This window comes from Tachysurus fulvidraco, chromosome 7 (assembly GCF_022655615.1).
Source record: "Tachysurus fulvidraco isolate hzauxx_2018 chromosome 7, HZAU_PFXX_2.0, whole genome shotgun sequence".
Classification (NCBI taxonomy): domain Eukaryota; kingdom Metazoa; phylum Chordata; class Actinopteri; order Siluriformes; family Bagridae; genus Tachysurus; species Tachysurus fulvidraco.
This window is the reverse complement of record NC_062524.1, coordinates 13,883,475-14,003,474: the sequence shown is the minus strand read 5'-3', so window position 1 is coordinate 14,003,474 and position 120,000 is coordinate 13,883,475. Positions and strand designations below refer to the sequence as shown.

At 39.8% G+C, this 120,000-nt stretch overlaps 4 protein-coding genes and 1 long non-coding RNA gene across 10 annotated transcripts in view; 4 read left to right on the top strand and 1 right to left on the bottom strand.

Moving 5' to 3' along the window:
* The window catches only part of erf (Ets2 repressor factor), a 35,703-nt gene extending 34,833 nt beyond the window's left edge, over positions 1 to 870 (bottom strand). For both annotated transcript variants that reach the window (XM_027163650.2, XM_027163646.2), the window contains exon 1: positions 1 to 870. This exon is cut by the window's left edge and continues 89 nt beyond it. The gene's annotated coding sequence lies outside the window, so the exon portion shown is untranslated.
* Positions 871 to 32,401: 31,531 nt separating this feature from the next.
* Positions 32,402 to 35,953, top strand: LOC125145166. Its single transcript, XR_007143498.1, has 3 exons — positions 32,402 to 32,637; positions 33,629 to 33,759; positions 33,945 to 35,953. It is a non-coding gene; the product is annotated as an uncharacterized LOC125145166 (long non-coding RNA).
* A 15,687-nt stretch (positions 35,954 to 51,640) lies between these two features.
* LOC113653841 lies at positions 51,641 to 59,218 on the top strand. Its single transcript, XM_027163677.2, has 4 exons — positions 51,641 to 52,721; positions 56,110 to 57,072; positions 57,274 to 57,432; positions 58,221 to 59,218. Exons 2-4 carry the CDS (start codon positions 56,113 to 56,115, stop codon positions 58,284 to 58,286), a joined length of 1,185 nt encoding a protein of 394 aa, XP_027019478.2. The 5' UTR covers positions 51,641 to 52,721; positions 56,110 to 56,112; the 3' UTR covers positions 58,287 to 59,218.
* Positions 59,219 to 63,046: 3,828 nt separating this feature from the next.
* On the top strand, positions 63,047 to 99,285 carry cica (capicua transcriptional repressor a). 3 transcript variants are annotated; one of them, XM_027163632.2, is made up of 21 exons: positions 63,047 to 63,178; positions 64,983 to 68,674; positions 70,807 to 70,926; positions 75,813 to 75,957; positions 76,141 to 76,240; positions 76,795 to 76,977; positions 77,056 to 77,188; positions 77,447 to 77,622; positions 77,709 to 77,832; positions 80,017 to 80,114; positions 80,335 to 81,220; positions 81,569 to 81,702; positions 81,779 to 81,939; positions 82,284 to 82,468; positions 82,810 to 83,205; positions 84,238 to 84,485; positions 84,727 to 84,851; positions 85,717 to 85,865; positions 94,137 to 94,268; positions 94,885 to 95,007; positions 95,616 to 99,285. In XM_027163632.2, the coding sequence occupies exons 2-21, from the start codon at positions 65,125 to 65,127 to the stop codon at positions 95,900 to 95,902; spliced, it is 7,455 nt and encodes a 2,484-aa protein (XP_027019433.1). In that variant the 5' UTR covers positions 63,047 to 63,178; positions 64,983 to 65,124; the 3' UTR covers positions 95,903 to 99,285. The 3 variants fall into 3 exon arrangements, with proteins under 3 accessions (XP_027019433.1, XP_027019434.1, XP_027019432.1); XM_027163633.2 differs by having other exon boundaries at positions 63,055 to 63,245; positions 77,754 to 77,832; XM_027163631.2 differs by having other exon boundaries at positions 63,055 to 63,245.
* A 3,702-nt stretch (positions 99,286 to 102,987) lies between these two features.
* On the top strand, positions 102,988 to 118,340 carry si:ch211-264f5.6 (carcinoembryonic antigen-related cell adhesion molecule 1). Of its 3 annotated transcripts, none has more exons than XM_027163675.2 (9): positions 102,988 to 103,320; positions 103,553 to 103,888; positions 104,573 to 104,851; positions 107,010 to 107,276; positions 112,807 to 113,085; positions 113,774 to 114,031; positions 114,182 to 114,305; positions 115,597 to 115,622; positions 117,034 to 118,340. In XM_027163675.2, exons 1-8 carry the CDS (start codon positions 103,272 to 103,274, stop codon positions 115,613 to 115,615), a joined length of 1,611 nt encoding a protein of 536 aa, XP_027019476.2. In that variant the 5' UTR covers positions 102,988 to 103,271; the 3' UTR covers positions 115,616 to 115,622; positions 117,034 to 118,340. The 3 variants fall into 3 exon arrangements, with proteins under 3 accessions (XP_027019476.2, XP_027019474.2, XP_027019475.2); XM_027163673.2 differs by having other exon boundaries at positions 117,031 to 118,340; XM_027163674.2 differs by having other exon boundaries at positions 116,979 to 118,340.
* The last annotated feature ends 1,660 nt before the right edge of the window (positions 118,341 to 120,000 follow it).

Below are 120,000 nucleotides of genomic sequence, written 5' to 3'. Positions count from 1 at the left end.
CCGTTCGGTCCACCTCCTCTGCTCTACTCCACTTCTGCTCTACTCCACTTCTGCTCTACTCCACTTCTGCTCTACTCCACTTCTGCTCTACTCCACTTCTGCTCTACTCCACTTCTGCTCTACTCCACTTCTGCTCTACTCCACTTCTGCTCTACTCCACTTCTGCTCTACTCCACTTCTGCTCTACTCCACTTCTGCTCTACTCCACTTCTGCTCTACTCCACTTCTGCTCTACTCCACTTCTGCTCTACTCCACTTCTGCTCGCTTCCTCATGGGTTTCAACTGGAAGCCGCTCTTATGGTCCACCAGCCGAGGAGTAAGAGAAGTTTATCGGTGTGTCTCCCCGGACTCTGTCCGTGTGTCTCTCCGGGCTCCAGCTGCTTGTCTCTCCGCACTCTGCCTGTGTGTCCCTTTGTACTCTGTCCTCGTGTCTCTCCGGGCCCCAGCCGCGTGTCTCTCCGGGCCCCAGCCGTGTGTTTCTCTGACCGTGTCTCTCCGGGCCCCAGCCGTGTGTCTCTCTGTCCGCGTGTCTCTCAGGGCCCCAGCCGTGTGTCTCTCCGGGCCCCAGCCGTGTGTCTCTCTGGCTGTGTCTCTCCCCGGGCCCCAACTGTGTGTATCTCAGGGCTCCAGCCCCTGAACACTACTTGTTAAATTACTAATTAATTTGGTGGCGTTACGGAGCTGCACCACGTCATTTTGACGGTCAAAACATACCATATCCGGTTAGAAAAAGTCTATATCTATAGTGTCTGGGTGCTTTTCTGTAAATGCAGTGTTTCTTTTTTTTAACACCCCCTCTTATTTTTCCACTCACTCTCTGTGCACGCTTTCCTCTCTCTCTCTCTCTCTCTCTCTCTCTCTCTCTCTCTCTCTCTCTCTGTGTTCGTCTCTCTCTCTCTCTCTCTCTCTCTCTCTCTCTCTCTATGTGTGTGTGTGTCTCTCTCTCTCTCTTTCTCTCTCTCCTCTGAGTGTCGTGTTTCGTTCTCCCGACCACACGGTGCCGCCCACGTGTATTGGGGAGAGAGAGACCACGCCCACTCGTCGTGCTCTCTGCCCGCGTCACTCGCGCTTTTACTCAATAACCTTCCCACGTCCCGGTGCGTAGTGGCGTCACGACGTTGTCCTACGCACGCTGCCCCTGTTCCAAGCTGTTCCTTGTGTGTGTTGTATACTGTACTAGTGTGTGTGTGTGTGTGTGTGTGTACTCACTGACTTCAATTTGACATACACAGTAGCCCATAATGTAACTGTGCCACCATTTTGATTCCCTAATGCATGTCATAGAGCCAAAAGTATGTGCACCCCTGTCCAATCCGACACAATCACATGTAGTTGAACAACCCACAGGTTAATTCCCTATAATAATCACCATGACTGAGGGGATGTATGTGCCCATTCAGACAGAAAAGGTTGGGTGACATTCTGCACCTCAGAGTCTCATTATATATTCTGTTTAATGCTCTTTAAATGTCAGGTAAAGCTCAGCTCAGTCGGCTGCAGGGTGCAGAGAATATGTCTTAATGAACCTTAAGATGAATGAGGTCATGTAATCCAGGATTGGTCCAGAAATGTGGCAAGTAAATCTGTCCTGATGACGTTTTCTCCTGTCATGAGAGTCAAAAACCAATATTGAAATACCAAAATATTTTGAATAGACTATTATTCATCCAATCTTTGATTTATGGTTAATGAAAGCATTCTATAACCTATACCTTGGCCTCTGATTTACATATATTTGCATATTTCCTATTTAAAACAGTACATAGTGTGGCATTCATTGAACAGACAGGCGAGTTGTAAAGTTCACATTTTTATGACATCAAGTAAACACAAACCTTACTATAAACTGTTTCTGTTAGTATAATTCAAACATTTACTAGCATTGATGTAACCACCTTTAAGTTAAACTCAGTTTTAGACACAGTATTAGAATTGTGATGAAAGATGGAGGCAGAGACCAGGAAGGAATGAAGGAAGGCATTCCACAATTTTCCTAGTTTGTAAAAATATTTCAGAATTTTGATTTGTCCACTCACCTGGAGAGCTTGTCTCCCATATCTTTGGCATTCATGACCAGTGGTTTTTAAGTTGTTGATTATTTAAAATGCTGCTTATCGTCACAGACATCGAAGTCTCATAAAATGCTTGTCCTTATCCTGCTGGATAGCACAAAACCTCCAGAGCACATTTCTTTCTCACAGTAAGAAAGGTCAATTACAGAAATTTGCTCAAATTATTTGTGTATTAATGGCTGATGCATTAACTGAGAGCTTTATTTGCTGTTATTATTTGAAATGCTATTACTTACACTTCTGTCTTAATAAAGGGGAAAAAACATCAGTTGATATCATTTTGTGTCATTTGGCAAAGGCTAGATCAGTGAGAATAGAGATCTGTTTTATTTTGTTGTTAACAAATGTTGTGCTCAAAAAAATGGCATGTAGTACAGAAAACCTCCTGGGGTTTTCCAGGCAAGCAACAGTAGTTATTATTTAGTTTAGATCAATGCTGAGTAACAATTACATCTTCTTATATTTCTAGATATCTTTTCATATCTGTTGTGTGTCTTTCTGAGCTATATGTCATTACTGCTTTTAGGTGTATTTACTATGAGCAGAATGCATAGTAGTTTAATCAGTGTATATAATAGCATGGCTGTGATATACTGATGTAAAAAATCATATGCCAACATAACCATAAGTGGCATATTCTTTTGCCTGATCTTTAATGCACATGTGATTGGAAGGTTGTAAGTTTGAATCTTAGGTCCACTAAGCTGCTGCTGCTGCTGGGCCCTTGAGTATGATAAAACTAAACATAGTGCAGAAAAATATAAGTAAAATATAAAACTAAATATAGTGCAGAATCAGACTCAGACAGTGTCACTTACATACACATGACAACTGAGGGAAAATATCAGTGGAACAAGAACAGACTGAGGGAGGTTGAACGGAATTAAAAAGAAGATTGGGTGGAGGAAGGTAGCTTATGCTGTCTTTCCATTTCCACCGTTCCCCTCCTACCTTTTCTCTCTCTGCTGTTAAACACTCATCATAATGTGAAGTTCTTAGTCATTTGGTCTGATTGTGAAAGCCATGAGTAAGTGAAAAATGCTACATTTGTTTCATCCTTGATTGTCAATGTTTTCCTTCTTCTCCTTTGTTGAAGAACCTTGCCGTTCCTAATCAGAATGACACACAGATGGGCAGCAGAGTAAAAGATGAAAAAAGAACAAGATATTTAAAAAGGAGACACAATCTTCCATTGCCTACAATTCTATGGTATAAAACATACAACATCACATTTTCCATAGTGTATATGAACAGTAATAACAGAAGGAGACTTCTCCATGTCAGCCTTTGCTTTTATGCTGAAACAAATAGTTTTTTTTGGACAGAGAATGAGATCTTTCACTTTGTTAACTGATACCCAGATGACCTCCCTTAAGAGTCCTCTATTATCAGCTATGTTCCTCCACTAATTCTAACTATCTTAGTTCTGTTTAAGTCTCTTTATTAAAGTTAACCGTAAAAAACAGCCATTCAATATTTCCTTTAAATAATTTCACTACATTCTGTTTGTAAGTGAAACTCAGTTTCTGGTGTTCTTTGAAGAATAACAGAAAGCTATCATCAAGGTGTTTTTATAAACTATTCTCATATGCCTTTACATCTGAATATAGGTTCATCATCTGCTCAGAAATTGTGGAAAAATTATTAAATATTTTCCTAGGCAAATGAGTGTCTAAAATATTTACTGCCTAAAAATCCTTAGTTTTTTGCTAAGTTAAATATCCAGGACAGGAAATTATATTCAAAGACGTATATGAGACAGAATAAATCCGAAGATAAACTATGCAGTTGTAGGATTTCACATTTTAGACACAGTAAATTTCATTTGAGTATGTTTTTATTAGATCTTTTTTAATAAATTAATTGCAGTTTTTGTAAAAATGGACACACAATTGATAGATGGAATTTGTTTGGATCTCCAAAGATGACTAACTTGGAGACAGATAAACTGAGAGAAACTGAGCAAAACAATTCAGCTGCTACATGGACTTTCAGTGATCAGAAACAACTAGTCTAGATATGCTCCAATTGTAACTGTTGAATGAGCTATTTAGAAATTGTGACCTATTGATTAGTGAGAAGGGTCTAATGCTGATTGGACAAGATTACCTCCCAGTGGCCAATGTTAATAGTTAATAATTAAGCTGACAAAGTTGATCAAAGTGGTGTCTTACTTTTGTCAGTGTTGCTCCCAATCTAATAGACAGCCTTCACAATGAGCAGCAAGAAAGGATACAGCTTACATTTAATAATGTAAAATAGTGAGAATCTGATCAAAGGGTTTAAATATTAACATGGTTGGGGTGCAAGAGTGCCTTGCCAGCCATCATGGCTACAACTCTTGTAAATGGTTCTTATTGACCCTGGAAAAGGGGCCCACACACACACACACACACACACACACACACACACACACACACACACACACACACACACACACACACACACACACACACATACACACACAAAGGGAGCTTTGTGCCCCAACATGCCAGGTTTTCTTTTGTGTGCCTGAATGTAATATGAAGAGTTACGAAGACATGTTAAGGTGTGAAGGTCAGCATTTCCAATACTGCTTTCCAACTGTGTGTTTTTGGTTTTTATTAAGAAGCAGATAAACTGTGGCAATAGATGTTGTGTCATCCAGTCTAACAAAATGAGGGAAAGAGAAAATGTATGTGTGTTGGACAAGAGAATGGAAGTAAAAATGGAGAGGTTGTAAAAGGGATAATGTAGAAAGCCCAACATGGAAAAGAAACAGGGGAAAAAAACATGAGCATGCCAGAGTGATCATGTGATATAACAATTTGACCCCATTCACACCTGTACTTAGTACTCTCCGTTTGTGCTCTGATGATTTCAGATGGTTATGTACCAAGTCTGAATGGGGCCAGAGAGGAGGGAGCTTCTGTGTAAGTAGGTGGATGAGAGGGAGAGACTGGGGGTGGGGTGGGGTGTTTGGGATATATGCAGGTTACATGTGTGAATGCACTCTTTGTGATCAAAAGACATATTTATTTTCTTAGTGCTTAAACTATTCAGAAACACTGGGTTTCTCTCTGCTATCTGCCATACTCATTTATAAGACCTTATCTATGCCTTTGTACACACAGTGTTTTTGTTATAAACTATGATTGTGCCCTTTAAACATGCTGATCACGTGTAACATAAAAACACACAGCTATATCCTGTCCTCTTTTCTCCTCCTTCATCTTATCCCAGTCCAAGCTGCTTTTCACAGATTTGTAATTATATTAACACACGGAACAGAGAAGAGACTGATGAGAAGGAAGAAATCAAAAGAATGAAAAAGATGGAGAAGGATTTAGGAGGACAAAATGAAGGCGAGAGAATAAAAACACTATTTGTATTCAATAAAACAACTGCTTAAACATTATGCAGCTGTACATTTCTAACCAGATGCAAACAAAGAATGAAGTTGAACAAGTATAAAATGTTTTCTAGATTGATTATATGGTGATAAAGTAACACAAAGCAAACCAGAATAACATAATTGTTGATCTCAATGCATGTCACATGTCCATGTTGTGCAAATTTTTAATTTTCTACTGTTAGCGCATTTGATAATATACCTTAAGTATACTATTGTTTAATACACTTTTACTTTACCGTGTGATATGATACATTATCAGCACACATGATAGTAGGTAGCGACATGCTAAGGCTAAATTTTTTTCTGTGTTAATGATAAAATAACGTTATGTACTTTATCGATTACAATCTCCGTTTATACAGATTACATGAAGCTGCACGTACACGTTTTATTCCCCGCGTTTGGATGCCAATGTAGGTTCGCAAAGCCATGAGCATTAACAGTAAGGCAACATTGTTGTTTGTGGTTGCCGCTGCTGCACTAACGTTGCTGGGACACGTGACACGTATACAGTGACGTCACACTCGGCGCTGTGATTGCTCTCTAGCCGGTGGAAAGGCAAACCGGTTCTTAGAAGGTTCGCCAGTGGAACCAACTTTGAACCAGCACTAGCGCTAGCTCTGAACCAGCACCCGGTTCTTTCCGGTGGAAAAGAGGCAATAGAGGACTTTTCGGAATTCCCCATTCAAGTCTATGGGATGTTCGATCGTCGACTACGGGAAAACCGAAAATTCCGTCGGAACTCCGGAAAAAAAAACTCCGTCCGGAGTGAGGTCCTAAAGAACCTGTCCGAGTTCGGTGTAAATCGCTCGAAAACTTGCCGAGTTATAAACCTCAAAAGTTTATAATGGAAGTCTATGGGAATAAAGGCCACTTTGAGCTTCCGTACCGGGAATGCCAGAATTCCGATCGCTTAGAAAAATAGAAGCAACAAACTTCAGACCAGGGTCTACGACATATCCAAATTTGGTGCATGTGGCTCGAACGCCCTGGGCCACATTTTTTAAAATAAATTGTTGTCTAAGAATAATAATAATAATAACTAGATTTGTAAAGTTCGTCGCAACAAACTTTGATGTTGGCTTTGACGGTGCAAGTATTCTCAAAGACCGAGGCGAGTGGACAGAAAGATTGTGAAAGCTACTGGACCGCTAGGGTGCCAATACTTTTGGAAATGAGTGGACATGAGCATGTGACGTGAACATAATACCCATGGGGCAGTTCCCCTCATTGTGCTGAGTGTTTTGATATGTCACATGTCCATGTTGTGCAAATTTTTAATTTTCACGTGACATCACGTGACGTGACCAGAATACCACGTGACCGTGGGGCAGTACCCCTCATTGTGCTGAGTGTTTTGATATGTCACATGTCCATGTTGTGCAAATTTTTGATTTCGCATGATTTGGGGGCGGGGCTACACGTGACGTCACCTGACGTGACCAGAATACCCGTAGGGCAGTTCCCCTCATTGTGCTGAGTGTTTTGATATGTCACATGTCTTTGTTGTGCAAATTTTTGATTTCGCTTGTTTTGGGGGCGGGGCTACATGTGACATCACGTGACGTGACGAGAAGACCCGTGGGGCAGTTCCCCTCATTGTGCTGAGTGTTTTGATATGTCACATGGGCCACTGCATATTTTTGCAATGCAAATTTTGCACAATGCATATTTTATCAATGCAAATTTTTAATTTTGCTTGTTTTGGGGGCGGGGCTACATGTGACATCACGTGACGTCACGTGACGTGACCATAATACCCGTGGGGCAGTTCCCCTCATTGTGCTGAGTGTTTTGATATGTCACATGTCAATCTTGTGCAAATTTTTAATTTTGCTTGTTTTTGGGGCGGGGCGACATATGACATCACGTGACGTCACGTGACGTGACCAAAATACCCGTGGGGCAGTTCCCCTCATTGTGCTGAGTGTTTTGATATGTCACATGTCCATAATGTGCAAATTTTTGATTTCGCTTGTTTTGGGGGCGGGGCTACACATGACGTCACGTGACATGACCAAAATGCCCGTGGGGCAGTTCCCCTCATTGTGCTGAGTGTTTTGATATGTCACATGTCCATGTTGTGCAAATTTTTGATTTCGCTTGTTTTGGGGGCGGGGCTACACGTGACGTCACGTGACGTGAACAGAATACCCCTGGGGCAGTTCCCCTCAATGTGCTGAGTGTTTTGATATGTCACATGTCCATGTTGTGCAAGTTTTTGATTTTGCTTGTTTTGGGGGCGGGGCTACACGTGACCTCACGTGACGTCACGTGATGTGACCAGAAAAGCAGTGGGGCAGTTCCCCTCAATGTGCTGAGTGTTTTGATATGTCACATGTGCATGTTGTGCAAATGTTTGATTTCGCTTTTTTGGGGGGCGGGGCTACACGTGACGTCACGTGACGTGGCCAGAATACCCGTGGGGCAGTTCCCCTCATTGTGCTGAGTGTTTTGATACGTCACATGTCCATGTTGTGCAAATTTTTGATTTCGCTTGTTTTGGGGGCGGGGCTACACGTGACGTCACGTGACGTGACCAGAATACCCCTGGGGCAGTTCCCCTCAATGTGCTGAGTGCTTTGATATGTCACACGTCTATTTCGTGCAAATTTTTTATTTTGCTTGTTTTGGGGGCGGGGCTACACGTGACGTCACGTGCCGTTACCAGAATACCCATGGGGCAGTTCCCCTCATTGTGCTGAGTGTTTTGATATGTCACATGTCCATGTTGTGCAAATTTTTGATTTCGCTTGTTTTGGGGGCGGGGCTACACATGACGTCACGTGACATGACCAGAATACTCGTGGAGCAGTTCCCCTCATTGTGCTGAGTGTTTTGATATGTCACATGTCCATGTTGTGCATATTTTTAATTTTCACGTGTCGTCACGTGTCGTCACGTCACGTCACGTGGCCAGAATGCCCGTGGGGCAGTTCCCCTCATTGTGCTGAGTGTTTTGATATGTCACATGTCCATGTTGTGCAAATTTTTGATTTTGCTTGTTTTGGGGGCAGGACTACACGTGACCTCACGTGACGTCACGTGACGTGATCAGAATAGCCGTGGGGCAGTTCCCCTCAATGTGCTGAGTGTTTTGATATGTCACATGTCCATGTTGTGCATATTTTTAATTTTCACGTGTCGTCACGTGTCGTCACGTCACGTCACGTCACGTCACGTGGCCAGAATGCCCGTGGGGCAGTTCCCCTCATTGTGCTGAGTGTTTTGATATGTCACATGTCCATGTTGTGCAAATTTTTGATTTTGCTTGTTTTGGGGGCGGGACTACACGTGACCTCACGTGACGTCACGTGACGTGATCAGAATAGCCGTGGGGCAGTTCCCCTCAATGTGCTGAGTGTTTTGATATGTCACATGTCCATGTTGTGCAAATGTTTGATTTCGCTTTTTGGGGGGGCAGGGCTACACGTGACGTCACGTGACGTGACCAGAATACCCCTGGGGCAGTTCCCCTCATTGTGCTGAGTGCTTTGATATGTCATACGTCCATGTTGTGCAAATTTTTGATTTTGCTTGTTTTGGGGGCCGGGCTACACGTGATGTCACGTGGTGTCGAGTGACGTCACCAGAAAACCCGGTGGGGTGCCAATACTTTTGGCAAAAAGTGGCTACTGAGGGTTTGGACATTTCATGTCACTACTGCAGTCATTATGGGATTTTACTTATTATACTGCATAGAACAGTACATGTAATTCTTAATGTTGGATGTATTGTGTGTGACATCTTAGAGGACTTTTCGGAATTCCCTTTTCAAATCTATGGGATGTTCGATCGTCGACTACGGGAAAACCGAAAATTCCGTCGGAACTCCGGAATAAAAACTTCGTCCGGAGTAAGGTCCTAAAGAACCAGTCTGAGTACGATGTAAATCGCTCGAAAACTTGCCGAGTTACAAAGCTCAAAAGTTTATAATAGAAGTCTAAGGGAAAAAAGGCCACTTTGAGCTTCCGTACCGGGAATGCCGGAATTCCGATCGCTTAGAAAAATAGAAGCAACAAACTTCAGACCAGGGTCTACGACATATCTGAATTTGGTGCATGTGGCTCGAACGCCCTGGGCCGCATTTTTTTAAATAAATTTTTGTCTAAGAAGAATAATAATAACTAGATTTGTAAAGTTCGTCTCGACAAACTTTGATGTTGGCTTTGACGGTGCAAGTATTCGCAAAGGCCGGTGCAGTTTGGAGGCGAGTGGACAGAAAGATTGTGAAAGCTACTGGACCGCTAGAGTGCCAATACTATTGGAGGTGAGCAGATATGAGCATGTGACGTGACCAGAATAGTCGTTGGGCAGTTCCCCTCAATGTGCTGAGTGTTTTGATATGTCACATGTCCATGTTGTGCAAATTTTTGATTTCGCTTGTTTTGGGGGCGGGGCTACATGTGAAGTCACGTGACGTCACGTGACGTGACCAGAATACCCGTTGGGCAGTTCCCCCTATTTCGCTGAGTGTTTTGATATGTCACATGTCCATGTTGTGCAAATTTTTGATTTTGCTTGTTTTGGGGGCGGGGCTACACGTGACGTCACGTGACATGACTATAATACCCGTGGGGCAGTTCCCCTTAGTGTGCTGAGTGTTTTGATATGTCACATGTCCATGTTGTGCAAATTTTTAATTTTGCTTGTTTTTGGGGCAGGGCTACATTTGACATCACGTGACGTCACGTGACGTGACCAGAATACCTGTGGGGTAGTTCCCCTCATTGTGCTGAGTGTTTTGATATGTCACATGTCCATGTTGTGCAAATTTTTGCTTTCAATTGTTTTGGGGAAAGCTACTGGACCTTTAGTGTGCCAATTCTTTTGGAGGTGAGTGGACATGAGCATGTGACATGATCCGAATACCCGTTAAGCAGTTCCCTTCATTGTGCTGAGTGTTTTGATATGTCACATGGCCATATTGTGCAAAATTTTGATTTTGCTTGTTTTGGGGGCGGGGCTACACGTGACCTCATGTGACATCACATGACATGACCAGAATACCCGTGGGGCAGTTCCCCTCATTGTGATGAGTGTTTTGATATGTCACATGTCCATGTTGTGCAAATGTTTAATTTTCACATGACCTCATGTGACATCACGTGACGTCACGTGACCAAAAAACCGGTGGGGCAGTTCGCCTCATTGTGCTGAGTGTTTTGATATGTCACATGTCCATGTTGTGCAGATTTTTGATTTTGGTTGTTTTGGGGGCGGGGCTACACGTGACGTCACATGACGTGACCAGAATACCCGTGGGGCAGTTCCCCTCATTGTGCTGAGTGTTTTGATATGTCACATGTCCATGTTGAGCAAATTTTTGATTTCGCTTGTTTTGGGGGCGGGGCTACACGTGACCTCATGTGACATCACATGACATGAACAGAATACCCGTGGGGCAGTTCCCCTCATTGTGCTGAGTGTTTTGATATGTCACATGTCCATGTTGTGCAAATTTTTAATTTAGCTTGTTTTGGGGGCGGGGCGACGCGTGACGTCACGTGACGTCACGTGACGTCACGTGACGTGACTAGAATACCCGTGGGGCAGTTCCCCCACATTGTGCTGAGTGTTTTGATATGTCACATGTCCATGTTGTCCAAATTTTTGATTTCGCTTGTTTTATGGGGGGGCTACACGTGACGTCACGTGACGTGACCAGAATACACGTGGGGCAGTTCCCCTCATTGTGCTGAGTGTTTTGATATTTCACATGTCCATGATGTGCAAATTGTTGTTTTCGCTTGTTTTGGGTGCGGGGCTACACGTGACGTCACGTGACGTGACCAGAATACCCCTGGGGCAGTTCCCCTCAATGTGTTGAGTGTTTTGATATGTCACATGTTCATTTTGTGCAAATTTTTGATTTCGCTTGTTTTGGGGGCGGGGCTACACGTGACGTCACGTGACATCACATGACATGACCAGAATACCCGTGGGGTAGTTCCCCTCATTGTGCTGAGTGTTTTGAAATGTCACATGTCCATGTTGTGCAAATTTTGAATTTCGCTTGTTTTGGGGTTGGGGCTCCACGTGACGTCATGTGACGTGACCAGAATACCTGTGGGGCAGTTCCCCTCATTGTGCTGAGTGTTTTGATATGTCACATGTCCGTGTTGTGCAAATTTTTGATGTACCTTGTTTTGATGGCGGGGCGACGCGTGACGTCACGTGACGTCACGTGACGTGACCAGAAAACAAGTGGGGCAGTTCCCCTCATAGTGCTGAGTGTTTTGATATGTCACATGTCCATGTTGTGCAAATTTTTGATGTTGCTTGTTTTGGGGGCGGGGCTACACGTGACCTCACGTGACGTCACGTGACGTGACCAGAATACCCGTGGGGCAGTTCACCTCATTGTGCTGAGTGTTTTGATATGTCACATGTCCATGTTGTGCAAATCTTTGATTTCGCTTGTTTTGGGGGCGGGGCTACATGTGAAGTCACGTGACGTCACGTGACGTGACCAGAATACCCGTTGGGCAGTTCCCCCCATTTTGCTGAGTGTTTTGATATGTCACATGTCCATGTTGTGCAAATTTTTGATTTTTCTTGTTTTGGGAGCGGGGCTACACGTGACGTTACGTGACATGACCAGAATACCCGTGGGGCAGTTCCCCTTAGTGTGCTGAGTGTTTTGATATGTCACATGTCCATGTTGTGCAAATTTTTAATTTTGCTTGTTTTTGGGGCAGGGCTACACGTGACGTCACATGACGTGACCAGAATACCTATGGGGTAGTTCCCCTCATTGTGCTGAGTGTTTTGATATGTCACATGTCCATGTTGTGCAAATTTTTGCTTTCAATTGTTTTGGGGAAAGCTACTGGACCGTTAGGGTGCCAATTCTTTTGGAGGTGAGTGGACATGAGCATGTGACATGATCTGAATACCCGTTAAGCAGTTCCCTTCATTGTGCTGAGTGTTTTGATATGTCACATGGTCATATTGTGCAAAAGTTTGATTTCGCTTGTTTTGGGGGCGGGGCTACACGTGACCTCATGTGACATTACATGACATGACCAGAGAACCCGTGGGGCAGTTCCCCTCATTGTGATGAGTGTTTTGATATGTCACATGTTCATGTTGTGCAAATGTTTAATTTTCACGTGACCTCATGTGACATCACGTGACGTCACGTGACATCACGTGACCAAAAAACCGGTGGGGCAGTTCGCCTCATTGTGCTGAGTGTTTTGATATGTCACATGTCCATGTTGTGCAGATTTTTGATTTTGGTTGTTTTGGGGGTGGGGCTACACGTGACGTCACATGACGTGACCAGAATACCCGTGGGGCAGTTCCACTCATTGTGCTGAGTGTTTTGATATGTCACATGTCCATGTTGTGCAAATTTTTAATTTAGCTTGTTTTGGGGGCGGGGCGACACGTGACGTCACGTGACGTCACGTGACGTGACTAGAATACCCGTGGGGAAGTTCCCCCACATTGTGCTGAGTGTTTTGATATGTCACATGTCCATGTTGTCCAAATTTTTGATTTCGCTTGTTTTGGGGGGGGGGCTACACGTAACGTCACGTGACGTGACCAGAATACACGTGGGGCAGTTCCCCTCATTGTGCTGAGTGTTTTGATATGTCACATGTCCATGATGTGCAAATTGTTGTTTTCTCTTGTTTTGGGTGCGGGGCTACACGTGACGTCACGTGACGTGACCAGAATACCCGTGGGGCAAGTCCCCTCAATGTGTTGAGTGTTTTGATATGTCACATGTTCATTTTGTGCAAATTTTTGATTTCGCTTGTTTTGGGGGCGGGGCTACACGTGACCTCACGTGACATCACATGACATGACCAGAATACCCGTGGGGCAGTTCCCCTCATTGTGCTGAGTGTTTTGATATGTCACATGTCCATGTTGTGCAAATTTTTAATTTCGCTTGTTTTGGGGTTGGGGCTCCACGTGACGTCACGTGACGTGACCAGAATACCTGTGGGGCAGTTCCCCTCATTGTGCTGAGTGTTTTGATATGTCACATATCCGTGTTGTGCAAATTTTTGATTTACCTTGTTTTGGGGGCGGGGCAACGCGTGACGTAACGTGACGTCACGTGACGTGACCAGAATACCCGTGGGGCAGTTCCCCCACATTGTGCTGAGTGTTTTGATATGTCACATGTCCATGTTGTCCAAATTTTTGATTTCGCTTGTTTTGGGGGGGGCTACACGTGATGTCACGTGACATCACATGACGTGACCAGAATACCCGTGGGGCAGTTCCCCTCAATGTGTTGAGTGTTTTGATATGTCACATGTTCATTTTGTGCAAATTTTTGATTTCGCTTGTTTTGGGGGCGGGGCTACACGTGACCTCACGTGACATCACATGACATGACCAGAATACCCGTGGGGCAGTTCCCCTCATTGTGCTGAGTGTTTTGATATGTCACATGTCCATGTTGTGCAAATTTTTAATTTTGCTTGTTTTGGGGGCGGGGCGACACGTGACGTCACGTGACGTGACCAGAATACCCGTGGGGCAGTTTCCCTCAATGTGTTGAGTGTTTTCATATGTCACATGTTCAGTTTGTGCAAATTTTTGATTTCGCTTGTTTTGGGGGCGGGGCTATACGTGACCTCACGTGACATCACATGACATGACCAGAATACCCGTGGGGCAGTTCCCCTCATTGTGCTGAGTGTTTTGATATGTCATATGTCCATGTTGTGCAAATTTTTAATTTTGCTTGTTTTGGGGGCGGGGCGACACGTGACATCACATGACGTGACCATAATACCCGTGGGGCAGTTCCCCTCATTGTGCTGAGTGTTTTGATATGTCACATGTCCATGTTGTGCAAATTTTTAATTTTGCTTGTTTTTGGGGCGGGCTACATGTGACATCACGTGACGTCACGTGACGTGACCATAATGCCCGTGGGGCAGTTCCCCTCATTGTGCTGAGTGTTTTGATATGTCACATGTCCATGTTGTGCAAATTTTTTATTTCGCTTGTTTTGGGGGCGGGGCTACACGTCACTTCACGTGACGTGACCAGAATACACGTGGGGCAGTTCCCCTCATTGTGCTGAGTGTTTTGATATGTCACATGTCCATGATGTGCAAATTTTTGATTTCGCTTGTTTTGGGGGCGGGGCTACACGTGACGTCACGTGACGTGACCAGAATACCCCTGGGGCAGTTCCCCTCAATGTGTTGAGTGTTTTGATATGTCACATGTTCATTTTGTGCAAAATTTTGATTTCGCTTGTTTTGGGGGCGGGGCTTTACGTGACCTCACGTGACATCACATGACGTGACCATAATACCCGTGGGGCAGTTCCCCTCATTGTGCTGAGTGTTTTGACATGTCACATGTCCATGTTGTGCAAATTTTTGATTTCGCTTGTTTTGGGGGCGGGGCTACACGTGACCTCACGTGACATCACATGACATGACCAGAATACCCGTGGGGCAGTTCCCCTCATTGTGCTGAGTGTTTTGATATGTCACATGTCCATGTTGTGCAAATTTTTAATTTTACTTGTTTTGGGGGCGGAGCTACACGTGACGTCACGTGACGTGACCAGAATACCCGTGGGGCAGTTCCCCTCAATGTGCTCAGTGTTTTGATATGTCACATGTCCATGTTGTGCAAATTTTTGATTTTGCTTGTTTTGGGGGCGGGGCTACATGTGACCTCACGTGACGTCAAGTGACGTGACCAGAATACCCGTGGGGCAGTTCCCCTCATTGTGCTGAGTGTTTTGATATGTCACATGTCCATGTTGTGCAAATTTTTAATTTTGCTTGTTTTTTGGGCGGGGCTACATGTGACATCTCGTGACGTCAAGTGACGTGACCAGAATACCCGTGGGGCAGTTCCCCTCAATGTGCTGAGTGTTTTGATATGTCAAATGTCCATTTTGTGCAAATTTTTGATTTTGCTTGTTTTGGGGGTGGGGCTACCCGTGACGTCACGTGTCAAGTGATGTCACCAGAATATTCGGTGGAGTGCCAATTCTTTTGGCAAAAAGTGGCTCCTGAGGGTTTGGACTTTTCATGTCAATACTGCACTCCACTCCACTACTGGACCGCTAGAGTGCCAATACTATTGGAGGTGAGTGGATATGAGCATGTGACGTGATCTCAATACCCGTGGGGCAGTTCCCCCACATTGTGCTGAGTGTTTTGATATGTCAAATGTCCATGTTGTCCAAATTTTTGATTTCGCTTGTTTTGGGGGGGGGCTACACGTGACATCACGTGACGTGACCAGAATATTCGTGGGGCAGTTCCCCTCATTGTGCTGAGTGTTTTGATATGTTACATGTCCATGTTGTGCAAATTTTTAATTTTACTTGTTTTGGGGGCGGGGCGACACGTGACGTCACGTGACGTGACCAGAATACCCGTGGGGAAGTTCCCCTCATTGTGCTGAGTGTTTTGATATGTCACATGTCCATGTTGTGCAAATTTAATTTCGCTTGATTTGGGTTCGGAGCTACACGTGACGTCACGTGACGTGACCAGAATACCCGTGGGGCAGTTCCCCCACATTGTGCTGAGTGTTTTGATATGTCACATGTCTATGTTGTCCAAATTTTTGATTTCGCTTGTTTTGGGGGGGGGCTACACGTGACTTCACGTGACGTGACCAGAATACACGTGGGGCAGTTCCCCTCATTGTGCTGAGTGTTTTGATATGTCACATGTCCATGATGTGCAAATTTTTGATTTCGCTTGTTTTGGGGGCGGGGCTACACGTGACGTCACGTGACGTGACCAGAATACCCCTGGGGCAGTTCCCCTCAATGTGTTGAGTGTTTTGATATGTCACATGTTCATTTTGTGCAAATTTTTGATTTCGCTTGTTTTGGGGGCGGGGCTTTACGTGACCTCACGTGACATCACATGACGTGACCATAATACCCGTGGGGCAGTTCCCCTCATTGTGCTGAGTGTTTTGATATGTCACATGTCCATGTTGTGCAAATTTTTAATTTTGCTTGTTTTTGGGGCGGGCTACATGTGACATCACGTGACGTCACGTGACGTGACCATAATGCCCGTGGGGCAGTTCCCCTCATTGTGCTGAGTGTTTTGATATGTCACATGTCCATGTTGTGCAAATTTTTTATTTCGCTTGTTTTGGGGGCGGGGCTACACGTGATGTCACGTGCCGTTGCCAGAATACCCAAGGGGCAGTTCCCCACATTGTGCTGAGTGTTTTGATATGTCACATGTCTATGTTGTCCAAATTTTTGATTTCGCTTGTTTTGGGGGGGGGCTACACGTCACTTCACGTGACGTGACCAGAATACACGTGGGGCAGTTCCCCTCATTGTGCTGAGTGTTTTGATATGTCACATGTCCATGATGTGCAAATTTTTGATTTCGCTTGTTTTGGGGGCGGGGCTACACGTGACGTCACGTGACGTGACCAGAATACCCCTGGGGCAGTTCCCCTCAATGTGTTGAGTGTTTTGATATTTCACATGTTCATTTTGTGCAAATTTTTGATTTCGCTTGTTTTGGGGGCGGGGCTTTACGTGACCTCACGTGACATCACATGACGTGACCATAATACCCGTGGGGCAGTTCCCCTCATTGTGCTGAGTGTTTTGATATGTCACATGTCCATGTTGTGCAAATTTTTAATTTTACTTGTTTTGGGGGCGGGGCGACACGTAACGTCACGTGACGTGACCAGAATACCCGTGGGGAAGTTCCCCTCATTGTGCTGAGTGTTTTGATATGTCACATGTCCATGTTGTGCAAATTTAATTTCGCTTGATTTGGGTTCGGAGCTACACGTGACGTCACGTGACGTGACCAGAATACCCGTGGGGCAGTTCCCCTCAATGTGCTCAGTGTTTTGTTATGTCACATGTCCATGTTGTGCAAATTTTTAATTTTGCTTGTTTTTTGGGCGGGGCTACATGTGACATCTCGTGACGTCAAGTGACGTGACCAGAATACCCGTGGGGCAGTTCCCCTCAATGTGCTGAGTGTTTTGATATGTCAAATGTCCATTTTGTGCAAATTTTTGATTTCGCTTGTTTTGGGGGTGGGGCTACCCGTGACGTCACGTTGTGTCAAGTGATGTCACCAGAATATTCGGTGGAGTGCCAATTCTTTTGGCAAAAAGTGGCTCCTGAGGGTTTGGACTTTTCATGTCAATACTGCACTCCACTCCACTACTGGACCGCTAGAGTGCCAATACTATTGGAGGTGAGTGGATATGAGCATGTGACGTGATCTGAATACCCGTGAGGTAGTTCCTCTCATAGTGCTGAGTGTTTTGATATGTCACATGTCCATGTTGTGCAAATTTTTGATTTCGCTTGTTTTGGGGGCGGGGCTACATGTGACATCACGTGACGTCACTTGACGTGGCCAAAATACCCGTGGGGCAGTTCCCCTCATTGTGCTGAGTGTTTTGATATGTCACACGTCCATTTTGTGCAAATTTTTTATTTCGCTTGTTTTGGGGGCGGGGCTACACGTGACGTCACGTGCCGTTGCCAGAATACCCAAGGGGCAGTTCCCCTCATTGTGCTGAGTGTTTTGATATGTCACATGTCCATGTTGTGCAAATTTTTTATTTCGCTTCTTTTGGGGGCGGGGCTACACGTGACCTCACGTGACGTCACGTGACGTGACCAGAATAGCCGTGGGGCAGTTCCCCTCATTGTGCTGAGTGTTTTGATATGTCACATGTCCATGTTGTGCAAATTTATAATTTTGCTTGTTTTTGGGCGGGGCTACATGTGACATCACATGACGTGACCATAATACCCGTGGGGCAGTTCCCCTCATTGTGCTGAGTGTTTTGATATGTCACATGTCCATGTTGTGCAAATTTTTAATTTTGCTTGTTTTTGGGGCGGGCTACATGTGACATCACGTGACGTCACGTAACGTGACCATAATGCCCGTGGGGCAGTTCCCCTCATTGTGCTGAGTGTTTTGATATGTCACATGTCCATGTTGTGCAAATTTTTTATTTCGCTTGTTTTGGGGGCGGGGCTACACGTGACATCACATGACGTGACCAGAATACCCGTGGGGCAGTTCCCCTCATTGTGCTAAATGTTTTGATATGTCACATGTCCATGTTGTGCAAATTTTTAATTTTGCTTGTTTTTGGGGCGGGCTACATGTGACATCACGTGACGTCACGTGACGTGACCATAATACCCGTGGGGCAGTTCCCGTCATTGTGCTGAGTGTTTTGATATGTCACATGTCCATGTTGTGCAAATTTTTGATTTCGCTTGTTTTGGGGGCGGGGCTACACGTGACGTCACGTGACGTGACCAGAATACCCGTGGGGCAGTTCCCCTCAATGTGCTGAGTGTTTTGATATGTCACATGTCCATGTTGTGTAAATTTTTAATTTTGCTTGTTTTTGGGGTGTGGCTACATGTGACATCACGTGACGTCACGTGATGTGACCAGAATACCCGTGGGGCAGTTCCCCTCAATGTGCTGAGTGTTTTGATATGTCTTATGTCCATGTTGTGCAAATTTTTGATTTCGCTTGTTTTGGGGGCGGGGCTACACGTGACGTCACGTGGTGTAGAGTGACGTCACCAGAATATCCGGTGGGGTGCCAATACTTTTGGCAAAAAGTGGCTACTGAGGGTTTGGACATTTCATGTCAATACTGCAGTCATTAATGGATTCTACTAATTATTATACTGCGTGGATCACAGAAAGAGAAGCCGTGCCTGAGCTCTGCGCACGCTGTGTGTGTGAGAGCTTATAGGAATTTTCGGAATTCCCCATTCAAGTCTATGGGATGTTCGATCGTCGACTACTGGAAAACCCAAAATTCCGTCGGAAGTCCGAAATAAAAACTTTGTCCGGAGTAAGGTCCTAAAGAACCTGTCCGAGTTCGGTGTAAATCGCTCGAAAACTTGCCGAGTTATAAACCTCAAAAGTTTATAATGGAAGTCTATGGGGAAAAAGGCTACTTTGAGCTTCTGTACCGGGAATGCCGGAATTCCGATCTCTTAGAAAAATCGAAGCAACAAACTACAGACCAAGGTCTACAACATATCCGAATTTGGTGCATGTGGCTCGAACGCCCTAGGCCGCATTTTTTTAAATAAATTTTTGTCTAAGAATAATAATAATAACTAGATTTGTAAAGTTCGTCGTGACAAACTTTGATGTTGGCTTTGACGGTGCAAGTATTCACAAAGGCCGGTGCATTTTGGAGGCGAGTGGACAGAAAGATTGTGAAAGCTACTGGACCGCTAGGGTGCCAATACTTTTATAGGTGAGCGGACATGAGCATGTGACGTGATCCGAATACCTGTGAGGTATTTCCCCTCATTGTGCTGAGTGTTTTGATATGTCACATGTCCATGTTGTGCAAATTTTTTATTTCGCTTGTTTTGTCGGCGGGGCTACACGTGAAATCACTGGACGTGACCAAAATACCCGTGGGGCAGTTCCCCTCATTGTGCTGAGTGTTTTGATATGTCACATGTCCATGTTGTGCAAATTTTTGATTTCGCTTGTTTTGGGGGCGGGGCTACACGTGACGTCACGTGACGTGACCAAAATACCCGGGGCGCAGTTCCCCTCAATGTGCTGAGTGTTTTGATATGTCACATGTCCATGTTGTGCAAATTTTTGATTTCGCTTGTTTTGGGTCGGGGCTACACGTGACCTCACTTGACGTCAAGTGACGTGACCAGAATACACGTGGGGCAGATCCCCTCATTGTGCTGAGTGTTTTGATATGTCACATGTCCATGTTGTGCAATTTTTTAATTTTGCTTGTTTTTGGGGTGGGGCTACATGTGACATCACGTGACGTGACCAGAATACCCGTGGGGCAGTTCCCCTCATTGTGCTGAGTGTTTTGATATGTCACATGTCCATGTTGTGCAAATTTTTGATTTCGCTTGTTTTGGGGGCGGGGCTACACGTGACCTCACGCTACATCACGTGACATGACCAGAATACCCGTGGGGTAGGTTCCCTTATTGTGCTGAGTGTTTTGATATGTCACATGTCCATGTTGTGCAAATTTTTGATTTTGCTTGTTTTTGGGGTGTGGCTACATGTGACATCACGTGACGTCACGTGACGTTACCAGAATACCCGTGGGGCAGTTCCCCTCAATGTGCTGAGTGTTTTGATATGTCACATGTCCATGTTGTGCAATTTTTTAATTTAGCTAGTTTTGGGGGCGGGGCGACACGTGACATCACGTGACGTGACCAGAATACCCGTGGGGTAGTTCCCCTCATTGTGCTGAGTGTTTTGATATGTCACATGTCCATGTTGTTCAAATTTTTGATTTCGCTTGTTTTGGGGGCGGGGCTACACGTGACATTCAAGTCTATGGGATGTTCGATCGTCGACTACCGGAAAACCAAAAATTCCGTCGGAAGTCTGAAATAAAAACTTTGTCCGGAGTAAGGTCCTAAAGAACCTGTCCGAGTTCGGTGTAAATCGCTCGAAAACTTGCAGACTTATAAACCTTAAAAGTTTATAATTGAAGTCTATGGGAAAAAAGGCCACTTTGAGCTTCCGTACCGGGAATGCCGGAATTCCGATCTCTTAGAAAAATAGAAGCAGCAAACTTCAGACCAGAGTCTACAACATATCCGAATTTGGTGCATGTGGCTCGAACGCCCTGGGCCGCATTTTTAAAAAAAAAAAATTGTCTAATACTAATAATAATAATAATAATAATAATAATAATAATAATAATAATAATAATAATAATAAGCTTATAACGGAAATCAGAATGTTGGCTTCTACAAAGCCAACATAATAATAATAATAATAATAATAATAATAATAATAATAATAATAATAATAATAATAATAATAATAATAATAATAAGCTTTTAACGGAAATCAGAATGTTGGCTTCTACAAAGCCAACATAATAATACAATGCCAAAGAGAAAGAGAGATTAAAAATCTCTCTCTTGATTTCTCTACTTTCTCTCACTTTTGATCTTTAATCCATCTTTAAAGGAAGACCCCCAAAAACAGCAAAATGATAAATAAATAAAAAGAAACCACAACCACACATTGCTCTGCAGTTTGAGTTGGATAGAAAATAGTCAAAATGAATGGCAATGGTTTCATATTAAAGAAAAGTTTAGCTTTATTTGTAATGTGGAGGACAGAAGGAGAGAATCATAGTAATGGATCAAAAGGGCCAAACCAGGCTATATGTGTTAAATTAATGAGCAGCACTGTGCGTTTGGAAAGAATGAGCTTCAGTCTGGGTCCATGGACCACGTGGCAGCAGTCTCCTGCTGTCTTCATATATACAGTTAATGGAAAATGTGTGTTTGTGTAACATCATGTGGGTTAACTGTGATTTCATGAGAATGACATTAAGCGCAGAGAGTGTACACCCTGTGTCTATATTTGTATATGTTTGTGAATTAATGTTAAAAATATTATATTAAACTGTGAGATGATGATTCAGCTAGCCTGTCATGTATGTCTTGATGTATGTGTGTGTGTGTGTGTGTGTGTGTATGTGTGTGCCAGGAGGACTGTGGCAAGCAGCCGGTCTGCCAACGCTTCAACCTCAGCCATGTGTGACATCTGTTGCCACGGTCACCACTCACAGTCTATACAAAGCTCAAAACCTAGCAGTTAATAATAGCTACATTAACAGTAATAATAATCACAGCACATTCTAAGATCTGCACCATAATTTGGCCTACGCCTCCCAAAAAAATGATCAAAAAGTTGAAATAATTGTGGAACACTATAGAGTTGTATCTGCCTCCAATCACCGATGCTTTCAAAAGTTTCATAAATCATTATATAGCAATGCAGAAATTTTTTTCAAGATTTTTCCCTGGCTGAGGTAGATCACTTAAAATGCATATATTGTATACCTTTAAAAAGCTTTGACAAGCCCATGTCTTTATGTATTTTTAAAATCATCTATTATTTTGGAATAAAGGCAGTATTACGCTAACTGCTCTTATTGGCAAAAGCAATGAGAATATCCATATATCCACCTTATGCAATGATATATATATATATATATATATATATATATATATATATATATATATATATATATATATATATATATATCATTTTTGATCCGCATGAAAGCAAAATACACACAATGGCTGTGTTTAACCATTCTATCGCCCTCAGGAGGAGCTCAGTATTATTGCAAGAGCAACAATTTATGCCACACATTTTAGGCATTTCAAGTTATTTCATGGAATAGACTTTACTTTATTTACTACTAAAGCTCATGCTCTCCTAAAAACAAAAAAGAAAACAATAATAGCTTCTCAGATCTATTAATAACAACTTAATAAGATCTACAGGGTCAGGAAGATTGTAAAGGATCTCAGGCATCCCAACAATGGACTCTTTTCTCTGTTGCGTTCAGGGAACCGCCTCCGCTCTTTGAAAGCAAACACAGAGAGAATGAGGAAAAGCTTCTTCCCGCAGGCCATTCGGAGTCTAAGCCAGGAAACACCCAGGATCTAGTACTAATCCTCTCTCCATCTTCACTGTTTTTCTGCACACCTTTTTTGCACTGAAACTTTAACTCTGGACTGACATTTTAACACTGGACTTGCACAGCATAGTGCCACTTTATACACCATACTGCACATAGACACTTTAAAGACAATCTTTAAAAATCATATGCATTTATGTATATGTATATATATGTATATATTTTTTTACTTATATTTTCATATTTTATATATATATATTTTATATAGTTTATACTTTTTTATTTATCTACCTCCTTTTGCTTATATCTTTTATCCCAAATTGCATTCTTTATATTTGAATACCGGACAGATGCAAAAAGCATTTCACTGCATGTCTGTACTGTGTGTGTGTGTGTGTGTGTGTGTGTGTGTGTGTGTGTGTGTGTGTGTGTGTGTGTGTGTGTGTGTGTGTGTGTGTGTGTGTGTGTGTGCGCGCGTGCGTGTGTGTGTGTGTGTGTATATGTCTGTGTGTGTGTGTGTGTGTGTGTGTGTGTGTGTGTGTGTGTGTGTGTGTGTGTGTGACAAATAAAATTTGATTTGATTTGATTTTTCTGAGTAACATAGCAGCATGGCTGACAACATGAAGGAGCGGATTCATAAAAGAATTAACATCAGTTATATGAATCTGAATAAGAAAAATATTCATTTGTGTACTCGCACAAACAAGAAATTTGAATTGCTAAGTGAAATATTCAGGACATACATAAACATGACAGCAAGAATAATAAGATGTAATAAGATTAAAAAACCTACTGTATATGAAACAGAATAAATCTTTTTTTTTTTTTTTGCCCAGCCACCACCACCACCAAAACCACCCACCACCACCACTTCGGAGGACAACTTTATTTTTATTCATATGAAGGTTTAACAAACACACACACACATTTTTTTTTCTTTAGAAAACAAAAGTGAAACACAGCTCCAAGTATCATATAATAAGATGAGAAATTAAAAGGGATTTCCGGGGACACACCACACCAGCTAGGTACACACCAGCTAGGTACACATATACAGATAGACAGACAGACAGACAGGCAGACATAGACAGACATAAACAGACATAGATAGACAGACAAAGACAGACAGACAGATAGAGACAGACAAACAAAGAGACAGAATAAATCTTAAGAAAAACTATGGGGTTGTAGGATTTAACATTTTAGACACAGCAAATTTAAATTTTGGAAAGACAAAGTGAATGATGACTTCATTTGGTCAAGGATATAATAACCAGCAATACACTATAATATCCAGAGAGGAATTAGACAAAACCACAAGGACTTAAGCAAACTAAAAATCCTTGTCACAAGTTACAAAGTCACATTGTTTTCTACCTTTTTTAAATTGATATACGATTTAAATTATAGGACACATTTTGCCAGAGAGTTTACATTATTGAATATATCAACGTTTCCATACAAACAGAACATTACACACAAAAGTGATTTTAGGCGTCTGCAAATTTGCAGAATCTTTGTTTATTTCTGAAGCTTACTGCTAAAAGCAACTGGATTCATTATCATTATGAATGAATGATTTTACAGCCAAACTTTCAACTGCAGGGCATGGACCAGCTCTCTATCAGTCTTAGTTATGGCTGGCACAGTCCACACTGCCTTTCCAATCACAAGCACTAGGGTAGGTGATGACGATTCCACCTGTGGCCGCTAGAGTGTAGTATTGTTTAGCATTACTTTTTCCCATTACTTTTCCACCCTTTGTGTGTGTGTGTGTTTTTTTTTCTTGCACGTTCTAAAAAATACTGATTCCAACAGTATTCATATTTAGACTGATCAGGTTTGATTAAAACAATTGTGCTGTCATCGTTAAAAAAATACAATGATTATATACACATTTAGATATTGTAGGTGTCCACATAATTGTTTAGTAGCCTGCATAGTCAACTCATTACAATGAACTCTTCAAAGTGCCCTGTCCTACCTGATGTACATTTTAGTGACATGCTTTAGTGACACATACTCCTATGTAATTAGCTGACTTTTATAAGTCATCCAACCATGATCAGACAACCTTTTGATTATTGGCTTACACAAAATAGAGCTATGGGCATAGTTGAGGACTGTCTTAATCAACAGAACATGACAACCCTTCACTTGAGGTGTCTGCTATGTGTATTGGACATTGTCCTTACCAGAAATTGTCATAAGAGTATGGCACTATTCAAATAATCAGCAGCTGATTATTTGAATAGTGCCATACTCAAATAATCAGCAGCTGATATAAAAGAGAGGTCGAATGATTATTGCTGTGAGCGCATACAAATAAGTACAGCCCCAAGTGGTCAATAGAAACAAGACATTGTTCACATCCTTGCTTAATTAGATCATTTTTTAGAGTAGAAATCACAGACACCAGATCCTGATTCCAACCAGGATGAATGGAATTTGTGGTAACTTGTAAGGGTGGTGAGAATGTGGGATACTACAGTTTTGATCAAATAAGCTCTGGCCCTAAAACTTTGTTTAGATGGATGATTCAATTCAATTCAAATTTATTTGTATTGCGCTTTTAACAATTGACGTTGTCTTAAAGCAGCTTTACAGAACATAAACATAAAACAAAATGTTAAAATAAAGAATAATGTAAAGATTAATAGAACACAAAAATTCAAGATTAATATTAGATATATTTAAATGTGTTTGTATTTATCCCAAATGAGCAAGTCTGAGGTGACTGTGGTGACTGTGGGGAGGAAAACCTCCCTTAGATGGTAAAGGAAGAAACCTTGAGAGGAACCAGACTCAAAGGGGAACCTCATCCTCATATTGGCGACACTGGAGGGTGTGATTATAAATAAACAGTCTGACAATTGTGTATTGATGAGGACATTGTTGTCCTCAAAGACCACATGGAGTTCACATCTCTTTTTAGTATGTCATAAATGCTTCATGAAGCAGAGTCTATCTGCATCTGGAACATCTCTAGATGTCTTGGGATCCTCACATGGTTGGCCTCTTCTTAGTGGAGATCCAAAAACTTCTTGACACGGAAGACAATCGGAGCTGGTACACTTCCGGGATGCCTCAGGTTGGGAAGAAAGAGAGAAGCAGTGGAGCGGAATTAGCATAATTCTGAACAATTCCGAAGTATTAACCCTCCTTTTTCAAGTCAAGAGTCAAGTTTTTAACCTTTTGGCAACGTGCAGGTGAGTTCGGTCATTGATTTGGCTAACTTTTGTTGACAGTTCTTTAATACTCACATTTATATTAGATATGTAAGCTGTTTTGGTCGTGACAACCATTTATATAAATATGTCTGCAATGCTTTCACTGTGCATGATTTACTGGTTTAACTTATGCACAAATTTTTTATATGATATATTGATTATATCAATAATAAATAATATACAGTGTGAAGTCTTTGCTGTTATTTTGCGCCTTTTTTCCCCTGATGAACGCAAAAATGTGGGGAACACTCTGTAACTGGAAAAAAGCATTACACTACTGTATCTGTCCTACTAAGTACATGTGTGTGACTGTGTCATAGTGAGGCAAAGACGAGTGAGGATCCAATTGCAGTTAAACATAATAAACAAAACAAGACACAGGAACACAGATGGGTAGGCAAGACTAGGCAGAACACCGGGCTGACAGGAAACAGAGACGCATACAATGACTCGCGACAGGGAAGTGAACAAACAGTGTATATATATAGACAGGAACCAATCACAAAGCAGAGACAATGAGAGACTAAGACAACACACCTGAGGGAAAGATTGAGTACAATTAGTGTCCATGGTAACAAACAAGTGGGTGGAGCAAACAATCAACAGCAGGGCAAGACAGCAGACAGACTCATTACAGACTGTTTATGTGTTATAATAATGAAATAACACATAATTGACTATGTTTATGTAAGTTTTTTCTTTTGTACGTTTTTTCTTGTCCTTAGACTTACTTTGTTCATTTGTCGTGTTGGGGGCATTCATCTTTTATTCTATCTAGCTAGGGTGCCAACCTAAACAAACAAAAAGAGCCCAATTTGTCTGAAAAGTATCCTGTTGCTTGATATTTGCAGACATGACTAAGACTGGTAAACCAGATGCTTATTGGCATGACATCATGTGCAAGTATGCCCAAGGGAAGTACCACTTCACAACAGGCAAGAAGCCAGGGGTGAAGAAGTGGAAGCATGTGTTGCATTATATCAGTAACTGTCCATTACACAACAAGACAACAAGTCACAACATCTTTGGGAAAAGTATAATTTACAAATGCGATTACCACAAGGTAGGTAATGATAAACATGATTATTTTACCTGTGCTGGTGGCCATTGGCATTATGAATATTATTATATTTCTTCCAATATTTTAAACTTTGTATCAAAATAAACATTACATATATTATCAATTGAAAATAAATTGTTTTGCTTGAAAATTCACTGCAATCCATGGAAAACATTAACAATTTTTTCCATTCAGCAGAGCAGACCGGGAGTCAGCCAAATCAAACAGCCCCTTAAACCAGCACATCAGCTCTCCCAGCATCTCATACCCGCACAACAGCTCGCCCAGCATCTCATACCAGCACAACAGCTCGCCCAGCATCTCATACCAGCACAACAGCTCGGTCAGCCCCTCATACCAGCACAACAGCTCGCCCAGCATCAGCCCCTCATACCAGCACATCAGCTCTCCCAGCATCTCATACCCGCACAACAGCTCGCCCAGCATCTCATACCAGCACAACAGCTCGCCCAGCATCTCATACCAGCACAACAGCTCGGTCAGCCCCTCATACCAGCACAACAGCTCGCCCAGCATCAGCCCCTCATACCAGCACAACAGCTTGCCCAGCATCTCAAACCAGCAGAACAGCTCAGCCAGCATCTCAAACCAACACTCAGGCAAGTGCACATATTACAGTCAGTTGTGCTTTGTGCAGCAAAAGTATTGAGGCGGAGCATTTCTCTGGCCATCTCTTAGACTACCATACCGAAGAGAGTTGTGACCAGTGTGACATAAAAGTCAGGGGTGCAGTTGGAATGATTCAACACATTGAAAATGACCACCTTTTCACCACTGTTGCAGAACAAGGCAGGGCAACTGTGGTGCCACCTACAGCTTCACACTTAGAGTCATTTGAAAATCATCCTGTAGCTGCTCAAGAACATACATCGGTTGCTGCCGGCATTCAAATGTCCAGTTTCACCCAAGAGCAAAAAGAAACTTTACAAAGTGCTCCCCACATATCATCCACAACAGACATCAACTTGAAGCCTCCAGAAGTGAATTGGGTGAGTTTTCTCCCCAAGCAATTCTGTAGAGTTATTAAACCAGCAGATCAGAAGCACAGTGTTTTTATGACAGCACAGGATAGCTAAAGCATCAATTTTCACAGAATTGGTTTTTATCTACCAAGATCTTGCAAGCCTACAACTTCACCTCCTGATCCAGGTAGCTATTTCAGACAGCAAATATTTCTGTGGGCACCAATGCGGATGTGGGGCATCCCTCTAAAATGTAATGAGTGCAATATGAAAATGCACCATTCTGAAATTTACACAAAAGTGAGGGAAGTCATTGATATTGACTCCAGGTATTATCTCATTGGAGCAGACTACCCTCGCTGTAATAAGTGTAGGATTCCCATTTGCCCTTGGAGTATGCTTAAACAACTAATTCCCAAACTTCCCAAAGAAACAAATTCCCGGCTGTCCTCACCACTCAGCTTGCCCTTGATGGGAAGTGTGTGACTTTGTTGAAGTCAAGGTCTGCCGGAAGCAGCTCAAGTTACTTGCAGCAGTACCTACAAGAAATTCACAGTGAGGAGTGGGCAAGGTGAACTGTAGAATACCTGTCAGACTGTGAACTTTACAAAAAGTGATGTGCCCTTATCCAGTCTGAAGCAGTTTATCAGCGGCCACAACCTTTTACTCCCCTACCCCTGGCACAGTGGTTTGAAACCGGTCATGTGAATGAGATCCTTGGTCATCTGGATGAGCTGAACGGTCATGACCTTTACATATGATAGAATCCTGAAGCTTGATTCAACAAAGAAGGTAAATACCAGAGATGGGGGACTCGAGTCATATGACTTGACTCGAGTCAGACTTAAGTCGCAAATTTGAGACTTGAGACTTAATTGACAAATATTAAAAAAAGACTCGACTTGACTTTGACTTAACATTCATGACTTGAGACTTGACTCGCACTTGAGTTTAATGACTTGAAATAACTTTTTTTTTTTAAAAATAAATCTGTTTTTAAATGCACGCAAGAGCGTAATCTAACCACGAGATGCAGCAGGCAAGCAGAGGGAGAACTAATAAACCTTAACAGTCGTGATGGAAACATGGAAGGCATGACACCAAAAATAATTACGTTCGGGTACCGGGATTTTGTGCAAGATGAGAAGAGAAGAACAGCAGTATTCAAGGCCTGCAAGACGAAGATATCCGATACAACCAGCACCACGTCGAATTTCATACGACACTACAAATCCCACAAAAAACTGTAAGAAACAAAGTTTGTCCCATTGTTTTCAGCTAACGTCTTTGCCATATTAGAAGTTGATAAAAATAATAATAATCCAAGGCACTTAAATGTTATTGAGAAAAAAAGTATGGTAGGTAAGGCTTCCGGTAGGTATGATAAACCAGTAGAAATGTGTCAACCAGCAGACATTTTGGACTATCTATATTACACGCCCACTCTGCCTCACTTTTGACATTGCATCTTTTACGTCAATCTATATTCTGAATTGGATCTCTTACAAAAGAATCTGATCTCTAATACTTTTCCGATCTCTAACTTTTTGAAAAAATACTGGTGGGGAAAGAGTTAATAGCATTACACTTTAATGTCTTTAAAGTAAGCACACTCAGCCTGCCCCCTTTCAAACATGTCACAGGCTACACTAAACAAACATGTTACATTCTCTACAGCAAGCCAACTGATTCACCTTGTATACCAGTTAAATGAACACAATGTGTTAATTCAAATTACAGCTTTTAATGTAATGATAAACTATGTAATGAATAAATTAAATATGCCTAAGTCATGTTTGTTACTCTTCCTTCTGTTTAGATATGAATGATACCTCCACACCATTTGACCCAGATCACCGTCCAATTTCCCAATTCATTGAATCAAGGATACCACAGGATATTACAGCAGCAACCATCCCCAGCAGAGAGCCATTACAAACTCAATACTGTCAGACCTAATTATAAACTGCAACATGCCTTTATCCATCAGTGAGCATGAAAGTTTTCTTCACTTTTTATTAGTAATGGACAACAAATACTCCCCTGTTAGTCGAAGAACTATTACTAGAGCTAGATGATCTAGTGGAAGAAAGAGAGTGAAAATGATCTCGCAAAGGCAGATAATGTATCAGTGACAGCAGATATATGGTCAGATCGTAGGATGAAAGGCTTCAACAACACAACACACTGGCTCAGTACAGAAGATAACAGTCTGCAGTTAAAATCACAGTTGCTTGTATGTAACCTCTTCAAAGGTTCTCATACTGGAGAGAGGATTTGTGAAGAATTTCAGCAAATATGTGAAGAGTACCAGATCAGGAGAAAGGTTGAACACATAATCTGTGATAACGCTTCAAACTTGTAAAAGGCATTCAGCACGTGTTTCCCAGCACAGGGAGATATAGAAGACGACCTTGAAGATTCTGACATTTGGAATGACCTCACAGTTGAAGACCAAGAGATGGTTGAAAAATCTTTTAGCACCAAATCCCAGACACGGCTCCAGTATTTTGCACACACTCTTCAGTTGGTCATAGGAGATGGCCTTAAAGAGACAAAATTAATCAATGCATCCCTTGCCAAAACCTCCAGGATGAGTTCCTTACTCCACACAAGTACCTCTTTCAAGGATAACTTTGAGAAGAAGTTTGGACATCATGGAATCCCTGCCTCTGTTGTCACATGCTGGAATTCCACACTGAGGCAGCTGAAAGCAGTGCTCAGCTGTGAACACCTAAGACTATGTATATTTCTTGAAAATGAAGGACACAAAGAGACAATATTCACAGCTAGAGAGTGGAATCAGATGCAGGAACTTGTACAAGTTCTTCAACCCTTTGCAGAAGCCACAGATCTTACACAAGGTGAAAAACATGTGACCATAAGTGCTGTGGTTCCCTGTGTCCTTTCTCTTAATCACCACCTGGAAAATCAAAAGGAGAGTGTGTGCTACTAGGGCAGTTTGATCTGTAGCCTCCAAACATCTCTCAAAAGAAGATTCAGAGGGATGTTTGTTCATGTGAAGCTGGCAGATGGAGAGAGTGATGGGCCATTATTGCCATTCTCTGACCCTCTATACCTAAAATCTGCTCTGCTGGATCCTGGATAATTTAAGTGCTTTGCCTCAATGTGGATAAACCATGACCCTGAAAATACCAAGGAGGTTGTGTTTGTCATGATTAAAGGTATGTTATACAATTTTACATCAACTTGTCAGAACTAGACTGTAAAATAAAAAAAATAGAATATTGTATATTTTAATTACTGTACATAGGTGCTTATTTTAAATTAGTCATAACCTGTTGGCACTATTTGTTCTCAGTACTCAACACATGTACATTTTGTGATTCATATTCTTGCTTTTGCTTATTCAGACTTGATCATCAAGGAAGCATGCATAGCTACTACAGTCTCTTCCCACAGCCATGAACAGGAGGATCCAATAACAGTGCCAAACATCAGACTGGACTGTTCACAGCTAACCGCAAACAGCACTATTTGGACATTTGTAATGGACAAGACTCCCTGCAGTTTTGGGCTGTGAACAGGCACACCCTCCCCTCTTTGTTCAAGGTAGCCGTAAGAGTTATGGCCATCCCTGCATCAAGTGCACCTGTTAAACATGTATTCAGCCATGGTGGGGTGATAAAGTGACCACATCTCTCACAATTGAGTGGCAAAGTTCTATCAAATTAAATTTTTAGCAAGTGCAATGTAGTGTAAATGGTTGGTCACTGTTTATGTGGAAATGTCAGATTTTTTGCAACAGCACTTATAATTGGTCTTCAGTGTTAGGCTTTGAGTGAAAAGCGTATGGATTGTTTATGGGGATGCACATACAGTATATATATATATATAAACATAAACCTAAATATAAAAATCAAAGATCTCAGAGTTGCAAACACAGCCATATTCTTGTCTCGCATGCACACACACGCACACACACACACACATTTCACTTCTATAGTTGTAACGTGTCTGTCTGTGTTTTCCCCTTGTTTCGGTCTGCCGGTTCTCCCTGATGTTAATTGTTTGCTCCGCCCACTCATTGCTCACCATGGACACTAATTACATTCCATCTCTTCCCCAGGTGTCATGTCTTTGTCTCTGATTGTCTCTGCTTTGTGATTGGCTCCTGTCTACTACATTTACTCTGTCTGTTCACTTCCCTGGTGTTGGTTGTTGTTGGTGTTTGGTTCATGTTGTTCTCTGTTCCTGTTCAGTGTCCTGAACTGTTTTGCCTGCCTATCTGTTTGTTTCTTGTTTTTGTCCAGTAAAGTTCTATCTGCAATTGGATCCTCTCTTGCCTTTCGTTTCACCGTGTCACATCGTGACAATAGTATTCTTTTTTCCCACTACGGAAGTGAATGGGGCTCATGAAGGGTTTGGTTACAAACATTCCCTAAAATATCTACGTGTGTGTTCATCAAAACAAAGAAATTTATACAGGTTTGTAACATCGTGAGGGTGAGAAAATTGAAAGAATTTTCATTTTTAGGTGAGCTATCCCTTTAAATTGAATGTGTGTGCGTGTGCATGCAACAAGAATATGGCTGTGCTTGCAACTCAGGTTTTTATTTTTATATTTAGGTTCTTTATATATGTGCATCCCCATAAACGATCCATATTAATAAATCACACTCACTCCAATCATCTCTCTCTCTCTCTCTCTCTCTCTCTCTCTCTCTCTCTCTCTCTCTCTCTCTCTCCAATAGTTAATTCACTTCAAGGTTTGTGTGATTCAATAATTTAAGTTTTTTGATTGACGTGATGATTGTTGTTATTCTGTTGTTAAAAAGGAAGGATCTAATTTAAGGATGTGTTCATGTCCCATTAAAATGCCTGTTCAAAAAATGCCATTTGGTTGCATAGAAACCATTGTACTTTTTTCATATATACTTTTCCATGGTCTTCTGCCATGTTTGAGGCATATTGAAACTTTTCATGCTTTTATGTTGCCTTACTTCAGTTACATTTACATCTTAGGCTTTGTAGTTTTGATTTTTATTCATTTTTAGATTTTTATTGTATTTATAACTCACCTGTATGTGGCCACCTTTTAAAAATAAATGGATATAATATTTTTTTTTTGTTGCAAATAAAACTATCATAGTCCATAAATACTGTAGATTTAACTTTGTTTAATATATACATTTAGTTAAATCATCAAACATCTGTATGACTCACCAGTGACTTGCTTGACTCAAGCTACGACTTGACTTGAATTGCTTGACATAAAGCAGTGACTTGACTTGACTCTCAAAAATTGACTTGGACCTGCTTGAGACTTGAAGGTAAAGACTTGAGACTTACTTGTGAGTTGCACATGTGTGACTTACTCCCACCTCTGGGAAATACACATACACAAACACACAGATACATATACATACATACATACATATATACCTGATGTTTGTTTGTGTTATTTGTGGTCATATAGATTGCAGAAAACGTGCTGGTGGCATTGCGACACAACTACATGGATGACCAATACTGGAAACAAGTTTGGCCAAGTCTTGAATTTTGTCCTGACCACTGGTGAGGGAGCTGGCCTAGATGAACTGTGTCAAGGTATAGTCAAGTGCTACATGGATGCTGGGGAGCCAGAGCCAGAAGTGATTTATGTTGTTATTGTTTAGTTATGTTTATGTTATGTTATTGTTGCAATGAAACAGGTGTGAGACAATCTTTTTGAAAATTGTGATAAATTAATTGCTTAGTTTCATAAATTCACTCATTGTTTCTCATTGGTACAGGCATAACCCCAGTTCTCATCTGGTTTCGACCATGGAAATTCAAAGTAAGACTTGATATTTTTCACTTCATGAGGCGTTTCACTTTAGGTCTTTAGACAAGGATGACATCCATCAGCTTAAAGAGGCAAAGAAGGCAGAGCTTTTAAAAATATGTGGGTGCCATATTCCATCTGAAGCCCAAATTCTGTCAAGCATCACCTCCAGTGAGCTGGCCAAAAACTGCAATAGGAGGACCCGTGGGGATCCCCGGGGGGGGGGGATGCCTGGCAGGAGGTCGATAGCACAGTTATAAGGTCTATGAGGTGGCAGGGAAGTGGCATGAGCTCTACTGAACACTTGGCCCAGATCATGGTATTCAGCAGGTACCAGAGAGAGGTTGATGGTCCTCCTTGACTAATGATGGGCAGGGTGTCAAGGTGGTCAGGCAGTGAGCCTGGCAGTAGATCCCCCAACTAAGGACCCGGACGCTGGTCCAATCCAGATTCTGCAGCCAAGGCAATCCAAACATGACGGGGGCATGGGGTGAGGGAATAACAAGGAAGGAGATCCACTCTGTGTGTTCATTGGCTATGGACACCAGCAGGGGCTTGGTATGGTAGCGAGATCGATGGAGGATATGGCCATCCAGGGCCTGTACCTGGAGACTGGTGGGTAGCAGTTCAGTCTCAGTCTCCAGTTGATGCACAAACTCCTCATCGAGGAACTCCACGTCAGCTCCAGAGTCAACGAAAACTGCTAGATCGTGTTCTTGGCTCTTGATCTGAAATCGTGCTTTTAGAATTGGCTTGGGGGAGGCTAAGCACCAGAGGCTCGCTGCAGGCTCCTCCTTCAACGGGGAGCCCTGTCTTTTTTTGGACACATGAAGGCAAAATGTCCTGCCTTACCACAATAAAGACAGAGGCCTGGCGCCGCTCCTTCTCTGCTGAGGATAGGAGATGCCATCCTATCTCCATGGGCTGGGGAGGTGGCGGCGAGTATAATTTGCTAGGATCAGCATGGGGCTTGACATACGGGTCTCTGGGAGGCAAGTATGATCTGCCAGGTTCTGAATGAGACTTGGCATACGAGGTTCTGGGAGGCCAGGAACGGGTTGGGTGTCCCTCCTCTCTTTGTTCCTGGATTCAGCGATCGATCCTGGTTGCCAGACAAACCAGGTTGTCAAGCTCGTCTGGAAGTTCTAGGGCCACAAGTTCATCCTTCACCTGGGGGGCTAGGCCGTGGTAGAACGCATCGTAGAGGGCCCTGGGGTTCAAACAAAGCACAGATGAATGACTGACGTTCCCACTCTGCAGTAGCCCAGATCTTGGCCTTACCAGATAGCAGAGATAACGTATGCTACCTCAGACCAATCCGAAGGGAAGGAGCAGGGTTGGAGCTCGAAGATCACCGAGCACTGCATCAGAAATGCACAGCAATGCCCTGCCTCTCCAGAGAAATGCTCAGGGTGGGGCAGATGTGGTTCTCGAATGGGGTTTTGGTTATGCTCAACCATGGCTAGGGGGGCTGGGCAGGTGGCATCGGAAATGGCGAGGAGGCCTGTGCCGTGGTGAGCATGCTCATGCGTCGAATGAGTTCATTTGTGGATTAGGCTATCTCCTTGAGTTGGCGCACGTGCGCAGCGGAGGATTTGGACAGGGAGTTGAGCTGTGACTGCAACTCCTGAGATCCTGCTTGGGTTCATTGTTGGTCAGATGATACTATCAGATGATACTAAAAGCAAACAGAGGGAGGTGCTATGGAGGAGAACCCAAGCACAGGCCAATGTACAAAATAAAAGATCTTAAATGAGTAAATATATACAGTATATATAGAGGACATAACAGGGCAAAGTCTAGACTGAAACCTCATACAGAAAACTGTAGCAGAGAAGACAAAACGTTGACAGGTGTTGGTCTTAAGTAATCCAGACCGGCAAGTAAGTAATCCAGACCGGCAAAATCCACTAGGACATAAACAGCAGCAAGGCAACAGCCAATACTCAGACTGGAAGACAGAAGGAATGACTCACAGACCGCAACGTAGTGACGAGAGATCATCTGGCGACAATCCAGCATGAACGGCACGCTTAAATTGCGCTGCCGAGTATTTTTTTTTATTTTTATTTATTTATTTATTTATAATTAATTTTTACATTTTATTTAAGTATAACAAAAATACAAGTTTACAGAACAAATTGGCATACAATTTACATTCAAAAACATCACTTTGAAATGGGCTAAAGTTTATACAAAAAAAATAAACAAACAATAAATAAAGAAAAAAATGTTTTTCCCATATTAATATACAGATTACGACAGGGGATGAAAAAAATGCTATAATAAACTATATTTATCAAATAAATCTAACAGGATGCCAGCTTTTTTATTTTTTGTTTTCGATAAAGTTTTTAAACATTGTCTCAAATAATTCTTAAATACTATAAACCTAGGGGGTGATTTAAAGAATCTACATTTATGAATAAAGCTCTTCGCTAACAAAAGTAAAACATTAATCAACAAACCTTTTTTGCCATCTTCTTCATAGTTTCCATATTTAATATCTATAAAGGACCGGTTCAATTTAACCACATTTCTTTCTTTTAACCATAATTGCATTTTGTCCCAGAAGACACTAGAATATTTACAAGCAAATAAATATGCTTTGTATCATCTGGAGATGAGTTACAAAATTTACATAATGTCATATCAAAATTAAATCTAACCCTTAGAAACTCCCCAGATGGGTAAATATCATATAAAATTTTAAAGTGAGTTTCTTTAATTTTGGGTTGAACTGGAAATTTCAAGTATGAGGTTCTAATATGCTTAAGCATTTTTTGTCAAAGAAAATGTCCAACTTATTTCTTAAAGACCTTTAGGGAAACATAACATTATTTAAGATTTGCCTAATATAAACATTTGTACATTCCTTACTTTTAAATCTTACAGGCACTATACTTAGGGCAAACTAAATTTAAAAGTTAGTTTGCCCTAAGTATAGTGCCTGTAAGATTGGTGTAAATTGACTATATAATAAATAACCTTTCATAATAGTTTTAATTCCAGATGGGATGGCAGAGATTACTGTGAAAAACTGTTTTGGATGGCATGCAAAACCATGTTTAAAAGTAAAATATTGTAATCCAACACCTCTCCAGCATCATTAAAGAGATCCTTTAAAGACCAAATATTTCTACAAAACCAATCCTCATAAAACAATGATTTATTTCTGTGTAGAATATATTTATTATTCCATATCGACGAATTGTGTGGTGTAAAGTTATGAGTGTGTGCTAATTTCCAATATCGTAAAACTTGTTGATGAAAAGTAGACAATTTCAGCGGAAGTTTAGAGATTTCGAAATCACACTTAAGTAAAAATTCAATTCCACCCAATTTCTTAAATAATGATGCTGGAATTTTAAACCAAAAACTCTCTGAATTGTATACAAAAGCTTGCAACCATTTTATCTTGAGCATGCCATTCATCTGTTCAAAATCAATTATGTTTAAACCATAAAGCCTAAAAAAGGCTAAAGCAATTGTTCGATAGGTAACCCTTGACAGGAACTCAGCTTTAGACAACAATACTCTACCAAAAATAGAGAGGTCTCTTTGTAACCAATTGTTTAGAATGTTTTTGGCCTTTTTTAATTTTTCTGAAAAATTTCTTTCCATGCATTCCTCCGAATTTCTGGTAATTATAATACCTAAATACTTAGTGGAATTTTTAACAGGAATATTAAAGATATAAGTGTGATCACAATTATGAATGGGCATAAGCTCACATTTGGACATATTTAAATGGAGTCCTGATGCTTTAGAAAAAAATCAACTGGAGAAATAGAGAGGGAAATTTGATTTGCATCTTGTAAAAAAAAGTGGTATCGTCTGCTAACTGACTAATACCAATAGTCATATTAAATACCTTCAATTTGTTCACACTTGAATCATGAATAATTAAACGAGCCAACAGATCTGTTGCAATAATAAACAAAAGAGGGGAAAGGGGACACCCTTGTCTTACCCCACGGCCAATCATAAACCTTTTAGATGTACCAAACAGAAGGCAATCTCGTATCTGTAAACTGTTGTGGCCGTAGATTTTGGGATCCAAACTTCACAAAAAACATAATTACGTTCAATAGTTTTAAATTACGCACAACTAAATTAAAATTTACACACAATGCTTTGAATTACGTACGATTATTATTGACAGTGTTTTTATTCCATATTACTTATTAATCTAGGGTCAGAAATTTCTGTTTTGTCAATTATCAATAACAATATAGCATTTTTGGCTTGCCTTCTTTTTTCAAGTCTGTAAAAATATGTAGTACTCTTCTCTCCCTCTTCAATCTATCTAGCTCTTGACCTAATATACGCTCCTTCTGCATTTCTAATATATATATTGTCCAATTTTGTTTGTAATATTAAAATATTATTTCTTTCCTCTTCAGATAAAACCTCTTTACTGCAATGTTTATTTATTTGTTGAATAAGAGTATAGTCATCTTGCCTTTTATCCTTTGCCAACATTTTACTATAATTAATGGAAAGTTCTCTAATTTTAAATTTAAGATATTCCCATCTATTTACATGAGAGGAAAGTGTTGTATCATTTGTAATTTTCTGAATTAACTCTTTTATCTTATTACAAAAATCTTCATTAAACAGTAAATCCGCATTAAATTTCCAATAATCTTTATTCCTTGAAATTTTCAATATTGGTTTAAATGAGATATCAATACTACAATGGTCTGTAAGCGGAGCGGCCGAAATGGAACATTCCTTCACATAAGTGATCAATTGATTTGACACAAGCCAAAAGTCGATTCTAGATTTACTTGAAGAACTGGAGTTCATCCATGTATATTATTTGCGAGAAGGTTTCAAATATCTCCATACATCTAACAGACCTAATTTTGCACATAACTGAGAAATCAATGCATTAGGTTGTTGAGAAGTATATTTGGTATTTGGATGGGTATCGATCAATAACCTCATCTGGTGCAATATTAAAATCTCCACCCAAAATAATATTATCAGTTGGATATAAAGTTCTTAACTCTACAATAATATCTAAAAGCTCAGAGAACAAGCGCTGATTAAGTGTCATACTGTTATACCCATATATATTAATTAATATATAAAAGATCTTTTCAATATTTAACACGAGCGCCACCCAATGCCCAATCAAATCAACACGAGTTGTAATTATTTTTCCAGGAGATTTGTTAAACAAAATCGCTACTCCGCCTGAACGGGTCGTTCCATGACTAAATACAATTTTTTTTCTCCCCATTGATTACCCCAAAATATAACATCATTCAAACTGGAATGTGTCTCTTGAAGAAAGATAAACTGCGAGCCCCGATTTTTACAGAATAGGAACATAGCTTTTCTTTTAACTAAAATTTGTAATCCCCTGACATTAAGTGAAATAATCGAAAAAGGTATTTTAACAGAAAACATACAAGATCAACATAAAAAACTACAAGCTAAATAAAAAACAAAAACACAAATTGGAAAATAAACAAGTAATTACAAGTTTTCTTGTTTGGATGTTTCTAGAAGCACTAACACATACCTCACTGCCCGGTCTCTCTCAAATGTAACATCTCATGACAGATACACTCGAGTGATAATACAACGAGAAATCGACTAGGTAACACTAATTAACACTAATTTGTCTCCCTTCGATATAACCATGTGCACCTCTGAAGAAAGCTTTTTTCCCTTCTTTCCGAGCTTTTTCTATTTGTGACCACAGCGCAGCCCGAGCATTTCGGTCCTCCTTTGTCAGGTCTTCCACAAATCTTACTCCTCGATCTTTGCACCCTGAAGAGTTCTTTGTCGCTTTACAGATCTGCTCTCTATATTTCCCCATTGTGAAATGTACAATTGTTTGTCTCTGTTTTCCATGTTCTTTTTTCCCAACGCGATGCACAGAGTCGATGACATCCTCCAACTTGTGAACCAGATGTGGAGCTATCTCACCGATGAGCCCGCACACTTCTCTACGGGGATCTTCGTCAGATTTCTCCTGTAGGCCATTGATACGGAGATTCCATCTTCTCTTCTAACGCTCCAATTCCACCATTCTGTTCCTCAATTCGGTTGCAGTTTTATTCAGTGTCACGATTTCTTTGTTTATTTCTGCATTTTCTCTTTTACAGTCTTTTATCTCCGCTGCATTAAACTCAACTGCCTTCGAAATTTCTGCTATCATTACACTATTTTTCTGCATCTGATCCATTAAAACTTCCATCTTACGGTCTTGAGTGTCAAAACGTGCCGTGAGAGCATTGATGGCTTGTAACAAGACCACATTGGAGATCTCTTCCTCGTCAGATTTCAACTTCTTCATCTCGTTACCTTTTGTCGGAGTGATATGAGAACAAACACGCCGTTTCTCAGATTTCTCGTTGCCTTTTTCCATGTTGGGTGAAGTGGACTCCGCATTTAAACTGATCATATCTCCCGCCGGTGGAATAAGAATTTTTGGCGGTTTCACATTCTGTCGTGACTTCTGCATTATAAAATTAAGATGCTGTCTTCATAAGCTTTACATAAAGAAAAATGAGGGCCTGTACTAGAGCAATAACAGCAGTCAAAACAAAATTCGGAGATTGCACGAGCCGTGTCGAGGTAAAACGTAAGCCTAGCCCGCCATTCGCCCGGAAGTCAGCGCTGCCGAGTATAAAAGTCATGCGAATCAGGAATGACGTCACAAGTGTGCGCCGCGAATAAGAGCTTCGGAGGAGTACGCTGACACTTTGAGGTATTTTCATCCCTCTCGCATGCGCGTTTAATGAAAATACCGTATTGAACTCAAGCAAAGCGAACACGCACAATAAAAAGACACAAATACAAACTTTGATATGAAGAGCCGCATGAAACCGGCAAAGAGCCGCATGCGGCTCGGGAGCCACGGGTTGGCCACCCCTGTTGTAGACAACCACCTCGACGATAGTGGTGAACAGGGTGAAAAGATAACGTTATACACCCGTGGCCATATTTGCAAGAAATGTTTCTGTACATTGGAATGAAAGATTCTTCCTACCGGATGAAGTGACTCTTATGCTTACCGAAAATCACTGAAATTTTACTTTTTACTTTTACTTCAAATGCTTAATTCAAAAATCAGAAAATTACTTTTAATACTTAAGTACAATATGTATCAGATACTTTAAGACTTTTACTTGAGCAATATTATAAAAGGTAACTTTCACTTCTACCAAAGTCTTTTTCTAGTACGATACTTGTACTTTTACTCAAGTATTGCTGTCTAGTACTTTACACAACAACTTACTGACAGTGACACTGAGTATATTTACTCTGGTGATCATTGATCATTTGTAAATTGTGAAATGTGAACAATAATTTATCACAGATCATTAACCGAAATTACTTTTGTTATTTATGATTTTTTTTTTGGTTTGTTTGTTTCTAATTTTCAGGATAGTCGTTGTGATTCAAGGGGTGTTCCTGGATGGTCTGCACGCTTGGTTTCAAATCCCATCCTCGTCGCTAACCTCTTCTTTGCTTGCATGCTCAATGCATTCTGCCTGGTCAGTGCTAGAATGTGGTGTGAAAATGTTGGCTTTACAACGGGTGTGGCTGCCGTGCGTTTGAGATATGAATCTTAGGAAAAAAGAGTTTAAGGACCCGAAAAAACACACATGCTTTCATTAGCATGTGTTCCATTGCCGAAATAGCTCAGTTGGGAGCCCGTTAGACTGAAGATCTAAAGATCATGAATTTCGGCAAATGTTTTGTTTGGACACGGGCTGCTTAAGTTCACATCCTGCCATGCGTTCGAGATATGAATATCAGGATAAAGAGTTACCGGACCTCAAGAGACTCACACGCTTACACTAGCATGTGTCCCAAGAAATACATGAGCTCCACCAACAAAACGCAATGGAGCACCAATAAACTTTGCTAGGCATTGTGGAGTTTTGGCAACACAAAGGCTTTACAAAGGTTGTGGCTGCTATGCCTTGGAGATATGAATCTTAGGGAAACGAGTAAAAGGACTCCAAACAAATCACACGCTTACATTAGCATGTGTTCCATTGCTGAAATAGCTCAGTTGGGAGAGTGTTAGACTAAAGATCCCGGGTTTCGGCAAATGGTTTGTTTGAACACGGGCTGCATAAATTTACATGCTGCCATGCCTTCAAGATATGAATCTTAGCCAGAAGTAAGCTTTCTGATTAGTAACTCTGGATGGTCTTCCTATTACATCCTGTGCAGCAGTAAAATACCTTGATGTGATTATTGATACCGGTCTCTCATTTGAAGCTCAAATAAATAATATCACAAGGGTAGCCTTCTTTCATCTCAAATATATTGCTGAGATAAGGAATATGATGTCATTGAACACTTGATGCAGAAACGTTCATGCATTTGTTACTTCTAGGTTGGATTATTGTAATGCTTTACAGTCTGGATGTTCCAGTAGAAGCATAAACAAGCTCCAGTTAGTCCAGAACACAGCGTCTAGAGTCCTAATTAGAACCAAAAGATATGAACATATCACCCCTATTTTATCCTCATTGCATTGGCTCCCAGTCAAGTTTCTCATTGATTATAAAATTGTATTACTAAACTATGAAGTGCTTAATGGTCATGCACCAAAGTACCTGAGAGATCTTTTGTTTTTATATGATCCGTCATGCCTACTTCGATCAAAAGGTGCAGGCTATTTGGTAGTATCTCAAGTCCAATAGGCTACAGCAGGTGGCAGAGCTTTTTCTTGCTGAGCCCCATGGTTATGGAACAGACTTCCAATTAGTGTTCGGGACTCAGATACAGTCACCTAAAAACGCATTTGTTTAGTCTAGCTTATTTTAAATAGCTTTTCTTATCTAAAGGAGCCGATCTGGAGGGTTCATGGAATAAGGTGTTTGATGAACTGGGATGTCTGGATGCTGTCGGCTTACCACCCTCGCAAGTCACTCAGGTTTGCAGACTGAGGAGTGGTGGGATGCTTTACATGTAAGCCCTTATGTAACCTTCTCAAATCAAAATCAAATCAAATTTTATTTGTCACATACACATACATACAGAATACGACATGCAGTGAAATGCTTTTTGCATCTGTCTGGTATTAAAACATAAGGAAGGCAATTAGGGATAAAAAGTATAAGCAAAAGGAGGTAGATAAATAAAGTATAAACTATATAAAAAAAAACTATATAAAATATAAAAATAAAGTAATACCTCGAGATACAAGTTTAATTCATTCCGTGACCTTGCTCGTATCTCAAATTGCTCGTATCTCAAAGCAATTTTCCCCATTTAAATTAATTGAAATGCCATTAATCCGTTCCAGCTCGCAGAATTCCACTCCAGTTGTTTTGTTTGTGTTTTGAATATGAAAAATGTACAGTACCTGTATTTATAAATGACAAATATTTTATAAAAACATACAGTATTAAAAGGAAATGTTAAAAAAATAAACTGGTTTTACTTTACGGAAGATGCGCATGGAGGTTGTGGGAGGAGTAAATAGGCGGAGGAGTTAGGAGGAATTACACTTTCACTTTCGTTCACTTACTCTCTACTGTACACTCTTAATGCTACTTTACACTTAAATGGAACTTAAATAAACTTCACTAAAATTAACGAACTTAACTGAAATTCTCTTTACTGAACTTAATTGCTGCAATTTCTGTTTTCTTTCCATTAATTTTGCTTAATTTTCTTCATCGCTTTTCTCTTCACTTGTTTTTGCCTTTTTTGTCACTCTTTCCTCACTAAAATCTGCCGGTCGTTTTAATAAAAACCTGTCCAGTCGGCATATCAGATGCGGTGTAGTCGCACAAGTAAAAAAATTTTTACCGCTTCCAGTGCTCAAAACGGATCCGAATATTACGGATCCGCAGATGGTCGTCACCTCACACAGCACCTTTGCGACTCTCCATAGGAAACTTCCAGTTTTTCGGCCATCGTTTGTCGTGTGCAGTGGAAAGGCGGCTTTAACCGAGTGAGACGCGGGAAGCTGAGGTGGGAGAAACAGAGCACACGTGGTTGTTGGGGATCTTTGTTTCGCGGGCAGTGGCTCGGATGCTTGTATGTCAAAAATTTGCTCGTATCTCAAGGCAAAAATTTGGTCGAATCACAGCTCTTATCTCGAAAAATTCGTATGTCAGAGCACTCGTATCTCGAGGTATCACTGTATAGTGAAAAATAATGTATATACATATACATAAATATTCAGAAATGCATATGGTTTTAATTATTGTCCTTAAAGTGTCCATGTGCAGTACGGTGTGTATAAAGTGTATAAGGTGGTACTGTGCAGTGCAAGTAAAGAGTTAAAGTGACAGTCCAGAGTTAAAGTGTCATAGTGCAAAAGAAGAATTGCCTGCGGGAAGAAGCTTCTCTTCATTCTCTATGTGTTTGCTTTCAAGGAGCGGAAGTGTTTCCCAGAACGCAACAAAGAAAAGAGTCGATTGTTGGGATGGCTGGGATCCTTTACCATCTTCCTGTCCCTGGTCTGGCACTGGGTGCAGTAGATGTCCTGCAGGTTAGGGAGCTCAGTGTGGATGGCATGTTCAGCTGACCACACTACCCTCTGGAGGGCTCGCCTGTCCTGCATGGTGCTGTTCCCTAACCAAGAAGTGATGCTACCCATCAGAACGCTCTCAATGGTGCAGGTGTAGAAAGTCTTTTGCACCTGAGAGGGTAGTTTGAAGTGCCTTAAGCGTCTCAGATGGTACAACCACTTCCAGTTCCGGTGAGAGTTTGCTGTGCGCTGCTTCTCGCTGGAACATCTTTATGTATGTAATATTGTGTCGTCTCTTCCTACTTGTCTACTAAACTTGGAATTGAAACTGGATTATACATACCCAAGGAAACTTTTGTACAATTCTGGACGTTTCTGAGAACGCGTCTCTGTTCATCAAATGCTACGCTACTGCTCTCTACAAAGCTACGCTACGAACCTCTCTACAAAGTTGATGGGTGAGTCTCCACTCATTCGTTATCTTTTGTGGACAGTACAGTTTAGTGATTGATTACCTCCACCACTCAAACGCCGTGCTAATCATATAAACAGCAGCGATGTGGATGTAGCATTTTTGTTCTCGTGTCGTCCTCACTCAGTGACGCTTCCCTGTTTCCATGATTTGACTGTGGTTCAATAATGTGGTCAAACGTGCAACCTCCTACTCCCCATCCCAAAAAAATAAAAAATTGGCTGATGAGTGTCAGGGGAGACGCGCTTGATTCCTGCGCAGTTCCATAGAGACAGCGGTGCGGACTGATATGTTTTGTGTGATGCGGCTTGTTAAATATATGATAAATAGTCAAAATGTTTTTCTGCTTGAGAAATACAATGTGTGGTGGGAGAGCGTGACAAAAGACCGAAATGCGTGACTGTCACTCTCAATGCGTGACACTTGACAGCCCTGCGTCCACGTTATGTTCATCGTTTGTGTCGTCATTGCTCAGCTACTGCTATTCCATTGTTCTGTTCAACCTGATTCCATTCCATTCAACCTGATGTTCGCTACTCTATGCTACTGGCCACACACCGCAGAAGGGATTATGATGCATTAATTGCCATCTCATGCAGTTCTCCTCTTACGACCAAAGGTATACAAAATTGCAGCCAGCATTCTACATTGGCTCTGTTTAACTGTCGGTCTTTAACAGACAAAGCAACTATACTCTCCACGTTAACTGAGAAAAACCTAGATGGTTTACTATTAACTGAAACATGGCAACTCCCAAATGAAACAGCATTAATGTTAAACCTGTCGAATTTCATGATACTATTACTTTTGAATATGTGGTTCTCAAATTTTGTGGCTCAAATACACTGATTGTGATTCTTCTGTACAGTTCGCCAAAGCCATTTGCCAACTTCTTCAGTGAATTAAATGAACTACTAACACTTGATTGTGCTATGTCCCGCTCTGTTTTACTGCTTGGTGATTTCAATATACATGTTTATATTGATTGTGCAGAATCACGCAAACTTTTGTCGGTACTCCAGTGTTTTAACTGTGAACAACATGTAGTTTAACACTCACTTAAATGGTCATTCGCTTGATTTTGTATGCACTACTGGTCTACTTAATGTTTCTGTGATTGTCTCTCAAATAGGACTGTCTGACCATTAATTTATTGAAGTAAATTGGGATTTGCCTCCTTCTTATTTGAAACAAAAATCCACAATTACAGTACATACCGAAACCTAACCTCTGTGAATCCATTACTGTTTGCTACCATCTTACAGGATAACTTGTCTGTTATTGCTGAGGATACTAGCCCTATGGATATTCTAGCTAAATATAACATGTCGGCTACAAGAGCTTTAGATATGCTTGCCCTTATTAAAACAAGACAAGTACCTTCTTTGCATACATCTCCCTGGTATACGCCTGCCCTTCATATTATGAAGGCTACTGGTCGACGCCTTGAGCGTCTTTATAAGAAAACTGGTTTAGGGACTTCCGGTGGCACGGGCTGCAAGATGGCTGCACAACACTAGGCTCCCGAATATTAATCTCTTATTTCTGGATATTCATTTCATACAGAGGGAATATTGTCTCTTTTTGACAACTGGTCAATTCTAATACAAAATTTATTTCTCCCCAAAAGTCTGCTACAAGCAGCAAATGCCTCAAAAAACTTGACGATGTTGCCTCAATTGTTAGTCACGCAATCGAAGCACAACAGGAGGCTATGCAAGAAATGGTTTCTTGTATGTTGACAGAGGCGATAACGACGGCTCTTAATCAAATTTCAATGACTACATTAAAGAAAACAGCGCTGTTCTTCGTAAAATGAAACTGACTGAAAATGACTGAGTAAAAGTATGGTGTCGATTACAACGAAAGTGGACAACCTTCAAGGCGATTTTACACAAATCAAAAAATGATACAGACTTATGCTTGACTCAGTTAGAGCAGGTTTAACGAAAATGCAAGGACTTCGAAGATTGGTCACATCGCAATAACGTTTGTCTGGTTAATCTACCAACAGGTATGGAAGGTGACGATCCCATCGGTTTTCTACAGAAAATGCTACCAAATGGCGCGCTCATGCCAGATTGAGATCGACAGAGCCCATCGCATTTATTCGAATTCCAACTCATCTAGACCACGATCGATGATATTTCGGCTTCTTCGCTATCCTGACAGGCAAGCCATCCTTCAAGGAGCACGTAAAGCAAAACCCACTTTGCCCGGAGGAGCGCGTTTGGAGTTCTACGCGACTACAGCCATGAGACGGCACAAAAAAGGAAGGCGTTTTCAACCGTAAGATCCAAGCTTCACCAGAAAGGCCCTGAAATTTTCCTTATCTACCCAGCATTGCTGAAAGTCACTTTCAAGGGTCAGAAAAACTCGTTTAAATCTCACTTTTGACCACAGATTTGTTCAATACAAGAACTAGAAACCCTTTCAACGTTTGCTCACGGTTCAGCCCATCATAGTGAATTGGTAACATTCCTATTTTTATATGGTATTTTATTCTATTTTTTATTTCTTCTACATCATGTGCAGACAGTTAGATATTGCTTTACAGAGAGTTTTTAGTTGAGTATTGTAAGCTCACTAACCTTGAAAAGTTGGGCCTCAGTGCATAATTTAATTCCGGTTGCCATAAAGAGTCCAGTTATGGAAATCAAATGTTAGATGATTATTCCGAGTTCTATAAAAAATCATCCTATAATTCTACATTTCTCTGTTTGTTTAAATCATAGAGGTTAATAAGGTAAATAGTGTTGTAAGACATTGCCTCATGATCATCACAGATGGTTATTAAAAGGGTTATAAGGGAGAGGGAGGGGGCGTTTAGGCTGATAAAGCACCCAGGACCGATACTGGTTTTGTTACTACATATGGTTGTGAAAATCTTGATTATATGTTCAACAATCTGTTTTTTATTTTATGAGTTATTCTGTGTGAATCCCGATGGAGGACTTCCTATCTGAACTGAGACCAGAACTGACTGAGTTTATTAGATCGAATCAAAATTCAGTCTTCAATAATGATATGCTATGGGCATCTATCAAAGGCTTTTTAAGGAACAAAGTCATTTCCTTTTAAATATTTTGAACAAATTTCAGTATTAGAAAAAAAATGTGGGGACATAGAAAAGGAATTAGGATATAACTTTTCCAGTATTAAAATACATGAGTTAAATGTTGAAAGGGCTGCACTCAACGATTTGCTTCGAAGAAGAGCAGAATATTTGATGCATACTGTATTACAAAACAGAAATACTATATATACGGAAGCAGACCAAGCCAACTCCTTGCACTTGAAAAAAATGAACAACGTTTTAATATACGGGCGATTAAAAATGTAAAAAATGTTCTCAATTCACATCCCAAATATATTAACAAAATATTCACATCATTCTTTGAAAAATTATATACTGCAGAAACATAACCCAGTACTGGCCAGTTAAAGAGATTTTTCGACCAATTGAATTTAAATAAACTTTCAAAAGTGGAACTGGACAACCTTGACTCTGATATAACTTTAGAAGAACTACATAATGCAATAATTTGTTCAAGTAAAGGAAAGTCTCCCGGAATTGATGGCCTTCCGACAGAGTTATGTCATAAGGCTGAGGATCCGTTTGCAAGCTTTATTATCACTCTCGTAGTACAACAGGCTTGGGTCAATGTCGGCAAACACAACAACATAGTAGAGGCAGTAATCGTAGTCAGTAAAACAGGCAGAAGGTCAGGGCAGGCGGCAGACAATTGTAAGACAGGAAAAACAGAACAAAGGAACAAACTGGGATAGACGCAGGCAATACGCAGGCAATACGCAGGCAATACGCAGGCAATACGCAGGCAATACGCAGGCAATACGCAGGCAATACGCAGGCAATACGCAGGCAATACGCAGGCAATACGCAGGCAATACGCAGGCAATACGCAGGCAATACGCAGGCAATACGCAGGCAATACGCAGGCAATACGCAGGCAATACGCAGGCAGCCATGGCAACTCAAGGCTTCTCACTGAAGTCAACTTCAAGTTTGCTTATATAGGAAATGGTTGATTGGGAACAGGTGGCGGTGTAATCAGTCCTGGTAAGAGGGTTATGGGAAGTGTAGTCCAGAAGCTACTAATACTCAGGGGAAGGTTCCCTCTGGTGGCGATCGGAGGACGAGGCAGGTGCTTCAACCATGACACTATCATTGAATGCATGAACTCTGGTTCACTAGGCTACAGACTTAATATACCATAAGCCTAAATCACTGTTCAAAGATTATTTATTTATTTATTTATTTATTTATTTATTTATTTATTTATTTATTTATTTATATAATACACTCACAATAAACAGGGAAGAAAATGCTAGTTGAAGTGTTTCCTGAATATGCAGGTCTTCAACCATTGTTTGAAGATAGCCAGTGACTCAGCTGTCCGGACTCCTAGGGGAAGTTCATTAAACCACCTTGGTGCCAGAACAGAAAAGAGTCTTGTAGTATACTTACCTCTTACCCTGAGAGATGGTGGAACCAGTCGAGCAGTGCTGGTAGATTGGAGTGGGCAAGGTGCAGTGCGAGTTCAGTCAGGACCACTTTGTCAAATGAGCATTTATTAGGTGATAGCATACAGTTAGTGTTGGAGGTATAGTTCTGTTCTGGGCAAAAATCCACGCGCCCATCCGTGCGCATGCATGGACAGAGTGGGGGAGAGCAGCAACTAGAAAATAGAATAGACCCCCCATATAACAGAACCATTAATCATGCATAGTACTGTATTAATATGCTCACTTACATGTTTTGAAAATACATAAATAAATAAATAAATAAATAAATAAATAAATCAGGGGGGGAGGGGGAGAGAGAGAGAGAGAGAGAGAGAGAGAGAGAGAGAGAGAGAGAGAGAGAGAGAGAGAGAGAGAGAGAGAGACTAATATGTGATGAAGATTTATAATGTAAACTGGTACAACAAATAACGGGTTCCGTCTGGGTGGAGTCGGGAGTTTAAATCGCAGCTGCAGAGATGCACTAGAAAGCGGCTCAGTGAATGGGAATTTAAAGGGTCGGATAATATGGATGTTGTAACCGGATTGGTGCGCGTCATGAACAGCTGATTATCAACTGATGCAGCTTGACGATGTTGCCTGCCTGAACTAACGTGATGCTTGATGAGTGATGAGGGCTTTGAGGTAAGAGGGAGCTGGTCCATTTTTGTCTTTGTAGGCAAGCATCAGTGTTTTGAATCTGATGCTTGCAGCTACCGGAAGCCAGTGGAGGGATTGCAGCAGTGGGGTAGTGTGGAGAACTTAGGCAGGTTGAAAACAAGCTGTGCATCTGCATTTTGGATTATTTGCAGAGGATGAATTCATATGTAGACCTGCCAGCAGTGAGTTGCAGTAGTCCAGTTTTGAGATGACAAGAAACTGAACAAGTACCGGAGCAGACTGTGTGGACAAAAAAACCACATAATATAATATATTCCACATTGTCACAAGTGTCAACCAAATAGTATATTAACATATTAACATATTAACTACCAGAAAGATGTTTATCCATAGTCTTCAATGAACCTAGATTGTATCCTCTTCTGGCCCCACAGAACTTGAGCAGATGACTGAATGGGTTTGATACACTCTAGATAATGTAGCTTCATCCGAATATAACAGAAATAATCCTAGATTTTTATTTACTATAAATAAAACCACCACAGAAAAATGCACAAAATCAATATGCAGCAATGATAATGTTACGGTTCAGCCCGGACTTTTGGCCATGTGCTTCTGTTTATGTTCCGTGTCACGTGTATGCCCCGCCCTTGTTTACTCCTCCCCGTCTCTACACATCTGTTCCCTACCTGTTCATTGTCTTGTCTATCTAACCATGCCGCGTTGCCGATGGCAGCGCGGAATCATCATCAGTGTACCCTCGTACTTTGTCCTGTTTAGTGTCCTGTATCTGTGTTCCTGTTCTGTTTTTATTATTTATTAAACCCTATTTATTTCAAACTATCCTGCATCTGGGTCTGCTCTCCTCCTCCCGGGTGTGACAGATATTTTTTTAGATGTAGAATTAAAAATATCACGCAAAAATTTCAGATTATACATTTTAAACCTGACAATTAGATAGTTAACCCTGTACACTGAAAAAAGGAATATGTGGTTTAAAATAAAATCTTTTTTCCACACTGTAGATAACAATAATTCTATTACAGATCAGGATCTTAGGATCTTTCTATGACTAGTTTCCCAAATGCCCTCAATAAAAACAATTCATTACCTGTCAGGATCTAAATTTTTCAGTGTTACTGTGCCATCTTACAGCACAGTGGAATACTTTTCTTCAAATATCTCAATTTGGGGTCAGTGTGTGGGGGCAGCTATGATATATTGACCCTGGAGCAGAGGGCACTTTTCTTAAAAATGCTCCCGATCGGCCGGTCCAGGTTACAGCTATCCTGCTGGGTCTTGGCGCGGCGGAATCTTCTGTCACGAACACGGGATAAAACGAACCCAAATGCAGGATAGCCAAATAAATGGGGTTTAATAACAAAAAGACACGAAACATGACACAGACTACAAACAGGACAAAACAACAGTAGATTCCGCGCTGCACAAGGCAACGCGGCACAGTTAAAGAGACAGACAATGATAATGACAATGGGAAACAGGTGTGTTGAAACGGGAGGAGCAGACAAAGGCAGGGCAGACACATGACGAGGAACATAAACAAAATGCACATGGCCAAAGTCTGGGCTGAGTCCTAACAGATACATCCAACGCTGAGTATCTGACTCAATTTTCTCATAGATTGACATATAGTTTATTTTTGAGATTAGGGGTAAAGTAGGTCTGAGTTCGATCCCTAAATATTTAACTTGTTTTGATATTAAGATATTGTTTGGAATAGAAAAATTTAGACCATCAGAATAAAGAGGCATCAAAATAATTTTTGAATGATTAATTTTAAATCCCGATAGTATGCCAAATTCGTCTATAATTTTGAGGGCATTAGGAAGCGAGCTCTGCAAGTCAGATAGAAATAATAATGTGTCATCTGCATATAAGGAAATAGAGTGGCTTGATGCACCTAACCGAATTGGTGTAATGAGACTGCACTGTCTAACATACTGTGCCAGGGGTTCTACTGATAAGTTGAACAAAAGGGGGAAGTGGACAACCCTGCCTTGTACCTCTATGAATATTAAACCTGCCTGAGATGAGTCCACCAGTAGATACCCTGGCCATAGGATTAGTGTATAAAGTTTGTATCATTCTAATGAACTGGTCACCAAAATTGTACTTCTTTAAAGTGTATCACAGATAACCCCATTCAAGCCGATCAAAGGCTTTTTCGGAATTAATAAATAGAAGGCAACTAGACGTTTTCAATTTCCCTGATTCCGCGATTACATGTAACACTCGGTGGACGTTGTCAGAAGCCAGGTGTCAAGGGATAAAGCCTGATTGATCTGGATCAAGTAGCTTATGTATTACTACTTGTAGACCTCTAGCGATAACTTTAGTATAAATTTTGACATCCTCATTTATCAAGGAAATGGGCCTATAATTAGAACAGTCTGAGTGATCTTTGCCGGGTTTAGGTAGAACAGAGATTAAAGCTGTGTTGAGGTCTCAGTGAAAGTGGCCTTTGGATATGGCCTCATTTATAGTACGTAGCCAAATATGACCTAATAAATCCCATAGCACCAGGTATAACTTTAATATGTGATGTGCTACCAAGCTAACTCCCTAATCTCTTTTACTAGTGTATTGTTGATGTGAAGAAGTGTGCCGGTTCAAAGCAGTCCAGCATTTCTGCTGAATCATACGTAAGTTATGTATTAAACATTTTTTAATTATCATCTAATTTAATGTCATAATTTTTGACTTGTAAGCTTTGATGTTGGTGTATCAAAATAACTATCTATTTGAATTTAGCTGCTTGTTACTGATTCCGTGCAGTTATGTTAGCTTTGTACCTCATTTAGAGTTTTGAATGCTTGGATTTGAAACAAATAGCGAATTCAAACGAGTCATTTGTTTATTGAAAAAAGTCCACAAGTAATGCAATGAGAGCTTGAAATTACATTGAAAAAGTGTGAAATTGCGGAAACAAATGTTTTTGGAAATTAGTAGTTCACTAATGAAAGAAAAATATGGAAGTAATGCAATGCAAATATTGCAAACTGGCCCTGCCTATACTCAGATTGTGTCTGCTCATTTAGGACATCGGGTGCTTTAAAATCACATTTATCATGCAGCCACACCTCCAGAACTATTAGGCAAGTCAATGTAAAATTCAAATGTGAGCTGTGTGAGTTTGAAACTGTTTGCAGTGAAAGCGAGTTTTTTAGACATCTTGGAGGACATCTAAGGAGTCATGAATCTGTACGGTGTCCTTTTTCTGGCTGTGAGTATAAAACCAACAAGCTGACAAATTTTACCTCTCACAAGAGTAGGAATCACAAAACTAACACAACAAAAGATATAAGAAATTCAGTCAGTACTGTAACTAAGAACATTTACACTGATACAGACTTTGATTACAGGGGGCACGGTGGCTTAGTGGGTAGCACGTTTGCCCACACCTCCAGGGCCGGGGTTCGATTCCCGCCTCCGCCTTGTGTGTGCGGAGTTTGCATGTTCTCCCCGTGCCTCGGGGGTTTCCTCTGGGTACTCCGGTTTCCTTCCGGTCCAAAGACATGCATGGTAGGTTGATTGGCATCTCTGGAAAATTGTCCGTAGTGTGTGTGTGTGTGTGTGTGTGCCCTGCGATGGGTTGGCACTCCGTCCAGGGTGTATCCTGCCTCGATGCCCGATGATGCCTGAGATAGGCACAGGCTCCCCGTGACCCGAGAAGTTCGGATAAGCGGTAGAAAGTGAGTGAGACTTTGATTACAGTCATGATGATGTTGAGCAGCCCTCACATGCAGGCAACTGAATTTGGTTATGAGAGTGTGGATATTGAAACTCTACAGCTGTTGAAAATGCAAACAGTCTTGCATGTATCTAAGAGTGCCATTCATAGCATTATTGAGGAAATTCATGATATATTGTACTTTTCCAAGTCTCTTGCTGTTGAAAGCATCAAAAATATTTTTGTCAACCACAAAATTGATGTAGATGCTTGTATCCTCCAGGAAATTAGCAGTGCTATTTTTGAGACCAATCCTCTTCTCCTGACTACAAAAGAAAAAGGTAGTTTATCTACAGAACATAGAAGGAACTTGTATTTCAAAGTGCACTTCTCTATAACTGAGCCAACAGAGTATCTCTATGACAGAACACACAAAAATCACTTCGTTTATGTGTCTTTATATATATGTATTGGAACGCCAACTTGGTCATAAAGATATTTTGGATAAGATTGTGTTCAGTGGAGAGTCTTCTCCTGGACATTTTGAGTCTTTACAAGATGGTTCTTATTTCAAACAGAACAGACTCCTATGTGACAAAGACCTTGAAATATATCTGGGACTGTATGTGGATGAATTTGAAGTTTTCAATCCCTTGGGCACTTCAAGAAAAATTCACAAGATGGTTGCCGTTTATTGGGTCATTCTAAACTTGCCTCCCAAATTTCGTTCTAGTCTTTATTCCATTCAGCTTGCTGTCCTTGGTAAGAGTGATGATGTTTGACACTTTGGATATGATAAATTTCTTAATCCATTGCAGAAAGATGTAAAGTTTTTAGAGCAAACAGGAGTTTTTGTCCCTGCTCTGAGTCAATACGTAAAAGGAACAATCTTTTGCGTATGTGCTGATAATCTAGGTGCCCATAGCTTGGCAGGCTTTCAAGAAAGCTTTAATTCAGACAATTTTTGTAGATTTTGCATGATCAGAAAACATGAAGTCAAGTCTGGTCAGACTGAGATGAGTGATTTCAAATTAAGGACTGTAGAAGAACATGATTCCTTTGTGCAGAAAGTGCAGACAGATATAAGTGTGCAACATGTAAGTGGTGTGAAAGGGGAATGTGCACTAAGCAAGCACTTGTCTTTTTTCATCCTGTCACAGGTTTCCCACCTGATGCATTACATGACTTTTTGGAAGGTGTTGTACCTATTGAGTTGTCTTTGTGCCTGAAAGATTTGATTTCAAACGGAAACATTTCATTTGATGAGCTCAATAATCACATTAACTCATTCCTATACAAAGATTCAGACAGGGTTAACAAGCCAAAGATATTAACTAAGTTATGCTTCTCCAAGGGTACTGTAGGTGGAAACGCACACGAAAACTGGACACTTTTACGTTTGTTACCTCTAATAATTGGTCAGGAAATCCCTCAAAATGAACCATCTTGGGAGATTCTAATGGACCTGAAAGTCATAACTGAGATGGTTCTATCTTCAAAGCTTTCAGAGGAGTCTTTGTGCTTCATGGAGAGCAAAATAATAGATCACCAAAACTTACTTACTGAAATTTTTCCAAACTTTTATTTACGTCCAAAACATCATTTCATTAACCATTACCCACATTTGATTCGTTGTTTTGGACCATTGGTGTCACTATGGACAATGCGCTTCGAGTCGAAGCACAGTTACTTTAAAAAAGTAGTCCATGACACTCATAACTTCAAGAATGTTCTACTGACACTTTCCACAAAGCATCAACAAATGATGGCTTACTATATGGATGGTGAGGACAGCGAAAGCAAAGGTTTTCACAGTTGCTTCCCTGGAGGCATCAATTAGGACCGTGATTGAGAGAAGTTATCCAAACACAAGTCAAGTATCTCTATCCTCTGATATTCATTTGCATGGTGTTCGATATAGAGCTGGCATGATTATCTCTGCAGGACAAGTGGCTTGCCAGAATTTTTAAAAATATTGAACTGTGAATTGACCTCGCAAAAAGTGTCATTCCTTTGCACAAAACTGTCAGCCTGGTATCTTGAGCATTTCAGATCATTTGAGATAAAGGGAAGCAGTTTTAGTGACATTCATGTTCTTGATCTTGACATGCTGAATGACTTTCATCCATTAACAGCATACAATGTTGGTCTGAAAGTGTTTGTGACTCCAAAAGTGTTTTTAACTCATTAGGGGTTGATAACAATAAACAATTTTGTCTGTATTCTTGTTCAGACATGAAATGTTTTCCTCTCAATAGATAATCTTTTCTAGGGTCCATCCACAGATGTTATGATAATGAATGTATTCTTGTACATTAATGATTACTTCTTTTTTATTTTGGGTTGTGTGTTCTGAACAGAGTATGTTGTTGCGGGTTCACATTTCCCCTACCAACATCAGGAGGGTTGAACTTCCTCAGAGGCCTCAGTCAGTGGACCAATTGAAGTCTTTCCTTATTCAGATGTTACAAATAGAAAATGAAAAGTTCTCACTACAATTTGAAGACCCAGACTTTAACAATGAACCTTGTAACTTGAATAATATCAAAGAGCTACCAGCAGAGAAGGCAACCTTACGTCTTCTGTGGGAAGCGGTATCTCCTACACAGCACACTGAAGATTTCAATTCAGTGTCTTCTCTTGATACAGCAAGCCTGTCGAGCAACCTAAGAAACCTAAGAAGTGCTGAACAGTGGCCATCCACTTTTAACATACCTACTTTTTCTCTCGATGTCGAACTCAGGCTGCGTAAAGCCAATGAGGTTTACCAGGAGACAAAGAAGCCACTGAATGTCCCAAGAGATATGAAGTCTCAGATTCTGGACAAGATTGCTCAGGCCATTTTTGAAATCAAAGCCTACCCTGATGCCTATGAGATCCAGTCGGTTGCCGCTGCTCTAGTAGAGAAACACCCTTGTCTTACAGAACCTGGCAAACGCACAGGTTGGGATGGATGGGTAATGAGTATAAAGTTTAAGCTTGGTAATTATCGGGCCAAACTAAAGGAAGCTGGTTGTTCTGAAGTTAGTGTTAACCGTAAAAGAAAATCTTGTGAGGGTATGACAGAATGGGCCTACATGAAAAAGCCTAAAAGAGCAGAGGTAAATTTTTTGCCTAACCATCCTGAAGGCCAGACAGAAGATTCACTTGAAAAGGAGAGACTTGCTATGATTGATGAAATGAAGAAAAGAAAACTGGACTTGACAGTCATTCACAGACACATGAAAGAAACCTTTTCTCTTTGCCGCAAAGAAGTTGTTGAAGTTCAGCCACTAGTAGAAGAGATTAGAGAGAGATGGCCTGGACTTTTTGTAAAAGAAGAAGTAAGTAACTGAATGGCAATTATGTTCTGGTTATCATAAGTAATGAGTGATGATAGCAATAAACATTACCTTTTTAGTTGTTGGTATAATTTTTATTATTGGAAATTCTGAACTTTTTATATATTTATATTGGAAAATGTTCTGATTATATATAGTTTTTTTTGTTATTGTTTTTTTGTTTGTTTTTTCTAAATACTGTAGATCTGCATGGAGTTTTTAAGGATCTGTAACATAGACCTCATAAAAAAGTTCAGCGAGTCACTTGATAAATATACAGCACCTCTCCTGAAACTCTACAGAAAAAGGAGAGATTCCTTGGGTCCAGAAATGAAGACACTTTTGGACAAGCTGGATGAGCAGGTACTCTTTAAGATTCTTGAATGTACATATAAAATACACATATTTAAAATACAGAAGTACCAACAGATTCCTGAATAGGGTCATTAAAGCTAATGTGCTATCTTTTGTGGTCTATGTTTTATGGGAATCCAATTGAACTGGTTAATTTTAGCAATAAGTCAAGTCATTGTCATTTTTACTATACACAGTGGTACACAGTACACAGGTAAAATGAGAAAACGTTCCTCCAAAACCTGGTGCTACACTAAACAACAACATAGAGCAACAACACAACACAAGCTACATAAAGTGCATCGAGTGCAACCTAGTAATTGTATAATTATATAGTAATTATAAACTATATAATTGCATTTGTATACAATTGCATTTGTTCCCCACTGTAAAGGCATTGTGCAATTAATCAAAAATGATCCATTTTACTCTCAATTTGAGATTCCTGTGTTTAATCCATAAGACTTCGTAAAGCATCTGCACCCTTTGGCAACTTTCTTCTTTTGTTCTTTTGAGGTCAGCGATATTGTCACTCAACGAAAAAGAGCAGCTCTTGAGGGACTGCCACTTGTTCTGCGTGAAAATGCGGCTTTCTTGCTCAAGATGTGTCTGGCAAATTGCCCTTTTCAAACTTTATTTCTAATTTGGTAGAACGCTTAGCATTACATTTGTTCATTTTGTTTGCACATTATAAAAATAATAAAGCTGCAAGCACCACCATTGCACAGGCACTAATAACAATTAGTAATTACGTTTACATGTCAATTAATGCCCCCTCCTATTACTTAATCTCCTAGGACACAGGGTCCTCACGGTGGTTGAAGATGATGTTGGCACTCCTGTTTCACTGGCCACTGAGATAAACCATGCATTGTTCTAACCATGCATTGCTCTAACCTTTGCTTACTTGTTCGGGCTCTTGTATGCACTCAATATGGAATACCCAAAATAACTGAAATATACTTTTGAATTCATTAAGAAAATCTTCATGGATCTTGGTGGTACCTGCTCTGCAAGAGTCCAGTCACTAAAATTAAAACTGTTGTAGTTGACGATTTTGCAGATGTCACTGAAGCTATGGCAAATGGTACAATGATTGTTGCTATTATACTTTAGTAATTAAGTATTTAAAAAAACATTGTATCATTTGATTCAGATTTTGTAGCCTTGATGAATACTGAAGTTTTGAGTTGAGTTTTTTGTTTTTATCTGGCTGTACTGGTAAAGACTAACTATTTTTTCTGATACACTGTTACATATCCTACTTTACCAAGTGCTTCGGTTTATTCAGATGCAGTGTTAATGTATTCTCAATGTTTTTGCCAAAATTTGCCAAAATAATACAAAATGCTATATAACGCTTGAACCTTGAACATTTGAGGTTTACTCTGATGCTTTTATTAATGTCTGTTTTGGCTGTTTCATGTACTTTGGTAATCAGTTGAATAAGAATACTTTATACTGTACACTGTTTGACTGGAGTGTGGTTAGAGGTTTTGCTGAAATGCTTTTAAATTTGTCTGTTTTGGGTTTTTAGACAAAATATTACTTTGTTTTTGGAAGCTCATCTTTCATTTTATGTTGAAACAAACAATGTTGTAGTTTTCATACAGTTTACAAAGTTTTCCAATGATGTTTGATAACATTTGTAGTTTAGTACAAACATGCATAATGCAGAAGACATGTATGTCATATAATATACATGTAATGTTGTGTTTTGGACAAACTATTAAAAAATGGAGAGGGAGAGAAATTTGTTGTGGTTTATTAAATATTAAATATGAAAATAATTATGAATACATAATGGATCAATCTGTCCTAATTGCATTCAGTAAACAAAAAATATTTTGTTTTGTTATTTGTTAAGTAAACTTGACAATATGTTGTGAGAACTAAGGATCTTAACAAAATACTTTGAGTTGCATGGTCTTCAGACCCTGTTTGTTCAGTAAACTCATAAAAGTACTTGTGATAGGTTGCCTTATTATTTTAAGTTAACTCAACTTTTTTTTTTACAGTGTGACAACCACAGCTGCTGGTTTTTACTGTAAATTTTACTGAATTGTAAATACTTGCAGTATAATTCAGTAAAATTTACAGTAAAAACCAGCAGCTGTGGTTGTCACACTGTAAAAAAAAAAAGTTGAGTTAACTTAAAATAATAAGGCATCATCAGAAAAATGAAAGTTGATAAATTATTCAATAACACCCAGAACTGATAAGGAAAGCAAATATACCTTTTATTTTAATACCATAAACATATACAATGACAACTATATCATTTTCCTTAAAACAGCAGGAAAATGTATTCCAGAATAAACATTTTAAATTATTACAGTCTTTACCAGAAGGCAACTGTCAGGACTCAGCCTGGACTGTTGGCCATGTGCCTTTGTTTACATTCCTCGTCAGGTGTCTGCCCCGCCTTCATCTGCCCCTCCCTGTCTCCACACCTGTTCCTAATCGTGTCTCATTATCTTTTGTCTTTGTCTGGTCTAGTCTGTGTTATGTTTCATGTTTTTCGTTATTAAGCCCTGTTATTTTTGCCATCCTGCGTTTGGGTCCATTTTTATCCTGCGTTCATGACAGCAACATTCATTAATCATTATTTTTCATTAATCAATCATTTCATTATTCTATGCTCTTAATGGCATGTGATTAATCAAGGAAATACAAGGAGAAAAAAGTTATTTTAGCGATTATAGCGACATTCAATTATTAATGCAAAAGTGACATTTTAAGTATCATTGTTCAAATAATTACTGCTACAGTAACAAACATACCATAATTACAAAGCAGTATACAAACAAAAGGTTAATCAAGGAAATACAAAGAGAAAAAAGTTTTTGTCACGATTAATGCAAAAGTGACATTTTAAGTACTCGCTGATTAATACTGTAATTACTGGTATAGTAACAAACATACCATAAGTACAAACATGACATAAGAACAAAGCAGTATATTGGTAAAATATACATTTCTAAGAGGGCAGCTCACACATTTTCAACATTCTCAAGTCATTTTCAACATTCCAGTATAAATTTAAAAAGCATCCTCACTGCCAACGTTATCCTCAGACATCTGTCAAATAAGTTTTGTCCAACCTTAGTCTGTTCTCCATTCGTGATCAGCAAGGTCTGCTATGAGTGTAAGGACTCTGGGATTTACTGGATTTGCTGTTTTGTGTTTTTTCTTCCCTTCGCTTTTTCTTTGGTTCCCTTCTCTGGATTTATGTTGAAGAAGCACCTACAAAAGAGAATGTAATCACTCATTTTGTTGATCACAAATTTTTTTTTTTGATCACAAATTTTTACATGAACTAATATAGTACAAGTACATATTAAGTTAACAGTACAAATCTTAGTTCACTAATGATGAAAATATCTAACATGAGCAAACAATGAACGACTTTGAACGAATGATTTTTCTAACCAAAACAATGTACAAAGAACTGTTACAAATGTTTTTCCATTGTCAGTTAATTTTAGTGAATACATTACCTTACGTTAACAAATGAGAAATTACTGTAAAGTGCAATTACCTGTTAAAAATGGTTTAATGCCTACCTTTGTATGAATTCCAGAGTAGAACCAAGTTCCAAAGGGAAATTAATGTTAACAGTAGTAACTGCTAAACATCATGCAAATTGCTGCGATGAATGTAGAAATGTGTGGAGTTGAAATCTTCTGGTCGATGCTCAGCATGAAAAGCTTTGATATGTACTGTAGCATGAGGTGCCTACAGACAAAAACAAACAATTAAATGCCTTTGGTCTTGCCTTGGAATGACATGATAGTGAGTAATTAATGTCATCTTTTACTCACCAGCAAGTAAAACAAAACCTGTATAATTTTTTTTCCAAAACACAAAGAAAGAAAATTTGTAGAATGTTTGTAACTACACAGTTTTGTATTCTATTAATCTTTATATTATTCTTTATATTAACCTTTTGTTCTATGTTTACAGTATGTTCTTTAAAGCCACTTTGAGACAATGTCAATTGTAAAAAGCGCTATACAAATAAACTTGAATTGAATTGAACAGAATTGAAAACCAGGTCCAGGACATTGCCTCCTTTGTGTGTGGGGATGTAGCTGTCGAGTGTTGGGGCAGAGTGGAAGTTGCAATCGCCAGGCACTGTCAGAGAGGTGCTATAGGAAGGGAAAGCACTTAGCAGTGTGTTCATTTCTTCCAGGAAGTCTCCTAGGGGACCAGGAGGGTGGTAGAACATCAGGATTGACGAAGTATCTCAATATCCAACCTACACTGAATGCAAAAGTCTGAATGTGTGTGTGTGTGTGTGTGTGTGTGTGTGCGTGTGTGTGTATGTGTTAATAAGACAGCGTCACTCATTTAGAGTGACAGTCATGCATTTGGGTCTTTCGTCACGCTCTCCCCCCACACATCGTATTTCTCATGCAGAAAAACTTTTTGATTATTTATTATATATTTAATATGCCACAGCTCCCAAAATGTATCAGTCCGCACCGCTGTCTCTATGGAACCGGGCAGGAACAAAGCGCATCTTTCCTGGAGTTCTTAGTCAAGCCTGACACTTATCAGCCAAACAAATTTTGTCCACGTGTGTATTCATTAGAGAGGGTATTTTCGATGGTCGGTTTGAACGAAACCTCAACACGAAACAGCTTGTCTCTGGACGGGACATTGTCCTCAGTCATGACCCTAAAAATGGCTGGGCTTGAGCTGAACTGTTTTATATGGGAGCAACATTACAAATGATAAAGGAGTCCCAAAAAGGCAACAAATACTTACAATAAACAACACAAGTGATTCTCTCTCTCTCACTCTCACACACACACACACACACACACACACACACACACACACACACACACACACACACACACACACACACACACACACACACACACACACACACACTTCACTCTTGCCTGTCCTCAAAACTTGAGAGCCCTGTGTTTGGGTCACAGTAATGGCAACAAGCATAATAAGTTGCCCATACTGCTTGTTCATTGGTCAGGAGTTTTACTGTTACCGACCAATCACAGATCGATTTGATGACGTCAGCTCTACTTTCTACGTGTTTCGAAAGTGGAGGCTTAAGTGTAAAAAAAAAACGCTTCCTTATTGACTGCATTTGATGCAGTCACGGAAAACAGTCACATTTTATTCCTGTTTCAAGTAAAAAGCACAGCATAGCATCATCATTATTTTTATTTAAAATAACGACCAAAGACTTTTATATGTTTCATAATTAAAGCTCAGTTTCTCAGAACAGTATATAGACCCTTTCTATTAAATATCTAATATGAACTTTATAATTTATTAGGGTTAAGGATCCCCTTGTGTGTAGTATTGTGTTGTATGGTGTTCAGTCTTAGAGGTAAAATCGTGCTATGTTGCTTGCCTTCGCCCTCCCACTCGTTTCCTAGACATTTCCTGCATCCCCATTGGTTGATACCGGTTCAGGTTTGACCAGCTGTTTCTTATTTTTGCGTTACACGATTGGATCTAACGCTCTGTCAATACGGTGTACTTTGATAGCTGGCTCCTCCTTTAATAATGCTATTCGTCTTCTAATTGGTTACTGTAACCTACAATGGGCGCTGATTGGTTGTAGCAGGGAGTTGTCAAGGCTTTGGACTTCATTCACCATTTTGCGTCTGTAGTGTAGCCCGAGCCGTGAGCGGCTAGACTTTTCCCCTCATTTGGACTGGTTTTGCGGAAGAAAAGCGTTTGTACCGTTTAAACCAGTGCGACGGCAATCGCGAAGGTTCTGTATTTTTATCCGTTTTGTTTTCTAATCACTATTTATTTCAACGACTGTTATTATTGAAAGGGTGAGTTACAAGCTTGCTACAAATCTTTATTGTGCAGCACTGCGGTGGTGTAGAGGGTGTTCTGTAACGGTTATATCAACGTTTTAGTAGGTTCACCAGACACACACACACTCACACACAGAGAGACTCTCTCTCTCTCTCTCTCTCTCTCTCTCTCTCTCTCTCTCTCTCACTCACTCACACACACACACACAGGCTTGTAGAGGTGCACAGGCAGCCTAAAACTTTTCTCCCAATGTATTTGCACTACACCGGATACAGTAACTGTGTGATTGTAGCTACACTGTAGTCATAAAGTATCCAGTAGATTTGACAACATATAGCGGATTCCATAATGACCCTGAACTATGGTACAATTCACTACAACCTTTTCTCTTTTCTATGCGTCCCTTTATTGTTTCAGAGTAAACACGTCTCTGTAGATGCGATACTGCGTAGTGTTTTTAGCCTTACGACCTTATACCGACACCTCGGGAACCGCCTAATTTCACTGTTTCTGTTTATTTTAATGGTGACAGATCAGTGAATCCTGCTGTGTTACACTGCATCTGTACATATTATAGTCTTATATGTCGCATTTGTCATTATAACGAGACTTTGTGGAGCGTATAAATGCGCTGCGGCCTTGTGTTGTGGACAGGCCTGCGTCATTACACTACTGTGTGTGTGTGGTAAGTGTTTCTGTGTGTGTATGCGTGTGTGTAGTAAGTGTGTATGTGTACGTTGTGTGTGTGTGTGTGTGTGTGTGTGTGTGTGTGTGTGTGTGTGAGAGAGAGAGAGAGAGAGAGAGAGAGAGAGAGAGAGAGAGAGAGAGAGAGAGAGAGGAGGTTGTACACAGTAGACTAGCGTATTGTGCCGAGCTCTCGTTTTGGTCGTAGTGCTCACTACGACCAAAACGAGAGCTCGGCACAATACGCTAGTTTACTACTAATACACTAAAACACTTTTAGCTGAGAAAAAGATAGTAAAGTCTTGATTTAGTTTAAAATGTGTATGGTGTTATTAATGCACGTTTTGTATGTCTACAGTTTTTAGTGTCATGATTCTTTTTTTATGGCTAAATTACTTTATTTTGGTCTTTCATTGGTGATAGAAGCGTCATATAACAATATTTGCAAACTTATACTGCAAGGAAATGTGGTTGTGCATATTTTTTTTTTAACAAAATGATCCTGTTCTGGAGTATTGCTTCATACACATAATTACATTGTTATATGTGATTTGTACTACAACATATTTTGTACTAATAGAGTTTTGTATCATTGTATTGTTTTATATTATTCACAGGCACCCTACATGTGAATAAGTCAACATGATAGACACACATACACACACACATATATATATATATACATGTATATGATAGATAGATAGATAGATAGATAGATAGATAGATAGATAGATATGAGAGAGAGAGAGAGAGAGAGAGAGAGAGAGAGAGAGAGAGAGAGAGAGACTAAAATACCAGTCAACAAGGAATTCCCCCGCCTCTGCTGTTCCAGCTAAGAAACAAAAACCAGTGTGTGACTTGTCCAGGCAAGCACTTTTCTCGGTGTTCAGTTCAGCTTTGTTTTGGCATGTAGTCAGCTACTAAGTTGCATTAAGTTACATTATAATGTCCATATGTATAAACATCACAATGAAAGCAATTAAAACATTTCATTAAAAAAATTATGAAAAGTATTGTGATTGTTAAATCCATAAGTAATATATTTTTCTTCCTATTTTCCACTGCAGGGCTGTATTTTAAAAACAGTACATAGCAGGAATAAGAAAAGATAAGAGGCGTAATGAAAGAGGGAAACAAAGAGCAAGATATTGATAGACTGAAACGTACAAGAAAACTTAAGGACTAATTATTCTGTACAAACCTTTGAATATGAAGCCTTTTAAAAAACAAGGCAGACGATCACCTCCATCCACACGAGCCAAAGGGAGTAAGAGAAAAGGGCTGATTGATTCAAGTCCAGAAGAGGAGAAGAGAGAAACAGAGGAAAAACCAAGGCTCTCACCCTCCTCTCCTAAGAGACTGATATCCTCAAATTCAGATTCATCACAGGATGAGCTAGTTAGAGCCATCAGAACCACAGAGAGAGAGGGAAAAAGAGAAGTAATACTGGATACATCAGGGGATTATGGGAAGCCAAAGGAGCATTCTCTTAGCTTCAAGTCAGGTGGAACACAGAGTGATCGCAACAGCCCCAATCCCCCATCCAGCCGCAAAACAGCCACCTTTAAGGCCCGTGTGCCGAAGAAAAAGTATACCTCTGAGCACTATGCTGGAAACCATGCCAATGATGGCAATTCCAGTACTCCCCCACAGAGTAACAGCAGTACACCTCACAGCTGCTCCACTTCTAGTCAGTGCAGCACCACTGGAGCTGAATACTTAGACACAGTCAATCAGAGCAACCAGGTACCTGTGGCCAACACCTCAGGGGTCATGCAAAACAGCATGGCACCACAGTCAAACAGAATGGGAGATGAGCATACTGAGAGAGAAAAGATAAATACATCTAGTCCTCAGCGTTGCTCCTCCACAGACACAGCCAGTGAGCACTCAGCAGACGTTGAGGTGACATCACAGCAACTTGGATCCCACTCCAGTGTTCAAGGAGGCCAATCTCATGTTAGTCCTGAGCCTCCATTGGAAAACTTACCAGCTGGGCTGTCACAAACACTTGCTAAGGGTTTAAAGAACCAGAGAGTCCTGGCCAGAGTGAGCACAGGAAGAGGGGACAAGTGGCCACCTGATAGAGGGCCAGAGTCATCAGGGGTTTTTCGTGCTGGTGTTGTACGAGAAGTCAGTGGAGAGCATGGGATTGTGGAGGTGCAGTTACATGGAGAGGAAACATTATGCAAATACCCATTCCGAGTGGCTACTGATATGGTAGATGTTATATTGGATGCACCCCCTCCAGGTCATGCATCTGTGCCTACAGGAACACATGTGTGTGTGCCCTATGGAGGTGATAGTGCAGGCAGCGATGGAGCACAACAGTGGTACAGAGAAGGCCTAATCACCCAGGTGGACCCTCACCCTGCTGTCTCTTTCCCTTATCGTGTCCAGCTCCAAAAGGATCCAGCAGAAAAAATGGATAGAAATGGACCAGAGGAGGATTGGAGGGGCAAAACCGCTCAAGCAGTTTGGGTCTCAAGACAGAGTCTCCGCCTTCTTGTTCCACCATGGGACCTTGAGCTGCCTCAACATTCTGACCATGGGAAGGATGGTCATAGAGTGGGGATAAGAGAGAGGGAGTGGGAGGATAAAGAGGAGATAGAAGTGGAATCAGAGCTGCACCATTTCAGCATGGTGCATGGGGTAACAGGGCCAGTCTTAGTTACTGGACTGTTACACCCTGAACCTTCTTCATTACCACTCTCCTCATCTTGTTCAGTTAGCACTGCCATCACTTCTGTACTCAGCATAACTCCAGACAGATCTTGGGACTGCAGCCGACAAAAAGAGCTGGAGAAAGAGAGGGAGTTGCAAAGGCAATCTGAAAAAGAACGAGAAAGGGAAAGGATTTCTTTACAAGCGCCAGCCCCAGAAGAGGACATGGAGGTAAGCCATTTCAGCATGGCTCCACTCAGGGAGGGTAGCCTCACTTTAGCCATGGGCACCAAAACTTTGGGTGTACCCTCTCAACATCGACCCATTCTTTCTAAGACTGACTACCTCAGCTCTCATCTGTCAGTGGTGAGAGGTATAGGCACAACATTAACACCCCACTTATCCCTTGGCCCCTCCTCTGTGCTGTTGGGAATGGATGCAACTGCAGGGACTGCGGTTATTTCTTCTACCCCACAGTTGCCTCCACTGCCTCCTTCTTCATCTCGCAGCTCTCTGGAGAAAACCTCTACTTCCAGCTCCCATGGTACATCAGGGGGAGGTTCTAGCTCATCTTCTTCATCACGTTCCCGTACACCTCTTACAGCTGCTCAGCAGAAGTACAAGAAGGGGGATGTGGTATGCACTCCAACAGGAATCCGAAAAAAGTTTAATGGGAAGCAGTGGCGGCGACTGTGCTCCCGTGAGGGCTGCTCTAAGGAGTCCCAGCGACGTGGCTACTGCTCCCGTCATCTGTCTATGCGCACTAAAGAGATGGAGGCAGGAGGTGGTTTGGGCAGAGACAGAAGTGGTGCCAGCAGTACAGGCACGCTCACACCGGATCTTCGCTTAGGAGGTCGTACCAGCAGTGAGATTGATTGGGATGAGACATCACATGACAGCAGTGAAGCCAGCAGTCGTGGAGGAGACTCGCGTCCTCGTCTAATTTTGCCTTCCCTCCTCCCACAAGAACTGCCACGTGATTTGTCACGCTTTGACTTTGATGAGTGTGAGGCAGCAAATATGTTGGTGTCTCTGGGCAGCTCACGCTCAGGTACTCCGTCATTCTCGCCTGTGTCCAATCAATCACCATTCTCCCCTGCCCCATCTCCTTCACCATCTCCACTTTTTGGTTTTCGCCCAGCCAATTTCAGCCCCATCACTGCACCTTCATCTCTCACCCCCCGCCGTCCACGCCATCTAAGTGGTACCAAGTTGGGTACACCCAGTTCAGAGCAGGATCGCCACCTCTCTGGCATTATGCCCACTTTCCAGACCAACCTGACTTTTACAGTGCCTATGAGTCCCAGCAAGCGTAAGTTGGATGCTCCTCCACCCCCACTTCCGATTGCACCTGATTATGTTAAGTCTGATCCCCAACTAAGTGACTTACAGTTGGGTCTCAATCCTGCAGCCTTCAGAGCAGTATCACCTCAAAGCCAGTTAAACACACCCTCTTCTCTTTCTTTTACTCGACCAAGGAGCACAACCAGTCGTCCCTCATCTTCTGCTGCATCCACCCCACCACCAATGTTGGTTTCTCCTACACCACCATCACCACTACCCCAGGACCCCAGCTCACGCCGTATTGTTCCCCTGCGTGATTCCCCCGTTATCGTCCGCAATCCTGATGTGCCACTGGCAAAATTCAGTGATGGTCCCTTGAGCAGAAGAACAGGCTCCCGCACCAGGGAGCATAGTCAACCACCTCATCTGGCTGTGGGTCTCCAGGCTCCAATTCCTATTAACAGAGCTGCCACAAATGGTACAGTACTGCTCCGGAACTCTGCCTCCACCTTGGTGCTGGTAACCTCTGACCAGTCACTAACTACTGTATCAGCTGGTCATCAAACCTACTCAAGCCAGAGCCCCAGCTGTGTTTCTTCTTCCAGTATAGCCACTGATCCTGCCAGTTCAGGCTCTGGAAGGAGAGACCAAGACAAGAAGTTAGGTGATCATACAGATGTACAAGGAGGGATTCTACCACAACCCATGGCCTGCCATCCGAGTCCCACTGCGCTACTGCCACTCATTCTACCAGCAGAATCTCCGCATCCTGCCCCTCGCAAAGACATTATAATGGGGCGACCTGGCACAGGTAAGCCTGTAGAAAAGGTTGTAAATTCTCTGTGGTGGTGGAAGGGGTCTGTGTAGTCCATGTCCTCTTATGATAATTAGATGTGTTTTTAATGGCACACAGTATGATAAACAATTTTTTATCTTTTTGAGAGTCTCACCATTTAAAATGGTTTAAAATTTACTGGTTCAGAACTGTTAGTCTAATAAAGACAAGACAATCAGAATTTTCAACAGATATTATACCAGTTAACAGTGTAAAATCTATTATTCCTGGGAGAGATTCATGTGTTGTTTGGTTCATCATCTTTTTTTATTAGGGAGAAAAAGACCTTTTATTTTGGTATATTTTAATATATACAAACTACTAGTGTCATATTTTCTATTTATCCCACAAACACAAAGAAAATGCTAAGATGCCACCATTTTCTCTGATTCACACATACTTTTGACATCAACCCTGACTAGAACTAGATTCAATTCATATTGTAACAATCTAATATTATGTACATATTATTATGTATATTTTTATATTGCATGAGCCTACTTGCAAGCAATTGTGTTAGCAGAACAGTTACATCACAGATTTTTACTGTGCTTCATTTTGTTTGTCTCATCAGTGTTTTAAAATACCTGTTCTTTATTCTGAAAAGAAAATTTGTCATACATAAACTAAATGCTGCATGAATGCTAATTAATCTGCCTAGAAGTTCTGCTGTGTTTTGGGTGATGTGTGTAGTGCAGAAGCTCGTGGGATTTAAGGAAATGCTACTGCATTATGGTGGATTTAAACAAATACATACAAACTCATAACATTTGATGAAAAAATTATAACATTTGCCTTTCCAGTATAAGGATTTACAGTGTCCACTGATGTTAAATTATGAATATATTCCATGAACAGACCTGCCAAAGTTAACATATTTTGCATAGTAGATACACAGTTTAGCATCGAAGTATGCTAGAGATTAAAGACTTGTCACTCAGGAATATACCAAAAGGGCACAATAAAAACATCATGTGATGAATCGGAAATGATTTGCACAGGTGTTTTGAGATCTCTGATCTGAAATGATTTTAGCTAAAAGCTAATGCTCTTTCAGGAATTTTTTTTTTTCTTCTTTTACTTTTTGTCAAGGTAAATGAAATGTTTTGAGTTTGTTTATATAAACAAAATATCAGTGCATATACATCTTCTATTAGGTATGTAAATTGTTGATGACAAATGAAAAGAAGGATTAGGGAAGCCACAGAAAAAAAAAACAGAGCAAGCTGCGATGCACTTTATGTTCTTCCATATTTCTATTATATCCAGCAATAACATTTTCAGAAACGTTCTTCTAGTCGTCATTACCCATGTGAATCATGACCCTGTTAATGGTTCACTGGTTGTCCTTTTTGGACCACTTTTTGTAGATAGAAACCCCTGCATACCAGGAACACCCCAGATGAAATGCACTTTTTCAGCTGTTTTTAGATTAATTCCTAATTAGTTAGATTAGAAAATATAGCAAATGAACAGGACATGCATGTAGTCAGAGTTAGAAATAATGATTTTAATTTAAATGATCAATGTGTTCTTTAAACTTTGCTTTCATCAAAAAAGCCACCTATTGCTTCAATTACATACTGGCAGACCTTCGTCATTCTATCAGTTTTTCAAGGTACTCTGAGGAGATTTCACCAAATGGGTCCTTAGGCATCTCCCAAAAGGTGGACTAGCTTGATGGACCACTCCTCAGTAAGGTCAAGCTGCTTCTACAACAGATTGATAGAGTTCAGATCCTGAGACTGTCCTTGCCACTCTATTATAGTCAGAATTCAAGCTGATTGCTTATTCTTTAAATAATGCTGGCATAATTTGAATGGTGTTTTGGGTCATTATCCTATTGTAAGATGAAATTGGAACCAGCAAGTGCTGTCTACAGGGTATGGCATGGTGTTGCAAAATCTTGTGATAGCCTTCCTTTCACGAGGTTCCTTCCACTCGAAACATCTCCCATTTTACCACCTCCAAAGAACCCATAGACCATGACACTGTTGGTTGCTGATAACGGGCCTCTGTGTGACAATGTAAATCTGTTGTTTCTGAAATTGGTAAAGGTGGGTTTATATGTATCACACATTCTTATTGGATTCTCTGTCTTTTGATAGTCTGGACTAATGTGGAGCCTCGCTCAGTTCAAGTGTTTCCCTGGCATTCACTGGTTCCATTTCTGGAGACCAGCCAATCAAATTCATCCAACCATCCTGATGGTCAAATACAAAGCAAAGGTAAGCAATAAATGTTGGACTGAATGTTGCATATGGGGATTGAATTATGACAATCTAAATGTGAAATTAAAAAAATCTGAGCCATCTGAACTTGAATTTCTAACTGAAAGTGAATTTCATGCTTCATTTCAGATATTTAGATTCACAATGTTATTTTGAAAAGTGATGGTTTGTAGGCAAAAGCTGCCCTAGTGTCCTCCCTCTCTCTCTCGCTCTCTCTCTCTCTCTCTCTCTCTCTCACTCACTCACTCACTCACTCACTCACACACACACACACACACACACACACACACTGCGGTATATAGAGCATAGTAGGCGGCAGATGCTAGAAATAAAAGCTTGGAAGAAATATATTCCAATCCAAGATTCATGGTATCAAAATTGTTTCCTTCATTTAATTTAATAGATAACAAAGTTATACAAAGTTAAGATTAACATTTGAAGTAAGAATTATTTGTACAAGAGGGCTAGATATTACAATGTTAGTATTCATGTTAGGGTCAAGGTGATGATTTTGGCTGGTTAATTAGTTTATTTATAAGGTTCCTCAGTATAAAGTAAATAGCAGTTTCTCAGAGGCTTGAAGTAAAGTTAAATATTGCAATAAAACAATCAGCCACTAGATGGCATGTGTTACAGCAGTTTTTTTCATACTATGCAATATTTGTCAACCTCTCTCTACATCTTCCCTGTAGACAAGTGAAAAGACAGTACCACAGGACGCCCCCAGTCTAACCAGCACCACACAGAGACTAACATTTCTGTGTGTTTACATGCAAAGATTTTTGCCAGTGAATTCATTCTGATTACATATTTCAAATGAACCTGTTTATATGAATTCTGACTGTAGATAGTAATAGTAATCCTGTGGTACCATGGAGCATGTTCAAATTTTAAATCATGCTGCCCACCGTCGCTCAAAATATCATATTTGCCCAAAATTTACTGTTCTTTGTTAAAGGCCATTGGGCCTAATTTATTATTCAATGAGTAAAGATGTGTGTAAATGTTTTCACAGGACAAGCAAGCTTACATTTTCTGCCAGATTTATAAACATTTCTGTAAGCTGATTTTTTTCAATATTCAGTCCCATATTTTGATGAATGCCAGCTACTCCTAAAATGTAAAGAACAATCATGCCGTAGCTCATTTGCATTTAGTGACACTCACAAAACTCTTAAAAAAAAATTGCTCAGTGTTCAGGTCTCAAGAGTGTATGGTCTTCAGCCTCTTAAACATTTCGGCCTCTCATACAACAATACACCCCACACCCCCATTGCTATGTTGGAAAAGCAGCAGAACATGTGTTACAAGGGACCCTGATATATTTGAGATACTCAATGAAGGCACACAGCACAATAGGGACCATACTGGTTTTGTCGCTAATTGGATTGTTTAGTTTCAGTTGAGAAACTGGGGTCAATAATTACAATATTATGATTATTATGTTTTTACATGCTGTCAAGTCAAGTCAAGAAGCTTTTATAGTTATTTCATCCGTATACAGTATATTGGACACAGCACACAGTGACATGAACATCGTTCCTCCAGGACCATGAAGCTACATAGAAAAACACAGAGATAAGGACTGAAGTAAGTTAGTCCTAGACACATAAAGTGTATCTGTACAACCTGCTGTACACAGTGCGGGACAAAAGACAGTACAGGACAAAGACCGTGCAGGACAAAAGATAAGAAGACCATGCAGGATAAAAGACAAGAAGACCGTGCAGGGCAAAAGACCGTGCAGGACAAAAGACCGTGCGGGACAAAAAAACCGTGAAGGACAAAAGACCATGCAGGACAAAAGACAGTGTTGGACAAAAGACAGTACAGGACAAAAAGACCCTGCAGGACAAAAGACAAGAAGACCATGCAGGACAAAAGACAAGGAGACCGTGCAGGACAACAGACCGTGCAGGACAAAAAACAAGAAGACCATGCAGGATAAAAGACCGTGCAGGACAAAAGACAGTCAGGACTATTATTATTGTTGCAAACAAACAATACAAGACATTACACAAAGACAACACACAAAAGCAGCACTGACCAGTAAACATACTGTATATTCTACAGTACATGTACAGAAATCCTGTAATGAACACATTAGTATTATAGCAGCAGTTATATAAGGTATTGTAATGAGTGTAAAACAGCATGTGACTGAAATGTGAAAGACAGAATGTGTAAAGAGCAGAAACTGTGTGTAAAACATCATGTAAACAGTCTGATGTGGTGGTGCTGTAGACATGGTGTATATAGGAAGATTGTGTATCTGGTGTATGTCAGTGCAGTCAATACAGTGTGTGTGTGTGTGTGTGTGTGTGTGTGTGTGTGTGTGTGTGTGTGTGTGTGTGTGTGTGTGTGTGTGTGTTGTGCACAGTACAGTTCAGTTGTAGCTGCCTGTGATCCTAGCAGAAGTATGTCTATTTCTATCAGAATTATAAAGCTAGAGCAGAGCCTGCAGAAGATCAAACTTTACATTTGTACATATAGTGATGCCAGCATATACATTTACAAAGTGATAATAATGAGTCGAATGAGCAATTCTCTTTCCTCTAACTAGTCTCTCTAAGAAATATGTGATCTGTGGTAGGAAAAGCTGTAGTGAGATTGAGCAGCCAAGCAAGTAGCCACAACCCCAGTCCTGCCAACCTTTATGCATTTTGTGTAGCAGATACGCATTTAGACATCAAAGTACGCTGCTATGATTTGTCACTTCAAAATACGCATTGTAAAAAAATGATGCCTTTGAGTACAACTGTCTGTGCATTTGAGCACCAGGCAATGTGCCTATGGGTGTAACCGCATTGGGCAGCAACCTGGGAAAATAATAATTCTACCAATCATAGCGCCAGTTTAAAACTCTTCAACGCTACAAGCGGAGAGCTGTCAAAATGAATGTGGTTTTCATCTGTCTCTGTCCGTCTTCAATTCTTCTTACAGTGACTGTTTTTTACAAGTGAGGACTTAACGTTTCAAAGGTAAATGGTCAGAATTGTGAATTTCATCCATTTTAATAAGCCTGCCAAACCACAGGCGTCGTTAGACTCCTTTACTGGGGCAAGTGCCCAAGTGTCCGGTGTTGTGCCTCAAGTTTAAGTTTTACGCACAGATCAAGTTTTACTTTATTTGCCAGTATTTATATAGGAAACGTAAGTCATGTCTGTAAATGCATTGCCGTCGTACTTTAACGGAAAAGACAAACTGGCGCGAGCACGCAGAAATCAATATCCGCGAGTATCCCTTTTATCCCAATATCCGCAGTATCCCTTTTATAGCACTAATGTCATTTTTTAAATATCAATCGTATTCTGACTTGATTGTTACTGGCTCCTGTAGATCACATCTGATGGACATCAGATTTTTTTTTGTGAAAAGCCGGGAAATAGAAGCAGAAAGTAATGAAATGATGAGGGAGGCATTATTATATAATCAGCCAGGTAAAACCATAGTGAAGTCTGGAGTCTTGCATTATTGCTGAGATAATTAACACATGTATGTGTTGTCACATATGAAGTTACTGTTTAGTTCATTAGATCTAATTTATGGCAATACATACAGTTGTTAAAATATTATGCAGATATTATACACAAACGATCATGCACATAACGTTATACTCTTTATTTTAGTAGCAGCCACGTATTGTTGTTGTTAGTGTAAAAATATCACAGGTTTTGAGATTTTATTTATTTTGTTGTCTGACATGTGTTCAAGGGACATAGCAGTTTTCAGTTATTTGTAAAGTTTAAAAGACCTTTTGTAAGCCCTTTGTTTTTTCTGTTATTTATACAGTATTTTTATACAGTATGCTATTTGTTGATTTTTGTTATTTAGAATGTCCCATGTATTTAAGTAATGTTTAAGATACATGTTTTTGTTTTTATGTTGCCTTTTCAATAAAAGAGTTCTTCATGGTCTACTTGTATGTTGAATAACTAGATATGGTGGTGAGTGAGAACTATGTGCTAAGTAAAAAGTTGTGATGAGTGAGCATGTGAACTTAACACTGACCAGCAAATGTGCCTGACCTTGCGCCGCGTCACTGCAGAAAGTTGCTACTCCAAAATTTTTTCCAAGGTTGGCAGGTCTGCAACCCTGATCATGTAGGGCATGAACAGCTGTAACCAGTATAATGAGAATCTAATTTAAACTGCTGTAACCAGTATTATTTCAAAATGAGAATCTAATTTAAACTGCTGAGTTTCAACCTTTTTTATTTTAACCTTATTTCTTCTCCAGATAAAAAAGGAGATTTGGTATTGGCCTATAGATTGACAGCTGCCAAGGGGCAAGGTCAAAGCTAACTGTTTAATAAATATATATGTATATAAAATATACGGGTAGATTATATTGCTATAAGTAAGAAGTAGATCCACTAAACATTAAATGCATTGCCTAACCAGCACTATTTATCATCAGTGTCAATGTTAGCTGATGTTTCCTCTTCTGCAAAGAATTTAAATTCAGTGTAACAATATTTTTTGGTGTCACACTTTTAACAATGGACAATTTCACAAAACAAGGACTCGTAGACCGATTTGATGAATGCTTCAGATTCCACTGTGATAACAGTCATTTGCTGCAGTCTGAGTGATTGTACATGACTGAGGTTCTTTTGCGTACAAATGACCGGAATAAATGACTTATACAACATATACAACATGCTTCTGTGATATATATGCACTTCATTTTTGCACATTTAGCTATACATCCACAAATTCAGTTTCAGAGTTTAGATTGCTCTTTATAACACAAGTTTAAATTTTACATTCTGTGATACAGATTCGAAATAATAATATTGAAATTCAATAAGGTCATAGTTGCACCCCTCAGCATACAGACTGAAATGAATGTTTCTGTCACTGTTTTCTGCCACCTCTTAGAGCCACAGTGTGGAGTAACTCTCATGACTGATGACCAGTCTGTTGCTGAAAGAGCATCACCCTCTTGCCCGCCACCTTCTGTAGGTGATCCTCCAGCAGAGAGAGGAGGAGGAGATAGTGAGACAGAGAGTGATGCTGATGATCTGTAAATATCTGTGTTCTACATATTACATATTACAGGCCTGTCTGTAACATTGCGATTTGAGAATTCACTACTGAGAAAATATTTGTTATTTAAACTAAACTCATGATGCATGTTTAGCAATTCATAAACAAACACAAGAGTGAAGGATTCTGAAATGTCCCTTTTTTTTATTTGGTTAAATAGCTTTTACTCAGTTGGAATCCAAGATCCTGGACTATTGACTGGTCCAGGAAAGAGACGTACCCAATCCCTCAGCGCTCTGCCCAAAGACAGTGACAAGAAGGTGGTATACACATTTACAGCATTTAGCAGACACCCTTATCCAGATCTACTTACATTTTTTTAATCTCATTTTTATACAACTGAGCAATTAAGGGTTAAGGGCCTTGCTCAGGGGCCCAGCAGTGGCATCTTGGTGGGCCCAGGAATCGAACTCACAACCTTCCGATTGTTAGCCCAACACCTTAACCACTAGTCTACCACATCCCACACAGCAAATAAAATAACTTGTCCGAAATACTGGATTACTGTCAGATTTGAGATATTTTCTGATTTGTTCCACTGTATGTTTGATATGGGTCTTGCAGTGAACAGTGGACATGACTGTTGTTTTTACTAATTAAATGCCAGTACTGTATCAGTCTTGGACCTCTTAAGTCAAACTGAATATGATAAAGTATGATTGTTACATCCCTGTTACATTTACAAAAAGATAATTATATAAATCCTCAACATGTGGCCATCTTTAGCTCGTGATTTGTGGAAAGTAATTTACGTGTTTATTTTAGTTTATAAAGACGTTCCTTTTCTGTACCTTCATTCTACCCATTTCCAAAGAGAGAGAAGGACCACATACGGCGGCCAATGAATGCTTTCATGATCTTCAGCAAGAGGCACCGTGCTCTGGTGCACCAGAGGCACCCGAACCAGGATAACCGCACAGTCAGTAAGATCCTGGGTGAGTGGTGGTATGCTCTAGGTGCCAAGGAGAAGCAGAAGTACCATGACCTTGCCTTCCAGGTATTATTGCATTTTTGGTGATTTGTTTGTCTTTCAGGTTCTTTGGTCCACTTGTCTATCAGTCTATCTATGTTTCAGGTTAAGGAGGCTCATTTCAGGGCTCACCCTGACTGGAAGTGGTGTAATAAGGACAGAAGGAAGTCTTTGTCTGAGGGCAGAGGCACTCCGGGGGCTAAAGAAACACGAGAACGGAGTGCTTCTGAAAGCACAGGTCTGTTACTCTGGGTATTGAAAAGGCTCATGCATACAGCTGTGATCAGAATCGACTGTAACCACTTTCACATGATGAACAAGAAATTACATCAAACTGTTTTAAATGAAACAATAATTTTAACTTTTTTTTAATAATTTTCCCCTAAGGGGAAAAGCTCAATATCTGACAATGGATAGAAATTTTGACGTGTGTGTGTGTGTGTCTTTACACAAGTGCTTATTATATATACCTCTGTACTGATTCCACTCCATCTAGAGACACAGTCTATTTCTCACCGGGTGGAGAACAAAGCAGCAGGGCCTAGCTGCCTGTCAACAGAATCTGAGCACTGGGGAGGACCAGCAGGGGACCAGGTAACACGGCATCGTGCTTTGTCCCAGAACGCAGTTCATAGCCCAGAGAGAAGAGAGGAAGAAAAGGATCTAGTAAAGGTATGTTCAGAAATGTGCATACACATAAACAGTATAAAGACTTGATAATACCAACCTTATTTCTTTCTAACTCTCTGTTTTATCAGAATGGTGTATGTTCATTTAAGACTCGCCCCCCTCCTATCTCACAGTGTGGGACTAGTGATGATGTAACTAGTGATGAAGAGCCAATGGTCATATGTGAGGAAGAAGGAGATGATGATGTCATAGGTGAGTAATGGCTTCTTTAGTACAAAATTCAGTGACTGTAACAGCTTCTTATGGCTCTGTGTTGTATCAAGGCTTGCAATTCAGTTCATCTGTCCACTAAACATATCACATCATGTGTTAAACAAGCATTCCATCTTAATAAAGCGCAAACACTTGAAGATAAAACTCATCGATATCCTAAATCAAGCAGAGTCTTAAAGAGTAAAAGAAAATTCAAGTAATTTTCATTTGTATAGCACTTTTAACAGCATGCGCCATCACAAAGCCGCATTGCAGAAATATATACAATATATACCTTTTTAATGAATCAGTTTGTCCCTAATGAGCAAGCCAAAGGTGAACTCCCTGAGACAATATGAGCAAGAACCCTTGAGAGGAACCATACTCAAAAGGGTGGGTGAAACTGGATAGTGCACTTAATGTTTTAAAGTGCAATAATGTAACCAGGAATATAAGCTTTTTGTCAACTTATGATTATAAGCATCATGTTATTTCTGAATTCATTATAATTTTAATACGAAATCTACTTTGTTGAAGTTATCAACTGTTCAGTAAATGACTGCAAAACCATCATAGCAGTCTTAAGACATCTGCATGGTTTCAAGCAGTGAGTGGTTTTTAGGTAAGGAGAACTCCAACCAGAAGTAGGGCATCAGGATCAGCAGGCCGGGAGAGCAGAAAGATTCAGGATCATCTCAGGAGTATCATGTGTAACCTACCAAAGAGAGAGAGGGAGAGAGGGATAGAGGGAGAGAGAAACACAGATGATGCAGTGACTCACATGCAGGAGAAATTGGAGATCAGTCTGAATTTCACCAAACCATTATAAAACAATAAAGCATTTAAAATGCTTTTCTAATCATCATCGATATTAACTTTGTTTTTATTAGATCTGACTTTTTTTTTGTAGCTCTGTTAAAACTTTTTAGGTCACAAATGTCCATCCATTTATCTTTTGGTGGCATTGTTAATAAAAACTGTTATAATCACAGACTTCTATATGCTTATATACTGCACTGCTCCAAAAAATGAAGGGCACACACTGGATCGTGATGAATATATTGAGAACACAAAGTGAAAACCTTTACTTATGTACAGTGTGTAATTATCCCTCCAAGGATAGTCCTCTCCAGACCATCACTGAACCAGCGCCAAACCTGTCATGTTGCATGCAGCTCTTTCACATCTGCCATATGTGCTCACTGTGAACCAGCTCTCATCCATGAAGAAAACGACGTATCAATAGCAGACCTGCCAATTCTAGTGTTCTCTGCCATTCGAGCTGCACTGTGCTGGGCTGTGAACACAGGTCCCACTAGAAGATGTCGGGCCATCAATGTCACCCTCATCAAGTTTGCTTCTGATTTTGGTAAGAAACATGCGCACCAGTAGCCTGCTGCATTTTGTAGGGCTCTGGCAGTGCCCCTCCAGTTCCTCCTTGTGCAAAGGAGCAGATACCAGTCCTACTATTGGGATGTTGCCCTAATACGGCACTGTCCAGTTCCCCTCAAATATAAGACCCTCTCCCATTATCTCCTGCATGCTCTTGAAACTGGGAGACACCAAAGTTTCTTTCGACTGCTTATGTGGGTGTGCCATCCTGGGGGAAGTCGTAGCCTAATGGTTAGAGAGTTTGACTCCTAACCATAAGGTTGTGGGTTCGAGTCTCCCCCAACTGCTCTCCATGCGCCACATAAATGGCTGCCCACTGCTCCGTGTGTGTGTTCATGGTGTGTGTGTGTTCACTGCTGTGTGTGTGCACTTTGGATGGGTTAAATGCAAAGAACAAATTCGGAGTATGGGTCACCATACTTAGCCGTATATCACGTCATGTCAGTTTCACTGGTGAAAAGTGGGGTGCCTTAGCTGGACTACCTGTGCAACCTGATTGGGTTGCAGGCATTGCCTCATGCAAGTGATAGGAACCCTAATATAACAAAACTATAGCTGTTCCATCTCCAGTGCTTCTGTTGTCACTTTCATTTGCACTAAACTGATTCACAATAATTTATGCTTCTAATGGATAGATTGCTATATGTAAAGTTTACTTGACTTGGTGTTTTATTTTGATATATAATTGTTTCCATAAATTTGTGAGCAGTGTATTTTCTAGTGTCAAAATGCAAGCTAATACTGCATCATGCAATTTTCAGAGTCTCATATTTCTTCATGCCTCACTTACAGGTGATTCATTTCCAGAGGGTTCAATAGACCTAAAGTGCAAAGAGAGAGTGACAGACAGTGATGAAGAGAACGACCCTGCAGATGAAACTGATGGCAAGGTAAATTCTTACAGGACATTTACATTCAGGTTGTGTACCTAGCTTGAATTTCTGTTTTCTTTACTGTACATTACTGTGGTTGTTTTTCAGAGGCTTGCAGTTTATGATATGCAACTTATATCAGCTTACATGCTTTCACGATTTCAAAATCACAGGAAAGCAAGTGAATATTTGTTAATACTATGTCATTTTTTGTTCTTTTTTGACACCTCGTTTCTAGCGGTTGGTTCACCCCCTCTTGCTCTCATCTCCTGGAGGTGAATCAGCAAACAAAGAGACAGAAGACAAGGGGGACAGTGCAGAAAGTAAGATAAAGCAGGAGACAGAGGCTGGAGAACTGTGTGAAGGAATAAAAGAAGGAAAGGGAGAAGGCGGTGAAATGGGAGAAGGAGGATCAGGGCAGGTCCCTAAATGCTTTACCCTAAATGGCACTTTCTTATCTGAACCAAAAGAATTACAGGTTCCAGGGACAGTCCGAACAGCCCCCACCGTAGTTACAAATGTGGTTAGACCTGTAACCAGTGCACCCATTGCAATATCCAGCAAACCTGCTGAAGGGGGCATGTCTCTTGAGGCTCCATCCCCTGATGGGAAGCCCAAGCTTCTGATTGGTGGGGGAGGAGCAGCAGGAAGTGGGGCCATTGCTGGAGGTGGGTACTTTTCTGCAACCTCTCCCAAACCTGTTGGGCAAGGAGGTTTAGTCACAGGTTTAGTTCTTGGAGGATCATTCCCAAACCCATCCACTGTTCAGCTCATAACCCCACCTCAGCCCTTGCCAGGCCACACCACCAGTAATGGAGCACCTAACAACAGTGCCTTGCCCCTTTCTTTGCTTCAGCCTCAGTTCCTCCCAGCAGCTTCTCTCACCCCTCCAACCAATGGCAAACAAGTCACCCAGGTGCAGTACATTCTTCCTACACTACCAGCAACAGTTCCCCTAAACAGTCCCTCTACGCAGCAGACCAACCAGTCAGCCGGGGTTCTTGCCCTGCCCACTGCCCTGCCAACACACTTATCATTGTCTAATGGATTGCATGCAGGGGCTGGGCCAGGGGTGAGATATGCCTCAGTGCCAGCAGTGGGAGGAGTCAGCCCAGGAGGAAGAGGTGAGATGGAGAGAGTGACTTCGCATTCCTGAATATCAAAATAGCATTCAAGGAAATTATTATTGACCAGTCTCATTGTTATAATGTTTCACAATCATTTTTATTTGGAGAATTACACCAAATGAGACAAATCCTCGATAATTACAATTCTTTAAAAGCTGTATTGTGAGAATATTTCAGCATTAGTCTTCAGAAATACAAAAGATTAAAAAATAGGCATAATAATAATAACTGATAATATAATACTAATAATTATCTGAGCAAGTTGAACAAAGCATTTAGTGTCAAAATAGTCTATTCCTTTTTATTTCCCTACACTCTTTCTCTTCCTTTCTTCTTCTCTTGTAGCACGGTCTCCAGTCTTACAAAACAAGATGCTGGTTCCCATGACGACAGTAAGGCCAGGATCTACACCTTCACAACCTATTTCCCTAGTTGCTCAGCCACTCCCTGTTCAAAATGGGGTGCAACCTGGAAGTAAGGTAGGTCAGGACGCACAACAACCACACAAATTTCAAGGATAATTAACATAATTAAAGCAAGTTGTGTTTATTGCAGCTTATTCAGATTGCCCCAATGCCAGTGGTCCAAACTAATGTCCAGCCTGCAAGAACGGTACATCCTGCTGCATCTTTCCCAGTCTCTATGGCAACAGCAACTGTCATGGCCTCAGGTGGCACATCTCCTCAGACAGTGCTCCTGACTCCATCTGCTACAAGGTAAACTCACCATCTCTGCTAAATCCATATAGTCTATAAGTTAAACTGTTGGACAGATTGACCATATAAATGTGTGTCAACTCCCTGTGAATATGCAAGAATTGCCCCACCAATGAAGTCAGGGTTCCAGTGATATATTTTCAATTCTTCTATTCTCATATCTCATATTTGTTCTATATTAATATTTGGATTTAAACTACATGGAATAAAATGAATTATGCAGTGGTTGGATAATGTGACAATAATACTGTAGTTTAAATAATACAGTGTCTAAATGTTCAGCTAGTTATTATTTCTGCGGTATTATCTTTTTTTCTTATTAGTCTTGTATTTGATTATTTTAGGATTACATATGTTCAATCAACCACTAGTGTTCCTACCCCTTTGTCACTGGGGTCCACAACAGCAGTCTCCACACAACGAGCAGTGCCCCCTCAAACTCAAGCATTTTTGCCCTCTGCTATGGCCACACTGGGTTTCACTGCCATTGCGCCCGCTGGACCTACACTGGTGCATCCAATAGTGGCGGGTGAGTGGAATGTAAAGCCTAATGAAGTAGGCATGTGTGAATGTTCAACTTATATTCACAGGTTACAGTAGGATCTTGATATAGTATTAACATAGTCTTTACTGATTCTTTGTAGCAAGTAACATTTGCATACTCAGTATCTATTATTAGCTTCCTACAAATGGTAGACAGACTGTATTACAAGATGCATTAAGATGAAGTGATAACACTTTTGTTAATAATAACTTTGGCCTGTTGTTTTGTTTTGCCCTAGAATGTAATATATTGCCTTATTAATAAAAAATGGTCAAACTTATTGACAGACATGTGAATGAATCCTCATTTCTGAATGTGTCTCTCAGGCCAGCCTCCACTCCTGGCTCAGGTTCCATCCCCCAGCTGTTTGCCCCAGTCCACAGCCTCAGAGACCAGTCGACAGGTAGTGACTGCTCTGTACCCTGGCCCAAGTGTCACCCTAGCAACTGGAATGGTTTCCATGACGACTACATCTCAAAATGTGACTAGTCCTCTGTCAGTTTTGACATCCCCCTCATCACCTCATATGAACACATCTATAGCATCGAATGTGCACTTGCATTCTCAGACCTTCACAGATGCACAGTCACAAGTCTTGTTGAAGATGGAAAGTCTTAAAAGGCCAGAGGCAGATACACACCAAGAAGCAGTGTTGTCAAACACCTCAAATCAGATGGATGAGTTAGGACTGCTTGCTAGTCCAACCCCACACCTGCATTCAGGTAAACATTAAGCACATTCACACAATGGCGTACACTTCCAAACAACGGATATTAGACATTTGGGTAATTATATAATTATATGTATGTCTCATTACTACTAGTTACATGACTCACCATGAAATTGGCACTTTCTGGCATGCTTTCAAAGCTTTGAAAATTGAAATGGCTCTGGCTTTAATTCTTTAAAAAAATCCATATTCATTGCAAATCCACATAAATTTGAACATGTAAGACAAGATTCTGCAATACTTTGGATTAGCAACGTCTGCTATGGCAGATAACATAAAGCAATGTTTTATCCAACTCTCACCTTCCCAAAGTGTGGATTTTATAAAACAGACACTGAAGTGGACATAACTACACATTTATAAGGATGTCCATGTTCCTTAAAAGCAGAGTTCTCTGCTATGATTTAAAACACAAAAAGATGAAAATGTGTAGTTCCGTAAAAACTGTAGATGAACTATTTAACACAGACCTCGCATTTCTCCATTCTCACATGATTAGTAATGTCCTGTGATGCTGTGCCATCAGTTTCTATAAATATATGGAAAATATATGTAAATAAAGATTATTTTGGGTTCATTTATGTGAAATAAAATTGGTCAGTGCCTGTTTTTATTTAACATCAGTTAACTGTGTTCATTAATCAGTTGAATATAGCAGCTGCCCAAAGATTTCAGAACATTTCACTTATAACGTCCAAACAATCTTGTCAGCCTTGTTGAGAAGTTCTGCCACAAGATGCAGATGGTTACATGCACTATGGTTGGCAGGTCTATTAAAGTCTGCTTGGGTCAAATTGGTCTTTTTGAATTGGCACAAAAATATAAATTGATCAATACCACAAAAATCCTTAATGGTTGCTAGCATAATTTATATATAATAAGTGTAGTTTATTGATTAATATTGTACCATATATTAGTGGTTTATGGACTACAGTTAATGTATTGATTGATATTGGTACCGCTTTTTAAATAACTGTGTAATTCTAATTAGGCCTGTTACCTGATTATTTTTGCACATTTAAAGGAAGTAGTTCAGCGTCCCCTGAACTGCCTCTGAGCCCTCAGAAGATCAAAGTTCAAGTTGAACATCCTCTGTCAAGACAAGAAGGGGAAGACCAAGATGGAAAGAAGGCAAACAGAGTTGAGCATGACAGTGAGAGAGATGGTGGAGGAATGAGGTCTACTTGGGTAGAGAAAGCAGTGAGGGACAGGGGAACAGAGGGAGCGCCAAAAAGTCTGTTAACTAACAACAAGGAGGAACATGAAAGAGAGGCAAGCAGCAAATACACTTAACATGATATGAGTCCATATAAGTTTGTAGGCTTCTTTTAGTTAATATGTATTTCTGAATGTGTTCTACACTGTAATCTATCTCAGGGTGTTTTTTTTTAAAAATGTAATAAATACTGTATTGAGGTATTAAGTTTTGAATGATGCTATATGTCATACCGCACTTACATGTTTGGTCATTTTTTACATTTGTCCTTTTTTTTTCTTGCTTTTCTTTTCTCAGGCTGGACAAAAAGAGGTGTTTGGTTTGGACCTGCCTCCTCCACCAACGCAAAGTGACACTCCAGCACTCAGGAAGAACAAATCCCGTCCTCCACCTCTCAAAAGCACCACTGGCTCTGTGGACAAGTGAGTGGCAGAGCGGCAAATCAACTCTGAGAAATTATGTTTTGTTGTGTATCAGACTTATTGGATGTAATGATTTCAGCATCCGACACAATATTACTGCCAACAACATTGCGGTCATTACGCATTATGACTAGGGACACTTATGCTAGTTTATTGGTGTAAACTAGCATAAGTTATCACTGAACAATGTGCCAAAAGTCTTTATCTTCTAAATAAAAACGGATGAGTCAGTTAAAATTACATAAAAAATAGGACAAAATAATGCTTTGAGCCGAAGCACTAACTGATATTAACTGAGAGCTCCTAAAACAAGCTTCTGTCAGCTGAATTCTCATTTGCTGTCACCATACAGAGAAAATGTAGTTCCCAGTTGCCTAGCTGGAAATATTATTATGCCTTCTTATATGTTCCATAAACCTTTTTAGGCTGTTTATTGTATGAGAATCACAAGGAAAAATCGAGACCACACAGACCCAAATGTGGACTTTTATTACAGATACAGTTAAACATGTATAATCATTTATAATAATTAATACTTGTTTGGTGGAGCAGTGGCATGGAAATATCTGAGTGTCTGGTACAAGTGTAACAGCTGACTGCTGAGTTATCAATTGTAACTATATTGTACACTTACATGTTGGACTGAGTGCTGGCTCTCCACTAATGGGGTACATGGGTGTGTTTGTAATGATCCATTATAACAGATTGACAGCTAAATTCAGTCAAATGTCCAGTGATTGTAGGTACAGTGTAGGTGTATATAATTAACCCGCAACACATACAATTTATTTATTTGTATATTTTCTCTTTATAATTTTTGGTAGGGAAACGTTTCTACTCTCTCTGTCTGTCTGTCTGTCTACAGAGTGTTGTCAGACACTTATTTTGAGGAGCGCCTAGCTGAGCTGCCGGAGTTTAAACCAGATGACGCCTTGCCTTCCCCCAGCCTACAAAATCTAGCTACATCTCCCCGGGCAATACTCGGCAGCTATCGCAAGAAGAGAAATTCAACAGGTGCGTCTGTATACGTTTGTATACGGTGTTATTAAAATCTTAATTGTTGATTTAGAGTTTATTGGACACCAGTACAATAGTATATCACTTCTCACAAAACAAGAGCAAATTTTGATGACTCTTAACTAGTCACAATTTTGTGATCCTCCAGTCATAAGATCTCTGGAGCCATATACACCCTACCTGAGGAGGCATGTATTGCTCTGCAGTAAGACCCTGTTAGCTAGTTACCAGCAAACATGGTCTGAGTTTATTTGATTTGAAGAAGAAGGACTTTGTCTGAGGTTATGGTTATGTGACATGCTCCAAGCTTGGAGCTCTTCAGATTCACTAGTTCTATCTGAGGGAAACTGCTCCTATCTTTATACACTTGCAGGTAATCATTAAGTAAAAGGCTGTTGTCTTTTCATTAGTCTAGGCTGTTCTGTTCAAAATGACTGCACTTTCATTTTAATGTGTATATATATATATATATATATATATATATATATATATATATATATATATATATATATATATATATATATGTATGTAGCGATTAATTTTGTGGTCATTTGGATACTAAACATGAAGGGTAATGACGGTATAAAGGCAGCGGTACATTATATACACAGATCAGTAATCGAAGGGTAACTGATGTTAATACGATATTGTGATAACTGATGTTAATACGATACGATATTGTGTTCTTATAAAGGCAAAGAAACAAAAATGAAACATAAAACAAGATGCACTTTCATTAGGGAAGTAAAAAGAAAACGATAGCTTCGTATACATTCTGACATCAGACCTTAAAGGGGCATACAGCATTAGAACAGGTATACATTAACATGCCATGATCAGTAATTAGAGTATAACTGATGTTAAATACAATGTTGTTTTCTGACACATGAATAAAATACACCCTTGTCAGGAAAGTAAGGAGCAAATAATTTTAAGTCAGGCAAGCCTTCCTTAAAAGAAGAAACCATTACAAAAAGGGTTATAAGAATGAGAACCTTAGAATATCTTATCTCCGGGTTTTATTAGTAAAAGGAATTTCTCATTTTGTGTGTGTGTGTGTGTGTGTGTGTGTGTGTGTTCTGGTTTAGGGCCCCTATGAGTTTAGGGCCGCATGGGGTTATCTGGTCTTTGTGTAGGCTCCAGTCATTCTGGAGCCAGGTGTGTGTGTAAAACTGGGTTGCTCATCAGTTAATTGAGGAGTAGATGTTGAAATTTAGGGTGCCTGGGACATGAAATCTAAAATGACCTATACCAGACGGTTTCAAACCCCCCTTTTGGGTGCCGAAGTTTCTGATGAAGGGGAACTTCGTCATCCAACAGTTATGAAGGTCGGCTGGTCGGTAGATTATGATGGTCAAAGGCAGGTGAATCGTGGTGGTCAGGATTGGCAGCCTGGACAATGCTTGGAGGGCCGTGTCGACTGGGGTGAGGTCGATTATTTGCCTCCCCCCTTTGCTTGGCATAGGCTTTTCGGCTAAGTCTCAAAGCTTCTGGTAATCCTTTTTGATCTTGTCTGGTTGCCGATCCAGGACGCCCCGCACCTTGCAGCTGGAGGTGGTCCTGAGGAGGTAGAGTTGGTCTCGTGTAGTGACGTTAGCTACAGTCTGTAAATGAAAGTCGATGTTTTGCAGGTAGGCATGTATGTCATAGCCTCCTACAGGGTCTGGCGTGAAAGTAGGGATGTTTCTAGCCAGTTTGTCCAATTCCTTAGGGGCCACACTGTGACTGGAAAGCGGGGTTTCTTGAAAAGTCTCCTACCCTGGGGAGTTCTTGAGTCGGGATTTCTCACCCCCCTTTTGAAATGTTGATTCTCGTTTTGGGGGTATGAGTCCACTGGTTAAGGGAACTTCCACATTGGGTATTTCCTTTTCAGGGTGACTTTGTAGATGCCTTTCGTATGCCTTAGCTTTGGCAACTCCATCCTTAAGTTCAGTCTCTGCGCTCATCAAAAGGGCCTTGGCTTGTCGGAGTTCCTCCTGAGTGTCCTTTTCCTGTTGTTCTCTGTGTGCTGGGTCCGCATGGAGATCGGTCAGGGCCTGTTGTAGTCCTTTTTCTTTCTCCTGCAGTTCTGTGTCCTCTTCATCTGCCGTTTCTCGTTGACTCCGAGTCTCTGCCTGGACTGGGTCTAGCTAGTCGTGCGCCTGTGCCAGGTTCTTCTGAGCCTCCTCAAATTGGATCTGTAATGACAACGATTCCTGTTGCAGACGAGATTTTTTTTTCTTCATCCATTTTACCCGGGCGATGAGGTTGTAGGTCAGTAATCCGAGGATCTTGGCCAGCTCCTCGTGGCTATAGTCCTGTGTAGGATTATGGGACATCATCGCACTCATGTTGTCATCAAGCTGTTCCCGGCTCAGGTGTTGCAGATCAGCAGCAGTTTCGGGTAGAAGGGTACCAGTCATGGCGTTCAACCAGGTCTCTAGCTGATCCCGGTGTGTCTCATGGCTGGAAGGTCGTGACATGCTGGCTCACTGGCGAAGAGAGACTGAGACAAGGGCCAATGCAAGTTCTTACAATATTGGTGGCCTACGCTAATAGGCGAGAACGTGCTGTCCACTCAATTTGCCTAATGGGTAATCTAAAAATTTGGCTACTTTAATTTGCTAAGTTTTTCTGTGATGATTTCCCAGTTAGGTCTTTACCTTACACCTCAACTAAATAGAATGAACATAGATGGATCAACTCACAACACAAAGGTGATAGAGCAGGACGAGGCCTGGACGGGGAAGAGTTATAAAGTTGAAACTAAATAGCTGAAACAGAATTTTAAATTTAGCTTCACCCTCTGTTTAAAGTTTAATTTAAAATAAGTGAGTGCAAGTGGGAAGAAAATAAATGAGAAGGGAGAAAAGAGAGAGATGCAAATAATGATAATAATAAAAAACAATAAAAGCAGATAACAAAACGTCAAAATAGAAATTCAGTAGAAAAAAATTACTACTAATAGTAACAAAACAAAACGTGACCAAACAAAAACAACCAAAATTGATAATAATAAAACGGGAAATAATTAAAAAAAAATTAAGAATAACAAACAATAATAAACGAAGATACAAAAATAAAAATGAAATAAAATTGAAGGGACAAACCATAAAAACCAGGTGGCAGAGAGAAAGAGAGAGAGAGAGAGTTAGTTCACGCACACTGAATATAGGGGTTAGAAGTGGGGGTGCTTGTAAAGGTACTAGTTACTTAGCAACCTATCCCTTGGTGTTTATCTGGAAGTGTGGTGCCCTAAATCATTTCAGTAGTGGGTGTGATTGATACGTTTGAGGTAAGATTAGTCTCGACCCTACGTGTCATGCGACCTTATTTCGACCGGTTCAAATTAAGGAAGCAGGCTTTATTCGCTACCTCTATAAAATTGTAAGACTGAGAGGACGAAACTTAATAATAAAGGTAAAATAGAAGTATATATAGTCAACAGGGTTTCCTTCACTGTTGATATGTAAGATTAGGTCTTAAGAGTTTAGCTGATAAGAGTTACACTACTCAAATCACAGTTTAACTACTGAGGAAAGGTTTCTCCTTTCCACAAATTCGACAGTTTGTGCTACTCAACGGCACACAGTGGGTGGGTCAGGTTTTCTTCGCTGCCACCCAAATAAATAAATAAAAGAACAGGGTTTCTTCGCTGTTCTTATTCGATGCTTGATCAAGGTTTGGGACTCCTTTTACATACCAATCAACACTGGTCAGTAGTATCTTTATGATTGGATCTGCATTAGGCACGCATCAGTTAGCTACTCTGATGGTTAAACCTAAAGGAGTGCTATCGTCTAGTTGAACGAAATTGGAACACGCAATGACTTCAACAGCGATACAAATACAAGGCCTTAAAAGATGATAAGAGGAACACGCTCAAATCAATCTTTAATCGAACTGTGGGGAGATTTCTTCGTCCCCACAGCTGATCTTGATAATATTAAAATGTGCAGTAAAGAGATTTCTTCGTCTTTACGAGGGATTCTTAATATTATGACTGCAGTTAAATTCTTCTCTTTTCTTTTCTTTTCTTTTCTTTTTTTCGATTAATCGTGACTCATAAAAAAATTAATAAAATCAAATAAAAATCAAATAGCGATCACTGAAGGGGAGTCTGTGTTGCAACCTATCTCACCACAAGCGCACAGTAAATCAACACCAGTAAATTGACGCTGAGTTAGCTCACAAAGCAAAGTTTGAACAACATGCCCGCATTCTCCACCATTATATGTAGCGATTTTGTCTCGTGAAGCAAGGTAAATATTTATAAGTAATTGTAATGTGTTATAGTGACTCTAAATATTTTAACCTAAGTTGAAATTTACGGTAATGGAATTAACGTTACACTTATTTGGTCTGTTCGTCCGCCGAACAGGCCGTGTAACCTTTATTAATTCTATGAAGGCGGTATCTTCCCGGCCCAGGAAGGTTCACTCCCCTTTTACTTTACACCGTAATTTAAATTAAATTAACTTAATAGAACATGTAGTTCAGACCAGATGTTGCAGGTACCTTAATTTGTGAGCGATACTCAGAGACAATCACTTATTTGGCACAAAAATATGGCATTTAATGAATGAGACAAAACACAACATAAAACTAACTACACAAACAAACGAAAGAAATAGGGAAAATGAAGATGAAAATAAAGTAAAACAAAAGAAATTAAGGGAGGAAGAGACTGGAAAGAAGAAATTAGAGAAAGGAAGGAAAGGAATGGCAAGCTTAGACTCAAAAATTAATCACACCCTAACTGGGAAATCGTCACAGAAACTTAAATTCACCTTATGATTCAATGAAAGATTCCTACTTAAAATTATGCATCTAAATTGGTTGGTAAAGGAAACGGTTACTTGCATTGGCTTACTGAACAAGAGTCCGGATGCAACAGAGAAATCTCTGAAAAGTCAGTTGGGGTGGGGTCAGACGTTCTTCTAAGTTCTCCTGAAGATCAGAGCAGTTGTCGTTCTTGGAAGTGAAGCTTGCTGGAACTTCTTTGAAGGAAGATGGAGTCTTCTCCAAGCTGTTCCGAAAGTCTGACCACGGATTAGTGGTGTTTGTGACAATTTAAAGGTCGCGAACTCCACCCATCTTTGGGGAGATGACCAATACTTCGGTCAGGATTTTGGAGGGAAAAACTCCCTTTGTTTCAGGTGTCTGTGGGCATGGTTTAGCTATCAAACTTTTAGATGACTTTAAAGTTTGATCCAGGGTGTATTAAGATGGTATGGCGCCTTTCGTGCTCAAATAAAACACACCATTGTTTGAAAAACGAGTAACCGATAATTTTGTGGTCATTTGGCTACTAAACATGAAGGGTAATGACGGTATGAAGGCAGCGGTACATTATATACACAGATCAGTAATCGAAGGGTAACTGATGTTAATACGATATTGTGTTCTTATAAAGGCAAAGAAACAAAAATGAAACATAAAACAAGATGCACTTTCATTAGGGAAGTAAAAAGAAAACGATAGCTTCGTATACATTCTGACATCAGACCTTAAAGGGGCATACAGCATTAGAACAGGTATACATTAACATGCCATGATCAGTAATTAGAGTATAACTGATGTTAAATACAATGTTGTTTTCTGACACATGAATAAAATACACCCTTGTCAGGAAATTAAGGAGCAAATAATTTTAAGTCAGGCAAGCCTTAAAATAAGAACACATTACAAAAAGGGTTACAAGAATGAGAACCTTAGAGTATCTTATCTTCGGGTTTTATTAGTCAAAGGAATGTTTCATTGTGTTGTGTGTGTGTGTGTGTTCTGGTTGAGGGCCCCTATGAGTTCAATCAGAGAAGCCGCATGGGGTTATCTGGTCTTTGTGTAGGCTCCAGTCATTCTGGAGCCAGGTGTGTGTGTAAAACTGGGTTGCTCATCGGTTAATTGAGGAGTAGATGTTGAAATTTAGGGTGCCTGGGACATGAAATCTAAAATGACCTGTACCAGATGCTACATATATATATATATATATATATATATATATATATATATATATATATATATATATATATATATATATATATATGACTGAATGCAAAAGATTTACTTTAAATCAAACAACCTTGATCAAACGTTTACATATCCTTAAATGTTTGGCCACATTAAAAACAAAGCATAAAAGTCTATTAAAGGGAAGTTTCCACAGCTGTGACTCATTGTAAATGTAATTAGTGTCTGTACATAAATAGTCAGGAAGTTTCTCAGCTCGTGAGGTGATGCACTGCTGGATACTGCATCAGGAGGAAGACAAAAGAACTGCCAATGGACCTACGTAATAAGGTAGAGGAACTTTATAAGGCAGCAGAAGGATATAAAAAGATCTCAACAACAGATAAAACAACAAATACACTCTGGAAAAAGTATTGTTGTTGTTTCAAGGAGCACAATAAGGAGGGACTTGAACACAAATGATCTGCATGGTCGAGTTGTCAGGAGAAAGACGTTACTGCGCCCAAGCCACAAAAAGACTTTCCTTCAGTACACCAGGCAGAACCTAGTTAATACTCATAGCTTCTGGAGTCATGTGGAGTGATGAGACAAAACTGAACTTTATAGTCACAACCATAAACATTATGTTTGGAGACTAGTCAACAAGGCCTACGGTGAAAAGTACAACATCCCTACTGTAAAGCAAAGTGGTGGATCTCTGTTGTTTTGGGGCTGTGTGAGCTCCAGGGGCACCGGGAAGATAGGAGAACCTGATGGAAAGATGAATGTGGCAGAAAATACTGGCAGACAATTTGCATTCTACAGCAGGAAATCTGCACATGAGACGATCTCGGATGTTCCAACATGACAATGATCCAAAGCACAAGACAAGGTTGTCCCTCTAAACGCTCAGCAGATAAAGGGGAAAGTTCTGGAGGACATCACAGTCTCCTGACCACAATATCATTCAGTCACTTTGGGGAGATCTCAAATGTGTAGTTTGTGCAAAACAACTAAAAACTTTACAGGAACTGGTGGCACCTAACTGGTGGCATCCACATCCATTTTGAGAGCTGGTAGCAGCTCTCCCACCTGAGAGAATTAAGGACCTCCTGCACAATTATTACAAAAGACATGCTATCATTGATGCTAAAGGTGGCAACATACCATGTTAAGATCTAAAGGTGTGCAAACATTTAAACAGGGATTATTTCCTCATTGTCTTTTATGTTTTGTTTGTATATTGTTCCATTTTTTATGCCTTTCATAGTAACTTGAGTTCTATAAGAAATAAAATAAATTAGTTTTGCCTTCTCACTCATGTTTTCTTTACAAAATGGTTCATAGCTTGCAAATTCATCATTCTGTGGGTCACCTGTACATGTATTTACAGTATTTTCCGCACCATAAGGCGCACCGGATTATAAGGCGCAGTCTCAATTACGGGGTCCATTTCTGTACTTAACCCATACATAATATTATATTGTTATATAATATTATAATATTATATTATTACACCGTATTATAAGGTGCATGCTAAAACATACAGTCCACAAAAAAAGGTAACAGAAGCAAAACAGTGAGTTTAGTTGAACTCTATTCTACTATTTAACAATATATACACATTTTTTAATCAATCTGCTCCCACAAATCCATCAAAGTCCTCATCTACTGTGTTTTCTTAACTTGGCGCAGTTAACTTTGCTTCCTCCACTTCCGAACCATAGAGTCATTGATGTTGAATTCTTCCGCAGCTGCTCTATTCCCATTTACAACCACGTAACTGATAGCCTGTAGTTTGAATTGTGCCTCGTAAGCATCTGATTTTTATTGGCAGATGGCAAACCAACTTAAGGTGCATTTACCCCCACCTACTGGACTGGAGTGTGGAGCGCATAATGGTTAGGAAGAAACAAATGTTTTGCAACATACCGGTAGTATACCTACCGGAGGCGTGGCGGAGGTAAGCATACGTACTGTACGTATTACGTTATGTTCTCTGATTGGTTTAACGCTGCCAGCGTATGTAGTGTATGTATTACGGCCCTGTGTCATTGGGAAATGGTCCGACAGTCAATCAAGTGGAGCGCTTACCAAAGTCGCACTATATTTTTACAGATTTTTGGAACTCGGTGCACACATAAGACACACCGGATTATTAGGCGCATGGCCGATTTTTGAGAAAATTTAAGGCTCTTAGGTGCTCCTTATAGTGCGGAAAATACTGTATGTCTTAAAGTGCAGATGACACACAGTAGTATTGTGCTGTTCCTCACATGCTTGTGCTACTTCCACCATCTTTTCTACCTAACATTCTCCATCTCATGGTTTGGGTCTCAGATTTGGACTCTGTTGATGATCCCAGCTCTCCAAGGAGGAAGAGTCGTCGATTATCGAGCTGTAGCTCAGAACCCAACACACCCAAGAGTGCTGCCAAGTGTGAGGGGGACATATTCACCTTTGATCGAACTGGTGTGTTCATAACACACACACACACTCACATAGCAATTAAATAGTATAATAATCACAAAAAGACGACTTTACCAAAATTAAAGCTCACAAATCTCTAAGATTACTAAGATATTAAGAAAATGTTTAATGGAGGGTAGACAGTGTACATGTGCTGTAAAATCGTTTCTATTTTCCCGTAAGTTCCTTCATAATTTAGCATTAGTATTTTTTTTATTATTTACTTACATGGTGATGCGTAGAACCTGTGTTTAGGCATGAGAGGCAGCAGCATCACTGCATGTTTGAGTATATTTTTTGAGCATAACTAGAAAGGATAATTCAACAGCTTTCTATGGAAATAGAAAATTTCTGGAAATATACAGAAATATATCATCTCAGCAAAGTCAAGCTATTATGTTAAATTACACTTTATGTTAAATTACATATCTCTGCCACCCTGGGCATTTCATGGCTATACGGTATGTGGCTCAGCTCTGTTATTTTCCATTTATTTCCTAGCACGAATGTGAATGGATTTATAAACGATAAGCTATAGCAAAATACAAAAAAAAGCCCAATTATTTTGGATCTGGAGGTCTATGATTTTTACTCGTACTGCGTCTTCGTCTGTGTGCAGCAGAGACAGAGGACATTTTAGGTGAGCTGGACCGTGTACCATACTCTCTACGCCGCACGTTGGATCAGCGCCGAGCTCTTGTCATGCAGCTCTTTCAGGAGCAAGGCTCCTTCTTCCCATCAGGTAAACAAACACAAATGAGTCTTCCCTGGCATTGTCAATCAAGTACCAGGTTTGTTTGTTTTAACAAATATAATAACATAGTAATGGAATAATGTAATTTAGTAAGTAAAGGGGATTTATTAGAGGTTGTGTCAAGCTGTGTGAATTTGCAAAGACTAGAATTACTAGTTAAAATCAACAAATATCTGCTGGGGGTGATGCACATCAGCACAAGACTTGAGTGTGATTCAGTGACTGAACAAATCCAGTATCATCCAGTATAGATTCTTCTTATGTCCTACTTTCCTTTCAGGTCCTAGGCGTTGATTGGATGGCTTATACTGTGGATATTATATTGTAATAATTACTCTTTAATGCTGATGAAAAGGGCAGAACGACACCATGGGTTATAGTCATTTAGAAGAATCAATCAGACTTGATATCACACAATACTGTGTACTTTAAAAGTCTATTTGTAATACCAGTACATCTTGGTGAAAAAGTGTCTATTAAATGTCAGTAAATACGATCAGTAGATAGGAAACTAACTGTATTTTAATATTTATTCTTTTATAATCATAATCTATATATTTATGCTCTCTTTTCTTTTTTACTCTTCTTCATCTTAGCCCAGGCCACAGTTGCTTTCCAGACCCGCTACTCTGATACTTTCCCCAATAAAGTGTGTTTGCAGCTGAAGATTCGTGAAGTGAGGCAGAAGATCATGCAGACCGCCACGCCCAGTGGTTCAGAGGCCACTGGGATGGGAGGAGCTTTCAGTGGCTCAGATTCTGCTTGTGCACCAGGACCATCCAATCCTGTAGCCAGTGAAGATGGTGTGGCCGAGGTAGACGAAAAGGGCTGCGAGTGGGAAAAGCCTAAGCCTGGCATGGATGACTCACAGGATCTTAGATGAAAACTGAGAGTATAGACATGTTAGAATGTGGGATTGGGCAGTAGGCAGATTTAACCAGGTCCACTGACTATATACAGCACTTGCATGTTTTTGTTGAATTTATAACCAACTGTGTGAACTGTTTTGTTCCGCTTGTTTTCACATCATTGTTTTCCTGTCAGTGGACACTATCTGTGTCACCGTGACCATTTACACAGGCTGACCAACACACGTATATTTTATGCAAGTACACAAAATTTACTTTTATACCAGGCACAAACACCTTTTCAACAAAACAATCCTGCAGCACTCGAGCGAGTTGTTCATTCACTTTAGATTTGGAGCCCCTAACTGTGGCACCTAAGACTTTTCTGCAAAAGTTTCTTTGCCTGGCATAAAAATATGAGACTGTTTGGAGGAAATTGTTGGGAGTGAGCGCGCTTGCACTTTGCTTTGTGAGAGACTGAGACAGAACCATGTGAGAGAAGCGGCCGAGATGAAGAGGCGTCTGTGTAACAGAGCACGTCCATTTTGAAAGGGTGAAACAGGCTCAGAACCAAACCTTCCAAAAGCAACAAACTGGAGACTTTCTCAATTGCAGCTGAGCAGAAAGCAAAAGCTATAGTGACTGCCAAAACAGCACAACAACAAAGAGTCCAACACAGATCACAGAAACTGAGGCAGCGATGTGCATCTTCTCAGATGGAACATCATTAGCATGAATAATGAAAAAACACACTCTGTGTCTCACTCTCTAAATCCATGCTTTTGCATTTGAAGTTGTGTTGTGTTGGTGGAAATGACACAATAGTTTGCTCATCTTTTGTTAACTCAAGTGGAATTTCTAGCACAGACCACTCAGTCTATCCATGCCTAGGGGCAGAAGAAAAAGACTGTTTTAGCTTATTATCTGAAGCTCTTCTTCCCCTGCCTCTATCGCTGGCCTTTCCTCAGCTCCACCTCTCACTGTACATAACCATGACGGCTCAGGGGCTCAAGGCTCTTTGCTACCCCTCACCCCTCTTTTTTTTATGTTTTTATCAGATGTTTGCACAATATGTGGTCCAGGACCACACCTTAAATCAGGAAAGTGTTTGTTTTTCAAGATGTAAACAGAAACTAACCAACAACTGCATTTCAGTTCATTTTATTTTCCTGTAGCATATAGTTTTCCTTAAAAAACACCCTTTTTATATTATTTTTTGCTTCTTCTCCTTCTTCTTCTTAAACTGTTACCTACCTTGTTTGGAAAGTGCCCCTGAGGGGCTGGTCCAGAATTTGTAACCTTGGAGGATTTATAACCAGGATTATGCAAAGGGAAAGACCTGAGACCAGCACCAAGGTGGCATTTCTCAGGATCTCCCCTTTCCTTTAGCTGCCACATCTTTCATTGGTGCAATAGGACTGTGTTGATGGGAAGTTTCTTTAGATTAGCTGAGTGACCAGTTTTTGTGCCATAGTTATTTACTGTTCAAACAGATAATGGTGTTACAGTATGATATATATACAGAAGATATATATATATATATATATATATATATATATATATATATATATATATATATATATATATATATATATATATATATATATATACAGAAATAAATATATATATATATAATATAACATTTAATAACTGAGTGTTGAGAAAGTAATTCAAACTATTTAAACATTGGGCCTCATTTATCAAGCCAGAAATGAACAGATCTATTCAGAAATTGTTCCTGGAAGCATTTACTTAAGAAATGTAGTAGTCGTGGAAGTTCTGTTTGAAAGAACATTGTCATCTTAGGAAAGCTCTTGGGTTTATGTAAATCTACCATAAGGAGACTAACTAATATAAACCAACTGACTTGCTTCAGATCATATAACTGTTGAAAAACTATTGCGAATTTTAAAGTTTTATTATATATATATATATATATATATATATATATATATATATATATATATATATATATATATATATATATATATATATATAATATTGTCAAGGATAAATCAAAACATGGTGAAACCCAGACAATTCATATTTATAGCACTAATTAATGAAATATTTAATTTAGAAAAAAAGCAAGCAAGGCAATACAAATCCATAAATTAAGACAAACAAGACCAGTGATTTAAGTCTCTATAGTCATGCCAGTTTTCTTTTCACCTCACTTACCTCATACCTATGAACTTTTCTGCAATTTGTCTCTAGATTTTTTGCCTTTTCATATTCTGCTACATTGCTAAATAATATTTTGGTGTCGGCTTTATAGGTTTTGTGGGCATCACAAAAAAATGATAAATGAGGCCCAGTAAGTGTATTGACACTGCTACTTCCCAGTTTTTACTATTTATACATACACTTGCTGGCCACCTTATTAAGAACATGTGCTGTTATTCACTCAGCCAATCATGTGAAACAATCCAGTCATGTGATCTCAGTTGCATGGTTGTTGGTGCCATATGGGTTGGTTTGGATATTTCAGAAACTGCTGATCCTGGAATTTTGAACATTTGGAAAAAGACCAGTCAGTGTTTTTCCCAATCTTCTGAGAGTCTTCTCCAACTGAAGCTTCAGATTGTGGTTCTTACCTGACATGGTCTTCTGCTGTTGTAGTCCATTCAGGCCAAGTATTATAATATTTATTGTATTATATGGTCTGAGGTGCTTTTCTGATCACCATGGCTTTAAAGGGTAGCTCTTTTAGTAACATAGCCTTCCTGTCACTTTGGTCCTTCTCCTACAATTGCTTCAAGGCAATTACACACACAAAACTGTCACTCACTGAATGCTTGGAAGACTGTTGTGCATGAAAATCTCAGGAGATCAGCAGCTTTTAAAATACATTAACCAAAACATCTAACACCAGCAATTATACAAATTGATTTATATCTATAGTGCATTGCTGTTTTACGGACACATGATTGACTGATGAATGAATAGGCATTCTTGTTCTTAATAAGATATGTCCAGGGTATTCCATATAAAGAGGGTGTATGTGTGTGTGAGCAAGCATAGTGTATATAATGTTACCTAATATGGCAGATCGGAATAGCCCCCAAATGCAAATATATAGTAGAAGACTGTTATTCCTGTGAACTGGTTGTTAATAGAGAGATAAGGGGGTTCTAAACTACAATAAATTACATTTGGCACTTATATCTCATTCATTTCCTAGCATCAGAGAAATGCTTGCACACACACACACACACACACACACACACACACACACCTGTACATGTATGTGTGTTCACCGTTTGATTGTATATCCAATAAATTGTCATTATCTGACTAACAAGAAGGATTTTTTGGATGAAAAGATGAGCGTGAGCTCATAAGCAGGCATGTTGATCATGTGCAATATTTCTAAACAAAAGAATATTGAAAATATTAAAGACTTACAGTAACAGTATTTGTGGCTTTGACTTTTATCAGGTTCTTGAAGTTTTAGTAGAAAGAATAGAAAAGGGTACATACAAGGAAAAGAAACATGAAACATGTTGGGGTAACCCTGTGCTTTCCTTATATTACATTCCCTTTATTTTTCACAGAAATATCCCGAAGTATTGACTAAGACCTGCGGTGAGAGATACTGCCTTTTGTGAGAGAATTAGGCAAGAATACATTAACTGTAGTAAAGCTATTGTATGCTGTGCTTTCTTTTTTTAATCTAAGTAAGCTGCCCTGACTATAACACCCATATGTGCTTCTTCCCCATTCAGCATTACAATTTTCTTTTAGTGGAAATCAGAGACTCAAACATGTTCCACCATGACAATGCCCCTGTACACAAGGCCCAGAGCTCCATGAAGACATGCTGTATTAATGTTGGGGTGAAGATCTCGAGTGTCCTGTACAGAGCCCTGACTCTTAAATCAACCCGACCAAACACCTTTGGGAAAAATGTTAATACTTCCTTGCCTGACATCAGTGCCTGATCTCATTAATAGCTTTGTGGCTAAAGGGCAAATACACACAACTACACTCCAAAATCTAGTGGAAAGGCTTCCCAGAAGAGTGGAGGTCTAAATCTGTAATAAGTTGTTCAAAGTGTACATGTGTATGATTAATTCAGTTAAGTTCATTTTTTTTAATAGCACAATGTCTCAAAACACTCTCTCACTCGCTCATTTTCTAACACTTATCCGAACTACCTCGGGTCACAATTTTCCAGAGATGCCAATCAACCTACCATGCATGTCTTTGGACCGGGGGAGGAAACCGGAGTACCCGGAGGAAACTCCAGAGGCACGGGGAGAACATGCAAACTCCACACACACAAGGCAGAGGCGGGAATCAGACATAAGGGCTTACTGGAACATAAAGGTTCCTACCACTCCACAGTCAACAAACCCGAGTGAAGGCGTGAGATGGAGCATCATGACTGATACACTTTATGAAGCTTATTACCATGTAGGTATGAGCATAACTGCCAATTCTAGGATCTTGGAGATAAAAGGAAGGTTTAATTTTTTTTTACGTTTTATAATCAATAATTTAAATAATTTAGGCAAACAGACAGTACTATGGGAAGAATTGATTATTTTTAGAAGGGTTTTGGTTTCTATTGTATTCTATTCTAAGGTTTACCACATGTGTATTATTACATTTCACTAGTCTCCTAAACTGTAATAACATCTGTTTAAACATTTGAGAAGATTCACTTCATGCACTTATGTTATAGTGCCCCATTAACGAATTGTTACAAAATTTGGCCTCAGAGTACTGTGGAATTTGTAGAATGTTTGATTAGCAAACATTATAAATGGATAACTGGATGACTGAGGTCCTTTACTATATTCCTGGCCATGGTCCAGCACTGCTTGCTTTAAATTGTGTGCAGGTCAGAGAGCTCAATGCAGTTGGTACGTAAAGCAGATCGCACCAATTTGTGGAGAGCTCCACTGTCCTGCTTGGTTCTGTTCCCATACAAGGCTGTGATGATTCCATCAAGATGCTCTCAATGGTGCAATTGTAAAAGGCCCTTAGCCTCTGGGAAGGCAGTTTAAAGTCCTTTAATTGTTTAAGGTTCCTTTCCTGCTGAAGTCCACTATCAACTCCTTTGATTTGCTGACGTTCAGGAAATTTCCTCTAGGTAGACTGTCTCATCGCTGTTGGAGCTCAGGCTCACCACAACACTTCAGTCTTCAGCAAAGTAGTTAGAAGTAGCCACACAGTCATAATTGTATAAGAAAATTTACATTCCAGAGGACCCAACTGTCTATGTTGGACATTTGGACGTTCTTATATTTTAAGAAAAAATCTTATTCGTGTAACTCCTCTCCTCTCCACCAGGAAACCACTTAAGTTAATGAACCCTACTGTATGCAGTATTTGAGAAAGGTTACATATTGTCATGCTTTTCTGTCATAAAGCATCAGAGAAGCCATATACAAGCTCTTAATGTTTGAAGAACTGATTATATTCTTCATATAAATGGAGTGATATTCATAGTAGAAATGCACTATTAAATTTTATCTAAACTTAATGTAAACATTTTTATACACATATAGAAACCGGTGGAAATTTTCTAGCTGTTTACCAAAAAAGTGCACAGAGAAATGATGAAATGATATTAATTAATTATACTATACTAATTATACAAATTTCTCAGTCATTGATAAAGGTTGTTTCTTTAATTTAAAGCAGCCAGGAAAAAATAATGCAGCTGTGATGATGATGATGATGATGATGATGATGATGATTACTGTCATTATTATTGCCATTCTATAAAATATTTTCTGTGTATGTTCAACTGAAATCTGTACATATTTTTTAATAGAACTTGTAGAGATTTTTTTAAATGAGAAATGTCTGCGAAGAAAAAGAAGTATTTATGGCTGTTTTTTGTTTACTGACTCCCTTAATTGTATAGCTACCATATATACCATATAAATATTGCTGTGTACTTATGTATTTTCTTCTTATTATTTTTAATCAATACCCTTTGTATTTACTTCCCATTTACTCTTATGTTTCTTATCTGGATGTCTTGTATTGTTGTTTTATTAAATCACCAAGAGGGGGCGCTGTCTTATAACACTGACAGTTTGAAGTACCTTTATGCTCCTTATGCTCCTTTGGGGAAACCAACTGTGTATCAGCTCTAAAGATATAAGTAGCACAATAATAATAGGCAATGGGTGCAATTGTAGATTGTCATATATATATATATATATATATATATATATATATATATATATATATATATATATATATATATATATATATATTGTAGATTGTATATACAATATATATAATATATATATTATATATATTGTAGATTGTCATATATATATATATATATATATATATATATATATATATTGTAGATTGTATATACAATATATATAATATATATATTATATATATTGTAGATTGTCATATATATATATATATATATATATATATATATATATATATATATATATATATGACAATCTACAATTGCACCCATTGCCTATTATTATTGTGCTACTTATATCTTTAGAGCTGATACACAGTTGGTTTCCCCAGAAGAAAAATGAGGACAACTATGCAAAGTAAACAGAGGTGACAAACCACTTTTAACCACAGCATAAGGGTTATGCACAGCACAATTCTGTATACTGTTCAAACCTGTTAGACACAGAGGCATTCAGTGAAGAATGGGAGGTTTAGAGATACATAAAGGTGTTGTGAGAAACTTCTGCTGTAAGGAACAGAAATGTTAAAAGTTCATTTCTTTCAGTTATGATGTGATTATAAATGTCTAAATAATAATTTCATGAATTCATTTATTGATTTTTTTTAAACAGGAGTGTATACTTAAACATAATAGCTGAACTGTCTCATATCTTAAGTAAAATGAATTGCTAAAACAGGTTTCACTCCTGCAGGGTGTGATGGATTAAGGCTCAGGTCGGTTACTAACGACGTGCCTTTTTCTTACCTTACCGTAATGACGTGAATATCCATTTTCTTGGGGGGAAAGATTATTTATGGTGTGTGTGTGTGTGTGTGTGTGTGTGTGTGTGTGTGTGTGTGTGTGTGTGTGTGTGTGTGTGTGTGTGTGTGTGTGTGGTTATAGCGCGCGGGCACACTCTCTCTCTCTCTCTCTCTCTCTCTCTCTCTCTCTCTCTGCTAGACACTGTACTACTTAGTGCACGTATATGTGTGGAAGATTTGGGATTGAACCCAGGTGTGACTGTGAGTGTATGTAAGTGTGTGTGTGTGTGTGTGTGTGTGTGTGTGTGTGTGTGTGTGTGTGTGTGTGTGTGTGTGTGTGTGTGTGTGTGTGTGTGTGTGTGAGTGTGAGTGTGAGTCTGGGTGTGTCTCCTGTTCTGCACTCATCACACTGACAGATCAATGACCGAACCTGGTTCCTGGTTGTGACTTGAGACATTCAGACGGTTCACAATGGATTTGTATAATTCTTGGTTGATTTCGTTTCTTCTGGCAAACATGTGTAAGTATTAATATACCAGAAATCTTAAACTTTCCAATTAACGAAATAAAAATATGTAAATCTTTAATCTATTTGTTAATTCTATATAAATAATATAAACGGAGCCTAAATATTGACATATTTATTTAAAATATATAAGTAATGATGATAATAATTAGTGGTCAATGCAGGATACAGTAACTGGTGCAGGTTGGGTTTTTTTGGACACTTCTAACATATGTTGATCTCCCAGGGTTGTGTTGTGGAGCCCAGCTTGTGATGCCCACACGGATGAGTGGTGTGAGGGATAAAGGCATGAACTTCACCGTCACGGTTCCTCCTAACCCTAATGTCCTGACAGTGACATGGACTGTCACCAGTAGTACCGGCAACACTGTTCCTATCTGTACGGCCACCGCGCAGAACGAGAAGGTGTTCGACAACTACAAGGGTCGTGTGAACTACTACAGGAGCTCGTACACGCTGGAGATCATCTCACTCATGCCCGCAGACAGCGGAGTTTATTCTCTCACTATAGTCTATACCGATCTGAACCAGCTCATGGGTCAGACTACACTCGTGGTGCTGGGTAAGTTACATTGGTTACATTAGTTATATTAGTTATATTAGTTTTATTGGTTACATTAGTGTTTTATTGGTTACATTAGTTACATTGGTTACATTGGTTATAGAGTGTGGGGGGGCAGAAAGAGAAGGGGGGACAGACAGAGACAGAGAGAGGGGGGAGAGACAGAGAGAGACAGAGAGAGAGAGAGAGAGAGAGAGAGAGAGAGAGAGAGAGAGAGAGATGCTTATTTATGTACACTTTAATTTGATATCTACATAGCCCAAATAAGGCATACGTTAGCCATCTCTATAGCGGATATACACACACTAATAGCCTTAGAGGCTTAGTGGGATCTTTACAGAAGTTAAAAACTGACGTACTAAAACCTGTTAAAAGTGTTAAAAGTTTAATCAGACTGACTCGCATGTTGTGTGGCATTTTGGTACACTCAGATGGGTGTGGTCATTTAATAAAGTGACTTACACAATCATGTACTCATTTAGAACAAGTGTGTTACTGAAGCTGCAGTGAGATTTCATCCAGACATATTAAAATGATCACTAATTAAATATTTGGTGAATGAGGCAATTTTGTTTCAATAAAAAAAATGTCAAAATAAAGAAATAGTAGGTTTTGAATGCTTCACACATATCTGAACTTGTCTGGTGTCTGTCTCTCCTTAACATATTCATGTATCTCCCACAGAGCCTGTGGCAGATGTTAGTGTCACCTCCAACCTCAATGAAGCCGTGGAAATCAACAGCACTGTAATTCTAACCTGCGTCGCAAAAGGGTCTTCACTCTCGTACATTTGGCTGAACAGCTCCACTCCCCTGGTGGCGGACGGGAATCATATAGTGCAGAACGGCAGCCAGCTCATCATCAATAACGTTTATCGTGGAGATTTGCTAGGGCCGATCAACTGCACAGCCAAGAACCAACTGGAATCCTCAACTAGTGCCGCTTTCAACCTCACCGTCAACTGTAAGTCCACAAACATTGCACACAAGTTCACCTGACCATGCTGATTAGGTCTACAGTGTGCACACATGAGTGCTAAAGAGTGTTTGATAACAGGTTGATTTCAAATAAATGGTAGAAGCAATCACATATTTTAGTGTGAAATGCCATGTAGTCTGATACTGTGCTACAGATTTATTTAAATTCATGTATAAATGTAACTTTTGTTTGAAAAATTTAAATCATTTATATATTTGTGTGTGTGTGTGTGTGTATGTGTGTGTGTGTGTGTGTGTGTGTGTGTGTGTGTGTGTGTGTGTGTGAGTGTGTGTGAGTGTGTGTTAGCACAGAACCACAAATTACTACAGTTTACAGTTTACTCGTCTATTTTCCAAACAACTGTCTACAATAAAGCAGTTGCGTTAGCTTATTCAGCTCTGAGTTTGTGATATGAACAATGCTCTGATCCCAGTCTTTCATAACTGTCAGCAGTGCACACAGCACTGTGAACATTGTGGCAATAGAACAAAGCCTATGGAGGGATCCATGAGGTCATGGAACAATTCAGGTACATGGAAGTGTGTTTAGACCATGTCAATAACACACAACAAAGAAGTGTGCCTGGTACAGTAGGATGTGTGTATAAGCCGTCTCAGATGGTTGCTGCATCAGATTGTCACTTTGAATCATAACAGAAAAAGTAGTGTAATTAGAAATCCCTGTGGATGGGGGTTGGATTTGCTAACGGACCTGGCTGCCTTTACCTGCTTAGTAACAACATTTATTTGCTATAATCACACTTTAACAACAGACTCTCTAACAAATGAACATATTTAGAGAACCATTTCTTTACCTGCACACCTTCCCGTCTTAAGCAACCGAACTCCACTCATATGTGATCATTTAAGATTTCAGCATAGTTTCAACCTGCTTTCTTATCGAATTAGAACACGGGGCAGTTTAATGTAGTTCTGCCCCACTGATTGTGGGAAAAACAACTTTCAATAGGAAATCCTGATAGACTGTTAGACTTTTGCATTTCGCTGCTCTGAGGCTGTTCTTCAATGCAGTGTTTAGTTTGCACTCGTTCTTTCATCCATTACGATTTTTTTGTTCTATTTTGTGTGCCCTTTCACGAGTATATACAGTCTCAAGATTTTTTTATTTTGCATTTTTCTCATACTGATGCTTCCAACTTGCACGTACATGACTTGTGTGCCATCCTATGTGCCATCGTTCTATGTTATATAAAGCGTAATGGTCCTGAAGAAATGACATTTTATTCTAATGTATGCAAGCTATATAGAGGAATTATGATACAGTACCTTGAATGATGAAACCTAAGAGTTATTGTCAGCACAGTCACACGGTACATTTTCAATCAGCAAAATGTGAGCAATGTTTACAGGTGTACAGTGAGTTGACACTGAATGCTATTTCCCATGAAACGTATGTTTCTAAATGACCTGCACTTGACCAATTAGGTAGGATAGCATGCATGTTATCTCTATCAGGAGTTTAGAATATTTGTCTGAAAAAGTTCATTTCTGTTTCTGGGCTTTTTATTTTTAGTATTTCACATAGATAATGTTGTGGTTAAAGATTTTCTGATTTCTGTTTGTACCACTGCAAATGCAGCTCTGTGTTTTTCCCTTTGGTTTGTTATGAAAATTGAAATAACGTTCAGACAATCTGGAAAACAACAATTGTAAACAAACTAGAGCGGTTTGCTTGAAGCGATAAAGCAAACTGATTGAATGGAAAAATAAACCAAAATGTATAGCACTGCATGATGAGATCTACAGTTCATTTAGCTAATGGGGCACAACATGAATCACAGGCTAACATGCTAATATATTTAGATGTAGTTTCACCACTCACTGTCCTACAGTGTATAATACACTTCTTATTAGCCAGTGTGCAGACATGGGCACGATTAACAAAAGTGCTTGAGCTCCTCACGATTGTTAGCCACAGCAGTTCACTGGATAGTGGGAAAAAAAGAAAGAATTATTGTTAGGGGAGAACTATTATTAATACTGTTACTATGTGCTTGGTATAAGGACCATTGGTGCTTGTTTCTTTCTATAACATCTCATTCGTATTTTATTCTCTCTGAATTGTTTGACCTAGCATCTTTTTTCTTTGACAATTAACCACACACCTTCCTTTGAATCTATAGATGGCCCTGATCCTGTCACTATAAGACAAGACCCCATTACTGCTTCCCTGAAGAAAGGATCCAACGTGACATTGTCATGCTCTGCTAACTCCAACCCTGCAGCTACATTTATATGGCTTTTTAATCAAGCTCAACTTCCCCAGACTACTGCTACATTAGTGCTTTTAAACCTAGCAGAGGAGCAGAGTGGCAACTACAGCTGCATTGCCTACAACAGCAAGACCCTGCGCTATGTCAGTTCAGAGGTCGTCAAATTCTCCGTCATAGGTGAGTCCTTCAAAGAACATATGAACTAAATAATTAAAAGGTGAACTCTTCTTCAAAAAGTAATTCTGATTAAAATAGTAAACAAGTGTCAAATTTCTTAAAGTCACATCTTTTCATGTAGACCCGAAACTGTCCAACTAGGCACTCTTGTATACAGGCCTGATCGTTGTACTCTTTCTTCCCGCTGGCTGGTCTTTGGAGGAAGTGTAAAGTTGGAGTTACCTTTTGGTTCTTTATCACTTTCCTGTCCAAGGCTCTTTTATCCCCGTTACTGAGCTTGACCAGATGGCCAGATTATAACAAAATTCCAACCTTCTTCCATTTTACAATAATGTTCTCACTTTGCTCATCTGTATTGTAGAAATAATTGTATGCATAATTTGATCACAGAGGATCTACAGAGTTTCATGGACTTGGGTTTTGAGATGCACTGTGAATTCAAGGAACATATAAACACAGATGTATATTTCTCTAAATCATGTCCAGTCCATCAATCATTACATACAATCATTGAACTGTGCAACTGGTGGATTTCAGGAATCTTCAAGAATCATCTAAAGATAATCAAGGCTAAACAGAAGCACCTGAGCTCATCTTGGAGGGCCTTAGTTAAGATAATATGCCACAAATCTCTGAATGAACATGAACGTTTTGTGGTTAACTGTGTCATACACTGCTGAAGAGTCAAAGAGGATGAGGACTGATAGTTTGGATGAGCTAGTAGCATGAAGCTCCTCAGTGAAAGATTCCTGAGGAATGAGCTGTGTATGAAGACCAGATCAAAGGATTTTAGATGTTCTGTGAGATACAGAGAGATGGTTGATTGTAGGCGGAACATTTGAAGATTTTAGAAAGACCACCCAGTGTGTGTAAGGACTTACTGAAAATGTAATGAATGAAAAGTTGAACCAGATCATTCTCTGTACTATCATTCTGACATTGTTAAAATGAAGCAGTGGTCCTAACTGACATGAGACATTAAATGTCAGGAATTGGGAAAAACGTACATTATTTAAATGTATTTGACTAAGGTGTACGTACACAACTTTTGTTTTCTAAAGCAGACAAGTAGGCAGTGCTGAGAACCCTGTCTCAGGAAGTAGACATAATGCACAACTCTTTCTGCCTGTTAGGTTTGGGTTTGTTTGTAGTATGAAAAAAATGAACAAATAGCAATGAATTTGAATATATTTGTAATAAGAAATAAAGATATATTTTATTATATCTTAATAAAACAAGGAATGTTGCATTGTTACACCAGCATAGAGATAGCAGGTAAAGAAAATGTAATAAAATTGTAAATATCAGAAATATAAACACACATAAAGTATAAACACACAAACACACACATATAGTATAAACACACAATACTTTTAGGATTTAAAGTGTCACAACATTATTGCAATATTTCTATATGAGATGAAGTAATTATACTGATATACTTGCCCCTTAGCGACACATGTTTTCGGATTGCGTAGGAAACCTTACGCGCCCCCACTAAGGAGTGTATCTTAATTTGCACGAGGTCGTGTTGGAAAAACAAGATCAACTATTAAAAGTTGGTCTTACCTTGAACGCAGGTGTCCTTCGAAGTCCCCTCGGTCTTCTAACAAAGGATCCTCTCCAAGGTCTTCTACTTAAACTATTGTTTGAATCTTTAAATGAAGGAGGCAGACTTATACCTTTTTGTCTTTTCAGGATCCTCACAATGGGAGGCCTTGTTTTTATTAAAAGTAGTGTAATACAAATAGGTGTGTAATATATGTAAAATAAAAAGAAAAAGATTACAAATAAAATCTTCCTTCAAATAATCAAACAGTACTAGAATAAGTAAAAGGTATTAAGATGCAAAGATTATAACAAACCAAGAAACACTCTCTGTAAACTTGCATTTGTTCTATGATGCACCTAAAGTATACATGCACTAAGGCTGCTTACATTAGAATGCACACTCGATGTGATTCAAGGCAGGCTTTTATATTTTTTTACTGTGGCCAGATTTGGCTGTCAGGTTTGGTTGGCTTTGTGCCTTTTAGATGGCTACCATCTTACTTCATAAACACTTCTCGGTTTCCCAAACATATCTCGCCAGCCGACTCTGTGTGCGCTGCTTATTTCTTTTCTTTTCTAACCTCACGGTTAACACTTCTATATATGGTCATACTTCCTGCAACTTCTCAAGCTGTGATTATATAGAACTGAAGCTTTCTTTCGCCATGGAATTTGACAGCAAGCTATAAAACATTGCGCATGCAGATTTCTCCCCGCGAATACACAGAAGGCTTTACTTTTAACAGCAGGCCTTGAAACACGTGTGTGCAGATACTCTCAGTAATACACAGTAGGCTTTATAAGTGTTTACTACTAGAAAGTTTACAGTAAAATACACAAGATTAATCTAATCAACTCTATTACATGAGGATACATGATTATAAGTAAAAGAAAAGCATTTCAGAATTTTTCTTGAACATTCTGAAAATAAAACATAATAACACATAATGCATTATAGTCTTCTTTTTTCTTTTGGAATCTTCTCCAGCTGTCTAGGTACAGCGTCTGATCCCTCGAAGTCTTCTTTTAAACACTCATATTCAGATCTTTTAATTCTTCAACCTTTTGGATTTTTACATAAATCTTTCTTTGTTTCTTCCCCTTACGTTTAGCTTTTCTTTCCCTATTTCTCCTTCTCTTTGTATTATCTATGTCTTTCTGTCTATTGACGGATAAGTTAATAATTGGTCGTGGTGTACCTTGATATTTATTATTATTTATTTGCTGAGGACCAGTATTAAGAAAAACAGTATCAGGTATGTAGATTCCTGTAACTCCATCCAGTACATGCCGGTGTCTGATAACATCTCTTGCATGCCGCTGGCTCACAACAGAGATTAAAGTCCAGCGTTACCGCTGCCTCATACGCTTGGGGTGAAGCAGTCTAACAGTGTACAGTAGCAGCATCTCCTATATGGGGTGGGAGTCGTTCTCAAGCATACAGGAGAGCATTGCTATTATCCTCCTTTCTCCCACCTGCTACACTAGATCCAGAATGTGTCCCAGGACTGAACTGGTCTGGATTTTATCTTAAAGATAAATGTTTAATAAAGGCTACATTTCACTTGTAGGGACTTGTGACTAATCAGCAGTTTGTGCTCATTGTGGTCTCAGAGTAATGCAGCTCTGTAGCTCTTTAAGGTTGATGAGTCAATGAGGAAACAGTGTGTGTGTGTGTGTGTGTGTGTGTGTGTGTGTGTGTGTGTGTGTGTGTGTGTGTGTGTGTGTGTGTGTGTGTGTGTGTGTGTGTGTGTGTGTGTGTGTGTGTGTGTGTGTGTGTGTGTGTGTGTGTGTGTGTGTGTGTGTGTGTGTGTGCATGCATGCTTAAGTTTTCAGGGTTGTTTGCTCTGAGCATTGATAGGTAGCTTTCCTATGTTTGCTTTCTGTTTGAGCCAAATGTAAGATACATGATGGTTACTGTACTATAGGTTACAGTAAGAAGGTGTAATCATACAGTAAGTGTTCTTTAAACGTCATTACATATAAAACACAAACTTGCTGAATGAATTGTAAGAAGTCTGATAACAGGCATTAGGTTCAGTAAAAATGAGCAGTAGAGCAAATGGACAATGAGCAACAGAGACAGACAGGTAAAGAGGAAGCCGTGTGTATGTAAAATCACCCAGGCAGCAGAGAGAAGGTATTCAGAGAATGCTGCTCAGTAGGTATGGTTCAGTTGTTCAGTGTGAATGTGGTTATTTGCACCGACTGACTGTAATGTGTAATGATCACCTGAACAAAAGTGAATGGACAGAAGAGGAATGTGGTTGGATTATGAAAATTCTGAAGTAAAAACACACACAAATGGATTGTTTCATCGTTGAACCCTCATCAAGACAGCAAGACAACAACAAAAAGGAAAAGGTTGTTGTAGGTTGTGGCACAAACAATCGACCTCTCCTTCTCCCTCCTGACTGATTTGTCTCTAGATTTATGCTTTGTTATTGTCATTACTACACTACTACACATGAGGCTGTACCTTCAATGCAATCAGGTTGCACATGTAGACCAGCTCCTCCAGGATGGCACACCCACACGTGCTGTTGCAAAGAGCTTTGGTGTGTCTCCCTGCATGTATTCAAGACAATTGAGAAGGATACACAGAGAAGGATTGTCATCCGGGAAGAGCTCAACGTGGCCATAGAATGGCAGCACAGCAGCAGGACTGGTAATTGCTCTTTTATGTGAGGAGGAACAAGAGGAGCACTGCAAAAGTCCTATAAAATGAACTCAAGCAGGCTACTAGTGGGACCCGTGCTCACAGCCCAGCATGGTGCAGCTCGATTGGCAGAGAACATCAGAATTGGGAGGTCTGCCAATGGTATTCTGCTATTTTCACAGATGAGAGCAGGTTCACACTGAGCACATGCACCAGAACTGAAAGAGTATGTATATTTCTTTTTGGGACATTATGTCATCTGCAGCACCATCCAATATGACCAGTTTGGTGGTGGGTCAGTGATGGTATGAGGAGGAATACCCCTGGAGGGTTGTTAAGCCCTCCACATGCTTGCCAACGGTACCCTTACTGCTGTTAGGTCAATGTCAGACCTTAGCCCTGAGTTCTTCCTGATGCATGATGATGCCCAGCTTCATGTCACCAGAGTGTGTAGTTTCTGGATGAAGGAGACATTAATACCCACCACAGACTGTCCAGGAGCTCACTGATGCTCTAATCTGGTTGTTAGAAGATCCCCAGGATACCATCCACCATCTAATCAGGAGATGTAATTTAAACTTTTTACTTGGTTTGGTTTACGTGATTTGGAATCCAGCCCTCGGTGGGTTGATGCTTTTGGTTTCCCTTCAGACATGATCAGACATGCTGTTTGTACCATATTTCACTGTACTGTATTCAGTGTACAGTGTGATTAAATGTCAGTGTCACTCCCAAGCTTTTGGATCAGACAGTTTGTAAGGTATCACAGGGAAGGGACTAGAACAGCAGTGTCCAATCTTATCCGGAAAGGGCTAGTGTGGGTGCAGGTTTTCATTCCAACCAAGCAGAAGCCACACCAGAGTCTACTGAAAGCCAAGGACAACTGATTAAACAGGTGGAATCTTTAGGTTTCATCCCATTGTCCACAAACATGGGGCTGTGTGTGTGAATCACATCTGGGATTAATATTCTCACCTTCATCCAAGTGTTACAGAGACCCAGGCTCCAGATCTATCCCAGCGTCTATAACCAACATTAAGCAGTTTCTGAAAATGACTGAATCATTTTTTCTCTATTATTTATCTATAGTCTGCTAACCATCCAGAAAGCATAGCGGTGATGAACTTAGAGTTACTGAATACACTGTGATTGTACACTATAGATCGTCTAGCTCTGTCCAACCCTGAAATTAATTCCTAGCTAAGCCTTTTTTATTTATCAAACGTTTTCAACTGCTTTAATGTGATATTGTTATCATATCATGAAATGACTGAAATGTTCTTAAGCGTTTCACCTGGTGTCTCTCATTCCGTTTAACAGAAGCCATTTCAGGGACAAGCATCAGTGCCCCTGCAGTGACTCTTATTGCTGGTAACAGCACAGTGAACCTTACATGCACTTCCAGCACAGGGAAAGCAGACAGTGTGCATTGGCATAAGAATGGCAAACCTCTGGATAGTAGCAATCGCATCATCTTCTCCATGGACAAGAGCACTGTCACCATCCTCACTGTAAAGAAGGAGGACACTGGAGAGTACAAATGCCAGCTGAAGAATAAAATCAGCAATGATGCCAACAATTACACGCTGACAGTCAACTGTAAGTATAGTGACGCTGTGTCTCTTTACTGTGTTCCTCACAAACTTTTTGTCATTTACAGTAAGTGACATGATGTGACGTGACATGAAATACGGCTAAGCATGGTGACCCATACTCAGAATTCGTTCTCTGCGTTTAACCCATCCAAAGTGCACACACACAGCAGTGAACACACACATACCCACACCATGAACACACACCCGGAGCAGTGGGCTGCAATTTATGCTGCGGCGCCCGGGAAGCAGTTGGAGGGGTTTGGTGCCTTGCTCAAGGGCACCTCATTCGTGGTCGGCCTGAGACTCGAACCCACAACCTCAGACTCTCTAACCATTTGGCCACGACTTCCCCCTTAACCCCCTTAAAGTGTGATTTCTGATACACAAACATGTCTCTTTTCATTCAACAACATATTGTTGGTGATTCTGGAGCCAGTGTCTGATCTTAAAACTTTCGATATGTTTCCACTACAAAAGAAACGATTATCACCTGATGTAGTTAGGTGTGTTTCCATGACTACATATTAAACCACAAATATTTTTCCTGACCAAGAAAGGATTTGAAGATAGTTACTCAAAGAAATAATAAAATGTAATGTTTTAAAAATAAATGAATGATTAAATGAACATATCTAATACAATCTTGCAATTATTTTGATCTCTATAAACTTCCTTTTTTCTTCTCCTCTCAGATGGACCAGATGATGTGGTAATAAAGGGAGACAAACACGCCATGTTGGGTCACAGCGTGATGATGAATTGCTCCTTCACCTCATACCCAGTTCCCACATTTGTGTGGAAGTTCAATGACTCCGTTTTAATTGGCGAGACAACTAACTGCTTGACAATCACAAATTTTGAAGACAAAAACAGTGGTATATATACTTGTGAAGCCTTCAATAGCGTCACCGGGCTCAAAGCTTCTGCTACCCAAAATGTCATTGTGAAGAGTAAGGACCATGCACAATACTGTGAATCTCCTTAACTTATACACACAAATCAAAATCTCATAAAAATCTCTGATTAAAAAAAATTATTGAATAAAATCTGATGTCCTTATTTCTCCGTATGTCTAAACGTCGCTGTTGTTTCATGTGCAGATACAGAAGATCAGCCACAAGATGGACTGTCTAATGGAGCCATCGCTGGAATTGTCATAGCTGTTCTAGTGCTCTTGGCAATCATTATCGCTGTCTGTGTTCACAAGAGGCGGAAGATTTCCGAGTGAGTTTACTGTTCGTCCTTCAGTTAAATTCTCCTCTAATTGTTTGTTATTAGTTGCTGCTTAGCAACTAGCTGAAATTTCCCAAATATGACAGCTTTTATGATCTGTTTAATTCAGAAATACACTTGGACATGTTTTAATAAGGAATCCAGGTTTTGTTTTTCATGTTCTGCCTGACAGGAAACTAGCATGAGTCATGCCTTAAGTCCAATTATGTAAATCTTCCTTCCATTGTGGTGATCATAATTTTACTGATGAACTAACCGATGTTCGTAATTTGTGTAAATTGTCTCGTCTGTAACAAAATCTTAGATTATCTGCTCAAAAATAACACTTTTTTTTAACACTAAAATGCATACAGGGATCAAAATGCAGAAAAATTTAGTTGAGCATGAAAAAAATGTCTAAACAAAGATTAGATAAATCTAGATTAGATAAATGTAGACAAAATCAGATAAAAATGTCACAGACTCAAATAAACATAAATCCACCTATTTTATTCCATTCGGTCAAGTTTCACCCGCCAGGAACGACAGGTTGAAGCCTCACTACTCAATAATCACACTAACTTCTGCAAACTCCCCCACCCCACCATGCCGCCAACTCCACGTTGTATTTTCTATGATCCCATGCTTTTATTTGAACATTTAGGAGCTAATTTCCAGAATGTACTAGTCATTTTTTCGACCTGTTCTCCTTTATCTCCTCTTCCTCATCCACCCTCTTTACTTACAGGGTGTGGTGCCTTCAGGCCCATGTAGTGGATTCATTCAGAGTTAATGTTACCTTATGTGACCCATATCTGTTCTACTGTTTCAACCTGTTCTACTGGTCAATGTATGCAAAAAGAAACAACAGTAGAAACATTTGCTCATATGTTAATGTCATGTTTAGTTCCCTGTAGGTCTGTGTTCTAAAACATGCAGAGAATCAAACAGACAATGTAAAAGCAAACCATAAGGAGTAATACGAATGGAATGTTCAGAAGTGAGGAGGTGTGTGTGTGTGTGTGTGTGTGTGTGTGTGTGTGTGTGTGTGTGTGTGTGTGTGTGTGTGTGTGTGTGTGTGTGTGTGTGTGTGTGTGTGTCTGTGTCTGTGTCTGTGTGTGTGTGTTGGGGTGGGGGGTGGAGTGTCAAAGCAGGAATACCTTAGGAATGTCAGTCATGTTTACACACGTCTCTCTCTCTCTCTCTCTCTCTCTCTCTCTCTCTCTCTCCCTGAACCTCACCTGTTAAACTCGGTTGTGTTCTACATTTTGGTAATTTGCTTTTTCTTTTTCTTGTCGTTTAGTGTTCCATCACCATATTAAAGACAAGGTGAGTCTTCCTTCATTACTTTTGTTTCAGTAGCAAGTAACATGATCTTGTTTCAAAGGTATATCTCACCCTGACTGATTGGGTCTTGTTTGCTTTGTGAAACACATTCCACTACTGAATGAGACTCGACCCACACAACCTTAAATATCTGGTAAATTGACTTGTAGGTTGCCAAAAAATAAAAAATAAAATAATACTACTAATAAAAATAACAATAATAATAAGAATAATACAGATTTGGCCAGGTTGTGTCTGCTGTCTTTGGCATGCCATAAACACTGACCCTAGGGTGTTGCCAGAGTGACGGAAGTATGACACAAATAATAGTGCAGGCTGCAAATCATTGTAATTTGTCCTGCATGTGTTGCAACTACATACTTGTGTACTGATGTGAATGATGGTAACAAAAAACAAAGACAAATACTTTTACCTTCTGTATTGTTTTAATAAATCCTTATGTCACACCTTAAATATGATACATATGCCTTATATACTTATATATATATAACTTACTTATATATATATAAATACTAAATTTTAAGGTAAGTAAATTACATTTCAAAAAGAAGACTATAAATCCATCATTAGCATAATCTAATGTATGGCGAGAGCAAGCAAAAATATACAAAATATTTCTTTAGCTGTCAATTTGTCATAGTCTATTGTTTTACTTAAGTACTTCAGAAACTGTTGATCTACATAGAATGCTTCAAAAAGCAAAGAACATTGAGTGAAGAACAGTTCTGTGGAAATCATGCAGACCCTCCCAGCTGTAAGGAGTTATTCTATGAGCTGCTATGGACCTGTCAGCTCAGACCAGTCTGCTCATCATCATCTGATCTGCCTCATCAAGGTGTTTCAGATTGCAGACTCTAAAGATCAGCTGTTTTCTGAGTCACAGAGGTCACATTCGTGATATGTGATGAAACATGTGAACATTAACCGAAGCTCGTGACCTGTGTTTTCATGGTTTCGTGCCTTGTGCTGCTGCCACATGATTGGTTGATTGTATGTGTAAATGTGCTTGCGTACATTAAATACAGAGCTGTATTCATTGATGAGGAACACACTGAGTCTGGAGTGACTCAATCATTGCTGTTTTAAATAAAATATTAACTCATTTCATGTAATAGCCCTCAGATACACTCATGCTCACACACACTGGTGTGTTAATTAACTCAGTTGATAGCTGGTCAGTGTTTAATAGATAATAGCAATAGAAATGGATAAAATATATAACTACAATAAAGGGAGGTGTAATATCCTGCCCAGTCCTGGATATATTGTATAGATACAGTATTTAGTTGCTGTTTAGATTCCATTATTTTATTTATCTTGATGTCTTTCATGTTTCAGGATCAGCCAGAAAGCTTCTTCACCTTTTTTGTGTTGTTTTTGTTTCACCCAGAAGATGATTCCATCAGGCAGCTGGAGAAACTGCCCTCATTAGTGAATCACACCTTTAGGGCTGGCCCTCTCTCTCTCCTCCATGCGGTGTCTCCATCTCGATCCGTGGAGGTTGTTTTCTTAATTAGGCATTCCCATCTCCCCTCCACCCGCCTACTTCATTTCTCTATTGGAGATCTCACTCTGAAATCTGCCATTACATGTTGACCCCACTGTCCTTTTTCTTTAACTGAAGAGAAAACTGACACTATTTTCATTTGTATGGAATGACTGTGATGGAATCACATGGTCCAACCAGTCACTGCTCATTCCAACTGAAATAAGCTTATCAGTCTCAACTTGGAAGGCGAAATATAATTAAATATTGTATTCAGTGACATCACAGAGCTTAGTGTCATAGTTATTACACCTGTATGTCAACAATGGTTTTTTTTTCAGTTTAATTACCTCCATTGTGGTCTTTTTAATATGATGTATGTCTAGAACTAGAGGGTGAGTAAATTCACGTCCGCTAATTGCTACAATGTCTACAGTGTTTTTGTCAGTCAAATGTTGATCTTCTAAACACCTTCTCCAGGTGTCCACTGCAGGTACTGCAGCAACATCTAGTAGTGTTTAACAGACTGTTACATCAAAGATAGAATTTTACCTGATTTTTACTTTACGTTCTTTTCCTCACCACCTGACTAGGTGACATCCTGGCAGATTTAGAGGGAGTTATTTCTCCACTCCAAATAGATTTGTTTTAATTTTGTTTTTTGATAAGCACACCAAATAGTTCTGATTTCTGTTCAACAGTTTTCAGTGATTCGTTCTCCTGCCAGTTAGAACTAACCCACTGAATATTCGTCTGGTTTCTTTGTTTTTAAAACAAATGCACAAGGTTAAAATGTCAAAGAATTTGAAATGTGGACACTAAATACTGTGTGTGTGTGTGTGTGTGTGTGTGTGTGTGTGTGTGTGTGTGTGTGTGTGTGTGTGTGTGTGTGTGTGTGTGTGTGTGTGTGAGTGTGTGTGTGTTGAGAATGAGCAGATTATGTGTTTCATTCAGACCTGCTTTCTGTTCTGACCATCAGACTCACATATGTTTATTATTCCAGCTTTAAAACTTTTATTCCTTTTTTTTTATTATATGTAAACAATGTCGACTTGGAGGGCCTTTTAATCATCCACTGCTGGTATTTAGAATTACACCTTTTGTGTCAAGTTAAAGGATATGTTTGATTTCCAAATTAAAGTTGTAATTCCAAATATGTGTTAAAATGTTCTATGCATTATAATTTGAAAATAAATTAAAGAATGAAAAAATGATTTTTTTTTGTTTCAAATGGAGTTAACTCTGTTTGTAGAAACATTAAAAATAAGTAAAGGACCAAACTGAATCTATTGAAGTCTGTATATACAGTGGTGTGAAAAAGTGTTGGCCCCCTTCCTGAGTTTTTATTATTTTTTTTGCATGTTTGTCACACTTTAATGTTTCAGATCATCAAACAAATTTAAAAATTAGCCAAAGATAACACAAGTAAACACAACATGCAGTTTTTAAATGAAGGTTTTTATTATTAAGGGAAAACAAAATCCAAACCCACATGGCCCTGTGTGAAAAAGTGTTTGCCCCGAGTTCACAATCAAGAAATCACTTAAATAAGACCTGACTGACAAAGTGAAGTAGACCAAAAGATCCTCAAAAGCTACACATCATGCTGAGACCCAAAGAAATTCAGGAACAAATGAGAAAGAAAGTAATTGAGATCTATCAGTCTGGAAAAGGTTATAAAGACATTTCTAAAGCTGTGGGACTCCAGTGAACCACAGTCAGAGCCATTATTCACAAATGGCGAAAACAGAACAGTGGTGAAACTGCAGGCCTCACTTGCCTCAGTTAACGTCAGTGTTTATGACTCCACCATAAGAAAGAGATGGCAAAAATGGCCTGCATGGCAGAGTTACAAGACTAAAACCACTGCTGAGCAGGTGGTGGTAGTGTGATGGTCTGGGGCTGTTTTGTAGCCATCTGTTCGTGACCTCAAGCTGAAGTGAACTTGGGTTCTGCAGCAAGACAATGATCCAAAACACACCAGCAAGTCCACCTCTGAATCGCTGAAGAAAAACAAAATGGAGACTTCGGAGTGGCTGAGTCAAAGTCCTGACCTGAATCCTATTGAGATGCAGTGGCATGACCTTAAAAAGGCGGTTCATTCTTGAAAACCCTCCAATGTGACTGAATTACAACAATTCTGCAAAGATGAAGGGCCAAAATTGCCCCACAGTGCTGTAACAGACTCACTGCAAGTTATCACAAACACTTGATTGCAGTTCTTGCTGCTAAGGGTAGAGCAACCAGTTGTTAGGTTTAGGGGGCAAACACTTTTTCACACAGGGCCATGTGGGTTTGGATTTTGTTCCCTTAATAATAAAAACCTTCATTTAAAAACTGCATGTAGTGTTTACTTGTGTTATCTTTGACTAATATTTACATTTGTTTGATGATCTGAAACATTAAAGTGTGACAAACGTCAAAACAATAAAAAATCAGGAAGGGGGCCAAGACTTTTTCACACCACTGTATATATTTAAGCATCATGATCCAGCAATAACTGGTTTGGTTAATTTATTGATTTATTAAAGGTTTATTAAAGTCTATTTTATTTGTAAACATTTTTGTGGTGTTAAAAGTTAACTGTAATTATGTAGTCCAGGGAATGAAATTAATCCAATAACAATTTTGACAGCACTACAAAATGTCTGCATCCCAAATATGGTGTGAATAGAGAGCAATGTGATGATTTCCAGCAATGCCACAGACTACAGAAGTCCCTATAGCCTACAGCAGAAGAAGAGGGTGTGTAGTACAAACAGGATGTACTCACCTTCCACATCTGTCAAAAAATCTTTAATAGGTAACAAAAGAAAACTAAGATCGGAAAGGAAGGAAAATAAAACATATCTACTTCAGTTCAGTGGTGATTTC

What these genes read in the sequence shown, in the direction of transcription:
- cica (XM_027163632.2), top strand. Translation starts at nt 65,125, where the DNA reads ATGAAGCCTTTTAAAAAACAAGGCAGACGATCACCTCCATCCACACGA. An exon ending in AAGAAAAGGATCTAGTAAAG is followed by an intron (nt 77,623 to 77,708) that starts GTATGTTCAGAA and finishes CTGTTTTATCAG; the next exon opens with AATGGTGTATGTTCATTTAA. An exon ending in GGGTGCAACCTGGAAGTAAG is followed by an intron (nt 81,703 to 81,778) that starts GTAGGTCAGGAC and finishes TGTTTATTGCAG; the next exon opens with CTTATTCAGATTGCCCCAAT.
- LOC113653841 (XM_027163677.2), top strand. Translation starts at nt 56,113, where the DNA reads ATGTTGTTGCGGGTTCACATTTCCCCTACCAACATCAGGAGGGTTGAA. An exon ending in GACTTTTTGTAAAAGAAGAA is followed by an intron (nt 57,073 to 57,273) that starts GTAAGTAACTGA and finishes TAAATACTGTAG; the next exon opens with ATCTGCATGGAGTTTTTAAG. An exon ending in TGGACAAGCTGGATGAGCAG is followed by an intron (nt 57,433 to 58,220) that starts GTACTCTTTAAG and finishes TTAATCTCCTAG; the next exon opens with GACACAGGGTCCTCACGGTG.
- si:ch211-264f5.6 (XM_027163675.2), top strand. Translation starts at nt 103,272, where the DNA reads ATGGATTTGTATAATTCTTGGTTGATTTCGTTTCTTCTGGCAAACATG. An exon ending in CGTCAAATTCTCCGTCATAG is followed by an intron (nt 107,277 to 112,806) that starts GTGAGTCCTTCA and finishes TCCGTTTAACAG; the next exon opens with AAGCCATTTCAGGGACAAGC. An exon ending in TTACACGCTGACAGTCAACT is followed by an intron (nt 113,086 to 113,773) that starts GTAAGTATAGTG and finishes TTCTCCTCTCAG; the next exon opens with ATGGACCAGATGATGTGGTA.